Source organism: Oncorhynchus tshawytscha, unplaced genomic scaffold (assembly GCF_018296145.1).
Source record: "Oncorhynchus tshawytscha isolate Ot180627B unplaced genomic scaffold, Otsh_v2.0 Un_contig_2517_pilon_pilon, whole genome shotgun sequence".
Classification (NCBI taxonomy): Eukaryota; Metazoa; Chordata; class Actinopteri; order Salmoniformes; family Salmonidae; genus Oncorhynchus; species Oncorhynchus tshawytscha.
The window spans coordinates 1-144,179 of record NW_024609398.1 but is presented as its reverse complement, the minus strand read 5'-3'; the positions used below and the strand labels follow the sequence as shown (position 1 = coordinate 144,179).

The window sequence follows — 144,179 nt, the reverse complement described above, 5'->3', positions numbered from 1 at the left end:
CCAGGCTAGATCTACTGTCTCCATTATATTATGATAGACCAGCTAGATCTACTGTCTCTATTATATTATGATAGACCAGCTAGATCTCCTGTCTCTATTATATTATGACAGACCAGCTAGATCTACTGTCTCTATTATATTATGACAGACCAGCAAGATATACTGTCTCTATTATATTATGACAGACCAGCTACATCTACTGTCTCTATTATATTATGACAGACCAGCTAGATCTACTACCTCTATTATATTATGACAGACCAGCTAGATCTACTGTCTCTATTATATGATGACAGATCAGGTAGATCTACTGTCTCTATTATATTATCACAGACCAGCTAGATCTACTGTCTCATTTATATTATGACAGACCAGCTAGATCTACTGCCTCTATTATAACATGACAGACCAGTTAGATCTACTGTCTCTATTATATTATGACAGACCAGCTAAATATACTGTCTCTATTATATTATGACAGACCAGCTAGATCTACTATCTCTATTATATTATGACAGACCAGCTAGATCTACTGTCTCTATTATATGACGACAGATCAGCTAGATCTACTGTCTCCATTATATTATGATAGACCAGCTAGATCTACTGCCTCTATTATATCATGACAGACCAGCTCAAAATACTGTCCCTATTATATTATGGCAGGCCAGCTAGATCTACTGTCTCTATTATATTATGATAGACCAGCTAGATCTCCTGTCTCTATTATATTATGACAGACCAGCTAGATCTACTGTCTCTATTATATTATGACAGACCAGCTAGATCTACTGTCTCTATGTCTCTATTATATTATGACAGACCAGCTAGATACACTGTCTCTATTATATTATGACAGAACAGGTAGATATACTGTCTCTGTTATATTATGACAGACCAGGTAGAAAGACTGTCTATGTTATATTATGACAGACCAGGTATATATACTGTCTCTTATATTAGGACAGACCAGCTAGATCTACTGTCTCTATGTCTCTATTATATTATGACAGACCAGCTAGATACACTGTCTCTATTATAATATGACAGACCAGCTAGATTTACTGTCAATATTATACTATGACAGACCAGCTAGATCTACTGTCTCTTTGTCTCTATTATATTATGACAGACCAGCTAAATCTACTGTCTCTATTATAATATGACAGACCAGGTAGATCTACTGTCGCTATTATATTATGACAGACCAGCTAGATCTACTGTCTCTATTGTATTATGACAGACCAGCTACATCTACTGTCTCTATTATATTATGACAGACCAGCTAGATCTACTATCTCTATTATATTATGACAGACCAGCTAGATCTACTGTCTCTATTATATTATGACAGACCAGCTAGATCTACTGTCTCTATTATATTATAACAGACCAGCTAGATCTACTGTCTCTATTATATTATGACAGACCAGGTAGAAAGACTGTCTATGTTATATTATGACAGACCAGGTATATATACTGTCTCTGTTATATTATGACATACCAGCAAGATCTACTGTCTCTATTATATTATGACAGACCAGCTAGATCAACTGTCTCTATTATATTATGACAGACCAGCTAGATCGACTGTCTCTATTGTACTATGACAGACCAGGTAGATCTACTGTCTCTATTATACTATGACAGACCAGGTAGATCTACTGTCTCTATTCTATTATGACAGACCAGCTAGATCTACTATCTCTATTATATTATGACAGAACAGGTAGATATACTGTCTCTGATATATTATGACAGACCAGGTAGATATACTGTCTCTGTTATATTATGACAGACCAGCTAGATCTACTGTCTCTATTATATTATGACAGACCAGCTAGATCTACTGTCTCTATGTCTCTATTATATTATGACAGACCAGCTAGATCGACTGTCTCTATTGTACTATGACAGACCAGGTAGATCTACTCTCTCTATTATACTATGACAGACCAGCTAGATCTACTGTCTCTATGTCTCTATTATATTATGACAGACCAGCTAAATCTACTGTCTCTATTATAATATGACAGACCAGGTAGATCTACTGTCGCTATTATATTATGACAGACCAGCTAGATCTACTGTCTCTATTGTATTATGACAGACCAGCTACATCTACTGTCTCTATTATATTATGACAGACCAGCTAGATCTACTATCTCTATTATAATATGACAGTCCAGCTAGATCTACTGTCTCTATTATATTATGACAGACCAGGTAGATATACTGTCTCTATTATATTATGACAGACCAGCTAGATCTACTGTCTCTATTATATTATGACAGACCAGCTAGATCTACTGTCTCTATTACATTATGACAGACCAGCTAGATCTATGCTGTCTCTATTTTTATGACAGACCAGCTAGATCTACTGTCTCTATTATATTATGACAGACCAGCTAGATCAACTATCTCTATTATATTATGATAGACCAGCTAGATCTACTGTCTCTATTATATAATAACAGACCAGCTATATCTACTGTCTCTATTATATTATGACAGACCAGCTAGATCTACTGTCTCTATTATATTATGACAGACCAGCTAGATCTACTGTCTCTATTATATTATGGCAGACCAGCTAGATCTACTGTCTCTATTGTATGACAGACCAGCTAGATCTACTGTCTCTATTATATTATGACATACCAGCTAGATCTACTGTCTCTATTATATTATGACAGACCAGGTAGATATACTGTCTCTATTATATAATGACAGACCAGCTAGATCTACTGTCTCTATTATATTATGACAGACCAGCTAGATCTACTGTCTCTATTATATTATGACAGACCAGGTAGATCTACTGTCTCTATTACATTATGACAGACCAGCTAGATATGCTGTCTCTATTGTATGACATACCAGCTAGATCTACTGTCTCTATTATATTATGACAGACCAGCTAGATCAACTATCTCTATTATATTATGATAGACAAGCTAGATCTACTGTCTCTATTATATAATAACAGACCAGCAAGATATACTGTCTCTATTATATTATGACAGACCAGCTAGATCTACTATCTCTATTATATTATGACAGACCAGCTAGATCTACTGTCTCTATTATATGATGACAGACCAGGTAGATCTACTGTCTCTATTATATTATGACAGACCAGCTAGATCTACTGTCTCTATTATATTATGACAGACCAGCTAGAACTACTGCCTCTATTATAACATGACAGACCAGTTAGATCTACTGTCTCTATTATATTATGACAGACCAGCTAAATATACTGTCTCTATTATATTATGACAGACCAGCTAGATCTACTGTCTCTATTATATTATGACAGACCAGCTAGATCTACTGTCTCTATTATATGATGACAGATCAGCTAGATCTACTGTCTCCATTATATTATGATAGACCAGCTAGATCTACTGCCTCTATTATAATATGACAGACCAGCTAGATCTACTGGCTCTATTATATCATGACAGACCAGCTCAAAATACTGTCTCTATTATATTATGACAGACCAGCTAGATCTACTGTCTCTATTATATTATGACAGACCAGCTAGATCTACTGTCTCTATTATATTATGACAGACCAGCTAGATATACTGTCTCTATTATATTATGACAGACCAGCTAGATCTACTGTCTCTATTATATTATGACAGACCAGCTAGATCTACTGCCTCAATTATAACATGACAGACCAGCTAGATCTACTGTCTCTATTATATAATGACAGACCAGCTAGATATACTGTCTCTATTATATTATGACAGACCAGCTAGATCTACTGTCTCTATTATATTATGACAGACCAGCTAGATCTACTGTCTCTATTATATTATGACAGACCAGGTAGATATACTGTCTCTTTATATTATGACAGACCAGCTAGATCTACTGTCTCTATTATATTATGACAGGCCAGGTAGATCTACTGTCGCTATTACATTATGACAGACCAGCTAGATATGCTGTCTCTATTTTATGACATACCAGCTAGATCTACTGTCTCTATTATATTATGACAGACCAGCTAGATCAACTATCTCTATTATATTATGACAGACCAGCTAGATCTACTGTCTCTATTATATAATAACAGACCAGCTAGATCTACTGTCTCTATTATATTATGACATACCAGCTAGATCTACTGTCTCTATTATATTATGACAGACCAGGTAGATCTACTGTCAGACCAGCTCTACTGTTATATTATGACAGACCAGCTAGATCTACTGTCTCTATTATATGACATACCAGCTAGATCTACTGTCTCTATTATATTATGACAGACCAGCTAGATCTACTGTCTCTATTATATTATGACAGACCAGGTAGATATACTGTCTCTATTATATAATGACAGACCAGCTAGATCTACTGTCTCTATTATATTATGACAGACCAGCTAGATCTACTGTCTCTATTATATTATGACAGACCAGGTAGATCTACTGTCTCTATTATATTATGACAGACCAGCTAGATATGCTGTCTCTTATTGTATGACATACCAGCTAGATCTACTGTCTCTATTATATTATGACAGACCAGCTAGATCAACTATCTCTATTATATTATGATAGACCAGCTAGATCTACTGTCTCTATTATATAATAACAGACCAGCAAGATATACTGTCTCTATTATATTATGACAGACCAGCTAGATCTACTATCTCTATTATATTATGACAGACCAGCTAGATCTACTGTCTCTATTATATTATGACAGACAGGTAGATCTACTGTCTCTATTATATTATCACAGACCAGCTAGATCTACTGTCTCTATTATATTATGACAGACCAGCTAAAACTACTGTCTCTATTATATTATGACAGACCAGCTAGATCTACTGTCTCTATTATATTATGACAGACCAGCTAGATATACTGTCTCTATTATATTATGACAGACCAGCTAGATCTACTATCTCTATTATATTATGACAGACCAGCTAGATCTACTGTCTCTATTATATGATGACAGACCAGCTAGATCTACTGTCTCTATTATATTATGACAGACCAGCTAGATCTACTGCCTCTATTATAATATGACAGACCAGTTAGATCTACTGTCTCTATTATATCATGACAGACCAGCTCAAAATACTGTCCCTATTATATTATGACAGACCAGCTAGATCTACTGTCTCTATTATATTATGACAGACCAGCTAGATCTACTGTCTCTATTATAACATGACAGACCAGCTAGATCTACTGTCTCTATTATATTATGACAGACCAGCTAACAGACCACTGTCTCTATTATATTATGACAGACCAGCTAGATCTACTGTCTCTATTATATTATGACAGACCAGCTAGATCTACTGCTCTCTATTATAACATGACAGACCAGTAGATCTACTGTCTCTATTATATTATGACAGACCAGCTAAATATACTGTCTCTATTATATTATGACAGACCAGCTAGATCTACTGTCTCTATTATATTATGACAGACCAGCAAGATATACTGTCTCTATTATATTATGACAGACCAGCTAGATCTACTGTCTCTATTATATTATGACAGACCAGCTAGATCTACTGTCTCTATTATATGATGACAGACCAGGTAGATCTACTGTCTCTATTATATTATGACAGACCAGCTAGATCTACTGTCTCTATTATATTATGACAGACCAGCAAGATTTACTGTCTCTATTATATTATGACAGACCAGCTAGATCTACTGTCTCTATTATATTATGACAGACCAGCTAGATGTACTGTCTCTATTATATTATGACAGACCAGCTAGATCTACTGTCTCTATTATATTATGACAGACTAGCTAGATCTACTGTCTCTATTATATTTTGACAGACCAGCAAGATATACTGTCTCTATTATATTATGACAGACCATCTAGATCTACTGTCTCTATTATATTATGATAGACCAGCTAGATCTACTGTCTCTATTATATTATGACAGACCAGCTAGATCTCTGTCTCTATTATATTTTGACAGACCAGCAAGATATACTGTCTCTATTATATTATGACAGACCAGCTAGATGTACTGTCTCTATTATATTATGACAGACCAGCTAGATATACTGTCTCTATTATATTATGACAGACCAGCTAGATATACTGTCTCTATTATATTATGACAGACCAGCTAGATCTCCTGTCTCTATTATATTATGACAGACCAGCTAGATCTACTGTCTCTATTATATTATGACAGACCAGCTAGATCTACTGTCTCTATTATATAATGACAGACCAGCTAGATATACTGTCTCTATTATATTATGAGACCAGCTAGATCTACTGTCTCTATTATATTATGACAGATCAGCTAGATCTACTGCCTCATTATATTATGACAGACCAGCTAGATCTACTGTCTCTATTATATTATGACAGACCAGCTAGATCTACTGTCTCTATTATATTATGACAGACCAGCTAGATCTACTGTCTCTATTATATTATGACAGACCAGCTAGATATACTGTCTCTATTATATTATGACAGACCAGCTAGATCTACTATCTCTATTATAATATGACAGACCAGCTAGATCTACTGTCTCTATTATATTATGACAGACCAGGTAGATATACTGTCTCTATTATATTATGACAGACCAGCTAGATCTACTGTCTCTATTATATTATGACAGACCAGGTAGATCTACTGTCTCTATTATATTATGACAGACCAGCTAGATATGCTGTCTCTATTTATTATGACAGACCAGCTAGATCTACTGTCTCTATTATATTATGACAGACCAGCTAGATCAACTATCTCTATTATATTATGATAGACCAGCTAGATCTACTGTCTCTATTATATAATGACAGACCAGCTATATCTACTGTCTCTATTATATTATGACATACCAGCTAGATCTACTGTCTCTATTATATTATGACAGACCAGGTAGATCTACTGTCGCTATTACATTATGGCAGACCAGCTAGATCTACTGTCTCTATTGTATGACATACCAGCTAGATCTACTGTCTCTATTATATTATGACAGACCAGCTAGATCTACTGTCTCCATTATATTATGACAGACCAGGTAGATATACTGTCTCTATTATATAATGACAGACCAGCTAGATCTACTGTCTCTATTATATTATGACAGACCAGCTATATCTACTGTCTCTATTATATTATGACAGACCAGGTAGATCTACTGTCTCTATTATATTATGACAGACCAGCTAGATATGCTGTCTCTATTGTATGACATACCAGCTAGATCTACTGTCTCTATTATATTATGACAGACCAGCTAGATCAACTATCTCTATTATATTATGACAGACCAGCTAGATCTACTGTCTCTATTATATAATAACAGACCAGCAAGATATACTGTCTCTATTATATTATGACAGACCAGCTAGATCTACTATCTCTATTATATTATGACAGACCAGCTAGATCTACTGTCTCTATTATATGATGACAGATCAGGTAGATCTACTGTCTCTATTATATTATCACAGACCAGCTAGATCTACTGTCTCTATTATATTATGACAGACCAGCTAGAAACTACTGCCTCTATTATAACATGACAGACCAGTTAGATCTACTGTCTCTATTATATTATGACAGACCAGCTAAATATACTGTCTCTATTATATTATGACAGACCAGCTAGATCTACTATCTCTATTATATTATGACAGACCAGCTAGATCTACTGTCTCTATTATATGATGACAGACCAGCTAGATCTACTGTCTCCATTATATTATGATAGACCAGCTAGATCTACTGCTCTATTATAATATGACAGACCAGCTAGATCTACTGTCTCTATTATATCATGACAGACCAGCTAAAATACTGTCTCTATTATATTATGACAGACCAGCTAGATCTACTGTCTCTATTATATTATGACAGACCAGCTAGATCTACTGTCTCTATTATATTATGACAGACCAGTTAGATCTACTGTCTCTATTATATTATGACAGACCAGCTAAATATACTGTCTCTATTATATTATGACAGACCAGCTAGATCTACTGTCTCTATTATATTATGACAGACCAGCTAGATCTACTGTCTCTATTATATTATTTTGACAGACCAGCTAGATATACTGTCTCTATTATATTATGACAGACCAGCTAGATCTACTGTCTCTATTATATTATGACAGACCAGCTAGATCTACTGTCTCTATTATATACATGACAGACCAGCTAGATCTACTGTCTCTATTATAATATGACAGACCAGCTAGATCTACTGTCTCTATTATATCATGACAGACCAGCTCAAAATACTGTCCCTATTATATTATGGCAGACCAGCTAGATCTACTGTCTCTATTATATTATGATAGACCAGCTAGATCTACTGTCTCTATTATATTATGACAGACCAGCAAGATATACTGTCTCTATTATATTATGACAGACCAGCTAGATCTACTGTCTCTATTATATTATATGATAGACCAGCTAGATCTACTGCCTCTATTATAACATGACAGACCAGCTAGATCTACTGTCTCTATTATATAATGATAGACCAGCTAGATATACTGTCTCTATTATATTATCACAGACCAGCTAGATCTACTGTCTCTATTATATTATGACAGACCAGCTAGATCTACTGTCTCTATTATATTATGACAGACCAGGTAGATCTACTGTCTCTATTATATTATGACAGACCAGCTAGATCTACTGTCTCTATTATATTATGACAGACCAGCTAGATCTACTGTCTCTATTATATTATGACAGACCAGCTAGATCTACTGTCTCTATTATATTATGACATACCAGCTAGATCTACTGTCTCTATTATATTATGAAAGACCAGCTAGATCAACTATCTCTATTATATTATGATAGACCAGCTAGATCTACTGTCTCTATTATATAATAACAGACCAGCTATATCTACTGTCTCTATTATATTATGACATACCAGCTAGATCTACTGTCTCTATTATATTATGACAGACCAGGTAGATCTACTGTCGCTATTACATTATGGCAGACCAGCTAGATCTACTGTCTCTATTGTATGACAGACCAGCTAGATCTACTGTCTCTATTATATTATGACAGACCAGCTAGATCTACTGTCTCCATTATATTATGACAGACCAGGTAGATATACTGTCTCTATTATATAATGACAGACCAGCTAGATCTACTGTCTCTATTATATTATGACAGACCAGCTAGATCTACTGTCTCTATTATATTATGACAGACCAGGTAGATCTACTGTCTCTATTACATTATGACAGACCAGCTAGATATGCTGTCTCTATTGTATGACATACCAGCTAGATCTACTGTCTCTATTATATTATGACAGACCAGCTAGATCTACTATCTCTATTATATTATGACAGACCAGCTAGATCTACTGTCTCTATTATATAATGACAGACCAGCAAGATATACTGTCTCTATTATATTATGACAGACCAGCTAGATCTCTAGATCTACTATCTCTATTATATTATGACAGACCAGCTAGATCTACTGTCTCTATTATATGATGACAGACCAGCTAGATCTACTGTCTCTATTATATTATGACAGACCAGCTAGATCTACTGTCTCTATTATATTATGAGAGAGCAGCTAGATCTACTGTCTCTATTATAACATTACAGACCAGCTAGATCTACTGTCTCTATTATATAATGACAGACCAGCTAGATATACTGTCTCTATTATATTATGACAGACCAGCTAGATCTACTATCTCTATTATAATATGACAGACCAGCTAGATCTACTGTCTCTATTATAATATTACAGACCAGCTAGATCTACTGTCTCTATTATATTATGACAGACCAGCTAGATCTACTGACAGACCAGCTAGATCTCTATTATATTATGACAGACCAGCTAGATCTACTGTCTCTATTATATCATGACAGACCAGCTAAATCTACTGTCTCTATTATATTATGACAGACCAGCTAGATCTACTGTCTCTATTATATATGACAGACCAGCTAGATCTACTGCCTCTATTATATTATGACAGACCAGCTAGATCTACTGTCTCTATTATATTATGACAGACCAGCTAAGATATACTGTCTCTATTATATTATGACAGACCAGCTAGATCTACTGTCTCTATTATATTATGACAGACCAGCTAGATCTACTGTCTCTATTATAATATGACAGACCAGCTAGATATACTGTCTCTATTATATTATGACAGACCAGCTAGATCTACTGTCTCTATTATATTATGACAGACCAGCTAGATCTACTGTCTCTATTATATTATGACAGACCAGCAAGATATACTGTCTCTATTAGATTATGACAGACCAGCTAGATCTACTTTCTCTATTATATTATGACAGACCAGCTAGATCTACTGTCTCTATTATATGATGACTGATCAGGTAGATCTACTGTCTCTATTATATTATGACAGACCAGCTAGATCTACTGTCTCTATTACATTATGACAGACAAGCAATATTTACTGTCTCTATTATATTATGACAGACCAGCTAGATCTACTGTCTCTATTATATTATCACAGACCATCTAGATGTACTGTCTCTATTATATTATGATAGACCAGCTAGATCTACTGTCTCTATTATATTATGACAGACCAGCTAGATCTACTGTCTCTATCACATTTTGACAGACCAGCAAGATATACTGTCTCTATTATATTATGACAGACCATCTAGATGTACTGTCTCTATTATATTATGATAGACCAGCTAGATCTACTGTCTCTATTATATTATGACAGACCAGCTAGATCTACTGTCTCTATCACATTTTGACAGACCAGCAAGATATACTGTCTCTATTATATTATGACAGACCATCTAGATGTACTGTCTCTATTATATTATGATAGACCAGCTAGATATACTGTCTCTATTATATTATGACAGACCAGCAAGATATACTGTCTCTATTATATTATGACAGACCAGCTAGTTCTCTGTCTCAATTATATTATGACAGACCTGCTTGATCTACTGTCTCTATTATATTATGACAGACCAGCTAGATCTACTGTCTCTATTATATAATGACAGACCAGCAAGATATACTGTCTCTATTATATTATGACAGACCAGCTATATCTACTGTCTCAATTATATTATGACAGATCAGCTAGATCTACTGCCTCAATTATAATATGACAGACCAGCTAGATCTACTGTCTCAATTATATTATGACAGACCAGCTCGATCTCCTGTTTCTATTATATTATGACAGACCAGCTAAATCTACTGTCTCTATTATATTTTGACAGACCAGCTAGATCTACTGTCTCTATTATATTGTGACAGACCAGCTAGATCTACTGTCTCTATTACATTATGACCGACCAGCAAGATTTACTGTCTCTATTATATTATGACAGACCAGCAAGATATACTGTCTCAATTATATTATGACATACCAGCTAGATCTACAGTCTCTATTGTATTATGACAGACGAGCTAGATCTACCCTCTCTATTGTAATATGTTAGACCAGCTAGATCTACTGTCTCAATTATATTATGACAGACCCACTAGACTACTGTCTATTTTATATTATGACAGACCACCTAGATCTACTGTCTCTATTATATTATGACAGACCCACTAGATCTACTGCATCTATTATAATATGACAGACCAGATAGATCTACTGTCTCTATTATATTATGAAAGACCAGCTAGATATACTGTCTCTATTATATTATGACAGACCAGCTAGATCTACTGTCTCTATTATATTATGACAGACCAGCTAGACCTACTGTCTCTATTATATTATGACAGACCAGCTAGATCTACTGTCTCCATTATATTATGATAGACCAGCTAGATCTACTGCCTCTATTATAATATGACAGACCAGTTAGATCTACTGTCTCTATTATATCATGACAGACCAGCTCAAAATACTGTCTCTATTATATTATGGCAGGCCAGCTAGATCTACTGTCTCTATTATATTATACAGACCAGCTAGATCTACTGTCTCTGTTATATTATGGTAGACCAGCTAGATCTACTGTCTCTATTATATTATGACAGACCAGCAAGATATACTGTCTCTATTATATTATGACAGACCAGCTAGATCTACTGTCTCTATTATATTATGACAGACCAGCTAGATCTACTGTCTCTATTATATTATGATAGACCACATAGATCTACTGCCTCAATTATAACATGACAGACCAGCTAGATCTACTGTCTCTATTATATTATGACAAACCAGCTAGATCTCCTGTCTCTATTATATTTTGACAGACCAGCTAGATCTACTGTCTCTATTATATTATGACAGACCAGCTAGATCTACTGTCTCTATTATATAATGACAGACCAGCTAGATATTCTGTCTCTATTATATTATGACAGACCAGCTAGATCTACTGTCTCTATTACATTATGACAGACCAGCAAGATTTACTGTCTCTATTATATTATGATAGACCACGTAGATCTACTGCCTCAATTATAACATGACAGACCAGCTAGATCTACTGTCTCTATTATATTATGACAGACCAGCAAGATATACTGTCTCTATTATATTATGACAAATCCAGCTAGATCTCCTGTCTCTATTATATTATGACAGACCAGCTTGATCTACTGTCTCTATTATATTATGACAGACCAGCTAGATCTACAGTCTCTATTATATAATGACAGACCAGCAAGATATACTGTCTCTATTATATTATGACAGACCAGCTAGATCTACTGTCTCTATTATATTATGACAGACCAGCTAGATCTACTGTCTCAATTATAATATGACAGACCAGCTAGATCTACTGTCTCTATTATATTATGACAGACCAGCTAGATCTACTGTCTCTATTATATTATGACAGACCAGCTAGATCTACTGTCTCTATTATATTATGACAGACAGACAGCTAGATCTACTGTCTCTATTATATTATGACAGACCAGCTAGATCTACTGTCTCTATTATATTATGACAGACCAGCTCGATCTCCTGTCTTTATTATATTATGACAGACCAGCTAGATCTCCTGTCTCTATTATATTATGACAGACCAGCTAGATCTACTGTCTCTATTATATTATGACAGACCAGCTAGATCTACTGTCTCTATTATATTATGACAGACCAGCTAGATCTACTGTCTCAATTATATTATGACATACCAGCTAGATCTACAGTCTCTATTATATTATGACAGACCAGCTAGATCTGCTGTCTCTATTATATTATGATAGACCAGCTAGATCCACTGTCTCTATTGTATTATGACAGACCAGCTAGATCTACCCTCTCTATTGTAATATGATAGACCAGCTAGATCTACTGTCTCAATTATATTATGACAGACCCACTAGACTACTGTCTATTTTATATTATGACAGACCAGCTAGATCTACCCTCTCTATTGTAATATGACAGACCAGCTAGATCTACTGTCTCGATTATATTATGACAGACCAGCAAGATATACTGTCTCCATTATATTATGACATACCAGGTAGATCTACTGTCTCTATTATATTATGACAGACCAGCTAGATCTACTGCCTCTATTATAATATGACAGACCAGTTAGATCATCTGTCTCTATTATATTATGATAGACCAGCTAGATCCACTGTCTCTATTGTATTATGACAGACCAGCTAGATCTACCCTCTCTATTGTAATATGATAGACCAGCTAGATCTACTGTCTCAATTATATTATGACAGACCCACTAGACTACTGTCTATTTTATATTATGACAGACCAGCTAGATCTACCCTCTCTATTGTAATATGACAGACCAGCTAGATCTACTGTCTCGATTATATTATGACAGACCAGCAAGATATACTGTCTCCATTATATTATGACATACCAGGTAGATCTACTGTCTCTATTATATTATGACAGACCAGCTAGATCTACTGCCTCTATTATAATATGACAGACCAGTTAGATCATCTGTCTCTATTATATTATGACAAACCAGCTCAATATACTGTCTCTATTATATTATGACAGACCAGCTAGATCTACTGTCTCTATTATATTATGATAGACCAGCTAGATCTACTGCCTCAATTATAACATGACAGACCAGCTAGATCTACTGTCTCTATTATATTATGACAGACCAGCAAGATATACTGTCTCTATTATATTTTGACAGACCAGCTAGATCTACTGTCTCTATTATAGTATGACAGACCAGCTAGATGTATTGTCTCTATTATATTATGGTAGACCACCTATATCTACTGTCTCAATTGTATTATGACAGATCAGACAGATCTAGTGCCTCAATTATAATATGACAGACCAGCTAGATCTACTGTCTCTATTACATTGTGACAGACCAGCAAGATATACTGTCTCTATTATATTATGACAGACCAGCTAGATCTACTGTCTCTATTATATTATGACAGACCAGCTAGATCTACTGCCTCAATTATAATATGACAGACAGCTCTAGATGTACTGTCTCTATTATATTATGATAGACCAGCTAGATCTACTGTCTCAATTATATTATGACATACCAGCTAGATCTACAGTCTCTATTATATTATGACAGACCAGCTAGATCTGCTGTCTCTATTATAGTATGACAGACCAGCTAGATCTACTGTCTCTATTATATTATGACAGACCAGCTAGATCTACTGTCTCTATTATATTATGACAGACCAGCTAGATCTACTGTCTCTATTATATTATGACAGACCAGCCTGATCTACTGTCTCTATTATATTATGACAGACCAGCAAGATATACTGTTTCAATTATATTATGACATACCAGCTAGATATAGAGTCTCTATTATATTATGACAGACCAGCTAGATCTGCTGTCTCTATTATATTATGATAGACCAGCTAGATCCACTGTCTCTATTGTATTATGACAGACCAGCTAGATCTACCCTCTCTATTGTAACATGATAGACCAGCTAGATCTACTGTCTCAATTATATTATGACAGACCCACTAGACTACTGTCTATTTTATATTATGACAGACCAGCTAGATCTACCCTCTCTATTGTAATATGACAGACCAGCTAGATCTACTGTCTCGATTATATTATGACAGACCAGCAAGATATACTGTCTCCATTATATTATGACATACCAGGTAGATCTACTGTCTCTATTATATTATGACAGACCAGCTAGATCTACTGCCTCTATTATAATATGACAGACCAGTTAGATCATCTGTCTCTATTATATTATGACAGACCAGCTCAATATACTGTCTCTATTATATTATGACAGACCAGCTAGATCTACTGTCTCTATTATATTATGATAGACCAGCTAGATCTACTGCCTCAATTATAACATGACAGACCAGCTAGATCTACTGTCTCTATTATATTATGACAGACCAGCAAGATATACTGTCTCTATTATATTTTGACAGACCAGCTAGATCTACTGTCTCTATTATAGTATGACAGACCAGCTAGATGTATTGTCTCTATTATATTATGGTAGACCACCTATATCTACTGTCTCAATTGTATTATGACAGATCAGACAGATCTAGTGCCTCAATTATAATATGACAGACCAGCTAGATCTACTGTCTCTATTACATTGTGACAGACCAGCAAGATATACTGTCTCTATTATATTATGACAGACCAGCTAGATCTACTGTCTCTATTATATTATGACAGACCAGCTAGATCTACTGCCTCATTATAATATGACAGACCAGCTAGATGTACTGTCTCTATTATATTATGACAGACCAGCTAGATCTACTGTCTCAATTATATTATGACATACCAGCTAGATCTACAGTCTCTATTATATTATGACAGACCAGCTAGATCTACTGTCTCTATTATAGTATGACAGACCAGCTAGATCTACTGTCTCTATTATATTATGACAGACCAGCTAGATCTACTGTCTCTATTATATTATGACAGACCAGCTTGATCTACTGTCTCTATTATATTATGACAGACCAGCCTGATCTACTGTCTCTATTATATTATGACAGACCAGCAAGATATACTGTTTCAATTATATTATGACATACCAGCTAGATATAGAGTCTCTATTATATTATGACAGACCAGCTAGATCTGCTGTCTCTATTATATTATGATAGACCAGCTAGATCCACTGTCTCTATTGTATTATGACAGACCAGCTAGATCTACCCTCTCTATTGTAACATGATAGACCAGCTAGATCTACTGTCTCAATTATATTATGACAGACCCACTAGACTACTGTCTATTTTATATTATGACAGACCAGCTAGATCTACCCTCTCTATTGTAATATGACAGACCAGCTAGATCTACTGTCTCGATTATATTATGACAGACCAGCAAGATATACTGTCTCCATTATATTATGACATACCAGGTAGATCTACTGTCTCTATTATATTATGACAGACCAGCTAGATCTACTGCCTCTATTATAATATGACAGACCAGTTAGATCATCTGTCTCTATTATATTATGACAGACCAGCTCAATATACTGTCTCTATTATATTATGACAGACCAGCTAGATCTACTGTCTCTATTATATTATGATAGACCAGCTAGATCTACTGCCTCAATTATAACATGACAGACCAGCTAGATCTACTGTCTCTATTATATTATGACAGACCAGCAAGATATACTGTCTCTATTATATTTTGACAGACCAGCTAGATCTACTGTCTCTATTATAGTATGACAGACCAGCTAGATGTATTGTCTCTATTATATTATGGTAGACCACCTATATCTACTGTCTCAATTGTATTATGACAGATCAGACAGATCTAGTGCCTCAATTATATTATGACAGACCAGCTCAATATACTGTCTCTATTATATTATGACAGACCAGCTAGATCTACTGTCTCTATTATATTATGATAGACCAGCTAGATCTACTGCCTCAATTATAACATGACAGACCAGCTAGATCTACTGTCTCTATTATATTATGACAGACCAGCTAGATCTACTGCCTCAATTATAATATGACAGACCAGCTAGATCTACTGTCTCTATTATATTATGACAGACCAGCTAGATATTCTGTCTCTATTATATTATGACAGACCAGCTAGATCTACTGTCTCTATTATATTATGACAGACCAGCTAGATCTACTGTCTCTATTACATTATGACAGACCAGCAAGATTTACTGTCTCTATTATATTATGATAGACCACCTAGATCTACTGCCTCAATTATAACATGACAGACCAGCTAGATCTACTGTCTCTATTATATAATGACAGACCAGCAAGATATACTGTCTCTATTATATTATGACAAATCCAGCTAGATCTCCTGTCTCTATTATATTATGACAGACCAGCTTGATCTACAGTCTCTATTATATTATGACAGACCAGCTAGATCTACTGTCTCTGTTATATTATGGTAGACCAGCTATATCTACTGTCTCAATTGTATTATGACAGATCAGCTAGATCTACTGCCTCAATTATAATATGACAGACCAGCTAGATCTACTGTCTCTATTACATTATGACAGACCAGCAAGATTTACTGTCTCTATTATATTATGATAGACCACCTAGATCTACTGCCTCATTATAATATGACAGACCAGCTAGATCTACTGTCTCTATTATATTATGACAGACCAGCAAGATATACTGTCTCTATTATATTATGACAGACCAGCTAGATCTACTGTCTCTATTATATTATGACAGACCAGCTAGATCTACTGTCTCTATTATATTTTGACAGACCAGCTAGATCTACTGTCTCTATTATAGTATGACAAACCAGCTAGATGTACTGTCTCTATTATATTATGACAGACCACCTATATCTACTGTCTCAATTGTATTATGACAGATCAGACAGATCTAGTGCCTCAATTATAATATGACAGACCAGCTAGATCTACTGTCTCTATTACATTGTGACAGACCAGCAAGATATACTGTCTCTATTATATTATGACAGACCAGCTAGATCTCCTGTCTCAATTATATTATGACAGACCAGCTTGATCTACTGTCGCTATTATATTATGACAGACCAGCTAGATCTACTGTCTCTATTACATTATGACAGACCAGCAAGATATACTGTCTCTATTATATTATGACAGACCAGCTAGATCTACTGTCTCTATTATATTATGACAGACCAGCTAGATCTACTGTCTCAATTGTATTATGACAGACGAGCTCGATCTCCTGTCTTTATTATATTATGACAGACCAGCTAGATCTCCTGTCTCTATTATATTATGACAGACCAGCTAGATCTACTGTCTCTATTATATTATGACAGACCAGCTAGATCTACTGTCTCAATTATATTATGACATACCAGCTAGATCTAAAGTCTCTATTATATTATGACAGACCAGCTAGATCTGCTGTCTCTATTATATTATGATAGACCAGCTAGATCCACTGTCTCTATTGTATTATGACAGACTAGCTAGATCTACCCTCTCTATTGTAATATGATAGACCAGCTAGATCTACTGTCTCAATTATATTATGACAGACCCACTAGACTACTGTCTATTTTATATTATGACAGACCAGCTAGATCTACTGTCTCTATTGTAATATGACAGACCAGCTAGATCTACTGTCTCTATTATATTATGATAGACCAGCTAGATCCACTGTCTCTATTGTATTATGACAGACCAGCTAGATCTACTGTCTCTATTGTAATATGATAGACCAGCTAGATCTACTGTCTCAATTATATTATGACAGACCACTAGACTACTGTCTATTTTATATTATGACAGACCAGCTAGATCTACCCTCTCTATTGTAATATGACAGACCAGCTAGATCTACTGTCTCGATTATATTATGACAGACCAGCAAGATATACTGTCTCCATTATATTATGACATACCAGGGAGATCTACTGTCTCTATTATATTATGACAGACCAGCTAGATCTACTGCCTCTATTATAATATGACAGACCAGTTAGATCATCTGTCTCTATTATATTATGACAGACCAGCTCAATATACTGTCTCTATTATATTATGACAGACCAGCTAGATCTACTGTCTCTATTATATTATGATAGACCAGCTAGATCTACTGCCTCAATTATAACATGACAGACCAGCTAGATCTACTGTCTCTATTATATTATGACAGACCAGCAAGATATACTGTCTCTATTATATTTTGACAGACCAGCTAGATCTACTGTCTCTATTATAGTATGACAGACCAGCTAGATGTATTGTCTCTATTATATTATGGTAGACCACCTATATCTACTGTCTCAATTGTATTATGACAGATCAGACAGATCTAGTGCCTCAATTATATTATGACAGACCAGCTCAATATACTGTCTCTATTATATTATGACAGACCAGCTAGATCTACTGTCTCTATTATATTATGATAGACCAGCTAGATCTACTGCCTCAATTATAACATGACAGACCAGCTAGATCTACTGTCTCTATTATATTATGACAGACCAGCTAGATCTACTGCCTCAATTATAATATGACAGACCAGCTAGATCTACTGTCTCTATTATATTATGACAGACCAGCTAGATATTCTGTCTCTATTATATTATGACAGACCAGCTAGATCTACTGTCTCTATTATATTATGACAGACCAGCTAGATCTACTGTCTCTATTACATTATGACAGACCAGCAAGATTTACTGTCTCTATTATATTATGATAGACCACCTAGATCTACTGCCTCAATTATAACATGACAGACCAGCTAGATCTACTGTCTCTATTATATAATGACAGACCAGCAAGATATACTGTCTCTATTATATTATGACAAATCCAGCTAGATCTCCTGTCTCTATTATATTATGACAGACCAGCTAGATCTACAGTCTCTATTATATTATGACAGACCAGCTAGATCTACTGTCTCTGTTATATTATGGTAGACCAGCTATATCTACTGTCTCAATTGTATTATGACAGATCAGCTAGATCTACTGCCTCAATTATAATATGACAGACCAGCTAGATCTACTGTCTCTATTATATTATGACAGACCAGCAAGATTTACTGTCTCTATTATATTATGATAGACCACCTAGATCTACTGCCTCAATTATAATATGACAGACCAGCTAGATCTACTGTCTCTATTACATTATGACAGACCAGCAAGATATACTGTCTCTATTATATTATGACAGACCAGCTAGATCTACTGTCTCTATTATATTATGACAGACCAGCTCAATATACTGTCTCTATTATATTATGACAGACCAGCTAGATCTACTGTCTCTATTATATTATGATAGACCAGCTAGATCTACTGCCTCAATTATAACATGACAGACCAGCTAGATCTACTGTCTCTATTATATTATGACAGACCAGCAAGATATACTGTCTCTATTATATTTTGACAGACCAGCTAGATCTACTGTCTCTATTATAGTATGACAGACCAGCTAGATGTATTGTCTCTATTATATTATGGTAGACCACCTATATCTACTGTCTCAATTGTATTATGACAGATCAGACAGATCTAGTGCCTCAATTATATTATGACAGACCAGCTCAATATACTGTCTCTATTATATTATGACAGACCAGCTAGATCTACTGTCTCTATTATATTATGATAGACCAGCTAGATCTACTGCCTCAATTATAACATGACAGACCAGCTAGATCTACTGTCTCTATTATATTATGACAGACCAGCTAGATCTACTGCCTCAATTATAATATGACAGACCAGCTAGATCTACTGTCTCTATTATATTATGACAGACCAGCTAGATATTCTGTCTCTATTATATTATGACAGACCAGCTAGATCTACTGTCTCTATTATATTATGACAGACCAGCTAGATCTACTGTCTCTATTATATTATGACAGACCAGCAAGATTTACTGTCTCTATTATATTATGATAGACCAGCCTAGATCTACTGCCTCAATTATAACATGACAGACCAGCTAGATCTACTGTCTCTATTATATAATGACAGACCAGCAAGATATACTGTCTCTATTATATTATGACAAACCAGCTAGATCTCCTGTCTCTATTATATTATGACAGACCAGCTAGATCTACTGTCTCTATTATATTATGACAGACCAGCTAGATCTACTGTCTCTGTTATATTATGACAGACCAGCTAGATCTACTGTCTCAATTATATTATGACAGACCAGCTAGATCTACTGTCTCTATTATATTATGACAGACCAGCTAGATCTACTGTCTCTATTATATTATGACAGACCAGCTAGATCTACTGTCTCTATTATATTATGACAGACCAGCTAGATCTACTGTCTCTATTATATTATGACAGACCAGCTAGATCTACTGTCTCTATTATATTATGACAGACCAGCTAGATCTACTGTCTCTATTATATTATGACAGACCAGCTAGATATACTGTCTCTATTATATTATGACAGACCAGCTAGATCTACTGTCTCTATTATATTATGACAGACCAGCTAGATCTACTGTCTCTATTATAATTATGACAGACCAGCTAGATCTACTGTCTCTATTATATTATGACAGACCAGCTAGATCTACTGTCTCTATTATAATATGACAGACCAGCTAGATCTACTGTCTCTATTATATTATGACAGACCAGCTAGATATACTGTCTCTATTATATTATGACAGACCAGCTAGATCTACTGTCTCTATTATATTATGACAGACCAGCTAGATCTACTGTCTCTATTATATTATGACAGACCAGCAAGATCTACTGTCTCTATTATATTATGACAGACCAGCTAGATCTACTGTCTCTATTATATTATGACAGACCAGCTAGATCTACTGTCTCTATTATATTATGACAGACCAGCAAGATATACTGTCTCTATTATATTATGACAGACCAGCTAGATCTCTGTCTCTATTATATTATGACAGACCAGCTAGATCTACTGTCTCTATTATATTATGACAGACCAGCTAGATCTACTGTCTCTATTATATTATGACAGACCAGCTAGATCTACTGTCTCTATTATATTATGACAGACCAGCTAGATCTACTGTCTCTATTATATTATGACAGACCAGCTAGATCTACTGTCTCTATTATATTATGACAGACCAGCTAGATCTACTGTCTCTATTATATTATGACAGACCAGCTAGATCTACTGCTCTATTATATTATGACAGACCAGCTAGATCTACTGTCTCTATTATATTATGACAGACCAGCTAGATCTACTGTCTCTATTATATTATGACAGACCAGCTAGATCTACTGTCTCTATTATATTATGACAGACCAGCTAGATCTACTGTCTCTATTATATTATGACAGACCAGCTAGATCTACTGTCTCTATTATATTATGACAGACCAGCTAGATCTACTGTCTCTATTATAATTATGACAGACCAGCTAGATCTACTGTCTCTATTATATTATGACAGACCAGCTAGATATACTGTCTCTATTATATTTTGACAGACCAGCTAGATCTACTGTCTCTATTATATTATGACAGACCAGCTAGATCTACTGTCTCTATTATATTATGACAGACCAGCTAGATCTACTGTCTCAATTGTATTATGACAGACCAGCTAGATCTACTGTCTCAATTATATTATGACAGACCAGCTAGATATACTGTCTCTATTATATTATGACAGACCAGCTAGATCTACTGTCTCTATTATATTATGACAGACCAGCTAGATCTACTGTCTCTATTATAACATGACAGACCAGCTAGATCTACTGTCTCTATTATATTATGACAGACCAGCTAGATCTACTGTCTCTATTATATTATGACAGACCAGCTAGATCTACTGTCTCTATTATATTATGACAGACCAGCTAGATCTACTGTCTCTATTATATTATGACAGACCAGCTAGATCTACTGTCTCTATTATATTATGACAGACCAGCTAGATCTACTGTCTCTATTATATTATGGACAGACCAGCTAGATCTACTGTCTCTATTATATTATGACAGACCAGCTAGATCTACTGTCTCAATTATAACATGACAGACCAGCTAGATCTACTGTCTCTATTATATTATGACAGACCAGCTAGATCTACTGTCTCTATTATATTATGACAGATCCAGCTAGATCTACTGTCTCTATTATATTATGACAGACCAGCTAGATCTACTGTCTCTATTATATTATGACAGACCAGCTAGATCTACTGTCTCTATTATATTATGACAGACCAGCTAGATCTACTGTCTCTATTATATTATGACAGACCAGCTAGATCTACTGTCTCTATTATATTATGACAGACCAGCTAGATCTACTGTCTCTATTATATTATGACAGACCAGCTAGATCTACTGTCTCTATTATATTATGACAGACCAGCTAGATCTACTGTCTCTATTATAATATGACAGACCAGCTAGATCTACTGTCTCTATTATATTATGACAGACCAGCTAGATCTACTGTCTCTATTATATTATGACAGACCAGCTAGATCTACTGTCTCTATTATATTATGACAGACCAGCTAGATCTACTGTCTCTATTATATTATGACAGACCAGCTAGATCTACTGTCTCTATTATATTATGACAGACCAGCTAGATCTACTGTCTCTATTATATTATGACAGACCAGCTAGATCTACTGTCTCTATTATATTATGACAGACCAGCTAGATCTACTGTCTCTATTATATTATGACAGACCAGCTAGATCTACTGTCTCTATTATATTATGACAGACCAGCTAGATCTACTGTCTCTATTATATTATGACAGACCAGCTAGATCTACTGTCTCTATTATATTATGACAGACCAGCTAGATCTACTGTCTCTATTATATTATGACAGACCAGCTAGATCTACTGTCTCTATTATATTATGACAGACCAGCTAGATCTACTGTCTCTATTATATTATGACAGACCAGCTAGATCTACTGTCTCTATTATATTATTATGACAGACCAGCTAGATCTACTGTCTCTATTATATTATGACAGACCAGCTAGATCTACTGTCTCTATTATATTATGACAGACCAGCTAGATCTACTGTCTCTATTATATTATGACAGACCAGCTAGATCTACTGTCTCTATTATATTATGACAGACCAGCTAGATCTACTGTCTCTATTATATTATGACAGACCAGCTAGATCTACTGTCTCTATTATATTATGACAGACCAGCTAGATCTACTGTCTCTATTATATTATGACAGACCAGCTAGATCTACTGTCTCTATTATATTATGACAGACCAGCTAGATCTACTGTCTCTATTATATTATGACAGACCAGCTAGATCTACTGTCTCTATTATATTATGACAGACCAGCTAGATCTACTGTCTCTATTATATTATGACAGACCAGCTAGATCTACTGTCTCTATTATATTATGACAGACCAGCTAGATCTACTGTCTCTATTATATTATGACAGACCAGCTAGACTACTGTCTCTATTATATTATGACAGACCAGCTAGATCTACTGTCTCTATTATATTATGACAGACCAGCTAGATCCACTGTCTCTATTGTATTATGACAGACTAGCTAGATCTACCCTCTCTATTGTAATATGATAGACCAGCTAGATCTACTGTCTCAATTATATTATGACAGACCCACTAGACTACTGTCTATTTTATATTATGACAGACCAGCTAGATCTACCCTCTCTCTATTGTAATATGACAGACCAGCTAGATCTACTGTCTCGATTATATTATGACAGACCAGCAAGATATACTGTCTCCATTATATTATGACATACCAGGTAGATCTACTGTCTCTATTATATTATGACAGACCAGCTAGATCTACTGCCTCTATTATAATATGACAGACCAGTTAGATCATCTGTCTCTATTATATTATGACAGACCAGCTCAATATACTGTCTCTATTATATTATGACAGACCAGCTAGATCTACTGTCTCTATTATATTGACAGACCAGCTAGATCTACTGCCTCAATTATAACATGACAGACCAGCTAGATCTACTGTCTCTATTATATTATGACAGACCAGCAAGATATACTGTCTCTATTATATTTTGACAGACCAGCTAGATCTACTGTCTCTATTATATTATGACAGACCAGCTAGATGTACTGTCTCTATTATATTATGACAGACCACCTATATCTACTGTCTCAATTGTATTATGACAGATCAGACAGATCTAGTGCCTCAATTATAATATGACAGACCAGCTAGATCTACTGTCTCTATTACATTGTGACAGACCAGCAAGATATACTGTCTCTATTATATTATGACAGACCAGCTAGATCTCTGTCTCAATTATATTATGACAGACCAGCTTGATCTACTGTCTCTATTATATTATGACAGACCAGCTAGATCTACTGTCTCTATTATATTATGACAGACCAGCTAGATCTACTGTCTCAATTATAATATGACAGACCAGCTAGATCTACTGTCTCTATTATATTATGACAGACCAGCTAGATATACTGTCTCTATTTTTTTATGACAGACCAGCTAGATCTACTGTCTCTATTATATTATGACAGACCAGCAAGATATACTGTCTCTATTATATTATAACAGACCAGCTAGATCTACTGCCTCAATTATAATATGACAGACCAGCAAGATATACTGTCTCTATTACATTATGACAGACCAGCAAGATATACTGTCTCTATTATATTATGACAGACCAGCTAGATCTACTTTCTATATTATATTATGACAGACCAGCTAGATCTACTGTCTCTATTATATTATGACAGACCAGCAAGATATACTGTCTCTATTATAATATGACAGACCAGCCAAATCTACTGTCTCTATTATATTATGACAGACCAGCAAGATATACTGTCTCTATTATATTATGACAGACCAGCTAGATCTACTGTCTCTATTATATTATGACAGACCAGCTAGATCTACTGTCTCTATTATATTATGACAGACCAGCTAGATCTACTGTCTCTATTATATTATGACAGACCAGCTAGATCTACTGTCTCTATTATATTATGACAGACCAGCTAGATCTACTGTCTCTATTATATTATGACAGACCAGCTAGATCTACTGTCTCTATTATATTATGACAGACCAGCTAGATCTACTGTCTCTATTATATTATGACAGACCAGCTAGATCTACTGTCTCTATTATATTATGACAGACCAGCTAGATCTACTGTCTCTATTATATTATGACAGACCAGCTAGATCTACTGTCTCTATTATATTATGACAGACCAGCTAGATCTACTGTCTCTATTATATTATGACAGACCAGCTAGATCTACTGTCTCTATTATATTATGACAGACCAGCTAGATCTACTGTCTCTATTATATTATGACAGACCAGCTAGATCTACCCTCTCTATTGTATTATGACAGACCAGCTAGATCTACTGTCTCAATTATATTATGACAGACCAGCTAGACTACTGTCTATTTTATATTATGACAGACCAGCTAGATCTACCCTCTCTATTATAATATGACAGACCAGCTAGATCTACTGTCTCTATTATATTATGACAGACCAGCAAGATATACTGTCTCTATTATATTATGACAGACCAGCTAGATCTACTGTCTCTATTATATTATGACAGACCAGCTAGATCTACTGTCTCTATTATATTATGACAGACCAGCTAGATCATCTGTCTCTATTATATTATGACAGACCAGCTCAGATATACTGCCTCTATTATAATATGACAGACCAGCTAGATCTACTGTCTCTATTATATTATGACAGACCAGCAAGATATACTGTCTCTATTATATTATGACAGACCAGCTAGATCTACTGTCTCTATTATATTATGACAAACCAGCTAGATGTACTGTCTCTATTATATTATGACAGACCAGCTAGATCTACTGTCTCAATTATATTATGACAGACCAGCAGATCTAGTGCCTCAATTATAATATGACAGACCAGCTAGATCTACTGTCTCTATTACATTATGACAGACCAGCAAGATATACTGTCTCTATTATATTATGACAGACCAGCTAGATCTACTGTCTCTATTATATTATGACAGACCAGCTAGATCTACTGTCTCTATTATATTATGACAGACCAGCTAGATCTACTGTCTCTATTATATTATGACAGACCAGCTAGATCTACTGTCTCATTATATTATGACAGACCAGCTAGATCTACTGTCTCTATTATATTATGACAGACCAGCTAGATCTACTGTCTCTATTATTATGACAGACCAGCTAGATCTACTGTCTCTATTATATTATGACAGACCAGCAAGATCTACTGTCTCTATTATATTATGACAGACCAGCTAGATCTACTGTCTCAATTATAATATGACAGACCAGCTAGATCTACTGTCTCTATTATATTATGACAGACCAGCTAGATATACTGTCTCTATTATATTATGACAGACCAGCTAGATCTACTGTCTCTATTATATTATGACAGACCAGCTAGATCTACTGTCTCAATTATATTATGACAGACCAGCTAGATCTACTGTCTCTATTATAATTATGACAGACCAGCTAGATCTACCCTCTCTATTGTATTATGACAGACCAGCTAGATCTACTGTCTCTATTATATTATGACAGACCAGCAAGATATACTGTCTCCATTATATTATGACAGACCAGCTAGATCTACTGTCTCTATTATATTATGACAGACCAGCTAGATCTACTGTCTCTATTATATTATGACAGACCAGCTAGATCTACTGTCTCTATTATATTATGACAGACCAGCTAGATATACTGTCTCTATTATATTATGACAGACCAGCTAGATCTACTGTCTCTATTATATTATGACAGACCAGCTAGATCTACTGTCTCTATTATAACATGACAGACCAGCTAGATCTACTGTCTCTATTATATTATGACAGACCAGCAAGATATACTGTCTCTATTATATTATGACAGACCAGCTAGATGTACTGTCTCTATTATATTATGGTAGACCACCTATATCTACTGTCTCAATTGTATTATGACAGATCAGACAGATCTAGTGCCTCAATTATAATATGATAGACCAGCTAGATCTACTGTCTCTATTATATTGTGACAGACCAGCAAGATATACTGTCTCTATTATATTATGACAGACCAGCTAGATCTCCTGTCTCAATTGTATTATGACAGACCAGCTTTGATCTACTGTCTCTATTATATTATGACAGACCAGCTAGATCTACTGTCTCTATTATAAAATGACAGACCAGCAAGATATACTGTCTCTATTATATTATGACAGACCAGCTAGTTCTCCTGTCTCAATTATATTATGACAGACCAGCTTGATCTACTGTCTCTATTATATTATGACAGACCAGCTAGATCTACTGTCTCTATTATATAATGACAGACCAGCAAGATATACTGTCTCTATTATATTATGGTAGACCAGCTATATCTACTGTCTCAATTGTATTATGACAGATCAGCTAGATCTACTGCCTCAATTATAATATGACAGACCAGCTAGATCTACTGTCTCAATTGTATTATGACAGACCAGCTAGATCTACTGTCTCTATTATATTATGACAGACCAGCTAAATCTACTGTCTCTATTATATTTTGACAGACCAGCTAGATCTACTGTCTCTATTATATTATGACAGACCAGCTAGATCTACTGTCTCTATTATATTATGACAGACCAGCTAGATCTACTGTCTCTATTACATTATGACCGACCAGCAAGATTTACTGTCTCTATTATATTATGACAGACCAGCAAGATATACTGTCTCAATTATATTATGACATACCAGCTAGAGATCTACTGTCTCTATTATATTATGACAGACCAGCTAGATCTACTGTCTCTATTATATTATGATAGACCAGCTAGATCTACTGTCTCTATTATATTATGACAGACCAGCTAGATCTACTGTCTCTATTATATTATGACAGACCAGCTAGATATACTGTCTCTATTATATTATGACAGACCAGCTAGATCTACTGTCTCTATTATATTATGACAGACCAGCTAGATCTACTGTCTCTATTATATTATGACAGACCAGCAGATAGTCTCTATTATCTATTATGACAGACCAGCTAGATCTACTGTCTCTATTATATTATGACAGACCAGCTAGATCTACTGTCTCTATTATATTATGACAGACCAGCTAGATCTACTGTCTCTATTATATTATGACAGACCAGCTAGATCTACTGTCTCTATTGTATTATGACAGACCAGCTAGATCTACTGTCTCTATTATAATATGACAGACCAGCTAGATCTACTGTCTCTATTATATTATGACAGACCAGCAAGATATACTGTCTCTATTATATTATGACAGACCAGCTAGATCTACTGTCTCTATTATATTATGACAGACCAGCTAGATCTACTGTCTCTATTATATTATGACAGACCAGCTAGATCTACTGTCTCTATTATATTATGACAGACCAGCTCAGATATACTGTCTCTATTATATTATGACAGACCAGCTAGATCTACTGTCTCTATTATATTATGACAGACCAGCTAGATCTACTGTCTCATTATAACATGACAGACCAGCTAGATCTACTGTCTCTATTATATTATGACAGACCAGCAAGATATACTGTCTCTATTATATTTTGACAGACCAGCTAGATGTACTGTCTCTATTATATTATGACAGACCAGCCTATATCTACTGTCTCAATTGTATTATGACAGACCAGCTAGATCTACTGCCTCAATTATAATATGATAGACCAGCTAGATCTACTGTCTCTATTACATTGTGACAGACCAGCAAGATATACTGTCTCTATTATATTATGACAGACCAGCTAGATCTCCTGTCTCAATTGTATTATGACAGACCAGCTAGATCTACTGTCTCTATTATATTATGACAGACCAGCTAGATCTACTGTCTCTATTATAAAATGACAGACCAGCAAGATATACTGTCTCTATAATATTATGACAGACCAGCTAGTTCTCCTGTCTCAATTATATTATGACAGACCAGCTTGATCTACTGTCTCTATTATATTATGACAGACCAGCTAGATCTACTGTCTCTATTATATAATGACAGACCAGCAAGATATACTGTCTCTATTATATTATGACAGACCAGCTAGATCTACTGTCTCAATTATATTATGACAGACCAGCTAGATCTACTGCCTCAATTATAATATGACAGACCAGCTAGATCTACTGTCTCAATTATATTATGACAGACCAGCTCGATCTCCTGTCTCTATTATATTATGACAGACCAGCTAAATCTACTGTCTCTATTATATTTTGACAGACCAGCTAGATCTACTGTCTCTATTATATTATGACAGACAAGCTAGATCTACTGTCTCTATTATATTGTGACAGACCAGCTAGATCTACTGTCTCTATTACATTATGACCGACCAGCAAGATTTACTGTCTCTATTATATTATGACAGACCAGCAAGATATACTGTCTCAATTATATTATGACATACCAGCTAGATCTACAGTCTCTATTATATTATGACAGACCAGCTAGATCTACTGTCTCTATTATATTATGACAGACCAGCTAGATCTACTGTCTCTATTGTATTATGACAGACCAGCTAGATCTACTGTCTCTATTATATTATGACAGACCAGCTAGATCTACTGTCTCTATTATAATATGACAGACCAGCTAGATCTACTGTCTGTATTATAGTTTGACAGACCAGCAAGATATACTGTCTCTATTGTATTATGACAGACCACCTAGATCTACTGTCTCTATTATATTATGACAGACCAGCTAGATCTACTGTCTCTATTATATTATGACAGACCAGCAAGATATACTGTCTCTATTATATTATGACAGACCAGCTAGATCTACTGTCTCTATTATATTATGACAGACCAGCCTAGATCTACTGTCTCTATTATATTATGACAGACCAGCTAGATCTACTGTCTCTATTATATTGGGACAGACCAGCTAGATCTACTGTCTCTATTATATTATGACAGACCAGCAAGATTTACTGTCTCTATTATATTATGACAGACCAGCTAGATCTACTGTCTCAATTATAATATGACAGACCAGCAAGATATACTGTCTCTATTATATTATGACAGACCAGCTAGATCTACTGTCTCTATTATATTATGACAAACCAGCTAGATCTACTGTCTCTATTATATTATGACAGACCAGCTAGATCTACTGTCTCTATTATATTATGACAGACCAGCTAGATCTACTGTCTCTATTATATAATGACAGACCAGCAAGATATACTGTCTCTATTATATTATGACAGACCAGCTAGATCTACTGTCTCAATTATATTATGACAGACCAGCTAGATCTACTGTCTCAATTGTATTATGACAGACCAGCTCGATCTACTGTCTCTATTATATTATGACAGACCAGCTAAATCTACTGTCTCTATTATATTTTGACAGACCAGCTAGATCTACTGTCTCTATTATATTATGACAGACCAGCTAGATCTACTGTCTCTATTATATTGTGACAGACCAGCTAGATCTACTGTCTCTATTACAATATGACAGACCAGCAAGATTTACTGTCTCTATTATATTATGACAGACCAGCAAGATATACTGTCTCAATTATATTATGACAGACCAGCTAGATCTACTGTCTCTATTGTATTATGACAGACCAGCTAGATCTACCCTCTCTATTGTAATATGTTAGACCAGCTAGATCTACTGTCTCAATTATATTATGACAGACCCACTAGACTACTGTCTATTTTATATTATGACAGACCACCTAGATCTACTGTCTCTATTATATTATGACAGACCCACTAGATCTACTGCATCTATTATAATATGACAGACCAGATAGATCTACTGTCTCTATTATATTATGAAAGACCAGCTAGATATACTGTCTCTATTATTTATGACAGACCAGCTAGATGTACTGTCTCTATTATATTATGACAGACCAGCTAGATCTACTGTCTCTATTATATTATGACAGACCAGCTAGATCTACTGTCTCTGTTATATTATGACAGACCAGCTAGATCTACTGTCTCTATTATATTATGACAGACCAGCAAGATATACTGTCTCTATTATATTATGACAGACCAGCTAGATCTACTGTCTCTGTTATATTATGACAGACCAGCTAGATCTACTGTCTCTTTTATATTATGATAGACCACCTAGATCTACTGTCTCTATTATATTATGACAGACCAGCTAGATCTACTGTCTCTATTATATTATGACAGACCAGCTAGATCTACTGTCTCAATTATATTATGACAGACCAGCTAGATCTACTGCTCAATTATAATATGACAGACCAGCTAGATCTACTGTCTCTATTATATTATGACAGACCAGCTAGATATACTGTCTCTATTATATTATGACAGACCAGCTAGATCTACTGTCTCTATTATATTATGACAGACCAGCTAGATCTACTGTCTCTATTATATTATGACAGACCAGCTAGATCTCCTGTCTCTATTATATTTTGACAGACCAGCTTGATCTACTGTCTCTATTATATTATGACAGACCAGCTAGATCTACTGTCTCTATTATATAATGACAGACCAGCAAGATATACTGTCTCTATTATATTATGACAGACCAGCTAGATCTACTGTCTCTATTATATTATGGTAGACCAGCTATATCTACTGTCTCAATTGTATTATGACAGATCAGCTAGATCTACTGCCTCAATTATAATATGACAGACCAGCTAGATCTACTGTCTCAATTTATATTATGACAGACCAGCTCGATCTCCTGTCTCTATTATATTATGACAGACCAGGTAGATCTACTGTCTCTATTATATTATGACAGACCAGGTAGATATACTGTCTCTGTTATATTATGACAGACCAGCTAGATCTACTGTCTCTATTATATTATGACAGACCAGCTAGATCTACTGTCTCTATGTCTCTATTATATTATGACAGACCAGCTAGATACACTGTCTCTATTATAATATGACAGACCAGCTAGATTTACTGTCAATATTATACTATGACAGACCAGCTAGATCTACTGTCTCTATGTCTCTATTATATTATGACAGACCAGCAAGATATACTGTCTCAATTATATTATGACATACCAGCTAGATCTACAGTCTCTATTGTATTATGACAGACCAGCTAGATCTACCCTCTCTATTGTAAAATGTTAGACCAGCTAGATCTACTGTCTCAATTATATTATGACAGACCCACTAGACTACTGTCTATTTTATATTATGACAGACCACCTAGATCTACTGTCTCTATTATATTATGACAGACCCACTAGATCTACTGCATCTATTATAATATGACAGACCAGATAGATCTACTGTCTCTATTATATTATGACAGACCAGCTAGATCTACTGTCTCTATTATATTATGACAGACCAGCTAGATCTACTGTCTCTATTATATTATGACAGACCAGCTAGATCTACTGTCTCTATTATATTATGACAGACCAGCTAGATCTACTGTCTCTCAGACCAGCTAGATCTACTGTCTCTATTATATTATGACAGACCAGCTAGATCTACTGTCTCTATTATATTATGACAGACCAGCTAGATATTCTGTCTCTATTATATTATGACAGACCAGCTAGATCTACTGTCTCTATTATATTATGACAGACCAGCTAGATCTACTGTCTCTATTATATTATGACAGACCAGCAAGATTTACTGTCTCTATTATATTATGATAGACCACATAGATCTACTGCCTCAATTATAACATGACAGACCAGCTAGATCTACTGTCTCTATTATATTATGACAGACCAGCAAGATATACTGTCTCTATTATATTATGACAGACCAGCTAGATCTACAGTCTCTATTATATAATGACAGACCAGCAAGATATACTGTCTCTATTATATTATGACAGACCAGCTAGATCTACTGTCTCTATTAAATTATGGTAGACCAGCTATATCTACTGTCTCAATTGTATTATGACAGATCAGCTAGATCTACTGCCTCAATTATAATATGACAGACCAGCTAGATCTACTGTCTCTATTACATTATGACAGACCAGCAAGATATACTGTCTCTATTATATTATGACAGACCAGCTAGATCTACTGTCTCTATGTCTCTATTATATTATGACAGACCAGCTAGATCTACTGTCTCTATTATAATATGACAAACCAGCTAGATCTACTGTCTCTATTATATTTTGACAGACCAGGTAGATCTACTGTCTCTATTATATTATGACAGACCAGCTAGATCTACTTTCTCTATGTTTCTATTATATTATGACAGACCAGCTAGATCTACTGTCTCTATTATATTATGACAAATCAGCTAGATCTACTGTCTCTATTATATTTTGACAGACCAGGTAGTTCTACTGTCTCTATTATATTACGACAGACCAGCTAGATCTACTGTCCCTGTTATATTATGACAGACCAGGTAGAAATACTGTCTCTATTATATTATGACAGACCAGCTAGATCTACTGTCTCTATTATATTATCACAGACCAGCTAGATCTACTGTCTCTATTATATTTTGACAGACCAGCTAGATCTACTGTCTCAATTATATTATGACATACCAGCTAGATCTACAGTCTCTATTGTATTATGACAGACCAGCTAGATCTACCCTCTCTATTGTAAAATGTTAGACCAGCTAGATCTACTGTCTCATTATATTATGACAGACCCACTAGACTACTGTCTATTTTATATTATGACAGACCACCTAGATCTACTGTCTCTATTATATTATGACAGACCCACTAGATCTACTGCATCTATTATAATATGACAGACCAGATAGATCTACTGTCTCTATTATATTATGACAGACCAGCTAGATCTACTGTCTCTATTATATTATGGACAGACCAGCTAGATCTACTGTCTCAATTGTATTATGACAGACCAGCTAGATCTACTGCCTCAATTATAATATGACAGACCAGCTAGATCTACTGTCTCTATTATATTATGACAGACCAGCTAGATATTCTGTCTCTATTATATTATGACAGACCAGCTAGATCTACTGTCTCTATTATATTATGACAGACCAGCTAGATCTACTGTCTCTATTATATTATGACAGACCAGCAAGATTTACTGTCTCTATTATATTATGATAGACCAGCATAGATCTACTGCCTCAATTATAACATGACAGACCAGCTAGATCTACTGTCTCTATTATATTATGACAGACCAGCAAGATATACTGTCTCTATTATATTATGACAGACCAGCTAGATCTACAGTCTCTATTATATAATGACAGACCAGCAAGATATACTGTCTCTATTATATTATGACAGACCAGCTAGATCTACTGTCTCTATTATATTATGGTAGACCAGCTATATCTACTGTCTCAATTGTATTATGACAGATCAGCTAGATCTACTGCCTCAATTATAATATGACAGACCAGCTAGATCTACTGTCTCTATTACATTATGACAGACCAGCAAGATATACTGTCTCTATCACATTTTGACAGACCAGCAAGATATACTGTCTCTATTATATTATGACAGACCATCTAGATGTACTGTCTCTATTATATTATGATAGACCAGCTAGATCTACTGTCTCTATTATATTATGACAGACCAGCTAGATCTACTGTCTCTATCACATTTTGACAGACCATCAAGATATACTGTATCTATTATATTATGACAGACCATCTAGATGTACTGTCTCTATTATATTATGATAGACCAGCTAGATATACTGTCTCTATTATATTATGACAGACCAGCAAGATATACTGTCTCTATTATATTATGACAGACCAGCTAGATCTACTGTCTCTATTATATTATGAGAGACCACCTAGATCTACTGTCTCTAATATATTATGACAGACCAGCTAGATCTACTGTCTCTATTATATTGGGACAGACCAGCTAGATCTACTGTCTCTATTACATTATGACCGACCAGCAAGATTTACTGTCTCTATTATAGTATGACAGACCAGATAGATCTAGTGCCTCAATTATAATATGACAGACCAGCAAGATATACTGATTATATATGACAGACCAGCTAGATCTCTCTATTATATTATGACAGACCAGCTAGATCTACTGTCTCTATTATATTATGACAGACCAGCTAGATCTACTGTCTCTATTATATTTTGACAGACCAGCTAGATCTACTGTCTCTATTATATTATGACAGACCAGCTAGATCTACTGTCTCTATTATATAATGACAGACCAGCAAGATATACTGTCTCTATTATATTATGACAGACCAGCTAGTTCTCCTGTCTCAATTATATTATGACAGACCAGCTAGATCTACTGTCTCAATTGTATTATGACAGACCAGCTCGATCTCCTGTCTCTATTATATTATGACAGACCAGCTAAATCTACTGTCTCTATTATATTTTGACAGACCAGCTAGATCTACTGTCCTATTATATTATGACAGACCAGCTAGATCTACTGTCTCTATTATATTGTGACAGACCAGCTAGATCTACTGTCTCTATTACAATATGACCGACCAGCAAGATTTACTGTCTCTATTATATTATGACAGACCAGCAAGATATACTGTCTCAATTATATTATGACATACCAGCTAGATCTACAGTCTCTATTGTATTATGACAGACCAGCTAGATCTACCCTCTCTATTGTAATATGTTAGACCAGCTAGATCTACTGTCTCAATTATATTATGACAGACCCACTAGACTACTGTCTATTTTATATTATGACAGACCACCTAGATCTACTGTCTCTATTATATTATGACAGACCCACTAGATCTACTGCATCTATTATAATATGACAGACCAGATAGATCTACTGTCTCTATTATATTATGACAGACCAGGTAGATATACTGTCTCTATTATATTATGACAGACCAGCTATATCTACTGTCTCTGTTATATTATGACAGACCAGGTAGATATGCTGTCTCTATTATATTATGACAGACCAGCTAGATCTACTGTCTCTATTCTATTATGACAGACCAGCTAGATCTACTGTCTCTATTATATTATGACAGACCAGCTAGATCTACTGTCTCTATGTCTCTATTATATTATGACAGACCAGCGAGTTCTACTGTCTCTATTATAATATGACAAACCAGCTAGATCTACTGTCTCTATTATATTATCACAGACCTGCTAGATCTACTGTCTCTATTATATTTTGACAGACCAGCTAGATCCACTGTCTCTATTATATTATGACAGACCAGGTAGATATACTGTCTCTATTATATTATGACAGACCAGCTACATCTACTGTCTCTATTATATTATGACAGACCAGCTAGATCTACTGTCTCTATTATATTTTGATAGACCAGGTAGATCTACTGTCTCTATTCTATTATGACAGACCAGACCAGATCTACTGTCTCTATTATATTATGACAGACCAGCTAGATCTACTGTCTCTATGTCTCTATTATATTATGACAGACCAGCTAGATCTACTGTCTTTATTATAATATGACAAACCAGCTAGATCTACTGTCTCTATTATATTATCACAGACCTGCTAGATCTACTGTCTCTATTATATTTTGACAGACCAGCTAGATCCACTGTCTCTATTATATTATGACAGACCAGGTAGATATAATGTCTCTATTATATTATGACAGACCAGCTAGATCTACTGTTTCTATTATATTATGACAGACCAGCTAGATCTACTGTCTCTATTATATTTTGATAGACCAGGTAGATCTACTGTCTCTATTATATTATGACAGACCAGCTAGATCTACTGTCTCTATTATATTATGACAGACCAGCTAGATCTACTGTCTCTATTATATTATGACAGACCAGCTAGATCTACTGTCTCTATTATATTTTGACAGACCAGCTAGATCTACTGTCTCTGTTATATTATGACAGACCAGGTAGATATACTGTCTCTATTATATTATGACAGACCAGCTAGATCTACTGTCTCTGTTATATTATGACAGACCAGGTAGATATACTGTCTCTATTATATTATGACAGACCAGCTAGATCTACTGTCTCTATTATATTATCACAGACCAGCTAGATCTACTGTCTCTATTATATTTTGACAGACCAGCTAGATCTACTGTCTCTGTTATATTATGACAGACCAGGTAGATATACTGTCTCTATTATATTATGACAGACCAGCTAGATCTACTGTCTCTATTATATTATCACAGACCAGCTAGATCTACTGTCTCTATTATATTATGACAGACCAGCTAGATCTACTGTCTCTATTATAATATGACAGACCAGCTAGATCTACTGTCTCTATTATATTATGACAGACCAGCTAGATCTACTGTCTCTATGTCTCTATTATATTATGACAGACCAGCTAGATCAACTGTCTCTATTATATTATGACAGACCAGCTAGATCTACTGTCTCTGTTATATTATGACAGACCAGCTAGATCTAAAGTCTCTATTATATTATGACAGACCAGCTAGATCTACTGTCTCTGTTATATAATGACAGACCAGGTAGATATACTGTCTCTATTATATTATGACAGACCAGCTAGATCTACTGTCTCTGTTATATTATGACAGACCAGGTAGATCTACTGTCTCTATTATATTATGACAGACCAGCTAGATCTACTGTCTCTATTATATTATGACAGACCAGCTAGATCTACTGTCTCTATTATATTATGACAGACCAGCTAGATCTACTGTCTCTATGTCTCTATTATATTATGACAGACCAGCTAGATCTACTGTCTTTATTATAATATGACAAACCAGCTAGATCTACTGTCTCTATTATATTATCACAGACCTGCTAGATCTACTGTCTCTATTATATTTTGACAGACCAGCTAGATCCACTGTCTCTATTATATTATGACAGACCAGGTAGATATAATGTCTCTATTATATTATGACAGACCAGCTAGATCTACTGTCTCTATTATATTATGACAGACCAGCTAGATCTACTGTCTCTATTATATTTTGATAGACCAGGTAGATCTACTGTCTCTATTATATTATGACAGACCAGCTAGATCTACTGTCTCTATTATATTATGACAGACCAGCTAGATCTACTGTCTCTATTATATTATGACAGACCAGCTAGATCAACTGTCTCTATTATATTATGACAGACCAGCTAGATCTACTGTCTCTGTTATATTATGACAGACCAGCTAGATATACAGTCTCTATTATATTATGACAGACCAGCTAGATCTACTGTCTCTGTTATATTATGACAGACCAGGTAGATATACTGTCTCTATTATATTATGACAGGCCAGCTAGATCTACTGTCTCTATTATATTATCACAGATCAGCTAGATCTACTGTCTCTATTATATTTTGACAGACCAGCTAGATCTACTGTCTCTTTATATTATGGCAGACCAGGTAGATATACTGTCTCTATTATATTATGACAGACCAGCTAGATCTACTGTCTCTATTATATTATCACAGACCAGCTAGATCTACTGTCTCTATTATATTATGACAGACCAGCTAGATCTACTGTCTCTATTATAATATGACAGACCAGCTAGATCTACTGTCTCTATTATATTATGACAGACCAGCTAGATCTACTGTCTCTATTATCTCTATTATATTATGACAGACCAGCTAGATCAACTGTCTCTATTATATTATGACAGACCAGCTAGATCTACTGTCTCTGTTATATTATGACAGACCAGCTAGATCTACTGTCTCTATTATATTATGACAGACCAGCTAGATCTACTGTCTCTGTTATATAATGACAGACCAGGTAGATATACTGTCTCTATTATATTATGACAGGCCAGCTAGATCTACTGTCTCTGTTATATTATGGCAGACCAGGTAGATCTACTGTCTCTATTATATTATGACAGACCAGCTAGATCTACTGTCTCTATTATATTATCACAGACCAGCTAGATCTACTGTCTCTATTATATTATGACAGACCAGCTAGATCTACTGTCTCTATTATAATATGACAAACCAGCTAGTTCTACTGTCTCTATTATATTTTGACAGACCAGGTAGATCTACTGTCTCTATTATAATATGACAAACCAGCTAGTTCTACTGTCTCTATTATATTTTGACAGACCAGGTAGATCTACTGTCTCTATTATATTATGACAGACTAGCTAGATCTACTGTCTCTGTTATAATATGACAGACCAGGTAGATATACTGTCTCTATTATATTATGACAGACCAGCTAGATCTACTGTCTCTATTATATTATGACAGACCAGCTAGATCTACTGTCTCTATTATATTATGACAGACCAGCTAGATCTACTGTCTCTGTTATATTATGACAGACCAGGTAGATATACTGTCTCTATTATATTATGACAGGCCAGCTAGATCTACTGTCTCTATTATATTATCACAGACCAGCTAGATCTACTGTCTCTATTATATTTTGACAGACCAGCTAGATCTACTGTCTCTGTTATATTATGACAGACCAGGTAGATATACTGTCTCTATTATATTATGACAGACCAGCTAGATCTACTGTCTCTATTATATATGACAGACCAGCTAGATCTACTGTCTCTATTATATTATGACAGACCAGCTAGATCTACTGTCTCTATTATATTATGACAGACCAGCTAGATCTACTGTCTCTATTATATTATGACAGACCAGCTAGATCTACTGTCTCTATTATAATATGACAGACCAGCTAGATCTACTGTCTCTATTATATTATGACAGACCAGCTAGATCTACTGTCTCTATGTCTCTATTATATTATGACAGACCAGCTAGATCTACTGTCTCTATTATAATATGACAAACCAGCTAGTTATACTGTCTCTATTATATTTTGACAGACCAGGTAGATCTACTGTCTCTATTATATTATGACAGACTAGCTAGATCTACTGTCTCTGTTATAATATGACAGACCAGGTAGATATACTGTCTCTATTATATTATGACAGACCAGCTAGATCTACTGTCTCTATTATATTATCACAGACCAGCTAGATCTACTGTCTCTATTATATTTTGACAGACCAGCTAGATCTACTGTCTCTATTATATTTTGACAGACCAGCTGATCTACTGTCTCTATTATATTTTGACAGACCAGCTAGATCTACTGTCTCTGTTATATTATGACAGACCAGGTAGATATACTGTCTCTGTTATATTATGACAGACCAGGTAGATATGCTGTCTCTATTATATTATGACAGACCAGCTAGATCTACTGTCTCTATTCTATTATGACAGACCAGCTAGATCTACTGTCTCTATTATATTATGACAGACCAGCTAGATCTACTGTCTCTATGTCTCTATTATATTATGACAGACCAGCGAGTTCTACTGTCTCTATTATAATATGACAAACCAGCTAGATCTACTGTCTCTATTATATTATCACAGACCTGCTAGATCTACTGTCTCTATTATATTTTGACAGACCAGCTAGATCCACTGTCTCTATTATATTATGACAGACCAGGTAGATATACTGTCTCTATTATATTATGACAGACCAGCTAGATCTACTGTCTCTATTATATTATGACAGACCAGCTAGATCTACTGTCTCTATTATATTTTGATAGACCAGGTAGATCTACTGTCTCTATTCTATTATGACAGACCAGCTAGATCTACTGTCTCTATTATATTATGACAGACCAGCTAGATCTACTGTCTCTATGTCTCTATTATATTATGACAGACCAGCTAGATCTACTGTCTTTATTATAATATGACAAACCAGCTAGATCTACTGTCTCTATTATATTATCACAGACCTGCTAGATCTACTGTCTCTATTATATTTTGACAGACCAGCTAGATCCACTGTCTCTATTATATTATGACAGACCAGGTAGATATAATGTCTCTATTATATTATGACAGACCAGCTAGATCTACTGTTTCTATTATATTATGACAGACCAGCTAGATCTACTGTCTCTATTATATTTTGATAGACCAGGTAGATCTACTGTCTCTATGTCTCTATTATATTATGACAGACCAGCTAGATCTACTGTCTTTATTATAATATGACAAACCAGCTAGATCTACTGTCTCTATTATATTATCACAGACCTGCTAGATCTACTGTCTCTATTATATTTTGACAGACCAGCTAGATCCACTGTCTCTATTATATTATGACAGACCAGGTAGATATAATGTCTCTATTATATTATGACAGACCAGCTAGATCTACTGTTTCTATTATATTATGACAGACCAGCTAGATCTACTGTCTCTATTATATTTTGATAGACCAGGTAGATCTACTGTCTCTATTATATTATGACAGACCAGCTAGATCTACTGTCTCTATTATATTATGACAGACCAGCTAGATCTACTGTCTCTATTATATTATGACAGACCAGCTAGATCAACTGTCTCTATTATATTATGACAGACCAGCTAGATCTACTGTCTCTGTTATATTATGACAGACCAGCTAGATATACAGTCTCTATTATATTATGACAGACCAGCTAGATCTACTGTCTCTGTTATATTATGACAGACCAGGTAGATATACTGTCTCTATTATATTATGACAGGCCAGCTAGATCTACTGTCTCTATTATATTATCACAGACCAGCTAGATCTACTGTCTCTATTATATTTTGACAGACCAGCTATATCTACTGTCTCTGTTATATTATGGCAGACCAGGTAGATATACTGTCTCTATTATATTATGACAGACCAGCTAGATCTACTGTCTCTATTATATTATCACAGACCAGCTAGATCTACTGTCTCTATTATATTATGACAGACCAGCTAGATCTACTGTCTCTATTATATTATGACAGACCAGCTAGATCTACTGTCTCTATTATATTATGACAGACCAGCTGTCATCAACTGTCTCTATTATCAACTGTCTCTATTATATTATGACAGACCAGCTAGATCTACTGTCTCTATTATATTATGACAGACCAGCTAGATCTACTGTCTCTATTATATTATGACAGACCAGCTAGATCTACTGTCTCTATTATATAATGACAGACCAGGTAGATATACTGTCTCTATTATATTATGACAGACCAGCTAGATCTACTGTCTCTATTATATTATGACAGACCAGCTAGATCTACTGTCTCTATTATATTTTGACAGACCAGCTAGATCTACTGTCTCTGTTATATTATGAAGACCAGGTAGATATACTGTCTCTATTATATTATGACAGACCAGCTAGATCTACTGTCTCTATTATATTATGACAGACCAGCTAGATCTACTGTCTCTATTATATTATGACAGACCAGCTAGATCTACTGTCTCTGTTATATTATGACAGACCAGGTAGATATACTGTCTCTATTATATTATGACAGGCCAGCTAGATCTACTGTCTCTATTATATTATCACAGATCAGCTAGATCTACTGTCTCTATTATATTTTGACAGACCAGCTAGATCTACTGTCTCTGTTATATTATGACAGACCAGGTAGATATACTGTCTCTATTATATTATGACAGACCAGCTAGATCTACTGTCTCTATTATATTATCACAGACCAGCTAGATCTACTGTCTCTATTATATTATGACAGACCAGCTAGATCTACTGTCTCTATTATATTATGACAGACCAGCTAGATCTACTGTCTATATATATGACAAACCAGCTAGTTCTACTGTCTCTATTATATTTTGACAGACCAGGTAGATCTACTGTCTCTATTATAATATGACAAACCAGCTAGTTCTACTGTCTCTATTATATTATGACAGACCAGCTAGATCTACTGTCTCTATTATAATATGACAAACCAGCTAGTTCTACTGTCTCTATTATATTTTGACAGACCAGGTAGATCTACTGTCTCTATTATAATATGACAAACCAGCTAGTTCTACTGTCTCTATTATATTTTGACAGACCAGCTAGATCTACTGTCTCTGTTATATTATGGCAGACCAGGTAGATATACTGTCTCTATTATATTATGACAGACCAGCTAGATCTACTGTCTCTATTATATTATCACAGACCAGCTAGATCTACTGTCTCTATTATATTATGACAGACCAGCTAGATCTACTGTCTCTATTATATTATGACAGTCCAGGTACATCTACTGTCGCTATTACATTATGACAGACCAGCTAGATCTACTGTCTCTATTGTATGACATACCAGCTAGATCTACTGTCTCTATTATATTATGACAGACCAGCTAGATCAACTATCTCTATTATATTATGATAGACCAGCTAGATCTACTGTCTCTATTACATAATAACAGACCAGCTATATCTACTGTCTCTATTATATTATGACATACCAGCTAGATCTACTGTCTCTATTATATTATGACAGTCCAGGTACATCTACTGTCGCTATTACATTATGACAGACCAGCTAGATCTACTGTCTCTATTGTATGACATACCAGCTAGATCTACTGTCTCTATTATATTATGACAGACCAGCTAGATCAACTGTCTCTATTATATTATGACAGACCAGCTAGAATTATTGTCTCTATTGTATGACATACCAGCAAGATCTACTGTCTCTATTATATTATGACATACCAGCTAGATCTACTGTCTCCATTATATTATGACAGACCAGGTAGATATACTGTCTCTATTATATAATGACAGACCAGCTAGATCTACTGTCTCTATTATATTATGACAGACCAGCTATATCTACTGTCTCTATTATATTATGACAGACCAGGTAGATCTACTGTCGCTATTATATTATGACAGACCAGCTATATCTACTGTCTCTATTATATTATGACAGACCAGCTAGATCAACTATCTCTATTATATTATGATAGACAAGCTAGATCTACTGTCTCTATTATATAATAACAGACCAGCTAGATCTACTGTCTCTATTATATTATGACATACCAGCTAGATCTACTGTCTCTATTATATTATGACAGACCAGTTAGATCTACTGCCGCTATTACATTATGACAGACCAGCTAGATCTACTGTCTCTATTGTATGACATACCAGCTAGATCTACTGTCTCTATTATATTATGAAAGACCAGCTAGATCAACTGTCTCTATTATATTATGATAGACCAGCTAGATCTACTGTCTCTATTATATTATGACAGACCAGGTAGATCTACTGTCTCTATTATATAATGACAGACCAGCTAGATCTACTGTCTCTATTATATTATGACATACCAGCTATATCTACTGTCTCTATTATATTATGACAGACCAGCTAGATATGCTGCCTCTATTTTATGACAGACCAGCTAGATCTACTGTCTCTATTATAATATGACAGACCAGCTACATCTACTGTCTCTATTATATTATGACAGACCAGGTAGATCTACTGTCTCTATTATATAATGACAGACCAGCTAGATCTACTGTCTCTATTATATTATGACAGACCAGCTAGATGTACTGTCTCTATTATATTATGACAGACCAGCTAGATCTACTGTCTCTATGTCTCTATTATATTATGACAGACCAGCTAGATACACTGTCTCTATTATAATATGACAGACCAGCTAGATTTACTGTCAATATTATACTATGACAGACCAGCTAGATCTACTGTCTCTATGTCTCTATTATATTATGACAGACCAGCTAAATCTACTGTCTCTATTATAATATGACAGACCAGCTAGATCAACTGTCTCTATTATATTATGATAGACCAGCTAGATCTACTGTCTCTATTATATTATGACAGACCAGCTAGATCTACTATCTCTATTATAATATGACAGTCCAGCTAGATCTACTGTCTCTATTATATTATGACAGACCAGGTAGATATACTGTCTCTATTATATTATGACAGACCAGCTATATCTACTGTCTCTGTTATATTATGACAGACCAGGTAGATATGCTGTCTCTATTATATTATGACAGACCAGCTAGATCTACTGTCTCTATTCTATTATGACAGACCAGCTAGATCTACTGTCTCTATTATATTATGACAGACCAGCTAGATCTACTGTCTCTATGTCTCTATTATATTATGACAGACCAGCTAGATCTACTGTCTCTATTATAATATGACAAACCAGCTAGATCTACTGTCTCTATTATATTATCACAGACCTGCTAGATCTACTGTCTCTATTATATTTTGACAGACCAGCTAGATCCACTGTCTCTATTATATTATGACAGACCAGGTAGATATACTGTCTCTATTATATTATGACAGACCAGCTAGATCTACTGTCTCTATTATATTATGACAGACCAGCTAGATCTACTGTCTCTATTATATTTTGACAGACCAGGTAGATCTACTGTCTCTATTCTATTATGACAGACCAGCTAGATCTACTGTCTCTATTATATTATGACAGACCAGCTAGATCTACTGTCTCTATGTCTCTATTATATTATGACAGACCAGAGATCTACTGTCTTTATTATAATATGACAAACCAGCTAGATCTACTGTCTCTATTATATTATCACAGACCTGCTAGATCTACTGTCTCTATTATATTTTGACAGACCAGCTAGATCCACTGTCTCTATTATATTATGACAGACCAGGTAGATATAATGTCTCTATTATATTATGACAGACCAGCTAGATCTACTGTTTCTATTATATTATGACAGACCAGCTAGATCTACTGTCTCTATTATATTTTGACAGACCAGGTAGATCTACTGTCTCTATTATATTATGACAGACCAGCTAGATCTACTGTCTCTATTATATTATGACAGACCAGCTAGATCTACTGTCTCTATTATATTATGACAGACCAGCTAGATCTACTGTCTCTATTATATTATGACAGACCAGCTAGATCTACTGTCTCTATTTATATTATGACAGACCAGCTAGATATACTGTCTCTATTATATTATGACAGACCAGCTAGATCTACTGTCTCTGTTATATTATGACAGACCAGGTAGATATACTGTCTCTATTATATTATGACAGGCCAGCTAGATCTACTGTCTCTATTATATTATCACAGATCAGCTAGATCTACTGTCTCTATTATATTTTGACAGACCAGCTAGATCTACTGTCTCTGTTATATTATGGCAGACCAGGTAGATATACTGTCTCTATTATATTATGACAGACCAGCTAGATCTACTGTCTCTATTATATTATCACAGACCAGCTAGATCTACTGTCTCTATTATATTATGACAGACCAGCTAGATCTACTGTCTCTATTATAATATGACAGACCAGCTAGATCTACTGTCTCTATTATATTATGACAGACCAGCTAGATCTACTGTCTCTATTATATTATGACAGACCAGCTAGATCTACTGTCTCTATTATATTATGACAGACCAGCTAGCTAGATCTACTGTCTCTGTTATATTATGACAGACCAGCTAGATCTAAAGTCTCTATTATATTATGACAGACCAGCTAGATCTACTGTCTCTGTTATATAATGACAGACCAGGTAGATATACTGTCTCTATTATATTATGACAGACCAGCTAGATCTACTGTCTCTATTATATTATGACAGACCAGGTAGATCTACTGTCTCTATTATATTATGACAGACCAGCTAGATCTACTGTCTCTATTATATTATGACAGACCAGCTAGATCTACTGTCTCTATTATATTATGACAGACCAGCTAGATCTACTGTCTCTATTATAATATGACAAACCAGCTAGTTCTACTGTCTCTATTATATTTTGACAGACCAGGTAGATCTACTGTCTCTATTATAATATGACAAACCAGCTAGTTCTACTGTCTCTATTATATTTTGACAGACCAGGTAGATCTACTGTCTCTATTATATTATGACAGACTAGCTAGATCTACTGTCTCTGTTATAATATGACAGACCAGGTAGATATACTGTCTCTATTATATTATGACAGACCAGCTAGATCTACTGTCTCTATTATATTATGACAGACCAGCTAGATCTACTGTCTCTATTATATTATGACAGACCAGCTAGATCTACTGTCTCTGTTATATTATGACAGACCAGGTAGATATACTGTCTCTATTATATTATGACAGGCCAGCTAGATCTACTGTCTCTATTATATTATCACAGATCAGCTAGATCTACTGTCTCTATTATATTTTGACAGACCAGCTAGATCTACTGTCTCTGTTATATTATGGCAGACCAGGTAGATATACTGTCTCTATTATATTATGACAGACCAGCTAGATCTACTGTCTCTATTATAATATGACAGACCAGCTAGATCTACTGTCTCTATTATATTATGACAGACCAGCTAGATCTACTGTCTCTATTATATTATCACAGACCAGCTAGATCTACTGTCTCTATTATATTATGACAGACCAGCTAGATCTACTGTCTCTATTATAATATGACAGACCAGCTAGATCTACTGTCTCTATTATATTATGACACAGACCAGCTAGATCTACTGTCTCTATGTCTCTATTATATTATGACAGACCAGCTAGATCTACTGTCTCTATTATAATATGACAAACCAGCTAGTTATACTGTCTCTATTATATTTTGACAGACCAGGTAGATCTACTGTCTCTATTATATTATGACAGACTAGCTAGATCTACTGTCTCTGTTATAATATGACAGACCAGGTAGATATACTGTCTCTATTATATTATGACAGACCAGCTAGATCTACTGTCTCTATTATATTATCACAGACCAGCTAGATCTACTGTCTCTATTTTATTTTGACAGACCAGCTAGATCTACTGTCTCTAATATATTTTGACAGACCAGCTGGATCTACTGTCTCTATTATATTTTGACAGACCAGCTAGATCTACTGTCTCTGTTATATTATGACAGACCAGGTAGATATACTGTCTCTGTTATATTATGACAGACCAGGTAGATATGCTGTCTCTATTATATTATGACAGACCAGCTAGATCTACTGTCTCTATTCTATTATGACAGACCAGCTAGATCTACTGTCTCTATTATATTATGACAGACCAGCTAGATCTACTGTCTCTATTATAATATGACAGACCAGCTAGATCTACTGTCTCTATTATATTATGACAGACCAGCTAGATCTACTGTCTCTATTATATTATGACAGACCAGCTAGATCTACTGTCTCTATTATATTATGACAGACCAGCTAGATCTACTGTCTCTATTATATTATGACAGACCAGCTAGATCTACTGTCTCTATTATATTATGACAGACCAGCTAGATCTACTGTCTCTATTATATTTTGATAGACCAGGTAGATCTACTGTCTCTATTCTATTATGACAGACCAGCTAGATCTACTGTCTCTATTATATTATGACAGACCAGCTAGATCTACTGTCTCTATGTCTCTATTATATTATGACAGACCAGCTAGATCTACTGTCTCTATTATAATATGACAAACCAGCTAGATCTACTGTCTCTATTATATTATCACAGACCTGCTAGATCTACTGTCTCTATTATATTATGACAGACCAGCTAGATCTACTGTCTCTATTATATTATGACAGACCAGGTAGATATAATGTCTCTATTATATTATGACAGACCAGCTAGATCTACTGTTTCTATTATATTATGACAGACCAGCTAGATCTACTGTCTCTATTATATTTTGATAGACCAGGTAGATCTACTGTCTCTATGTCTCTATTATATTATGACAGACCAGCTAGATCTACTGTCTTTATTATAATATGACAAACCAGCTAGATCTACTGTCTCTATTATATTATCACAGACCAGCTAGATCTACTGTCTCTATTATATTTGACAGACCAGGTAGATCTACTGTCTCTATTATATTATGACAGGCCAGCTAGATCTACTGTCTCTATTATATTATCACAGATCAGCTAGATCTACTGTCTCTATTATATTTTGACAGACCAGCTAGATCTACTGTCTCTGTTATATTATTAGAGACCAGGTAGATATAAAGTCTCTATTATATTATGACAGACCAGCTAGATCTACTGTCTCTATTATATTATGACAGACCAGCTAGATCTACTGTCTCTATTATATTATGACAGACCAGCTAGATCTACTGTCTCTATTATATTATGACAGACCAGCTAGATCTACTGTCTCTGTTATATTATGACAGACCAGCTAGATCTACTGTCTCTATTATAATATGACAGACCAGCTAGATCTACTGTCTCTATTATATTATGACAGACCAGCTAGATCTACTATCTCTATGTCTCTATTATATTATGACAGACCAGCTAGATCTACTGTCTCTATTATATTATGACAGGCCAGCTAGATCTACTGTCTCTATTATATTATCACAGACCAGCTAGATCTACTGTCTCTATTATATTTTGACAGACCAGCTAGATCTACTGTCTCTGTTATATTATGGAAGACCAGGTAGATATACTGTCTCTATTATATTATGACAGACCAGCTAGATCTACTGTCTCTGTTATATTATGACAGACCAGCTAGATCTACAGTCTCTATTATATTATGACAGACCAGCTAGATCTACTGTCTCTGTTATATTATGACAGACCAGGTAGATATACTGTCTCTATTATATTATGACAGGCCAGCTAGATCTACTGTCTCTATTATATTATCACAGATCAGCTAGATCTACTGTCTCTATTATATTTTGACAGACCAGCTAGATCTACTGTCTCTGTTATATTATGACAGACCAGGTAGATATACTGTCTCTATTATATTATGACAGACCAGCTAGATCTACTGTCTCTATTATATTATCACAGACCAGCTAGATCTACTGTCTCTATTATATTATGACAGACCAGCTAGATCTACTGTCTCTATTATAATATGACAAACCAGCTAGTTCTACTGTCTCTATTATATTTTGACAGACCAGGTAGATCTACTGTCTCTATTATAATATGACAAACCAGCTAGTTCTACTGTCTCTATTATATTATGACAGACCAGCTAGATCTACTGTCTCTATTATAATATGACAAACCAGCTAGTTCTACTGTCTCTATTATATTTTGACAGACCAGGTAGATCTACTGTCTCTATTATAATATGACAAACCAGCTAGTTCTACTGTCTCTATTATATTTTGACAGACCAGCTAGATCTACTGTCTCTGTTATATTATGACAGACCAGGTAGATATACTGTCTCTATTATATTATGACAGACCAGCTAGATCTACTGTCTCTATTATATTATCACAGACCAGCTAGATCTACTGTCTCTATTATATTTTGACAGACCAGCTAGATCTACTGTCTCTATTATATTTTGACAGACCAGCTGATCTACTGTCTCTATTATATTTTGACAGACCAGCTAGATCTACTGTCTCTGTTATATTATGACAGACCAGGTAGATATACTGTCTCTGTTATATTATGACAGACCAGGTAGATATGCTGTCTCTATTATATTATGACAGACCAGACTAGATCTACTGTCTCTATTCTATTATGACAGACCAGCTAGATCTACTGTCTCTATTATATTATGACAGACCAGCTAGATCTACTGTCTCTATGTCTCTATTATATTATGACAGACCAGCTAGATCTACTGTCTCTATTATAATATGACAAACCAGCTAGATCTACTGTCTCTATTATATTATCACAGACCTGCTAGATCTACTGTCTCTATTATATTTTGACAGACCAGCTAGATCTACTGTCTCTATTATATTTTGACAGACCAGCTAGATCTACTGTCTCTATTCTATTATGACAGAACAGCTAGATCTACTGTCTCTATTATATTATGACAGACCAGCTAGATCTACTGTCTCTATGTCTCTATTCTATTATGACAGACCAGCTAGATCTACTGTCTTTATTATAATATGACAAACCAGCTAGATCTACTGTCTCTATTATATTATCACAGACCTGCTAGATCTACTGTCTCTATTATATTTTGACAGACCAGCTAGATCCACTGTCTCTATTATATTATGACAGACCAGGTAGATATAATGTCTCTATTATATTATGACAGACCAGCTAGATCTACTGTCTCTATTATATTATGACAGACCAGCTAGATCTACTGTCTCTATTATATTATGACAGACCAGCTAGATCAACTGTCTCTATTATATTATGACAGACCAGCTAGATCTACTGTCTCTGTTATATTATGACAGACCAGCTAGATATACAGTCTCTATTATATTATGACAGACCAGCTAGATCTACTGTCTCTGTTATATTATGACAGACCAGGTAGATATACTGTCTCTATTATATTATGACAGGCCAGCTAGATCTACTGTCTCTATTATATTATCACAGACCAGGTAGATATACTGTCTCTATTATATTATGACAGACCAGCTAGATCTACTGTCTCTATTATACTATCACAGACCAGCTAGATCTACTGTCTCTATTATATTATGACAGACCAGCTAGATCTACTGTCTCTATTATATTATGACAGACCAGCTAGATCTACTGTCTCTATTATATTATGACAGACCAGCTAGATCAACTGTCTCTATTATATTATGACAGACCAGCTAGATCTACTGTCTCTGTTATATTATGACAGACCAGCTAGATCTAAAGTCTCTATTATATTATGACAGACCAGCTAGATCTACTGTCTCTGTTATATAATGACAGACCAGGTAGATATACTGTCTCTATTATATTATGACAGGCCAGCTAGATCTACTGTCTCGATTATATTATCACAGACCAGCTAGATCTACTGTCTCTATTATATTTTGACAGACCAGCTAGATCTACTGTCTCTGTTATATTATGGAAGACCAGGTAGATATACTGTCTCTATTATATTATGACAGACCGGCTAGATCTACTGTCTCTGTTATATTATGACAGACCAGCTAGATCTACTGTCTCTATTATAATATGACACACCAGCTAGATCTACTGTCTCTATTATATTATGACAGACCAGCTAGATCTACTATCTCTATGTCTCTATTATATTATGACAGACCAGCTAGATCTACTGTCTCTATTATAATATGACAAACCAGCTAGTTCTACTGTCTCTATTATATTTTGACAGACCAGGTAGATCTACTGTCTCTATTATATTATGACAGACTAGCTAGATCTACTGTCTCTGTTATAATATGACAGACCAGGTAGATATACTGTCTCTATTATATTATGACAGACCAGCTAGATCTACTGTCTCTATTATATTATCACAGACCAGCTAGATCTACTGTCTCTATTATATTTTGACAGACCAGCTAGATCTACTGTCTCTATTATATTTTGACAGACCAGCTAGATCTACTGTCTCTATTATATTTTGACAGACCAGCTAGATCTACTGTCTCTGTTATATTATGACAGACCAGGTAGATATACTGTCTCTATTATATTATGACAGACCAGGTAAATATACTGTCTCTATTATATTATGACAGACCAGCTTGATCTACTGTCTCTATTATATTATGACAGACCAGCTAGATCTACAGTCTCTGTTATATTATGACAGACCAGCTAGATCTACTGTCTCTATTAAAATATGACAGACCAGCTAGATCTACTGTCTCTATTATATTATGACAGACCAGCTAGATCTACTGTCTCTATGTCTCTATTGTATTATGACAGACCAGCTAGATCTACTGTCTCTATTATAATATGACAAACCAGCTAGATCTACTGTCTCTATTATATTATCACAGACCTGCTAGATCTACTGTCTCTATTATATTATGACAGACCAGGTAGATATACTGTCTCTATTATATTATGACAGACCAGCTAGATCTACTGTCTCTATTATATTATGACAGACCAGCTAGATCTACTGTCTCTATTATATTATGACAGACCAGCTAGATCTACTGTCTCTATTATATTATGACAGACCAGCTAGATCTACTGTCTCTATTATATTATGACAGACCAGCTAGATCTACTGTCTCTGTTATATTATGAGACCAGCTAGATCTACTGTCTCTATTATAATATGACAGACCAGCTAGATCTACTGTCTCTATTATATTATGACAGACCAGCTAGATCTACTGTCTCTATGTCTCTATTATATTATGACAGACCAGCTAGATCTACTGTCTCTATTATAATATGACAAACCAGCTAGTTATACTGTCTCTATTATATTTTGACAGACCAGGTAGATCTACTGTCTCTATTATATTATGACAGACTAGCTAGATCTACTGTCTCTGTTATAATATGACAGACCAGGTAGATATACTGTCTCTATTATATTATGACAGACCAGCTAGATCTACAGTCTCTATTATATTATGACAGACCAGCTAGATCTACTGTCTCTGTTAAATTATGACAGACCAGGTAGATATACTGTCTCTATTATATTATGACAGGCCAGCTAGATCTACTGTCTCTATTATATTATCACAGATCAGCTAGATCTACTGTCTCTATTATATTTTGACAGACCAGCTAGATCTACTGTCTCTGTTATATTATGGCAGACCAGGTAGATATAAAGTCTCTATTATATTATGACAGACCAGCTAGATCTACTGTCTCTATTATATTATCACAGACCAGCTAGATCTACTGTCTCTATTATATTATGACAGACCAGCTAGATCTACTGTCTCTATTATATTATGACAGACCAGCTAGATCTACTGTCTCTGTTATATTATGACAGACCAGCTAGATCTACTGTCTCTATTATAATATGACAGACCAGCTAGATCTACTGTCTCTATTATATTATGACAGACCAGCTAGATCTACTATCTCTATGTCTCTATTATATTATGACAGACCAGCTAGATCTACTGTCTCTATTATAATATGACAAACCAGCTAGTTCTACTGTCTCTATTATATTTTGACAGACCAGGTAGATCTACTGTCTCTATTATATTATGACAGACTAGCTAGATCTACTGTCTCTGTTATAATATGACAGACCAGGTAGATATACTGTCTCTATTATATTATGACAGACCAGCTAGATCTACTGTCTCTATTATATTATCACAGACCAGCTAGATCTACTGTCTCTATTATATTTTGACAGACCAGCTAGATCTACTGTCTCTATTATATTTTGACAGACCAGCTAGATCTACTGTCTCTATTACATTTTGACAGACCAGCTAGATCTACTGTCTCTGTTATATTATGACAGACCAGGTAGATATACTGTCTCTATTATATTATGACAGACCAGGTAGATATGCTGTCTCTATTATATTATGACAGACCACCTAGATCTACTGTCTCTATTCTATTATGACAGACCAGCTAGATCTACTGTCTCTATTATATTATGACAGACCAGCTAGATCTACTGTCTCTATGTCTCTATTATATTATGACAGACCAGCGAGTTCTACTGTCTCTATTATAACATGACAAACCAGCTAGATCTACTGTCTCTATTATATTATCACAGACCTGCTAGATCTACTGTCTCTATTATATTTTGACAGACCAGCTAGATCCACTGTCTCTATTATATCATGACAGACCAGGTAGATATACTGTCTCTATTATATTATGACAGACCAGCTAGATCTACTGTCTCTATATTATGACAGACCAGCTAGATCTACTGTCTCTATTATATTTTGATAGACCAGGTAGATCTACTGTCTCTATTATATTATGACAGACCAGCTAGATCTACTGTCTCTATTATATTATGACAGACCAGCTAGATCTACTGTCTCTATTATATTATGACAGACCAGCTAGATCAACTGTCTCTATTATATTATGACAGACCAGCTAGATCTACTGTCTCTGTTATATTATGACAGACCAGGTAGATATACTGTCTCTATTATATTATGACAGGCCAGCTAGATCTACTGTCTCTATTATATTATCACAGACCAGCTAGATCTACTGTCTCTATTATATTTTGACAGACCAGCTAGATCTACTGTCTCTGTTATATTATGGCAGACCAGGTAGATATACTGTCTCTATTATATTATGACAGACCAGCTAGATCTACTGTCTCTATTATATTATGACAGACCAGCTAGATCTACTATCTCTATGTCTCTATTATATTATGACAGACCAGCTAGATCTACTGTCTCTATTATAATATGACAAACCAGCTAGTTCTACTGTCTCTATTATATTTTGACAGACCAGGTAGATCTACTGTCTCTATTATATTATGACAGACTAGCTAGATCTACTGTCTCTGTTATAATATGACAGACCAGGTAGATATACTGTCTCTATTATATTATGACAGACCAGCTAGATCTACTGTCTCTATTATATTATCACAGACCAGCTAGATCTACTGTCTCTAGTATATTTTGACAGACCAGCTAGATCTACTGTCTCTATTATATTTTGACAGACCAGCTAGATCTACTGTCTCTATTATATTTTGACAGACCAGCTAGATCTACTGTCTCTGTTATATTATGACAGACCAGGTAGATATACTGTCTCTATTATATTATGACAGACCAGGTAGATATGCTGTCTCTATTATATTATGACAGACCAGCTAGATCTACTGTCTCTATTCTATTATGACAGACCAGCTAGATCTACTGTCTCTATTATATTATGACAGACCAGCTAGATCTACTGTCTCTATGTCTCTATTATATTATGACAGACCAGCGAGTTCTACTGTCTCTATTATAACATGACAAACCAGCTAGATCTACTGTCTCTATTATATTATCACAGACCTGCTAGATCTACTGTCTCTATTATATTTTGACAGACCAGCTAGATCCACTGTCTCTATTATATCATGACAGACCAGGTAGATATACTGTCTCTATTATATTATGACAGACCAGCTAGATCTACTGTCTCTATATTATGACAGACCAGCTAGATCTACTGTCTCTGTTATATTATGGCAGACCAGGTAGATATACTGTCTCTATTATATTATGACAGACCAGCTAGATCTACTGTCTCTATTATATTATGACAGACCAGCTAGATCTACTATCTCTATGTCTCTATTATATTATGACAGACCAGCTAGATCTACTGTCTCTATTATAATATGACAAACCAGCTAGTTCTACTGTCTCTATTATATTTTGACAGACCAGGTAGATCTACTGTCTCTATTATATTATGACAGACTAGCTAGATCTACTGTCTCTGTTATAATATGACAGACCAGGTAGATATACTGTCTCTATTATATTATGACAGACCAGCTAGATCTACTGTCTCTATTATATTATCACAGACCAGCTAGATCTACTGTCTCTAGTATATTTTGACAGACCAGCTAGATCTACTGTCTCTATTATATTTTGACAGACCAGCTAGATCTACTGTCTCTATTATATTTTGACAGACCAGCTAGATCTACTGTCTCTGTTATATTATGACAGACCAGGTAGATATACTGTCTCTATTATATTATGACAGACCAGGTAGATATGCTGTCTCTATTATATTATGACAGACCAGCTAGATCTACTGTCTCTATTCTATTATGACAGACCAGCTAGATCTACTGTCTCTATTATATTATGACAGACCAGCTAGATCTACTGTCTCTATGTCTCTATTATATTATGACAGACCAGCGAGTTCTACTGTCTCTATTATAACATGACAAACCAGCTAGATCTACTGTCTCTATTATATTATCACAGACCTGCTAGATCTACTGTCTCTATTATATTTTGACAGACCAGCTAGATCCACTGTCTCTATTATATCATGACAGACCAGGTAGATATACTGTCTCTATTATATTATGACAGACCAGCTAGATCTACTGTCTCTATATTATGACAGACCAGCTAGATCTACTGTCTCTATTATATTTTGATAGACCAGGTAGATCTACTGTCTCTATTATATTATGATAGACCAGGTAGATCTACTGTCTCTATTATATTATGACAGACCAGCTAGATCTACTGTCTCTATTATAATATGACAAACCAGCTAGTTATACTGTTCTATTATATTTTGACAGACCAGGTAGATCTACTGTCTCTATTATATTATGACAGACTAGCTAGATCTACTGTCTCTGTTATAATATGACAGACCAGGTAGATATACTGTCTCTATTATATTATGACAGACCAGCTAGATCTACAGTCTCTATTATATTATGACAGACCAGCTAGATCTACTGTCTCTGTTAAATTATGACAGACCAGGTAGATATACTGTCTCTATTATATTATGACAGGCCAGCTAGATCTACTGTCTCTATTATATTATCACAGATCAGCTAGATCTACTGTCTCTATTATATTTTGACAGACCAGCTAGATCTACTGTCTCTGTTATATTATGGCAGACCAGGAAGATATAAAGTCTCTATTATATTATGACAGACCAGCTAGATCTACTGTCTCTATTATATTATCACAGACCAGCTAGATCTACTGTCTCTATTATATTATGACAGACCAGCTAGATCTACTGTCTCTATTATATTATGACAGACCAGCTAGATCTACTGTCTCTGTTATATTATGACAGACCAGCTAGATCTACTGTCTCTATTATAATATGACAGACCAGCTAGATCTACTGTCTCTATTATATTATGACAGACCAGCTAGATCTACTATCTCTATGTCTCTATTATATTATGACAGACCAGCTAGATCTACTGTCTCTATTATAATATGACAAACCAGCTAGTTCTACTGTCTCTATTATATTTTGACAGACCAGGTAGATCTACTGTCTCTATTATATTATGACAGACTAGCTAGATCTACTGTCTCTGTTATAATATGACAGACCAGGTAGATATACTGTCTCTATTATATTATGACAGACCAGCTAGATCTACTGTCTCTATTATATTATCACAGACCAGCTAGATCTACTGTCTCTATTATATTTTGACAGACCAGCTAGATCTACTGTCTCTATTATATTTTGACAGACCAGCTAGATCTACTGTCTCTATTATATTTTGACAGACCAGCTAGATCTACTGTCTCTGTTATATTATGACAGACCAGGTAGATATACTGTCTCTATTATATTATGACAGACCAGGTAGATATGCTGTCTCTATTATATTATGACAGACCACCTAGATCTACTGTCTCTATTCTATTATGACAGACCAGCTAGATCTACTGTCTCTATTATATTATGACAGACCAGCTAGATCTACTGTCTCTGTCTCTATTATATTATGACAGACCAGCGAGTTCTACTGTCTCTATTATAACATGACAAACCAGCTAGATCTACTGTCTCTATTATATTATCACAGACCTGCTAGATCTACTGTCTCTATTATATTTTGACAGACCAGCTAGATCCACTGTCTCTATTATATCATGACAGACCAGGTAGATATACTGTCTCTATTATATTATGACAGACCAGCTAGATCTACTGTCTCTATATTATGACAGACCAGCTAGATCTACTGTCTCTATTATATTTTGATAGACCAGGTAGATCTACTGTCTATCTACTATATATTTTGACAGACCAGCTAGATCTACTGTCTCTATTATATTTTGACAGACCAGCTAGATCTACTGTCTCTGTTATATTATGACAGACCAGGTAGATATACTGTCTCTATTATATTATGACAGACCAGGTAGATATGCTGTCTCTATTATATTATGACAGACCAGCTAGATCTACTGTCTCTATTCTATTATGACAGACCAGCTAGATCTACTGTCTCTATTATATTATGACAGACCAGCTAGATCTACTGTCTCTATGTCTCTATTATATTATGACAGACCAGCGAGATCTACTGTCTCTATTATAACATGACAAACCAGCTAGATCTACTGTCTCTATTATATTATCACAGACCTGCTAGATCTACTGTCTCTATTATATTTTGACAGACCAGCTAGATCCACTGTCTCTATTATATCATGACAGACCAGGTAGATATACTGTCTCTATTATATTATGACAGACCAGCTAGATCTACTGTCTCTATATTATGACAGACCAGCTAGATCTACTGTCTCTATTATATTTTGATAGACCAGGTAGATCTACTGTCTCTATTATATTATGACAGACCAGGTAGATCTACTGTCTCTATTATATTATGACAGACCAGCTAGATCTACTGTCTCTATTATAATATGACAAACCAGCTAGTTATACTGTCTCTATTATATTTTGACAGACCAGGTAGATCTACTGTCTCTATTATATTATGACAGACTAGCTAGATCTACTGTCTCTGTTATAATATGACAGACCAGGTAGATATACTGTCTCTATTATATTATGACAGACCAGCTAGATCTACAGTCTCTATTATATTATGACAGACCAGCTAGATCTACTGTCTCTGTTAAATTATGACAGACCAGGTAGATATACTGTCTCTATTATATTATGACAGGCCAGCTAGATCTACTGTCTCTATTATATTATCACAGATCAGCTAGATCTACTGTCTCTATTATATTTTGACAGACCAGCTAGATCTACTGTCTCTGTTATATTATGGCAGACCAGGAAGATATAAAGTCTCTATTATATTATGACAGACCAGCTAGATCTACTGTCTCTATTATATTATCACAGACCAGCTAGATCTACTGTCTCTATTATATTATGACAGACCAGCTAGATCTACTGTCTCTATTATATTATGACAGACCAGCTAGATCTACTGTCTCTGTTATATTATGACAGACCAGCTAGATCTACTGTCTCTATTATAATATGACAGACCAGCTAGATCTACTGTCTCTATTATATTATGACAGACCAGCTAGATCTACTATCTCTATGTCTCTATTATATTATGACAGACCAGCTAGATCTACTGTCTCTATTATAATATGACAAACCAGCTAGTTCTACTGTCTCTATTATATTTTGACAGACCAGGTAGATCTACTGTCTCTATTATATTATGACAGACTAGCTAGATCTACTGTCTCTGTTATAATATGACAGACCAGGTAGATATACTGTCTCTATTATATTATGACAGACCAGCTAGATCTACTGTCTCTATTATATTATCACAGACCAGCTAGATCTACTGTCTCTATTATATTTTGACAGACCAGCTAGATCTACTGTCTCTATTATATTTTGACAGACCAGCTAGATCTACTGTCTCTATTATATTTTGACAGACCAGCTAGATCTACTGTCTCTGTTATATTATGACAGACCAGGTAGATATACTGTCTCTATTATATTATGACAGACCAGGTAGATATGCTGTCTCTATTATATTATGACAGACCACCTAGATCTACTGTCTCTATTCTATTATGACAGACCAGCTAGATCTACTGTCTCTATTATATTATGACAGACCAGCTAGATCTACTGTCTCTGTCTCTATTATATTATGACAGACCAGCGAGTTCTACTGTCTCTATTATAACATGACAAACCAGCTAGATCTACTGTCTCTATTATATTATCACAGACCTGCTAGATCTACTGTCTCTATTATATTTTGACAGACCAGCTAGATCCACTGTCTCTATTATATCATGACAGACCAGGTAGATATACTGTCTCTATTATATTATGACAGACCAGCTAGATCTACTGTCTCTATATTATGACAGACCAGCTAGATCTACTGTCTCTATTATATTTTGATAGACCAGGTAGATCTACTGTCTCTATTATATTATGACAGACCAGCTAGATCTACTGTCTCTATTATATTATGACAGACCAGCTAGATCTACTGTCTCTATTATATTATGACAGACCAGCTAGATCAACTGTCTCTATTATATTATGACAGACCAGCTAGATCTACTGTCTCTGTTATATTATGACAGACCAGGTAGATATACTGTCTCTATTATATTATGACAGGCCAGCTAGATCTACTGTCTCTATTATATTATCACAGACCAGCTAGATCTACTGTCTCTATTATATTTTGACAGACCAGCTAGATCTACTGTCTCTGTTATATTATGGCAGACCAGGTAGATATACTGTCTCTATTATATTATGACAGACCAGCTAGATCTACTGTCTCTATTATATTATCACAGACCAGCTAGATCTACTGTCTCTATTATATTATGACAGACCAGCTAGATCTACTGTCTCTATTATATTATGACAGACCAGCTAGATCTACTGTCTCTGTTATATTATGACAGACCAGCTAGATCTACTGTCTCTATGTCTCTATTATATTATGACAGACCAGCTAGATCTACTGTCTCTATTATAATATGACAAACCAGCTAGTTCTACTGTCTCTATTATATTTTGACAGACCAGGTAGATCTACTGTCTCTATTATATTATGACAGACTAGCTAGATCTACTGTCTCTGTTATAATATGACAGACCAGGTAGATATACTGTCTCTATTATATTATGACAGACCAGCTAGATCTACTGTCTCTATTATATTATCACAGACCAGCTAGATCTACTGTCTCTATTATATTTTGACAGACCACCTAGATCTACTGTCTCTATTATATTTTGACAGAAAAGCTAGATCTACTGTCTCTATTAGATTTTGACAGACCAGCTAGATCTACTGTCTCTGTTATATTATGACAGACCAGGTAGATATACTGTCTCTATTATATTATGACAGACCAGGTAGATATACTGTCTCTATTATATTATGACAGACCAGCTAGATCTACTGTCTCTATTATATTATGACAGACCAGCTAGATCTACTGTCTCTGTTATATTATGACAGACCAGCTAGATCTACTGTCTCTATTATAATATGACAGACCAGCTAGATCTACTGTCTCTATTATATTATGACAGACCAGCTAGATCTACTTGCTCTATGTCTCTATTATATTATGACAGACCAGCTAGATCTACTGTCTCTATTATATTATGACAGACCAGCTAGACCTAATGTCTCTTATATTATGACAGACCAGCTAGATCTACTGTCTCTATTATATTTTGACAGACCAGCTAGATCTACTGTCTCTATTATATTTTGACAAACCAGCTAGATCTACTGTCTCTATTATATTATGACAGACCAGGTAGATATACTGTCTCTATTATATTATGACAGACCAGCTAGATCTACTGTCTCTATGTCTCTATTATATTATGACAGACCAGCTAGATCTACTGTCTCTATTATATTATGACAGACCAGCTAGATCTACTGTCTCTATTATATTATCACAGACCAGCTAGATCTACTGTCTCTATTATATTTTGACAGACCAGCTAGATCTACTGTCTCTATTATATTTTGACAGACCAGCTAGATCTACTGTCTCTATTATATTATGACAGACCAGGTAGATATACTGTCTCTATTATATTATGACAGACCAGGTAGATATACTGTCTCTATTATATTATGACAGACCAGCTAGATCTACTGTCTCTGTTATATTATGACAGACCAGCTAGATCTACTGTCTCTATTATAATATGACAGACCAGCTAGATCTACTGTCTCTATTATATTATGACAGACCAGCTAGATCTACTGTCTCTATGTCTCTATTATATTATGACAGACCAGCTAGATCTACTGTCTCTATTATAATATGACAAACCAGCTAGTTCTACTGTCTCTATTATATTTTGACAGACCAGCTAGATCTACTGTCTCTATTATATTATGACAGACTAGCTAGATCTACTGTCTCTGTTATAATATGACAGACCAGGTAGATATACTGTCTCTATTATATTATGACAGACCAGCTAGATCTACTGTCTCTATTATATTATCACAGACCAGCTAGATCTACTGTCTCTATTATATTTTGACAGACCACCTAGATCTACTGTCTCTATTATATTTTGACAGAAAAGCTAGATCTACTGTCTCTATTAGATTTTGACAGACCAGCTAGATCTACTGTCTCTGTTATATTATGACAGACCAGGTAGATATACTGTCTCTATTATATTATGACAGACCAGGTAGATATACTGTCTCTATTATATTATGACAGACCAGCTAGATCTACTGTCTCTATTATATTATGACAGACCAGCTAGATCTACTGTCTCTGTTATATTATGACAGACCAGCTAGATCTACTGTCTCTATTATAATATGACAGACCCGCTAGATCTACTGTCTCTATTATATTATGACAGACCAGCTAGATCTACTTGCTCTATGTCTCTATTATATTATGACAGACCAGCTAGATCTACTGTCTCTATTATATTATGACAGACCAGCTAGACCTACTGTCTCTATTATATTATGACAGACCAGCTAGATCTACTGTCTCTATTATATTTTGACAGACCAGCTAGATCTACTGTCTCTATTATATTTTGACAGACCAGCTAGATCTACTGTCTCTATTATATTATGACAGACCAGGTAGATATACTGTCTCTATTATATTATGACAGACCAGCTAGATCTACTGTCTCTATGTCTCTATTATATTATGACAGACCAGCTAGATCTACTGTCTCTATTATATTATGACAGACCAGCTAGATCTACTGTCTCTATTATATTATGACAGACCAGCTAGATCTACTGTCTCTATTATATTATCACAGACCAGCTAGATCTACTGTCTCTATTATATTTTGACAGACCAGCTAGATCTACTGTCTCTATTATATTTTGACAGACCAGCTAGATCTACTGTCTCTATTATATTATGACAGACCAGGTAGATATACTGTCTCTATTATATTATGACAGACCAGCTAGATATACTGTCTCTATTACATTATGACAGACCAGCTAGATCTACTGTCTCTATTATATTATGACAGACCAGCTAGATCTACTGTCTCTATTATATTATGACAGACCAGCTAGATCAACTGTCTCTATTATATTATGACAGACCAGCTAGATCTACTGTCTCTGTTATATTATGCCAGACCTGCTAGATATACAGTCTCTATTATATTATGACAGACCAGCTAGATCTACTGTCTCTGTTATATTATGACAGACCAGGTAGATATACTGTCTCTATTATATTATCACAGACCAGCTAGATCTACTGTCTCTATTATATTTTGACAGACCACCTAGATCTACTGTCTCTATTATATTTTGACAGAAAAGCTAGATCTACTGTCTCTATTAGATTTTGACAGACCAGCTAGATCTACTGTCTCTGTTATATTATGACAGACCAGGTAGATATACTGTCTCTATTATATTATGACAGACCAGCTAGATATACTGTCTCTATTATATAATGACAGACCAGCTAGATCTACTGTCTCTATTATATTATGACAGACCAGCTAGATCTACTGTCTCTGTTATATTATGACAGACCAGCTAGATCTACTGTCTCTATTATAATATGACAGACCAGCTAGATCTACTGTCTCTATTATATTATGACAGACCAGCTAGATCTACTTGCTCTATGTCTCTATTATATTATGACAGACCAGCTAGATCTACTGTCTCTATTATATTATGACAGACCAGCTAGACCTACTGTCTCTATTATATTATGACAGACCAGCTAGATCTACTGTCTCTATTATATTTTGACAGACCAGCTAGATCTACTGTCTCTATTATATTTTGACAAACCAGCTAGATCTACTGTCTCTATTATATTATGACAGACCAGGTAGATATACTGTCTCTATTATATTATGACAGACCAGCTAGATCTACTGTCTCTATGTCTCTATTATATTATGACAGACCAGCTAGATCTACTGTCTCTATTATATTATGACAGACCAGCTAGATCTACTGTCTCTATTATATTATCACAGACCAGCTAGATCTACTGTCTCTATTATATTTTGACAGACCAGCTAGATCTACTGTCTCTATTATATTTTGACAGACCAGCTAGATCTACTGTCTCTATTATATTATGACAGACCAGGTAGATATACTGTCTCTATTATATTATGACAGACCAGCTAGATCTACTGTCTCTATTATATTATGACAGACCAGCTAGATCTACTGTCTCTATTATATTATGACAGACCAGCTAGATCTACTGTCTCTATTATATTATGACAGACCAGCTAGATCAACTGTCTCTATTATATTATGACAGACCAGCTAGATCTACTGTCTCTGTTATATTATGCCAGACCAGCTAGATATACAGTCTCTATTATATTATGACAGACCAGCTAGATCTACTGTCTCTGTTATATTATGACAGACCAGGTAGATATACTGTCTCTATTATATTATGACAGGCCAGCTAGATCTACTGTCTCTATTATATTATCACAGACCAGCTAGATCTACTGTCTCTATTATATTTTGACAGACCAGCTAGATCTACTGTCTCTGTTATATTATGGCAGACCAGTTAGATATACTGTCTCTATTATATTATGACAGACCAGCTAGATCTACTGTCTCTATTATACTATCACAGACCAGCTAGATCTACTGTCTCTATTATATTATGACAGACCAGCTAGATCTACTGTGTCTATTATATTATGACAGACCAGCTAGATCTACTGTCTCTATTATATTATGACAGACCAGCTAGATCAACTGTCTCTATTATATTATGACAGACCAGCTAGATCTACTGTCTCTGTTATATTATGACAGACCAGCTAGATCTACAGTCTCTATTATATTATGACAGACCAGCTAGATCTACTGTCTCTGTTATATAATGACAGACCAGGTAGATATACTGTCTCTATTATATTATGACAGGCCAGCTAGATCTACTGTCTCTATTATATTATCACAGACCAGCTAGATCTACTGTCTCTATTATATTTTGACAGACCAGCTAGATCTACTGTCTCTGTTATATTATGGCAGACCAGGTAGATATACTGTCTCTATTATATTATGACAGAAAAGCTAGATCTACTATCTCTATGTCTCTATTATATTATGACAGACCAGCTAGATCTACTGTCTCTATTATAATATGACAAACCAGCTAGTTCTACTGTCTCTATTATATTTTGACAGACCAGGTAGATCTACTGTCTCTATTATATTATGACAGACTAGCTAGATCTATTGTCTCTGTTATAATATGACAGACCAGGTAGATATACTGTCTCTATTATATTATGACAGACCAGCTAGATCTACTGTCTCTATTATATTATCACAGACCAGCTAGATCTACTGTCTCTATTATATTTTGACAGACCAGCTAGATCTACTGTCTCTATTATATTTTGACAGACCAGCTAGATCTACTGTCTCTGTTATATTATGACAGACCAGGTAGATATACTGTCTCTATTATATTATGACAGACCAGGTAGATATACTGTCTCTATTATATTATGACAGACCAGCTAGATCTACTGTCTCTATTATATTATGACAGACCAGCTAGATCTACAGTCTCTGTTATATTATGACAGACCAGCTAGATCTACTGTCTCTATGTCTCTATTATATTATGACAGACCAGCTAGATCTACTGTCTCTATTATAATATGACAAACCAGCTAGATCTACTGTCTCTATTATATTATCACAGACCTGCTAGATCTACTGTCTCTATTATATTTTGACAGACCAGCTAGATCCACTGTCTCTATTATATTATGACAGACCAGGTAGATATACTGTCTCTATTATATTATGACAGACCAGCTAGATCTACTGTCTCTAATATATTATGACAGACCAGCTAGATCTACTGTCTCTATTATATTTTGACAGACCAGGTAGATCTACTGTCTCTATTATATTATGACAGACCAGCTAGATCTACTGTCTCTATTATATTATGACAGACCAGCTAGATCTACTGTCTCTATTATATTATGACAGACCAGCTAGATCAACTGTCTCTATTATATTATGACAGCCCAGCTAGATCTACTGTCTCTGTTATATTATGACAGACCAGCTAGATCTACAGTCTGTATTATATTATGACAGACCAGCTAGATCTACTGTCTCTGTTATATTATGACAGACCAGGTAGATATACTGTCTCTATTATATTATGACAGGCCAGCTAGATCTACTGTCTCTATTATATTATCACAGATCAGCTAGATCTACTGTCTCTATTATATTTTGACAGACCAGCTAGATCTACTGTCTCTGTTATATTATGGCAGACCAGGTAGATATACTGTCTCTATTATATTATGACAGACCAGCTAGATCTACTGTCTCTATTATATTATCACAGACCAGCTAGATCTACTGTCTCTGTTATATTATGACAGACCAGCTAGATCTACTGTCTCTATTATAATATGACAGACCAGCTAGATCTACTGTCTCCATTATATTATGACAGACCAGCTAGATCTACTGTCTCTATGTCTCTATTATATTATGACAGACCAGCTAGATCTACTGTCTCTATTATAATATGACAAACCAGCTAGTTATACTGTCTCTATTATATTTTGACAGACCAGGTAGATCTACTGTCTCTATTATATTATGACAGACTAGCTAGATCTACTGTCTCTGTTATAATATGACAGACCAGGTAGATATACTGTCTCTATTATATTATGACAGACCAGCTAGATCTACTGTCTCTATTATATTATCACAGACCAGCTAGATCTACTGTCTCTATTATATTTTGACAGACCAGCTAGATCTACTGTCTCTATTATATTTTGACAGACCAGCTGGATCTACTGTCTCTATTATATTTTGACAGACCAGCTAGATCTACTGTCTCTGTTATATTATGACAGACCAGGTAGATATACTGTCTCTGTTATATTATGACAGACCAGGTAGATATGCTGTCTCTATTATATTATGACAGACCAGCTAGATCTACTGTCTCTATTCTATTATGACAGACCAGCTAGATCTACTGTCTCTATTACATTATGACAGACCAGCTAGATCTACTGTCTCTATGTCTCTATTATATTATGACAGACCAGCGAGTTCTACTGTCTCTATTATAATATGACAAACCAGCTAGATCTACTGTCTCTATTATATTATCACAGACCTGCTAGATCTACTGTCTCTGTTATATAATGACAGACCAGGTAGAAATACTGTCTCTATTATATTATGACAGGCCAGCTAGATCTACTGTCTCTATTATATTTTGACAGACCAGCTAGATCTACTGTCTCTATTATATTTTGACAGACCAGCTAGATCTACTGTCTCTATTATATTATGACAGACCAGCTAGATCTACTTGCTCTATGTCTCTATTATATTATGACAGACCAGCTAGATCTACTGTCTCTATTATATTATGACAGACCAGCTAGACCTACTGTCTCTATTATATTATGACAGACCAGCTAGATCTACTGTCTCTATTATATTTTGACAGACCAGCTAGATCTACTGTCTCTATTATATTTTGACAAACCAGCTAGATCTACTGTCTCTATTATATTATGACAGACCAGGTAGATATACTGTCTCTATTATATTATGACAGACCAGCTAGATCTACTGTCTCTATGTCTCTATTATATTATGACAGACCAGCTAGATCTACTGTCTCTATTATATTATGACAGACCAGCTAGATCTACTGTCTCTATTATATTATCACAGACCAGCTCGATCTACTGTCTCTATTATATTTTGACAGACCAGCTAGATCTACTGTCTCTATTATATTTTGACAGACCAGCTAGATCTACTGTCTCTATTATATTATGACAGACCAGGTAGATATACTGTCTCTATTATATTATGATAGACCAGGTAGATATACTGTCTCTATTATATTATGACAGACCAGCTAGATCTACTGTCTCTATTCTATTATGACAGACCAGCTAGATCTACTGTCTCTATTATATTTTGACAGACCAGGTAGATCTACTGTCTCTATTATATTATGACAGACCAAGTAGATCTACTGTCTCTATTATATTATGACAGACCAGCTAGATCTACTGTCTCTATTATAATATGACAAACCAGCTAGATCTACTGTCTCTATTATATTTTGACAGACCAGGTAGATCTACTGTCTCTATTATATTATGACAGACCAGCTAGATCTACTGTCTCTATGTCTCTATTATATTATGACAGACCAGGTAGATCTACTGTCTCTATTATATTATGACAGACCAGCTAGATCTACTGTCTCTATTATATTATCACAGACCTGCTAGATCTACTGTCTCTATTATATTTTGACAGACCAGCTAGATCCACTGTCTCTATTATATTATGACAGACCAGGTAGATATACTGTCTCTATTATATTATGACAGACCAGCTAGATCTACTGTCTCTATTATATTATGACAGACCAGCTAGATCTATGTCTCTATTATATTTTGACAGACCAGGTAGATCTACTGTCTCTATTATATTATGACAGACCAGCTAGATCAACTGTCTCTATTATATTATGACAGCCCAGCTAGATCTACTGTCTCTGTTATATTATGACAGACCAGCTAGATCTACAGTCTCTATTATATTATGACAGACCAGCTAGATCTACTGTCTCTGTTATATTATGACAGACCAGGTAGATATACTGTCTCTATTATATTATGACAGGCCAGCTAGATCTACTGTCTCTATTATATTATCACAGATCAGCTAGATCTACTGTCTCTATTATATTTTGACAGACCAGCTAGATCTACTGTCTCTGTTATATTATGGCAGACCAGGTAGATATACTGTCTCTATTATATTATGACAGACCAGCTAGATCTACTGTCTCTATTATATTATCACAGACCAGCTAGATCTACTGTCTCTGTTATATTATGACAGACCAGCTAGATCTACTGTCTCTATTATAATATGACAGACCAGCAAGATCTACTGTCTCCATTATATTATGACAGACCAGCTAGATCTACTGTCTCTATGTCTCTATTATATTATGACAGACCAGCTAGATCTACTGTCTCTATTATAATATGACAAACCAGCTAGTTATACTGTCTCTATTATATTTTGACAGACCAGGTAGATCTACTGTCTCTATTATATTATGACAGACTAGCTAGATCTACTGTCTCTGTTATAATATGACAGACCAGGTAGATATACTGTCTCTATTATATTATGACAGACCAGCTAGATCTACTGTCTCTATTATATTATCACAGACCAGCTAGATCTACTGTCTCTATTATATTTTGACAGACCAGCTAGATCTACTGTCTCTGTTATATTATGGCAGACCAGGTAGATATACTGTCTCTATTATATTATGACAGACCAGCTAGATCTACTGTCTCTATTATATTATCACAGACCAGCTAGATCTACTGTCTCTGTTATATTATGACAGACCAGCTAGATCTACTGTCTCTATTATAATATGACAGACCAGCAAGATCTACTGTCTCCATTATATTATGACAGACCAGCTAGATCTACTGTCTCTATGTCTCTATTATATTATGACAGACCAGCTAGATCTACTGTCTCTATTATAATATGACAAACCAGCTAGTTATACTGTCTCTATTATATTATGACAGACCAGGTAGATATACTGTCTCTATTATATTATGACAGGCCAGCTAGATCTACTGTCTCTATTATATTATCACAGATCAGCTAGATCTACTGTCTCTATTATATTTTGACAGACCAGCTAGATCTACTGTCTCTGTTATATTATGGCAGACCAGGTAGATATACTGTCTCTATTATATTATGACAGACCAGCTAGATCTACTGTCTCTATTATATTATCACAGACCAGCTAGATCTACTGTCTCTGTTATATTATGACAGACCAGCTAGATCTACTGTCTCTATTATATTATGACAGACCAGCTAGATCTACTGTCTCTATTATATTATGACAGACCAGCTAGATCTACTGTCTCTATTATAATATGACAAACCAGCTAGTTATACTGTCTCTATTATATTTTGACAGACCAGGTAGATCTACTGTCTCTATTATATTATGACAGACTAGCTAGATCTACTGTCTCTGTTATAATATGACAGACCAGGTAGATATACTGTCTCTATTATATTATGACAGACCAGCTAGATCTACTGTCTTTATTATATTATCACAGACCAGCTAGATCTACTGTCTCTATTATATTTTGACAGACCAGCTAGATCTACTGTCTCTATTATATTTTGACAGACCAGCTGGATCTACTGTCTCTATTATATTTTGACAGACCAGCTAGATCTACTGTCTCTGTTATATTATGACAGACCAGGTAGATATACTGTCTCTGTTATATTATGACAGACCAGGTAGATATGCTGTCTCTATTATATTATGACAGACCAGCTAGATCTACTGTCTCTATTCTATTATGACAGACCAGCTAGATCTACTGTCTCTATTACATTATGACAGACCAGCTAGATCTACTGTCTCTATGTCTCTATTATATTATGACAGACCAGCGAGTTCTACTGTCTCTATTATAATATGACAAACCAGCTAGATCTACTGTCTCTATTATATTATCACAGACCTGCTAGATCTACTGTCTCTGTTATATAATGACAGACCAGGTAGATATACTGTCTCTATTATATTATGACAGGCCAGCTAGATCTACTGTCTCTATTATATTTTGACAGACCAGCTAGATCTACTGTCTCTATTATATTTTGACAGACCAGCTAGATCTACTGTCTCTATTATATTATGACAGACCAGCTAGATCTACTTGCTCTATGTCTCTATTATATTATGACAGACCAGCTAGATCTACTGTCTCTATTATATTATGACAGACCAGCTAGACCTACTGTCTCTATTATATTATGACAGACCAGCTAGATCTACTGTCTCTATTATATTTTGACAGACCAGCTAGATCTACTGTCTCTATTATATTATGACAGACCAGGTAGATATACTGTCTCTATTATATTATGACAGACCAGCTAGATCTACTGTCTCTATGTCTCTATTATATTATGACAGACCAGCTAGATCTACTGTCTCTATTATATTATGACAGACCAGTTAGATCTACTGTCTCTATTATATTATCACAGACCAGCTAGATCTACTGTCTCTATTATATTTTGACAGACCAGCTAGATCTACTGTCTCTATTATATTTTGACAGACCAGCTAGATCTACTGTCTCTATTATATTATGACAGACCAGGTAGATATACTGTCTCTATTATATTATGATAGACCAGGTAGATATACTGTCTCTATTATATTATGACAGACCAGCTAGATCTACTGTCTCTATTCTATTATGACAGACCAGCTAGATCTACTGTCTCTATTATATTTTGACAGACCAGGTAGATCTACTGTCTCTATTATATTATGACAGACCAGCTAGATCTACTGTCTCTATTATAATATGACAAACCAGCTAGATCTACTGTCTCTATTATATTTTGACAGACCAGGTAGATCTACTGTCTCTATTATATTATCACAGACCAGCTAGATCTACTGTCTCTATTATATTATGACAGACCAGCTAGATCTACTGTCTCTATATATTTTGACAGACCAGCTAGATCTACTGTCTCTATTCTATTATGACAGAACAGCTAGATCTACTGTCTCTATTATATTATCACAGACCAGCTAGATCTACTGTCTCTATTATATTTTGACAGACCAGCTAGATCTACTGTCTCTATTATATTTTGACAGACCAAGTAGATCTACTGTCTCTATTATATTATGACAGACCAGCTAGATCTACTGTCTCTATTATAATATGACAAACCAGCTAGATCTACTGTCTCTATTATATTTTGACAGACCAGGTAGATCTACTGTCTCTATTATATTATGACAGACCAGCTAGATCTACTGTCTCTATGTCTCTATTATATTATGACAGACCAGCTAGATCTACTGTCTCTATTATATTATGACAGACCAGCTAGATCTACTGTCTCTATTATATTATGACAGACCAGCTAGATCTACTGTCTCTATTATATTTTGATAGACCAGGTAGATCTACTGTCTCTATTCTATTATGACAGACCAGCTAGATCTACTGTCTCTATTATATTATGACAGACCAGCTAGATCTACTGTCTCTATTATATTATGACAGACCAGCTAGATCTACTGTCTCTATTATATTATCACAGACCAGCTAGATCTACTATCTCTATGTCTCTATTATATTATGACAGACCAGCTAGATCTACTGTCTCTATTATAATATGACAAACCAGCTAGATCTACTGTCTCTATTATATTATCACAGACCTGCTAGATCTACTGTCTCTATTATATTTTGACAGACCAGGTAGATCTACTGTCTCTATTATATTATGACAGACCAGCTAGATCTACTGTCTCTATTATATTTTGACAGACCAGCTAGATCTACTGTCTCTATTATATTTTGACAGACCAGCTAGATCTACTGTCTCTATTCTATTATGACAGAACAGCTAGATCTACTGTCTCTATTATATTATCACAGACCAGCTAGATCTACTGTCTCTATTATATTTTGACAGACCAGCTAGATCTACTGTCTCTATTATATTTTGACAGACCAGCTAGATCTACTGTCTCTGTTATATTATGACAGACCAGCTAGATCTACTGTCTCTGTTATATAATGACAGACCAGGTAGATATACTGTCTCTATTATATTATGACAGGCCAGCTAGATCTACTGTCTCTATTATATTTTGACAGACCAGCTAGATCTACTGTCTCTATTATATTTTGACAGACCAGCTAGATCTACTGTCTCTATTATATTATGACAGACCAGCTAGATCTACTTGCTCTATGTCTCTATTATATTATGACAGACCAGCTAGATCTACTGTCTCTATTATATTATGACAGACCAGCTAGACCTACTGTCTCTATTATATTATGACAGACCAGCTAGATCTACTGTCTCTATTATATTTTGACAGACCAGCTAGATCTACTGTCTCTATTATATTATGACAGACCAGGTAGATATACTGTCTCTATTATATTATGACAGACCAGCTAGATCTACTGTCTCTATGTCTCTATTATATTTTGACAGACCAGCTAGATCTACTGTCTCTATTATATTTTGACAGACCAGCTAGATCTACTGTCTCTATTATATTATGACAGACCAGCTAGATCTACTTGCTCTATGTCTCTATTATATTATGACAGACCAGCTAGATCTACTGTCTCTATTATATTATGACAGACCAGCTAGACCTACTGTCTCTATTATATTATGACAGACCAGCTAGATCTACTGTCTCTATTATATTATGACAGACCAGCTAGATCTACTGTCTCTATTATATTATGACAGACCAGGTAGATATACTGTCTCTATTATATTATGACAGACCAGCTAGATCTACTGTCTCTATGTCTCTATTATATTATGACAGACCAGCTAGATCTACTGTCTCTATTATATTATGACAGACCAGCTAGATCTACTGTCTCTATTATATTATCACAGACCAGCTAGATCTACTGTCTCTATTATATTTTGACAGACCAGCTAGATCTACTGTCTCTATTATATTATGACAGACCAGGTAGATATACTGTCTCTATTATATTATGATAGACCAGGTAGATATACTGTCTCTATTATATTATGACAGACCAGCTAGATCTACTGTCTCTATTCTATTATGACAGACCAGCTAGATCTACTGTCTCTATTATATTTTGACAGACCAGGTAGATCTACTGTCTCTATTATATTATGACAGACCAGCTAGATCTACTGTCTCTATTATAATATGACAAACCAGCTAGATCTACTGTCTCTATTATATTTTGACAGACCAGGTAGATCTACTGTCTCTATTATATTATCACAGACCAGCTAGATCTACTGTCTCTATTATATTATGACAGACCAGCTAGATCTACTGTCTCTATTATATTTTGACAGACCAGCTAGATCTACTGTCTCTATTCTATTATGACAGAACAGCTAGATCTACTGTCTCTATTATATTATCACAGACCAGCTAGATCTACTGTCTCTATTATATTTTGACAGACCAGCTAGATCTACTGTCTCTATTATATTTTGACAGACCAAGTAGATCTACTGTCTCTATTATATTATGACAGACCAGCTAGATCTACTGTCTCTATTATAATATGACAAACCAGCTAGATCTACTGTCTCTATTATATTTTGACAGACCAGGTAGATCTACTGTCTCTATTATATTATGACAGACCAGCTAGATCTACTGTCTCTATGTCTCTATTATATTATGACAGACCAGCTAGATCTACTGTCTCTATTATATTATGACAGACCAGCTAGATCTACTGTCTCTATTATATTATGACAGACCAGCTAGATCTACTGTCTCTATTATATTTTGATAGACCAGGTAGATCTACTGTCTCTATTCTATTATGACAGACCAGCTAGATCTACTGTCTCTATTATATTATGACAGACCAGCTAGATCTACTGTCTCTATTATATTATGACAGACCAGCTAGATCTACTGTCTCTATTATATTATGACAGACCAGCTAGATCTACTGTCTCTATTATATTATGACAGACCAGCTAGATCTACTGTCTCTATTATATTATGACAGACCAGCTAGATCTACTGTCTCTATTATATTATGACAGACCAGCTAGATCTACTGTCTCTATTATATTATGACAGACCAGCTAGATCTACTGTCTCTATTATATTATGACAGACCAGCTAGATCTACTGTCTCTATGTCTCTATTATATTATGACAGACCAGCTAGATCTACTGTCTCTATTATATTATGACAGACCAGCTAGATCTACTGTCTCTATTATATTATCACAGACCAGCTAGATCTACTGTCTCTATTATATTTTGACAGACCAGCTAGATCTACTGTCTCTATTATATTATGACAGACCAGCTAGATATACTGTCTCTATTATATTATGATAGACCAGGTAGATATACTGTCTCTATTATATTATGACAGACCAGCTAGATCTACTGTCTCTATTCTATTATGACAGACCAGCTAGATCTACTGTCTCTATTATATTTTGACAGACCAGGTAGATCTACTGTCTCTATTATATTATGACAGACCAGCTAGATCTACTGTCTCTATTATAATATGACAAACCAGCTAGATCTACTGTCTCTATTATATTTTGACAGACCAGGTAGATCTACTGTCTCTATTATATTATCACAGACCAGCTAGATCTACTGTCTCTATTATATTATGACAGACCAGCTAGATCTACTGTCTCTATTATATTTTGACAGACCAGCTAGATCTACTGTCTCTATTCTATTATGACAGAACAGCTAGATCTACTGTCTCTATTATATTATCACAGACCAGCTAGATCTACTGTCTCTATTATATTTTGACAGACCAGCTAGATCTACTGTCTCTATTATATTTTGACAGACCAAGTAGATCTACTGTCTCTATTATATTATGACAGACCAGCTAGATCTACTGTCTCTATTATAATATGACAAACCAGCTAGATCTACTGTCTCTATTATATTTTGACAGACCAGGTAGATCTACTGTCTCTATTATATTATGACAGACCAGCTAGATCTACTGTCTCTATGTCTCTATTATATTATGACAGACCAGCTAGATCTACTGTCTCTATTATATTATGACAGACCAGCTAGATCTACTGTCTCTATTATATTATGACAGACCAGCTAGATCTACTGTCTCTATTATATTTTGATAGACCAGGTAGATCTACTGTCTCTATTCTATTATGACAGACCAGCTAGATCTACTGTCTCTATTATATTATGACAGACCAGCTAGATCTACTGTCTCTATTATATTATGACAGACCAGCTAGATCTACTGTCTCTATTATATTATCACAGACCAGCTAGATCTACTATCTCTATGTCTCTATTATATTATGACAGACCAGCTAGATCTACTGTCTCTATTATAATATGACAAACCAGCTAGATCTACTGTCTCTATTATATTATCAGACCAGCTAGATCTACTGTCTCTATTATATTTTGACAGACCAGCTAGATCTACTGTCTCTATTATATTATGACAGACCAGCTAGATCTACTGTCTCTATTATATTTTGACAGACCAGCTAGATCTACTGTCTCTATTATATTTTGACAGACCAGCTAGATCTACTGTCTCTATTATATTATGACAGAACAGCTAGATCTACTGTCTCTATTATATTATCACAGACCAGCTAGATCTACTGTCTCTATTATATTTTGACAGACCAGCTAGATCTACTGTCTCTATTATATTTTGACAGACCAGCTAGATCTACTGTCTCTGTTATATTATGACAGACCAGCTAGATCTACTGTCTCTCTTATAATATGACAGACCAGCTAGATCTACTGTCTCTATTATATTATCACAGACCAGCTAGATCTACTGTCTCTATTATATTATGACAGACCAGCTAGATCTACTGTCTCTATTATATTATGACAGACCAGCTAGATCTACTGTCTCTATTATATTATGACAGACCAGCTAGATCTACTGTCTCTATTATATTTTGACAGACCAGGTAGATCTACTGTCTCTATTATATTATGACAGACCAGCTAGATCTACTGTCTCTATTATATTTTGACAGACCAGCTAGATCTACTGTCTCTATTATATTTTGACAGACCAGCTAGATCTACTGTCTCTATTCTATTATGACAGAACAGCTAGATCTACTGTCTCTATTATATTATGACAGACCAGCTAGATCTACTGTCTCTATTATATTTTGACAGACCAGCTAGATCTACTGTCTCTATTATATTTTGACAGACCAGCTAGATCTACTGTCTCTATTATATTTTGACAGACCAGCTAGATCTACTGTCTCTATTATATTATGACAGACCAGGTAGATCTACTGTCTCTATTATATTATGACAGACCAGCTAGATCTACTGTCTCTATTATATTATGACAGACCAGCTAGATCTACTGTCTCTATTATATTTTGACAGACCAGCTAGATCTACTGTCTCTATTCTATTATGACAGAACAGCTAGATCTACTGTCTCTATTATATTTTGACAGACCAGCTAGATCTACTGTCTCTATTCTATTATGACAGACCAGCTAGATCTACTGTCTCTATTATATTATGACAGACCAGCTAGATCTACTGTCTCTATGTCTCTATTATATTATGACAGACCAGCTAGATCTACTGTCTCTATTATATTATGACAAACCAGCTAGATCTACTGTCTCTATTATATTATCACATACCTGCTAGATCTACTGTCTCTGTTATATTATGACAGACCAGCTAGATCTACTGTCTCTCTTATAATATGACAGACCAGCTAGATCTACTGTCTCTATTATATTATCACAGACCAGCTAGATCTACTATCTCTATGTCTCTATTATATTATGACAGACCAGCTAGATCTACTGTCTCTATTATAAGATGACAAACCAGCTAGATCTACTGTCTCTATTATATTATCACAGACCTGCTAGATCTACTGTCTCTATTATATTTTGACAGACCAGGTAGATCTACTGTCTCTATTATATTATGACAGACCAGCTAGATCTACTGTCTCTATTATATTTTGACAGACCAGCTAGATCTACTGTCTCTATTATATTTTGACAGACCAGAGTTCATGATTCCCATGGCCTTGGAGGAGATGCCGGTATCGGGGTGGACCTGCTTCAGGACTTTGTACACGTAAATGGCGTAGCTCTCCTTCCTCGACTTTCGGCGTTTCTTGCCGCCTTTCCCTGCGGTCTTGGTGACGGCTTTCTTGGAGCCCTTCTTGGGCGCGGACTTTGCTGGCTCGGGCATGATGCTGATGTCTCGTTGCTTCTCACAAACGAATGAGGGGTGGAGAGCCCTTTCCCTCTTATGAAGACGAAGCTAAGCTAATTCGCCGGCCGTGGACACACCCCTGCTTTCTCATAGGCGCCCCTGCCATTTGCCCAGTGGAGCTGAGCGCGCATAAGAGCCTTCCACTCAGAGGCTTGCTTCCCTAACAAAGACCTGTCCCCCTTATTCCATAGCCTATGCTCTGTCACTGGTGGGGAATGGTGTGTTTCAAAAAAAGATCCATGCAATGGCCAGACTTGGTGGGGATTTCCCAGCCGTGGTGCCTTTATTTCGGGTGTCTCGTAATACGACTGTACGCAAAGCCTGCACTGAATTTAGCCTCCTTTCATGAACACTCCCCCTGTCCACTCAAGAGTGGCTCATGGTTTAATACGACTGTACGCAAAGCCTGCGCTGAACATAGCGTCCTGTCATTTAACACTCCCTCCCTGTCCACTCAAGAGTGGCTCATGGTTTAATACGACAATGGATTTGGCCCTTTTGAAGCGGATGTGGGTGGCTCTTAAAAGAGCCTTTGGGTTCAAGTCGGGATGTTGACGTTCCGAGAAGAGTGCGTTTAACCGCCGAAACCGTACAGGGTGCGTCCCTGGCGTTTCAGAGCGTAGACCACGTCCATGGCCGTAACGGTCTTCCTCTTGGCGTGCTCGGTGTAGGTGACGGCGTCACGGATCACGTTCTCAAGGAACACCTTCAGGACACCGCGGGTCTCCTCGTAGATCAGGCCGGAGATACGCTTCACGCCGCCACGGCGAGCCAGACGGCGAATGGCGGGCTTGGTGATTCCCTGGATGTTATCGCGGAGAACCTTACGGTGACGCTTGGCGCCTCCTTTTCCGAGTCCCTTGCCGCCTTTACCTCTTCCAGACATCGTGTGTTCGCTAGCTGAGTTCAAGTGAATTAATGACATCATTTTTTGTGCTTGGTGCTCTTATTATCTGCGTTTGGTGGACCTGATTGAAGCCAGTGGCACAGAAAGCGCGCGCTTTTGCCTGGCCTCTGCTGCAAAGGGGAGGGCGTTCGTTGTAGGGAACTATGGAGGAAACTACTAATCTGTGTCCCACTCTTCACATTGATTTGGTGTTGTTCTTCTTGTTGTTGTTTTTGTTGCACCTGATTCAACTCTTTCAATCAGCTGTGCCTCTCCAGGGCTACAACAAAAATGGCTACTCTACCCCTGCCTGGAGTTGGGAAACACTGAACTAGTAGGATTCAACCCACTGCAGTTGCCAGTCACACCTAATAGAGATAGGCGTTGTTACAACCTCAAATAGTGTCACAAGTACAAAGGAGAAACGAAGTGGAACATACGGGAAACAAATACACAAGGAACGCCACAAATCCTAAGGGGTCCGTAATGTCACCTCAGCAGTCATGTAGCTCTTGAAGGCCATGTAATAACATCATTCTTCTTTTTCTTCCCTAGACAGGATCCAGGTGGCCATGGGAAGGGTGGTGATACCTCTGCAAGCTGAAACGCTGTAAAACATTCCTCAGACACCCACCCAACACACACACAATAAAGGGATCGTTTTCCTATGCGTACAGTGGTGATCGGGATGTGCAAATATTGTATGGTACTTTTTTCAAAAACCAATAACATAGCCTTATATTACGGAAATAGTGGTATGAGGTGGATCCTTTATAGGCCAGATAGCCTCAGATGTTGCATCGAATGATGTCAACAGGTCATTTCAAAGGGGACAAATGAGGCCCAAGGGCACACATACATACTGGCGATTGATCAATCGGTGCAGTTGATTCACATCTCAGATGTGACTAGGTTTCATCTTACAACCTATTGTTCCCATAATTGTCTCTTACCTGTACTTAGTGGCTGCCGGCCCTCGGTTTAGTACATCGAGCAACAGAGGTTGCCTTTTAGGAGAACGACTGACAAGCGTTCAACTAGCTGGGATGCAGCTAGTGTCATCAAAGCACGTTGTCTTAGCAAGTTAGAAGAAATAGGTTAAGGTTACGAAAAGGCTTAGGCTTACCCCAAATGTCACCTCCGTTCGTAGCTCAACTCCGTGTAGGCACAACAAGTCATCACACAGAGAGCACACTTGAAGCACAACTGCACTGCCTGGAAGGGCGCAACGGACTGAATTGGAATCCCTCAAACATCACACTAACTACATTCCGCTTTATGATGTCACAGTCAGCCCCTCGGAACACTGGTCCTCAACAATCGCAAACACCTTGGATACCCAAGCCAAACATTCTCTAATCACTCACATTCACAAATCAACCAGGGAGAAGAAGGCTGCCAGGAATTGAATGCTGAAAAGCTAACCTCCTTCACAGAGCAACATCATAGGACTGGGAGTTTGTGTTCAACAGCAGGTTAGACTCTGCCACTTGTTCCCTTCAACTGCTTGCGTTCCCCTATTATCAAGCAGCCTATAGGCTACAGTGCAGATACTTCACATGCAGAGTACAACAACAAATAACAGAGGGCCTTGTTACCACACCGTATAGGCTAGGAGTTGAACTTGGACCACAATGACATTGGTAGTAATTAGCCTGCAGCATAAATGACAGCTCCCTAACGGGGACACAAAGTGGAAATGGGTTGCGACACATAGAGGAAAAGTCCTAATCAAATAGCCACATTTTTTTTTGCACCTTTATTTAACCAGGTAGGCAAGTTGAGAACAACTTCAGTTCGACACATACAACGACACAGACTTACACATGGAGTAAAACAAACATACAGTCAATAATACAGTATAAACAAGTCTATATACGATGTGAGCAAATGAGGTGAGATAAGGGAGGTAAAGGCAAGAAAAGGCCATGGTGGCAAAGTAAATACAATATAGCAAGTAAAACACTGGAATGGTACATTTGCAATGGAAGAAATGTGCAAAGTAGAAATAAAAATACTGGGGTGCAAAGGAGCAAAATGAAGTAATTAATTATATACAGTAGGGAAAGAGGTAGTTGTTTGGCCTAAATTATAGGTGGGCTATGTACAGGTGCAGTAATCTGTGAGCTGCTCTGACAGTTGGTGCTTAAAGCTAGTGAGGGAGATAAGTGTTTCCAGTTTCAGAGATTTTTGTACTTCCTTCCAGTCATTGGCAGCAGAGAACTGGAAGGAGAGGCGCCCAAAGAAAAATTTGGTTTTGAGGGTGACTACAGAGACATACATACACCTGTTTAGCAGAAATGCTTGTGTTACTAGCTCCAACAGCACAGTCAAGTCTAACAAGTAAGATCGAACCATGTTCCAACATTCCACACAATACCCCCAATTGGAATTGGAATACATCAATATATGGACGAGCAATGTCAGACCGTCCGTAGACTAACATACCTTACAATACAATACTTTATATATCCACATGACATGAGCTATGCAAACGACCTCCACGTTAGGAATGTGCCCAGTGTTATCTAACAAAAACACACACCTCCGTGGAACCCACATGGCAAAACAGGAAGGAAGACATGCAGAAGACCGGAATCATCTCCAATCAAGTGAACAATGTCAAAGGAATAGGTCAAGTCATATAGATAGGGAGGCATTTCACCGCCACCCGCTGGACCACAAGTCATTTTGCCAACACTATCTCATCATTCAAGCCACATAGGAAGGGATCTTAACACCACCTGCTGGATCAGAAGTGCCACTCACAATAGCCACACAGAGCATTTCTCCCTCAACCTGATGCAATTGTCACAACAAGTACGTGGTCAAAATCAAACATTAACTACAACAGATCATCAAATAGGCAAACACATGCTCATGTAGAGTACCTCAAATTATACAGTTACTTTGTAACCAAACCTAATCTCTCATTCATCTACAAATACATGCTCTTCTAAAGCCACAATGCAATGTTCACATGGTAGATTTCATTTCTTACAATATATGTCACTATTACTTCATTTGACTGCTCTTAAATCATATTCACTTAACGCTTTTGTTCACCTGATGATTTTCTGCTGCTTTGCTTCTTGCAGATTTGGACATCATGTTTCTCAAGTATCAAAAGAGGGTAAGTTACATTGACCTACTTTATGAAAAACTTAATGCTACTTTTCTCTCTAGCCTAGTGCACTCTTTATCTGTAAGCTCCCCTACCTACTGGTGTAGGTAGCTCCAAAAAAAAAAAGCTCCAGATGCCATTACCCCATGTAGCCTATACAACTTTATCTCGACGACCACATTTTACACCAATGCACCCCGAGAATCGGTTGGTGTTCGGGAATCAAGTGGATGATTCTGGGACCAATTACAGGAAGGGGTCTGTTGGGTGAGGGGTGTACTGAACTGCTGTGCCTATAGCATGTCAAGAATCCCTCCAACGGGAAATAGGCTTTGGCAAATGGCCAGGGGCGCTGTCCTTTTCAGCACCACGGAGCTCCGCTATTACCTGTCTCATGAGTGAAAATGCAACAGCAGACAATTCCTGCTCTTTGGTCCGGCAATGACACACTTTAGCCGTGTCATTGCTGCATTTAACTGGCAGCCTGTATTTAGGGCCTTTACTTTGTCTTATCATTTCGATTCCTCAGCAAATCTTCTTTTAAAAATGAACTAAATCCCACATCAGAAGTCGACTTCAAATCACGCCACAAAGACACACGACTCTACTCAACGGGAGTCAGTGGTATCAAATATTCTCCACTGTGAAGGTGTCATGTGCTGAGCCATTTAGTTCTTTATGAAGCCTATTTACGAAGCCAATGCAGCAATCAACACGTACCTGCCTGCATTGGTGATTGCTATTTTGTAATTGGTCAACTACTAATAGGGCAATCATCCCGGCTGCTTGTGCCCTGTTACGTAGTAACAGCTCTTTTGCAAGCCCTTGATGATTACATCTATTGATTCCTGCTGTCCTGATACCTTTTCTCTTAAGGGATGTCGGATCTAGTCTAAAGGACTAACAATGGGTATGGCATTGGAATATTCAATCGCACACTCAATTCATCCCACTAAATACATTCCTTTCATTTCTCCATTTATTCCACCATATCGAAACAACTTACCTATGCACTCACACAAACAAGCACAAAAGGGCGACTTAATAATATCACGTCTAATTTGGTGGCCTACAACATTTCCTGTACCTTCAACCAAAACGTTGGTACCACTTTTTTTCGACCACCTTTCACTTGCGCTGGACAGAGATATAGCATTTGACTTTCAATAGCTTAGTCAATCGCATGAATTATGGGGTGCACACAGCTAACGTTGTAATGATCGGATCAGCCTGGATTTTTTTGCCATCGAGGAATGTCACATGGCCCAGAAATGATTGAATGGCCATTTTCACAAAGGAAAAGACATACTCGAGCATGTTACATTCCAAGAGCAATTGGATTCGAAAAAACACAACGTGCCCCACTTGGGGACCCGAGGACCGAGTTTGGGAAACGCTGGCCTGAAGATCAAATACCAATAGGGAGCCACTATGACGTGCTCACACGCTGACAGTACCCGCGTTTAACCACTAGATGGCCTCCGTGCTCCACGGTAAACTTTTCCCCTCTCATCAGCGGCACTGCAACATGGGACTTTCTAAGTCAGTTGTTCTTAGCTACATTAGTGACCATTTTTGCCACTTTTTGCCCTATATCATTACTATCACTCATTACTGCTACTGTATTTTTCCCCTCTTCTACTCTAGGCATACATCTAATCACATATAGAGAGCGTTATTGAAACGACTCAAGTCAGTTAAGAACCAACTCTTATTTACAATCACGGCCGGTGGTGATACAGCCTGGAATCGAACCACGGTCTGTAGGGACTCCAGAGCAGGGAACACGGTGGGAAAGGGGCGTATACAAATGGAACAATTGTGCCTTTTTGACTGAAATATGGAGGTGGCTCTTAAAAGAGCCTTTGGGGGATTTTGGAGATCAGGTCATCGTTTATGCGCGCTCTCCGCGAATACGACGGGCCAGCTGGATGTCCTTGGGCATGATGGTCACCCTCTTGGCGTGGATTGCGCACAGGTTGGTGTCCTCGAACAGGCCGACCAGGTAAGCCTCGCTTGCCTCCTGCAGGGCCATCACTGCGGAACTCTGGAAGCGCAGGTCGGTCTTAAAGTCCTGGGCAATTTCTCGCACCAGGCGCTGGAAAGGCAGTTTGCGGATCAGCAGCTCAGTGGACTTCTGGTAACGACGGATCTCTCTAAGAGCCACGGTGCCGGGCCTGTAACGGTGAGGCTTCTTCACGCCGCCGGTGGCCGGGGCGCTCTTGCGCGCAGCCTTGGTGGCGAGCTGCTTCCTGGGTGCTTTGCCACCGGTGGATTTGCGAGCGGTTTGCTTGGTTCTGGCCATGGCGCTAGCTAGCTTCCTTCTTTCACAGTCGGAGTATAGCCTCCAAATGCCTATGTGAAGTTTATAAAGCCGGCAGCGGCGTCTGCTGATTGGTCACCATCTCCGCACCGCCCTGATTGGCCCGTTGCGGAGGCCTCCTCCGCCGCCCATTGGACGGGAGGCTCGGCCTCTCCGTGACGCCCCAAAATGCAACCCCCTCCCTCGCCGAGGCGCGCTTGGGTCTTTTGTTAGGGCCGCGAGCAACGTTACACTTTACGCGCAATAATGCTCTCTCATTCTAGCCTAGTACTTGTTATTCTTCATTTAGGCCTCATGTGGGCACTTGATACTGTGCCGTGTATATGTGTGTGTGTATCTAACAAACACGCCAAATAGTTGGCCAGGCATAGAAAGGACACTTTGCGCTTTTGCTGAGCTAGGTGGTTGGCTCTTAAAAGAGCCTTTGGGGGTTGAGTAGTCAAGTTGCAGCCGCACCAGCGATTTTACTTGGCTTTGACGGCCTTCTCAGTCTTCTTGGGGAGCAGCACTGCCTGGATGTTGGGCAGAACACCACCCTGAGCGATGGTCACGCCGCCAAGCAGTTTGTTCAGCTCCTCGTCGTTACGGACTGCCAGCTGCAGGTGACGGGGGTGATACGAGTCTTCTTGTTGTCACGGGCAGCGTTTCCGGCCAACTCCAGGATCTCAGCAGTCAGGTACTCGAGCACTGCGGCCAGGTAGACTGGTGCGCCAGCGCCCACACGCTCGGCGTAGTTGCCTTTGCGCAGCAGCCTGTGCACACGGCCCACGGGGAACTGGAGCCCGGCACGGGATGAACGTGTCTTTGCCTTCGCCCTGGCCTTGCCTCCGGTTTTGCCTCTTCCGCTCATTTTGGTAGCTTCAGTATGTCACAGAAAGTCTGAATGAGGCGCTGGCCACCTCGAGAGCCGTACTTATACCTCGCCACAAGAGGCATCGATTGGCCACCGGACCGGTGTGCCCTTATCCAATTGGAGTGAGGGAGGGACAGACAGACAAGTCAGCCCTAAGCCCGCCCCCACCCAACCACCCGCCCGCCCGCAGGCAGGCAGGCAGGCAGGCAGGCAGGCAGTGACAAGGGCTAGGCTACTCCGTTTCCCTCCGACTTTTGTTACTTTTCTCGTTGGCGGGAGCGCCAAAGTGACAACTCAAATCACTGAAACATGTATCAATCAATTCGAGAGTGGCTCATAATACAAATGGCTGCTGTCCAACCCACTATAGATAGTGTGTATTCCTCTTATTATCAGGATGAATGTGACATGCGAATTCTAACACATATCACAACAATGTTGATTGCTGAGGGTGCTGCACTCTTGAGTGACAAATGTAAAGCCATTTAGCCACTCGAACATGTGGTGCGTAAAAGTCATTCATTTCATTTCTTTTGCACCACAGGTAGGTAGGACGTACATGGAATGACATGCGCTTTTATGGAAAGAGGTGGGTGGCTCTTAAAAGAGCCTTTTGTGGTAACAACATGTGTCGAGTAGAAAGAACACTGTTTGGAATAGGTTTACTTCTTCTTGGGGGCTGCCTTCTTGGCCTTGGCTGCCTTGGGTTTGGCGGCTTTGGGCTTCGCTGCCTTGGTAGCCTTCTTGGGGCTCTTGGCCGCTTTCTTGGCCGCTGCGGCGGGCTTCTTCACCTTCTTTGGGCTCTTGGCGGCCTTTTTGGGTGTAGCGGGCTTCTTGGCCTTCTTGGGGGACTTCTTTGCGGCCACGGCCTTCTTGGCTGCTACCTTCTTGGGCTTCTTGGCGGCGGCGGGCTTCTTGGCGGCCACCTTCTTAGCTTTGGGGGCTGCGGCTTTCTTGGCGGGCTTCTTTGCCTCGACGGCCTTCTTGTTGAGCTTGAAGGAGCCGGAGGCACCGGTGCCCTTGGTCTGGACCAGGGTGCCCTTGGTGACGAGGCTCTTGACGGCGATCTTGACACGGGAGTTGTTCTTCTCCACGTCGTAGCCGCCTGCCGCCAGAGACTTCTTGAGCGCGGCCAGGGACACGCCGCTCCTCTCCTTGGAGGCGGACACCGCCTTGACGATGAGCTCGCCTACGCTGGGTCCCGCTTTCTTGGGCTTGGCTGCTGCCTTCTTCTTGGGTGCCTTGGCCGGCGCGGCGGCGGCGGGTGCTGGTGCGACTTCTGCCATGTCTGTCGTTCGGTCCGGTAAACACACACACTTACAACACTACGGTAGTCTGTGAGGAGGAGTACTTTGCTGTAGACGCTGCTCTGCGCTATTGAAGCTCCACACCGTGCAGGGGCTGGCCTTAAACGCGACATGAGAACCATGTAGACTCAAGCCACCCAGCTCGGCTTCTCCGGGCTGGCCAAATGCTCTTTCACTTGTGTTTTCTGGTCGCCAATATCGGGCCAAAAGTCACCGACGGAGCCGTGTTTTTGGCCCAAAAGCGAACGGCCCAGCGAGCAGACTTGTGTCCGTTCAGAATAAAGTCATGTGGGCTGCAGAAGCCCCGTGCATTTTGCTGCGACTCGCTCAAAACCTCACCGTTCGACTGTCGGGTGGAGCGGTGCGCACTGCTTTTCCTGTGCTATTTGTCTCCTAAATGGCCTAAAAGTGCATCCGATTGCGAGCACCATTGATTGTGGAGTGAGCCGAGATGTCTGGCAAGGGAATCAAATGGTTTGGCGTCCCCTGATGTGCTCCTTGGTGTTTTAAAGGAGAGCTCTTTTGGGGACCTTAAAACACATGCACTTGTGAGGCCTGGCTGAGACTAGTTTCACGTTGTATTCGTCATGTGTCCAGGAGGCACAGGAAATAATACACTGTGTGTGATGTTTTATTCGTCCTTTAGTTGGATTTGGAGCCTGCTCTTTGTGCACAGTGTGTGTTTTTTTCTTCTGCTAGGTAGTCTCTGTCTCTCTCTGTGTGTCTCTTTCAAAAGCAGATGAGGTGAGGTCACCTTGTCTGTGAACAGGCAGAGATAGGCTTGTGCCCTTCTCCCTCGCTTGACTCCGCAGCGTGACTCGTGCCGGTCTTTGTGTCTGTGGGTCTTGGTGTCTGGCTGGGCTGTGTTGTGCGGCCGGCGCTATGGAGGCTGGCGCCCCATGTGCTTGTTCGCCCTGATATAGGCCTAGAGAGAGCGATTTGGAGGCTCTCCTCCTCCTCCTCCTCCTCCTCTTGTACAGGTGGAACGGCTAGTTTCAATCGGTCACGTCACTTGCTCTGAGACTGTTGTTCATGTGTGCAGAGGGTCCCTGCTTCGGCCTAAAGTGATACAGGCTCCAGTCATCGGAGCACGAGTGGAATCCCACTCACTGTGTCTATCTGGCATGCACACATTCCTTCCTACCCTGCTCATGTCAGCATCATTTATTCCCCCCCCCAATTGGACACAACATGTCCTCCACACACACACACACACACACACACACATGGATTTGCTTTTTTCACTGACAGGGTGGGTGGCTCTTAAAAGAGCCTTTGGGTTACTACAGCACTCCAAATGCGCTGTTTATTTGGAGCTGGTGTACTTGGTCACGGCCTTGGTGCCCTCGGACACTGCGTGCTTGGCCAGCTCTCCGGGGAGCAGCAGGCGCACTGCGGTCTGGATCTCCCTGGAGGTGATGGTGGAACGCTTGTTGTAGTGGGCCAGGCGAGACGACTCTCCGGCGATACGCTCGAAGATGTCGTTCACGAACGAGTTCATGATTCCCATGGCCTTGGAGGAGATGCCGGTATCGGGGTGGACCTGCTTCAGGACTTTGTACACGTAAATGGCGTAGCTCTCCTTCCTCGACTTTCGGCGTTTCTTGCCGCCTTTCCCTGCGGTCTTGGTGACGGCTTTCTTGGAGCCCTTCTTGGGCGCGGACTTTGCTGGCTCGGGCATGATGCTGATGTCTCGTTGCTTCTCACAAACGAATGAGGGGGTGGAGAGCCCTTTCCCTCTTATGAAGACGAAGCTAAGCTAATTCGCCGGCCGTGGACACACCCCTGCTTTCTCATAGGCGCCCCTGCCATTTGCCCAGTGGAGCTGAGCGCGCATAAGAGCCTTCCACTCAGAGGCTTGCTTCCCTAACAAAGACCTGTCCCCCTTATTCCATAGCCTATGCTCTGTCACTGGTGGGGAATGGTGTGTTTCAAAAAAAGATCCATGCAATGGCCAGACTTGGTGGGGATTTCCCAGCCGTGGTGCCTTTATTTCGGGTGTCTCGTAATACGACTGTACGCAAAGCCTGCACTGAATTTAGCCTCCTTTCATGAACACTCCCTCCCTGTCCACTCAAGAGTGGCTCATGGTTTAATACGACTGTACGCAAAGCCTGCGCTGAACATAGCGTCCTGTCATTTAACACTCCCTCCCTGTCCACTCAAGAGTGGCTCATGGTTTAATACGACAATGGATTTGGCCCTTTTGAAGCGGATGTGGGTGGCTCTTAAAAGAGCCTTTGGGTTCAAGTCGGGATGTTGACGTTCCGAGAAGAGTGCGTTTAACCGCCGAAACCGTACAGGGTGCGTCCCTGGCGTTTCAGAGCGTAGACCACGTCCATGGCCGTAACGGTCTTCCTCTTGGCGTGCTCGGTGTAGGTGACGGCGTCACGGATCACGTTCTCAAGGAACACCTTCAGGACACCGCGGGTCTCCTCGTAGATCAGGCCGGAGATACGCTTCACGCCGCCACGGCGAGCCAGACGGCGAATGGCGGGCTTGGTGATTCCCTGGATGTTATCGCGGAGAACCTTACGGTGACGCTTGGCGCCTCCTTTTCCGAGTCCCTTGCCGCCTTTACCTCTTCCAGACATCGTGTGTTCGCTAGCTGAGTTCAAGTGAATTAATGACATCATTTTTTGTGCTTGGTGCTCTTATTATCTGCGTTTGGTGGACCTGATTGAAGCCAGTGGCACAGAAAGCGCGCGCTTTTGCCTGGCCTCTGCTGCAAAGGGGAGGGCGTTCGTTGTAGGGAACTATGGAGGAAGAAGAAATGAAAGCTACTTACATGCGCGGGAAACACACTCAAATACTGAGCTATGTTGAACACAAGGCCCAACTGTGACAACTGGGGGATCCACTACTAATCTGTGTCCCACTCTTCACATTGATTTGGTGTTGTTCTTCTTGTTGTTGTTTTTGTTGCACCTGATTCAACTCTCAATCAGCTGTGCCTCTCCAGGGCTACAACAAAAATGGCTACTCTACCCCTGCCTGGAGTTGGGAAACACTGAACTAGTAGGATTCAACCCACTGCAGTTGCCAGTCACACCTAATAGAGATAGGCGTTGTTACAACCTCAAATAGTGTCACAAGTACAAAGGAGAAACGAAGTGGAACATACGGGAAACAAATACACAAGGAACGCCACAAATCCTAAGGGGTCCGTAATGTCACCTCAGCAGTCATGTAGCTCTTGAAGGCCATGTAATAACATCATTCTTCTTTTTCTTCCCTAGACAGGATCCAGGTGGCCATGGGAAGGGTGGTGATACCTCTGCAAGCTGAAACGCTGTAAAACATTCCTCAGACACCCACCCAACACACACACAATAAAGGGATCGTTTTCCTATGCGTACAGTGGTGATCGGGATGTGCAAATATTGTATGGTACTTTTTTCAAAAACCAATAACATAGCCTTATATTACGGAAATAGTGTATGAGGTGGATCCTTTATAGGCCAGATAGCCTCAGATGTTGCATCGAATGATGTCAACAGGTCATTTCAAAGGGGACAAATGAGGCCCAAGGGCACACATACATACTGGCGATTGATCAATCGGTGCAGTTGATTCACATCTCAGATGTGACTAGGTTTCATCTTACAACCTATTGTTCCCATAATTGTCTCTTACCTGTACTTAGTGGCTGCCGGCCCTCGGTTTAGTACATCGAGCAACAGAGGTTGCCTTTTAGGAGAACGACTGACAAGCGTTCAACTAGCTGGGATGCAGCTAGTGTCATCAAAGCACGTTGTCTTAGCAAGTTAGAAGAAATAGGTTAAGGTTACGAAAAGGCTTAGGCTTACCCCAAATGTCACCTCCGTTCGTAGCTCAACTCCGTGTAGGCACAACAAGTCATCACACAGAGAGCACACTTGAAGCACAACTGCACTGCCTGGAAGGGCGCAACGGACTGAATTGGAATCCCTCAAACATCACACTAACTACATTCCGCTTTATGATGTCACAGTCAGCCCCTCGGAACACTGGTCCTCAACAATCGCAAACACCTTGGATACCCAAGCCAAACATTCTCTAATCACTCACATTCACAAATCAACCAGGGAGAAGAAGGCTGCCAGGAATTGAATGCTGAAAAGCTAACCTCCTTCACAGAGCAACATCATAGGACTGGGAGTTTGTGTTCAACAGCAGGTTAGACTCTGCCACTTGTTCCCTTCAACTGCTTGCGTTCCCCTATTATCAAGCAGCCTATAGGCTACAGTGCAGATACTTCACATGCAGAGTACAACAACAAATAACAGAGGGCCTTGTTACCACACCGTATAGGCTAGGAGTTGAACTTGGACCACAATGACATTGGTAGTAATTAGCCTGCAGCATAAATGACAGCTCCCTAACGGGGACACAAAGTGGAAATGGGTTGCGACACATAGAGGAAAAGTCCTAATCAAATAGCCACATTTTTTTTTGCACCTTTATTTATCCAGGTAGGCAGGTAAGTTGAGAACAACTTCAGTTCGACACATACAACGGCACAGACTTACACATGGAGTAAAACAAACATACAGTCAATAATACAGTATAAACAAGTCTATATACGATGTGAGCAAATGAGGTGAGATAAGGGAGGTAAAGGCAAGAAAAGGCCATGGTGGCAAAGTAAATACAATATAGCAAGTAAAACACTGGAATGGTACATTTGCAATGGAAGAAATGTGCAAAGTAGAAATAAAAATACTGGGGTGCAAAGGAGCAAAATGAAGTAATTAATTATATACAGTAGGGAAAGAGGTAGTTGTTTGGCCTAAATTATAGGTGGGCTATGTACAGGTGCAGTAATCTGTGAGCTGCTCTGACAGTTGGTGCTTAAAGCTAGTGAGGGAGATAAGTGTTTCCAGTTTCAGAGATTTTTGTACTTCCTTCCAGTCATTGGCAGCAGAGAACTGGAAGGAGAGGCGCCCAAAGAAAAAAATTTGGTTTTGAGGGTGACTACAGAGACATACATACACCTGTTTAGCAGAAATGCTTGTGTTACTAGCTCCAACAGCACAGTCAAGTCTAACAAGTAAGATCGAACCATGTTCCAACATTCCACACAATACCCCCAATTGGAATTGGAATACATCAATATATGGACGAGCAATGTCAGACCGTCCGTAGACTAACATACCTTACAATACAATACTTTATATATCCACATGACATGAGCTATGCAAACGACCTCCACGTTAGGAATGTGCCCAGTGTTATCTAACAAAAACACACACCTCCGTGGAACCCACATGGCAAAACAGGAAGGAAGACATGCAGAAGACCGGAATCATCTCCAATCAAGTGAACAATGTCAAAGGAATAGGTCAAGTCATATAGATAGGGAGGCATTTCACCGCCACCCGCTGGACCACAAGTCATTTTGCCAACACTATCTCATCATTCAAGCCACATAGGAAGGGATCTTAACACCACCTGCTGGATCAGAAGTGCCACTCACAATAGCCACACAGAGCATTTCTCCCTCAACCTGATGCAATTGTCACAACAAGTACGTGGTCAAAATCAAACATTAACTACAACAGATCATCAAATAGGCAAACACATGCTCATGTAGAGTACCTCAAATTATACAGTTACTTTGTAACCAAACCTAATCTCTCATTCATCTACAAATACATGCTCTTCTAAAGCCACAATGCAATGTTCACATGGTAGATTTCATTTCTTACAATATATGTCACTATTACTTCATTTGACTGCTCTTAAATCATATTCACTTAACGCTTTTGTTCACCTGATGATTTTCTGCTGCTTTGCTTCTTGCAGATTTGGACATCATGTTTCTCAAGTATCAAAAGAGGGTAAGTTACATTGACCTACTTTATGAAAAACTTAATGCTACTTTTCTCTCTAGCCTAGTGCACTCTTTATCTGTAAGCTCCCCTACCTACTGGTGTAGGTAGCTCCAAAAAAAAAGCTCCAGATGCCATTACCCCATGTAGCCTATACAACTTTATCTCGACGACCACATTTTACACCAATGCACCCCGAGAATCGGTTGGTGTTCGGGAATCAAGTGGATGATTCTGGGACCAATTACAGGAAGGGGTCTGTTGGGTGAGGGGTGTACTGAACTGCTGTGCCTATAGCATGTCAAGAATCCCTCCAACGGGAAATAGGCTTTGGCAAATGGCCAGGGGCGCTGTCCTTTTCAGCACCACGGAGCTCCGCTATTACCTGTCTCATGAGTGAAAATGCAACAGCAGACAATTCCTGCTCTTTGGTCCGGCAATGACACACTTTAGCCGTGTCATTGCTGCATTTAACTGGCAGCCTGTATTTAGGGCCTTTACTTTGTCTTATCATTTCGATTCCTCAGCAAATCTTCTTTTAAAAATGAACTAAATCCCACATCAGAAGTCGACTTCAAATCACGCCACAAAGACACACGACTCTACTCAACGGGAGTCAGTGGTATCAAATATTCTCCACTGTGAAGGTGTCATGTGCTGAGCCATTTAGTTCTTTATGAAGCCTATTTACGAAGCCAATGCAGCAATCAACACGTACCTGCCTGCATTGGTGATTGCTATTTTGTAATTGGTCAACTACTAATAGGGCAATCATCCCGGCTGCTTGTGCCCTGTTACGTAGTAACAGCTCTTTTGCAAAGCCCTTGATGATTACATCTATTGATTCCTGCTGTCCTGATACCTTTTCTCTTAAGGGATGTCGGATCTAGTCTAAAGGACTAACAATGGGTATGGCATTGGAATATTCAATCGCACACTCAATTCATCCCACTAAATACATTCCTTTCATTTCTCCATTTATTCCACCATATCGAAACAACTTACCTATGCACTCACACAAACAAGCACAAAAGGGCGACTTAATAATATCACGTCTAATTTGGTGGCCTACAACATTTCCTGTACCTTCAACCAAAACGTTGGTACCACTTTTTTCGACCACCTTTCACTTGCGCTGGACAGAGATATAGCATTTGACTTTCAATAGCTTAGTCAATCGCATGAATTATGGGGTGCACACAGCTAACGTTGTAATGATCGGATCAGCCTGGATTTTTTTGCCATCGAGGAATGTCACATGGCCCAGAAATGATTGAATGGCCATTTTCACAAAGGAAAAGACATACTCGAGCATGTTACATTCCAAGAGCAATTGGATTCGAAAAAACACAACGTGCCCCACTTGGGGACCCGAGGACCGAGTTTGGGAAACGCTGGCCTGAAGATCAAATACCAATAGGGAGCCACTATGACGTGCTCACACGCTGACAGTACCCGCGTTTAACCACTAGATGGCCTCCGTGCTCCACGGTAAACTTTTCCCCTCTCATCAGCGGCACTGCAACATGGGACTTTCTAAGTCAGTTGTTCTTAGCTACATTAGTGACCATTTTTGCCACTTTTTGCCCTATATCATTACTATCACTCATTACTGCTACTGTATTTTTCCCCTCTTCTACTCTAGGCATACATCTAATCACATATAGAGAGCGTTATTGAAACGACTCAAGTCAGTTAAGAACCAACTCTTATTTACAATCACGGCCGGTGGTGATACAGCCTGGAATCGAACCACGGTCTGTAGGGACTCCAGAGCAGGGAACACGGTGGGAAAGGGGCGTATACAAATGGAACAATTGTGCCTTTTTGACTGAAATATGGAGGTGGCTCTTAAAAGAGCCTTTGGGGGATTTTGGAGATCAGGTCATCGTTTATGCGCGCTCTCCGCGAATACGACGGGCCAGCTGGATGTCCTTGGGCATGATGGTCACCCTCTTGGCGTGGATTGCGCACAGGTTGGTGTCCTCGAACAGGCCGACCAGGTAAGCCTCGCTTGCCTCCTGCAGGGCCATCACTGCGGAACTCTGGAAGCGCAGGTCGGTCTTAAAGTCCTGGGCAATTTCTCGCACCAGGCGCTGGAAAGGCAGTTTGCGGATCAGCAGCTCAGTGGACTTCTGGTAACGACGGATCTCTCTAAGAGCCACGGTGCCGGGCCTGTAACGGTGAGGCTTCTTCACGCCGCCGGTGGCCGGGGCGCTCTTGCGCGCAGCCTTGGTGGCGAGCTGCTTCCTGGGTGCTTTGCCACCGGTGGATTTGCGAGCGGTTTGCTTGGTTCTGGCCATGGCGCTAGCTAGCTTCCTTCTTTCACAGTCGGAGTATAGCCTCCAAATGCCTATGTGAAGTTTATAAAGCCGGCAGCGGCGTCTGCTGATTGGTCACCATCTCCGCACCGCCCTGATTGGCCCGTTGCGGAGGCCTCCTCCGCCGCCCATTGGACGGGAGGCTCGGCCTCTCCGTGACGCCCCAAAATGCAACCCCCTCCCTCGCCGAGGCGCGCTTGGGTCTTTTGTTAGGGCCGCGAGCAACGTTACACTTTACGCGCAATAATGCTCTCTCATTCTAGCCTAGTACTTGTTATTCTTCATTTAGGCCTCATGTGGGCACTTGATACTGTGCCGTGTATATGTGTGTGTGTATCTAACAAACACGCCAAATAGTTGGCCAGGCATAGAAAGGACACTTTGCGCTTTTGCTGAGCTAGGTGGTTGGCTCTTAAAAGAGCCTTTGGGGGTTGAGTAGTCAAGTTGCAGCCGCACCAGCGATTTTACTTGGCTTTGACGGCCTTCTCAGTCTTCTTGGGGAGCAGCACTGCCTGGATGTTGGGCAGAACACCACCCTGAGCGATGGTCACGCCGCCAAGCAGTTTGTTCAGCTCCTCGTCGTTACGGACTGCCAGCTGCAGGTGACGGGGGATGATACGAGTCTTCTTGTTGTCACGGGCAGCGTTTCCGGCCAACTCCAGGATCTCAGCAGTCAGGTACTCGAGCACTGCGGCCAGGTAGACTGGTGCGCCAGCGCCCACACGCTCGGCGTAGTTGCCTTTGCGCAGCAGCCTGTGCACACGGCCCACGGGGAACTGGAGCCCGGCACGGGATGAACGTGTCTTTGCCTTCGCCCTGGCCTTGCCTCCGGTTTTGCCTCTTCCGCTCATTTTGGTAGCTTCAGTATGTCACAGAAAGTCTGAATGAGGCGCTGGCCACCTCGAGAGCCGTACTTATACCTCGCCACAAGAGGCATCGATTGGCCACCGGACCGGTGTGCCCTTATCCAATTGGAGTGAGGGAGGGACAGACAGACAAGTCAGCCCTAAGCCCGCCCCCACCCAACCACCCGCCCGCCCGCAGGCAGGCAGGCAGGCAGCAGAGTGACAAGGGCTAGGCTACTCCGTTTCCCTCCGACTTTTGTTACTTTTTCTCGTTGGCGGGAGCGCCAAAGTGACAACTCAAATCACTGAAACATGTATCAATCAATTCGAGAGTGGCTCATAATACAAATGGCTGCTGTCCAACCCACTATAGATAGTGTGTATTCCTCTTATTATCAGGATGAATGTGACATGCGAATTCTAACACATATCACAACAATGTGATTGCTGAGGGTGCTGCACTCTTGAGTGACAAATGTAAAGCCATTTAGCCACTCGAACATGTGGTGCGTAAAAGTCATTCATTTCATTTCTTTTGCACCACAGGTAGGTAGGACGTACATGGAATGACATGCGCTTTTATGGAAAGAGGTGGGTGGCTCTTAAAAGAGCCTTTTGTGGTAACAACATGTGTCGAGTAGAAAGAACACTGTTTGGAATAGGTTTACTTCTTCTTGGGGGCTGCCTTCTTGGCCTTGGCTGCCTTGGGTTTGGCGGCTTTGGGCTTCGCTGCCTTGGTAGCCTTCTTGGGGCTCTTGGCCGCTTTCTTGGCCGCTGCGGCGGGCTTCTTCACCTTCTTTGGGCTCTTGGCGGCCTTTTTGGGTGTAGCGGGCTTCTTGGCCTTCTTGGGGGACTTCTTTGCGGCCACGGCCTTCTTGGCTGCTACCTTCTTGGGCTTCTTGGCGGCGGCGGGCTTCTTGGCGGCCACCTTCTTAGCTTTGGGGGCTGCGGCTTTCTTGGCGGGCTTCTTTGCCTCGACGGCCTTCTTGTTGAGCTTGAAGGAGCCGGAGGCACCGGTGCCCTTGGTCTGGACCAGGGTGCCCTTGGTGACGAGGCTCTTGACGGCGATCTTGACACGGGAGTTGTTCTTCTCCACGTCGTAGCCGCCTGCCGCCAGAGACTTCTTGAGCGCGGCCAGGGACACGCCGCTCCTCTCCTTGGAGGCGGACACCGCCTTGACGATGAGCTCGCCTACGCTGGGTCCCGCTTTCTTGGGCTTGGCTGCTGCCTTCTTCTTGGGTGCCTTGGCCGGCGCGGCGGCGGCGGGTGCTGGTGCGACTTCTGCCATGTCTGTCGTTCGGTCCGGTAAACACACACACTTACAACACTACGGTAGTCTGTGAGGAGGAGTACTTTGCTGTAGACGCTGCTCTGCGCTATTGAAGCTCCACACCGTGCAGGGGCTGGCCTTAAACGCGACATGAGAACCATGTAGACTCAAGCCACCCAGCTCGGCTTCTCCGGGCTGGCCAAATGCTCTTTCACTTGTGTTTTCTGGTCGCCAATATCGGGCCAAAAGTCACCGACGGAGCCGTGTTTTTGGCCCAAAAGCGAACGGCCCAGCGAGCAGACTTGTGTCCGTTCAGAATAAAGTCATGTGGGCTGCAGAAGCCCCGTGCATTTTGCTGCGACTCGCTCAAAACCTCACCGTTCGACTGTCGGGTGGAGCGGTGCGCACTGCTTTTCCTGTGCTATTTGTCTCCTAAATGGCCTAAAAGTGCATCCGATTGCGAGCACCATTGATTGTGGAGTGAGCCGAGATGTCTGGCAAGGGAATCAAATGGTTTGGCGTCCCCTGATGTGCTCCTTGGTGTTTTAAAGGAGAGCTCTTTTGGGGACCTTAAAACACATGCACTTGTGAGGCCTGGCTGAGACTAGTTTCACGTTGTATTCGTCATGTGTCCAGGAGGCACAGGAAATAATACACTGTGTGTGATGTTTTATTCGTCCTTTAGTTGGATTTGGAGCCTGCTCTTTGTGCACAGTGTGTGTTTTTTTCTTCTGCTAGGTAGTCTCTGTCTCTCTCTGTGTGTCTCTTTCAAAAGCAGATGAGGTGAGGTCACCTTGTCTGTGAACAGGCAGAGATAGGCTTGTGCCCTTCTCCCTCGCAGTCCTTCCTCGACTCCGCAGCGTGACTCGTGCCGGTCTTTGTGTCTGTGGGTCTTGGTGTCTGGCTGGGCTGTGTTGTGCGGCCGGCGCTATGGAGGCTGGCGCCCCATGTGCTTGTTCGCCCTGATATAGGCCTAGAGAGAGCGATTTGGAGGCTCTCCTCCTCCTCCTCCTCTTGTACAGGTGGAACGGCTAGTTTCAATCGGTCACGTCACTTGCTCTGAGACTGTTGTTCATGTGTGCAGAGGGTCCCTGCTTCGGCCTAAAGTGATACAGGCTCCAGTCATCGGAGCACGAGTGGAATCCCACTCACTGTGTCTATCTGGCATGCACACATTCCTTCCTACCCTGCTCATGTCAGCATCATTTATTCCCCCCCCCTCCCCTCCCCCAATTGGACACAACATGTCCTCCACACACACACACACACACACACACACATGGATTTGCTTTTTCACTGACAGGGTGGGTGGCTCTTAAAAGAGCCTTTGGGTTACTACAGCACTCCAAATGCGCTGTTTATTTGGAGCTGGTGTACTTGGTCACGGCCTTGGTGCCCTCGGACACTGCGTGCTTGGCCAGCTCTCCGGGGAGCAGCAGGCGCACTGCGGTCTGGATCTCCCTGGAGGTGATGGTGGAACGCTTGTTGTAGTGGGCCAGGCGAGACGACTCTCCGGCGATACGCTCGAAGATGTCGTTCACGAACGAGTTCATGATTCCCATGGCCTTGGAGGAGATGCCGGTATCGGGGTGGACCTGCTTCAGGACTTTGTACACGTAAATGGCGTAGCTCTCCTTCCTCGACTTTCGGCGTTTCTTGCCGCCTTTCCCTGCGGTCTTGGTGACGGCTTTCTTGGAGCCCTTCTTGGGCGCGGACTTTGCTGGCTCGGGCATGATGCTGATGTCTCGTTGCTTCTCACAAACGAATGAGGGGGTGGAGAGCCCTTTCCCTCTTATGAAGACGAAGCTAAGCTAATTCGCCGGCCGTGGACACACCCCTGCTTTCTCATAGGCGCCCCTGCCATTTGCCCAGTGGAGCTGAGCGCGCATAAGAGCCTTCCACTCAGAGGCTTGCTTCCCTAACAAAGACCTGTCCCCCTTATTCCATAGCCTATGCTCTGTCACTGGTGGGGAATGGTGTGTTTCAAAAAAAGATCCATGCAATGGCCAGACTTGGTGGGGATTTCCCAGCCGTGGTGCCTTTATTTCGGGTGTCTCGTAATACGACTGTACGCAAAGCCTGCACTGAATTTAGCCTCCTTTCATGAACACTCCCTCCCTGTCCACTCAAGAGTGGCTCATGGTTTAATACGACTGTACGCAAAGCCTGCGCTGAACATAGCGTCCTGTCATTTAACACTCCCTCCCTGTCCACTCAAGAGTGGCTCATGGTTTAATACGACAATGGATTTGGCCCTTTTGAAGCGGATGTGGGTGGCTCTTAAAAGAGCCTTTGGGTTCAAGTCGGGATGTTGACGTTCCGAGAAGAGTGCGTTTAACCGCCGAAACCGTACAGGGTGCGTCCCTGGCGTTTCAGAGCGTAGACCACGTCCATGGCCGTAACGGTCTTCCTCTTGGCGTGCTCGGTGTAGGTGACGGCGTCACGGATCACGTTCTCAAGGAACACCTTCAGGACACCGCGGGTCTCCTCGTAGATCAGGCCGGAGATACGCTTCACGCCGCCACGGCGAGCCAGACGGCGAATGGCGGGCTTGGTGATTCCCTGGATGTTATCGCGGAGAACCTTACGGTGACGCTTGGCGCCTCCTTTTCCGAGTCCCTTGCCGCCTTTACCTCTTCCAGACATCGTGTGTTCGCTAGCTGAGTTCAAGTGAATTAATGACATCATTTTTTGTGCTTGGTGCTCTTATTATCTGCGTTTGGTGGACCTGATTGAAGCCAGTGGCACAGAAAGCGCGCGCTTTTGCCTGGCCTCTGCTGCAAAGGGGAGGGCGTTCGTTGTAGGGAACTATGGAGGAAGAAGAAATGAAAGCTACTTACATGCGCGGGAAACACACTCAAATACTGAGCTATGTTGAACACAAGGCCCAACTGTGACAACTGGGGGATCCACTACTAATCTGTGTCCCACTCTTCACATTGATTTGGTGTTGTTCTTCTTGTTGTTGTTTTTGTTGCACCTGATTCAACTCTTTCAATCAGCTGTGCCTCTCCAGGGCTACAACAAAAATGGCTACTCTACCCCTGCCTGGAGTTGGGAAACACTGAACTAGTAGGATTCAACCCACTGCAGTTGCCAGTCACACCTAATAGAGATAGGCGTTGTTACAACCTCAAATAGTGTCACAAGTACAAAGGAGAAACGAAGTGGAACATACGGAAACAAATACACAAGGAACGCCACAAATCCTAAGGGGTCCGTAATGTCACCTCAGCAGTCATGTAGCTCTTGAAGGCCATGTAATAACATCATTCTTCTTTTTCTTCCCTAGACAGGATCCAGGTGGCCATGGGAAGGGTGGTGATACCTCTGCAAGCTGAAACGCTGTAAAACATTCCTCAGACACCCACCCAACACACACACAATAAAGGGATCGTTTTCCTATGCGTACAGTGGTGATCGGGATGTGCAAATATTGTATGGTACTTTTTTCAAAAACCAATAACATAGCCTTATATTACGGAAATAGTGGTATGAGGTGGATCCTTTATAGGCCAGATAGCCTCAGATGTTGCATCGAATGATGTCAACAGGTCATTTCAAAGGGGACAAATGAGGCCCAAGGGCACACATACATACTGGCGATTGATCAATCGGTGCAGTTGATTCACATCTCAGATGTGACTAGGTTTCATCTTACAACCTATTGTTCCCATATTGTCTCTTACCTGTACTTAGTGGCTGCCGGCCCTCGGTTTAGTACATCGAGCAACAGAGGTTGCCTTTTAGGAGAACGACTGACAAGCGTTCAACTAGCTGGGATGCAGCTAGTGTCATCAAAGCACGTTGTCTTAGCAAGTTAGAAGAAATAGGTTAAGGTTACGAAAAGGCTTAGGCTTACCCCAAATGTCACCTCCGTTCGTAGCTCAACTCCGTGTAGGCACAACAAGTCATCACACAGAGAGCACACTTGAAGCACAACTGCACTGCCTGGAAGGGCGCAACGGACTGAATTGGAATCCCTCAAACATCACACTAACTACATTCCGCTTTATGATGTCACAGTCAGCCCCTCGGAACACTGGTCCTCAACAATCGCAAACACCTTGGATACCCAAGCCAAACATTCTCTAATCACTCACATTCACAAATCAACCAGGGAGAAGAAGGCTGCCAGGAATTGAATGCTGAAAAGCTAACCTCCTTCACAGAGCACATCATAGGACTGGGAGTTTGTGTTCAACAGCAGGTTAGACTCTGCCACTTGTTCCCTTCAACTGCTTGCGTTCCCCTATTATCAAGCAGCCTATAGGCTACAGTGCAGATACTTCACATGCAGAGTACAACAACAAATAACAGAGGGCCTTGTTACCACACCGTATAGGCTAGGAGTTGAACTTGGACCACAATGACATTGGTAGTAATTAGCCTGCAGCATAAATGACAGCTCCCTAACGGGGACACAAAGTGGAAATGGGTTGCGACACATAGAGGAAAAGTCCTAATCAAATAGCCACATTTTTTTTTTTTTTTTTTGCACCTTTATTTAACCAGGTAGGCAGGTAAGTTGAGAACAACTTCAGTTCGACACATACAACGACACAGACTTACACATGGAGTAAAACAAACATACAGTCAATAATACAGTATAAACAAGTCTATATACGATGTGAGCAAATGAGGTGAGATAAGGGAGGTAAAGGCAAGAAAAGGCCATGGTGGCAAAGTAAATACAATATAGCAAGTAAAACACTGGAATGGTACATTTGCAATGGAAGAAATGTGCAAAGTAGAAATAAAAATACTGGGGTGCAAAGGAGCAAAATGAAGTAATTAATTATATACAGTAGGGAAAGAGGTAGTTGTTTGGCCTAAATTATAGGTGGGCTATGTACAGGTGCAGTAATCTGTGAGCTGCTCTGACAGTTGGTGCTTAAAGCTAGTGAGGGAGATAAGTGTTTCCAGTTTCAGAGATTTTTGTACTTCCTTCCAGTCATTGGCAGCAGAGAACTGGAAGGAGAGGCGCCCAAAGAAAAATTTGGTTTTGAGGGTGACTACAGAGACATACATACACCTGTTTAGCAGAAATGCTTGTGTTACTAGCTCCAACAGCACAGTCAAGTCTAACAAGTAAGATCGAACCATGTTCCAACATTCCACACAATACCCCCAATTGGAATTGGAATACATCAATATATGGACGAGCAATGTCAGACAGACCGTCCGTAGACTAACATACCTTACAATACAATACTTTATATATCCACATGACATGAGCTATGCAAACGACCTCCACGTTAGGAATGTGCCCAGTGTTATCTAACAAAAACACACACCTCCGTGGAACCCACATGGCAAAACAGGAAGGAAGACATGCAGAAGACCGGAATCATCTCCAATCAAGTGAACAATGTCAAAGGAATAGGTCAAGTCATATAGATAGGGAGGCATTTCACCGCCACCCGCTGGACCACAAGTCATTTTGCCAACACTATCTCATCATTCAAGCCACATAGGAAGGGATCTTAACACCACCTGCTGGATCAGAAGTGCCACTCACAATAGCCACACAGAGCATTTCTCCCTCAACCTGATGCAATTGTCACAACAAGTACGTGGTCAAAATCAAACATTAACTACAACAGATCATCAAATAGGCAAACACATGCTCATGTAGAGTACCTCAAATTATACAGTTACTTTGTAACCAAACCTAATCTCTCATTCATCTACAAATACATGCTCTTCTAAAGCCACAATGCAATGTTCACATGGTAGATTTCATTTCTTACAATATATGTCACTATTACTTCATTTGACTGCTCTTAAATCATATTCACTTAACGCTTTTGTTCACCTGATGATTTTCTGCTGCTTTGCTTCTTGCAGATTTGGACATCATGTTTCTCAAGTATCAAAAGAGGGTAAGTTACATTGACCTACTTTATGAAAAACTTAATGCTACTTTTCTCTCTAGCCTAGTGCACTCTTTATCTGTAAGCTCCCCTACCTACTGGTGTAGGTAGCTCCAAAAAAAAAAAAAAAGTCCAGATGCCATTACCCCATGTAGCCTATACAACTTTATCTCGACGACCACATTTTACACCAATGCACCCCGAGAATCGGTTGGTGTTCGGGAATCAAGTGGATGATTCTGGGACCAATTACAGGAAGGGGTCTGTTGGGTGAGGGGTGTACTGAACTGCTGTGCCTATAGCATGTCAAGAATCCCTCCAACGGGAAATAGGCTTTGGCAAATGGCCAGGGGCGCTGTCCTTTTCAGCACCACGGAGCTCCGCTATTACCTGTCTCATGAGTGAAAATGCAACAGCAGACAATTCCTGCTCTTTGGTCCGGCAATGACACACTTTAGCCGTGTCATTGCTGCATTTAACTGGCAGCCTGTATTTAGGGCCTTTACTTTGTCTTATCATTTCGATTCCTCAGCAAATCTTCTTTTAAAAATGAACTAAATCCCACATCAGAAGTCGACTTCAAATCACGCCACAAAGACACACGACTCTACTCAACGGGAGTCAGTGGTATCAAATATTCTCCACTGTGAAGGTGTCATGTGCTGAGCCATTTAGTTCTTTATGAAGCCTATTTACGAAGCCAATGCAGCAATCAACACGTACCTGCCTGCATTGGTGATTGCTATTTTGTAATTGGTCAACTACTAATAGGGCAATCATCCCGGCTGCTTGTGCCCTGTTACGTTAGTAGTACAGCTCTTTTGCAAGCCCTTGATGATTACATCTATTGATTCCTGCTGTCCTGATACCTTTTCTCTTAAGGGATGTCGGATCTAGTCTAAAGGACTAACAATGGGTATGGCATTGGAATATTCAATCGCACACTCAATTCATCCCACTAAATACATTCCTTTCATTTCTCCATTTATTCCACCATATCGAAACAACTTACCTATGCACTCACACAAACAAGCACAAAAGGGCGACTTAATAATATCACGTCTAATTTGGTGGCCTACAACATTTCCTGTACCTTCAACCAAAACGTTGGTACCACTTTTTTTCGACCACCTTTCACTTGCGCTGGACAGAGATATAGCATTTGACTTTCAATAGCTTAGTCAATCGCATGAATTATGGGGTGCACACAGCTAACGTTGTAATGATCGGATCAGCCTGGATTTTTTTGCCATCGAGGAATGTCACATGGCCCAGAAATGATTGAATGGCCATTTTCACAAAGGAAAAGACATACTCGAGCATGTTACATTCCAAGAGCAATTGGATTCGAAAAAACACAACGTGCCCCACTTGGGGACCCGAGGACCGAGTTTGGGAAACGCTGGCCTGAAGATCAAATACCAATAGGGAGCCACTATGACGTGCTCACACGCTGACAGTACCCGCGTTTAACCACTAGATGGCCTCCGTGCTCCACGGTAAACTTTTCCCCTCTCATCAGCGGCACTGCAACATGGGACTTTCTAAGTCAGTTGTTCTTAGCTACATTAGTGACCATTTTTGCCACTTTTTGCCCTATATCATTACTATCACTCATTACTGCTACTGTATTTTTCCCCTCTTCTACTCTAGGCATACATCTAATCACATATAGAGAGCGTTATTGAAACGACTCAAGTCAGTTAAGAACCAACTCTTATTTACAATCACGGCCGGTGGTGATACAGCCTGGAATCGAACCACGGTCTGTAGGGACTCCAGAGCAGGGAACACGGTGGGAAAGGGCGTATACAAATGGAACAATTGTGCCTTTTTGACTGAAATATGGAGGTGGCTCTTAAAAGAGCCTTTGGGGGATTTTGGAGATCAGGTCATCGTTTATGCGCGCTCTCCGCGAATACGACGGGCCAGCTGGATGTCCTTGGGCATGATGGTCACCCTCTTGGCGTGGATTGCGCACAGGTTGGTGTCCTCGAACAGGCCGACCAGGTAAGCCTCGCTTGCCTCCTGCAGGGCCATCACTGCGGAACTCTGGAAGCGCAGGTCGGTCTTAAAGTCCTGGGCAATTTCTCGCACCAGGCGCTGGAAAGGCAGTTTGCGGATCAGCAGCTCAGTGGACTTCTGGTAACGACGGATCTCTCTAAGAGCCACGGTGCCGGGCCTGTAACGGTGAGGCTTCTTCACGCCGCCGGTGGCCGGGGCGCTCTTGCGCGCAGCCTTGGTGGCGAGCTGCTTCCTGGGTGCTTTGCCACCGGTGGATTTGCGAGCGGTTTGCTTGGTTCTGGCCATGGCGCTAGCTAGCTTCCTTCTTTCACAGTCGGAGTATAGCCTCCAAATGCCTATGTGAAGTTTATAAAGCCGGCAGCGGCGTCTGCTGATTGGTCACCATCTCCGCACCGCCCTGATTGGCCCGTTGCGGAGGCCTCCTCCGCCGCCCATTGGACGGGAGGCTCGGCCTCTCCGTGACGCCCCAAAATGCAACCCCCTCCCTCGCCGAGGCGCGCTTGGGTCTTTTGTTAGGGCCGCGAGCAACGTTACACTTTACGCGCAATAATGCTCTCTCATTCTAGCCTAGTACTTGTTATTCTTCATTTAGGCCTCATGTGGGCACTTGATACTGTGCCGTGTATATGTGTGTGTGTATCTAACAAACACGCCAAATAGTTGGCCAGGCATAGAAAGGACACTTTGCGCTTTTGCTGAGCTAGGTGGTTGGCTCTTAAAAGAGCCTTTGGGGGTTGAGTAGTCAAGTTGCAGCCGCACCAGCGATTTTATTTTACTTGGCTTTGACGGCCTTCTCAGTCTTCTTGGGGAGCAGCACTGCCTGGATGTTGGGCAGAACACCACCCTGAGCGATGGTCACGCCGCCAAGCAGTTTGTTCAGCTCCTCGTCGTTACGGACTGCCAGCTGCAGGTGACGGGGGATGATACGAGTCTTCTTGTTGTCACGGGCAGCGTTTCCGGCCAACTCCAGGATCTCAGCAGTCAGGTACTCGAGCACTGCGGCCAGGTAGACTGGTGCGCCAGCGCCCACACGCTCGGCGTAGTTGCCTTTGCGCAGCAGCCTGTGCACACGGCCCACGGGGAACTGGAGCCCGGCACGGGATGAACGTGTCTTTGCCTTCGCCCTGGCCTTGCCTCCGGTTTTGCCTCTTCCGCTCATTTTGGTAGCTTCAGTATGTCACAGAAAGTCTGAATGAGGCGCTGGCCACCTCGAGAGCCGTACTTATACCTCGCCACAAGAGGCATCGATTGGCCACCGGACCGGTGTGCCCTTATCCAATTGGAGTGAGGGAGGGACAGACAGACAAGTCAGCCCTAAGCCCGCCCCCACCCAACCACCCGCCCGCCCGCAGGCAGGCAGGCAGGCAGCAGAGTGACAAGGGCTAGGCTACTCCGTTTCCCTCCGAATTTTGTTACTTTTTCTCGTTGGCGGGAGCGCCAAAGTGACAACTCAAATCACTGAAACATGTATCAATCAATTCGAGAGTGGCTCATAATACAAATGGCTGCTGTCCAACCCACTATAGATAGTGTGTATTCCTCTTATTATCAGGATGAATGTGACATGCGAATTCTAACACATATCACAACAATGTTGATTGCTGAGGGTGCTGCACTCTTGAGTGACAAATGTAAAGCCATTTAGCCACTCGAACATGTGGTGCGTAAAAGTCATTCATTTCATTTCTTTTGCACCACAGGTAGGTAGGACGTACATGGAATGACATGCGCTTTTATGGAAAGAGGTGGGTGGCTCTTAAAAGAGCCTTTTGTGGTGGTAACAACATGTGTCGAGTAGAAAGAACACTGTTTGGAATAGGTTTACTTCTTCTTGGGGGCTGCCTTCTTGGCCTTGGCTGCCTTGGGTTTGGCGGCTTTGGGCTTCGCTGCCTTGGTAGCCTTCTTGGGGCTCTTGGCCGCTTTCTTGGCCGCTGCGGCGGGCTTCTTCACCTTCTTTGGGCTCTTGGCGGCCTTTTTGGGTGTAGCGGGCTTCTTGGCCTTCTTGGGGGACTTCTTTGCGGCCACGGCCTTCTTGGCTGCTACCTTCTTGGGCTTCTTGGCGGCGGCGGGCTTCTTGGCGGCCACCTTCTTAGCTTTGGGGGCTGCGGCTTTCTTGGCGGGCTTCTTTGCCTCGACGGCCTTCTTGTTGAGCTTGAAGGAGCCGGAGGCACCGGTGCCCTTGGTCTGGACCAGGGTGCCCTTGGTGACGAGGCTCTTGACGGCGATCTTGACACGGGAGTTGTTCTTCTCCACGTCGTAGCCGCCTGCCGCCAGAGATTCTTGAGCGCGGCCAGGGACACGCCGCTCCTCTCCTTGGAGGCGGACACCGCCTTGACGATGAGCTCGCCTACGCTGGGTCCCGCTTTCTTGGGCTTGGCTGCTGCCTTCTTCTTGGGTGCCTTGGCCGGCGCGGCGGCGGCGGGTGCTGGTGCGACTTCTGCCATGTCTGTCGTTCGGTCCGGTAAACACACACACTTACAACACTACGGTAGTCTGTGAGGAGGAGTACTTTGCTGTAGACGCTGCTCTGCGCTATTGAAGCTCCACACCGTGCAGGGGGCTGGCCTTAAACGCGACATGAGAACCATGTAGACTCAAGCCACCCAGCTCGGCTTCTCCGGGCTGGCCAAATGCTCTTTCACTTGTGTTTTCTGGTCGCCAATATCGGGCCAAAAGTCACCGACGGAGCCGTGTTTTTGGCCCAAAAGCGAACGGCCCAGCGAGCAGACTTGTGTCCGTTCAGAATAAAGTCATGTGGGCTGCAGAAGCCCCGTGCATTTGCTGCGACTCGCTCAAAACCTCACCGTTCGACTGTCGGGTGGAGCGGTGCGCACTGCTTTTCCTGTGCTATTTGTCTCCTAAATGGCCTAAAAGTGCATCCGATTGCGAGCACCATTGATTGTGGAGTGAGCCGAGATGTCTGGCAAGGGAATCAAATGGTTTGGCGTCCCCTGATGTGCTCCTTGGTGTTTTAAAGGAGAGCTCTTTTGGGGACCTTAAAACACATGCACTTGTGAGGCCTGGCTGAGACTAGTTTCACGTTGTATTCGTCATGTGTCCAGGAGGCACAGGAAATAATACACTGTGTGTGATGTTTTATTCGTCCTTTAGTTGGATTTGGAGCCTGCTCTTTGTGCACAGTGTGTGTTTTTTTCTTCTGCTAGGTAGTCTCTGTCTCTCTCTGTGTGTCTCTTTCAAAAGCAGATGAGGTGAGGTCACCTTGTCTGTGAACAGGCAGAGATAGGCTTGTGCCCTTCTCCCTCGCAGTCCTTCCTCGCTTGACTCCGCAGCGTGACTCGTGCCGGTCTTTGTGTCTGTGGGTCTTGGTGTCTGGCTGGGCTGTGTTGTGCGGCCGGCGCTATGGAGGCTGGCGCCCCATGTGCTTGTTCGCCCTGATATAGGCCTAGAGAGAGCGATTTGGAGGCTCTCCTCCTCCTCCTCCTCTTGTACAGGTGGAACGGCTAGTTTCAATCGGTCACGTCACTTGCTCTGAGACTGTTGTTCATGTGTGCAGAGGGTCCCTGCTTCGGCCTAAAGTGATACAGGCTCCAGTCATCGGAGCACGAGTGGAATCCCACTCACTGTGTCTATCTGGCATGCACACATTCCTTCCTACCCTGCTCATGTCAGCATCATTTATTCCCCCCCCCCCAATTGGACACAACATGTCCTCCACACACACACACACACACACACACATGGATTTGCTTTTTTCACTGACAGGGTGGGTGGCTCTTAAAAGAGCCTTTGGGTTACTACAGCACTCCAAATGCGCTGTTTATTTGGACTGGTGTACTTGGTCACGGCCTTGGTGCCCTCGGACACTGCGTGCTTGGCCAGCTCTCCGGGGAGCAGCAGGCGCACTGCGGTCTGGATCTCCCTGGAGGTGATGGTGGAACGCTTGTTGTAGTGGGCCAGGCGAGACGACTCTCCGGCGATACGCTCGAAGATGTCGTTCACGAACGAGTTCATGATTCCCATGGCCTTGGAGGAGATGCCGGTATCGGGGTGGACCTGCTTCAGGACTTTGTACACGTAAATGGCGTAGCTCTCCTTCCTCGACTTTCGGCGTTTCTTGCCGCCTTTCCCTGCGGTCTTGGTGACGGCTTTCTTGGAGCCCTTCTTGGGCGCGGACTTTGCTGGCTCGGGCATGATGCTGATGTCTCGTTGCTTCTCACAAACGAATGAGGGGTGGAGAGCCCTTTCCCTCTTATGAAGACGAAGCTAAGCTAATTCGCCGGCCGTGGACACACCCCTGCTTTCTCATAGGCGCCCCTGCCATTTGCCAGTGGAGCTGAGCGCGCATAAGAGCCTTCCACTCAGAGGCTTGCTTCCCTAACAAAGACCTGTCCCCCTTATTCCATAGCCTATGCTCTGTCACTGGTGGGGAATGGTGTGTTTCAAAAAAAGATCCATGCAATGGCCAGACTTGGTGGGGATTTCCCAGCCGTGGTGCCTTTATTTCGGGTGTCTCGTAATACGACTGTACGCAAAGCCTGCACTGAATTTAGCCTCCTTTCATGAACACTCCCTCCCTGTCCACTCAAGAGTGGCTCATGGTTTAATACGACTGTACGCAAAGCCTGCGCTGAACATAGCGTCCTGTCATTTAACACTCCCTCCCTGTCCACTCAAGAGTGGCTCATGGTTTAATACGACAATGGATTTGGCCCTTTTGAAGCGGATGTGGGTGGCTCTTAAAAGAGCCTTTGGGTTCAAGTCGGGATGTTGACGTTCCGAGAAGAGTGCGTTTAACCGCCGAAACCGTACAGGGTGCGTCCCTGGCGTTTCAGAGCGTAGACCACGTCCATGGCCGTAACGGTCTTCCTCTTGGCGTGCTCGGTGTAGGTGACGGCGTCACGGATCACGTTCTCAAGGAACACCTTCAGGACACCGCGGGTCTCCTCGTAGATCAGGCCGGAGATACGCTTCACGCCGCCACGGCGAGCCAGACGGCGAATGGCGGGCTTGGTGATTCCCTGGATGTTATCGCGGAGAACCTTACGGTGACGCTTGGCGCCTCCTTTTCCGAGTCCCTTGCCGCCTTTACCTCTTCCAGACATCGTGTGTTCGCTAGCTGAGTTCAAGTGAATTAATGACATCATTTTTTGTGCTTGGTGCTCTTATTATCTGCGTTTGGTGGACCTGATTGAAGCCAGTGGCACAGAAAGCGCGCGCTTTTGCCTGGCCTCTGCTGCAAAGGGGAGGGCGTTCGTTGTAGGGAACTATGGAGGAAGAAGAAATGAAAGCTACTTACATGCGCGGGAAACACACTCAAATACGAGCTATATGTTGAACACAAGGCCCAACTGTGACAACTGGGGGATCCACTACTAATCTGTGTCCCACTCTTCACATTGATTTGGTGTTGTTCTTCTTGTTGTTGTTTTTGTTGCACCTGATTCAACTCTTTCAATCAGCTGTGCCTCTCCAGGGCTACAACAAAAATGGCTACTCTACCCCTGCCTGGAGTTGGGAAACACTGAACTAGTAGGATTCAACCCACTGCAGTTGCCAGTCACACCTAATAGAGATAGGCGTTGTTACAACCTCAAATAGTGTCACAAGTACAAAGGAGAAACGAAGTGGAACATACGGGAAACAAATACACAAGGAACGCCACAAATCCTAAGGGGTCCGTAATGTCACCTCAGCAGTCATGTAGCTCTTGAAGGCCATGTAATAACATCATTCTTCTTTTTCTTCCCTAGACAGGATCCAGGTGGCCATGGGAAGGGTGGTGATACCTCTGCAAGCTGAAACTGTAAAACATTCTGTAAAACAGACACCCACCCAACACACACACAATAAAGGGATCGTTTTCCTATGCGTACAGTGGTGATCGGGATGTGCAAATATTGTATGGTACTTTTTTCAAAAACCAATAACATAGCCTTATATTACGGAAATAGTGGTATGAGGTGGATCCTTTATAGGCCAGATAGCCTCAGATGTTGCATCGAATGATGTCAACAGGTCATTTCAAAGGGGACAAATGAGGCCCAAGGGCACACATACATACTGGCGATTGATCAATCGGTGCAGTTGATTCACATCTCAGATGTGACTAGGTTTCATCTTACAACCTATTGTTCCCATAATTGTCTCTTACCTGTACTTAGTGGCTGCCGGCCCTCGGTTTAGTACATCGAGCAACAGAGGTTGCCTTTTAGGAGAACGACTGACAAGCGTTCAACTAGCTGGGATGCAGCTAGTGTCATCAAAGCACGTTGTCTTAGCAAGTTAGAAGAAATAGGTTAAGGTTACGAAAAGGCTTAGGCTTACCCCAAATGTCACCTCCGTTCGTAGCTCAACTCCGTGTAGGCACAACAAGTCATCACACAGAGAGCACACTTGAAGCACAACTGCACTGCCTGGAAGGGCGCAACGGACTGAATTGGAATCCCTCAAACATCACACTAACTACATTCCGCTTTATGATGTCACAGTCAGCCCCTCGGAACACTGGTCCTCAACAATCGCAAACACCTTGGATACCCAAGCCAAACATTCTCTAATCACTCACATTCACAAATCAACCAGGGAGAAGAAGGCTGCCAGGAATTGAATGCTGAAAAGCTAACCTCCTTCACAGAGCAACATCATAGGACTGGGAGTTTGTGTTCAACAGCAGGTTAGACTCTGCCACTTGTTCCCTTCAACTGCTTGCGTTCCCCTATTATCAAGCAGCCTATAGGCTACAGTGCAGATACTTCACATGCAGAGTACAACAACAAATAACAGAGGGCCTTGTTACCACACCGTATAGGCTAGGAGTTGAACTTGGACCACAATGACATTGGTAGTAATTAGCCTGCAGCATAAATGACAGCTCCCTAACGGGGACACAAAGTGGAAATGGGTTGCGACACATAGAGGAAAAGTCCTAATCAAATAGCCACATTTTTTTTTTGCACCTTTATTTAACCAGGTAGGCAAGTTGAGAACAACTTCAGTTCGACACATACAACGACACAGACTTACACATGGAGTAAAACAAACATACAGTCAATAATACAGTATAAACAAGTCTATATACGATGTGAGCAAATGAGGTGAGATAAGGGAGGTAAAGGCAAGAAAAGGCCATGGTGGCAAAGTAAATACAATATAGCAAGTAAAACACTGGAATGGTACATTTGCAATGGAAGAAATGTGCAAAGTAGAAATAAAAATACTGGGGTGCAAAGGAGCAAAATGAAGTAATTAATTATATACAGTAGGGAAAGAGGTAGTTGTTTGGCCTAAATTATAGGTGGGCTATGTACAGGTGCAGTAAATCTGTGAGCTGCTCTGACAGTTGGTGCTTAAAGCTAGTGAGGGAGATAAGTGTTTCCAGTTTCAGAGATTTTTGTACTTCCTTCCAGTCATTGGCAGCAGAGAACTGGAAGGAGAGGCGCCCAAAGAAAAATTTGGTTTTGAGGGTGACTACAGAGACATACATACACCTGTTTAGCAGAAATGCTTGTGTTACTAGCTCCAACAGCACAGTCAAGTCTAACAAGTAAGATCGAACCATGTTCCAACATTCCACACAATACCCCCAATTGGAATTGGAATACATCAATATATGGACGAGCAATGTCAGACCGTCCGTAGACTAACATACCTTACAATACAATACTTTATATATCCACATGACATGAGCTATGCAAACGACCTCCACGTTAGGAATGTGCCCAGTGTTATCTAACAAAAACACACACCTCCGTGGAACCCACATGGCAAAACAGGAAGGAAGACATGCAGAAGACCGGAATCATCTCCAATCAAGTGAACAATGTCAAAGGAATAGGTCAAGTCATATAGATAGGGAGGCATTTCACCGCCACCCGCTGGACCACAAGTCATTTTGCCAACACTATCTCATCATTCAAGCCACATAGGAAGGGATCTTAACACCACCTGCTGGATCAGAAGTGCCACTCACAATAGCCACACAGAGCATTTCTCCCTCAACCTGATGCAATTGTCACAACAAGTACGTGGTCAAAATCAAACATTAACTACAACAGATCATCAAATAGGCAAACACATGCTCATGTAGAGTACCTCAAATTATACAGTTACTTTGTAACCAAACCTAATCTCTCATTCATCTACAAATACATGCTCTTCTAAAGCCACAATGCAATGTTCACATGGTAGATTTCATTTCTTACAATATATGTCACTATTACTTCATTTGACTGCTCTTAAATCATATTCACTTAACGCTTTTGTTCACCTGATGATTTTCTGCTGCTTTGCTTCTTGCAGATTTGGACATCATGTTTCTCAAGTATCAAAAGAGGGTAAGTTACATTGACCTACTTTATGAAAAACTTAATGCTACTTTTCTCTCTAGCCTAGTGCACTCTTTATCTGTAAGCTCCCCTACCTACTGGTGTAGGTAGCTCCAAAAAAAAAAGCTCCAGATGCCATTACCCCATGTAGCCTATACAACTTTATCTCGACGACCACATTTTACACCAATGCACCCCGAGAATCGGTTGGTGTTCGGGAATCAAGTGGATGATTCTGGGACCAATTACAGGAAGGGGTCTGTTGGGTGAGGGGTGTACTGAACTGCTGTGCCTATAGCATGTCAAGAATCCCTCCAACGGGAAATAGGCTTTGGCAAATGGCCAGGGGCGCTGTCCTTTTCAGCACCACGGAGCTCCGCTATTACCTGTCTCATGAGTGAAAATGCAACAGCAGACAATTCCTGCTCTTTGGTCCGGCAATGACACACTTTAGCCGTGTCATTGCTGCATTTAACTGGCAGCCTGTATTTAGGGCCTTTACTTTGTCTTATCATTTCGATTCCTCAGCAAATCTTCTTTTAAAAATGAACTAAATCCCACATCAGAAGTCGACTTCAAATCACGCCACAAAGACACACGACTCTACTCAACGGGAGTCAGTGGTATCAAATATTCTCCACTGTGAAGGTGTCATGTGCTGAGCCATTTAGTTCTTTATGAAGCCTATTTACGAAGCCAATGCAGCAATCAACACGTACCTGCCTGCATTGGTGATTGCTATTTTGTAATTGGTCAACTACTAATAGGGCAATCATCCCGGCTGCTTGTGCCCTGTTACGTAGTAACAGCTCTTTTGCAAGCCCTTGATGATTACATCTATTGATTCCTGCTGTCCTGATACCTTTTCTCTTAAGGGATGTCGGATCTAGTCTAAAGGACTAACAATGGGTATGGCATTGGAATATTCAATCGCACACTCAATTCATCCCACTAAATACATTCCTTTCATTTCTCCATTTATTCCACCATATCGAAACAACTTACCTATGCACTCACACAAACAAGCACAAAAGGGCGACTTAATAATATCACGTCTAATTTGGTGGCCTACAACATTTCCTGTACCTTCAACCAAAACGTTGGTACCACTTTTTTCGACCACCTTTCACTTGCGCTGGACAGAGATATAGCATTTGACTTTCAATAGCTTAGTCAATCGCATGAATTATGGGGTGCACACAGCTAACGTTGTAATGATCGGATCAGCCTGGATTTTTTTTGCCATCGAGGAATGTCACATGGCCCAGAAATGATTGAATGGCCATTTTCACAAAGGAAAAGACATACTCGAGCATGTTACATTCCAAGAGCAATTGGATTCGAAAAAACACAACGTGCCCCACTTGGGGACCCGAGGACCGAGTTTGGGAAACGCTGGCCTGAAGATCAAATACCAATAGGGAGCCACTATGACGTGCTCACACGCTGACAGTACCCGCGTTTAACCACTAGATGGCCTCCGTGCTCCACGGTAAACTTTTCCCCTCTCATCAGCGGCACTGCAACATGGGACTTTCTAAGTCAGTTGTTCTTAGCTACATTAGTGACCATTTTTGCCACTTTTTGCCCTATATCATTACTATCACTCATTACTGCTACTGTATTTTTCCCCTCTTCTACTCTAGGCATACATCTAATCACATATAGAGAGCGTTATTGAAACGACTCAAGTCAGTTAAGAACCAACTCTTATTTACAATCACGGCCGGTGGTGATACAGCCTGGAATCGAACCACGGTCTGTAGGGACTCCAGAGCAGGGAACACGGTGGGAAAGGGGCGTATACAAATGGAACAATTGTGCCTTTTTGACTGAAATATGGAGGTGGCTCTTAAAAGAGCCTTTGGGGGATTTTGGAGATCAGGTCATCGTTTATGCGCGCTCTCCGCGAATACGACGGGCCAGCTGGATGTCCTTGGGCATGATGGTCACCCTCTTGGCGTGGATTGCGCACAGGTTGGTGTCCTCGAACAGGCCGACCAGGTAAGCCTCGCTTGCCTCCTGCAGGGCCATCACTGCGGAACTCTGGAAGCGCAGGTCGGTCTTAAAGTCCTGGGCAATTTCTCGCACCAGGCGCTGGAAAGGCAGTTTGCGGATCAGCAGCTCAGTGGACTTCTGGTAACGACGGATCTCTCTAAGAGCCACGGTGCCGGGCCTGTAACGGTGAGGCTTCTTCACGCCGCCGGTGGCCGGGCGCTCTTGCGCGCAGCCTTGGTGGCGAGCTGCTTCCTGGGTGCTTTGCCACCGGTGGATTTGCGAGCGGTTTGCTTGGTTCTGGCCATGGCGCTAGCTAGCTTCCTTCTTTCACAGTCGGAGTATAGCCTCCAAATGCCTATGTGAAGTTTATAAAGCCGGCAGCGGCGTCTGCTGATTGGTCACCATCTCCGCACCGCCCTGATTGGCCCGTTGCGGAGGCCTCCTCCGCCGCCCATTGGACGGGAGGCTCGGCCTCTCCGTGACGCCCCAAAATGCAACCCCTCCCTCGCCGAGGCGCGCTTGGGTCTTTTGTTAGGGCCGCGAGCAACGTTACACTTTACGCGCAATAATGCTCTCTCATTCTAGCCTAGTACTTGTTATTCTTCATTTAGGCCTCATGTGGGCACTTGATACTGTGCCGTGTATATGTGTGTGTGTATCTAACAAACACGCCAAATAGTTGGCCAGGCATAGAAAGGACACTTTGCGCTTTTGCTGAGCTAGGTGGTTGGCTCTTAAAAGAGCCTTTGGGGGTTGAGTAGTCAAGTTGCAGCCGCACCAGCGATTTTACTTGGCTTTGACGGCCTTCTCAGTCTTCTTGGGGAGCAGCACTGCCTGGATGTTGGGCAGAACACCACCCTGAGCGATGGTCACGCCGCCAAGCAGTTTGTTCAGCTCCTCGTCGTTACGGACTGCCAGCTGCAGGTGACGGGGGATGATACGAGTCTTCTTGTTGTCACGGGCAGCGTTTCCGGCCAACTCAGGATCTCAGCAGTCAGGTACTCGAGCACTGCGGCCAGGTAGACTGGTGCGCCAGCGCCCACACGCTCGGCGTAGTTGCCTTTGCGCAGCAGCCTGTGCACACGGCCCACGGGGAACTGGAGCCCGGCACGGGATGAACGTGTCTTTGCCTTCGCCCTGGCCTTGCCTCCGGTTTTGCCTCTTCCGCTCATTTTGGTAGCTTCAGTATGTCACAGAAAGTCTGAATGAGGCGCTGGCCACCTCGAGAGCCGTACTTATACCTCGCCACAAGAGGCATCGATTGGCCACCGGACCGGTGTGCCCTTATCCAATTGGAGTGAGGGAGGGACAGACAGACAAGTCAGCCCTAAGCCCGCCCCCACCCAACCACCCGCCCGCCCGCAGGCAGGCAGGCAGGCAGGCAGGCAGTGACAAGGGCTAGGCTACTCCGTTTCCCTCCGAATTTTGTTACTTTTTCTCGTTGGCGGGAGCGCCAAAGTGACAACTCAAATCACTGAAACATGTATCAATCAATTCGAGAGTGGCTCATAATACAAATGGCTGCTGTCCAACCCACTATAGATAGTGTGTATTCCTCTTATTATCAGGATGAATGTGACATGCGAATTCTAACACATATCACAACAATGTTGATTGCTGAGGGTGCTGCACTCTTGAGTGACAAATGTAAAGCCATTTAGCCACTCGAACATGTGGTGCGTAAAAGTCATTCATTTCATTTCTTTTGCACCACAGGTAGGTAGGACGTACATGGAATGACATGCGCTTTTATGGAAAGAGGTGGGTGGCTCTTAAAAGAGCCTTTTGTGGTAACAACATGTGTCGAGTAGAAAGAACACTGTTTGGAATAGGTTTACTTCTTCTTGGGGGCTGCCTTCTTGGCCTTGGCTGCCTTGGGTTTGGCGGCTTTGGGCTTCGCTGCCTTGGTAGCCTTCTTGGGGCTCTTGGCCGCTTTCTTGGCCGCTGCGGCGGGCTTCTTCACCTTCTTTGGGCTCTGCGGCCTTTTTGGGTGTAGCGGGCTTCTTGGCCTTCTTGGGGGACTTCTTTGCGGCCACGGCCTTCTTGGCTGCTACCTTCTTGGGCTTCTTGGCGGCGGCGGGCTTCTTGGCGGCCACCTTCTTAGCTTTGGGGGCTGCGGCTTTCTTGGCGGGCTTCTTTGCCTCGACGGCCTTCTTGTTGAGCTTGAAGGAGCCGGAGGCACCGGTGCCCTTGGTCTGGACCAGGGTGCCCTTGGTGACGAGGCTCTTGACGGCGATCTTGACACGGGAGTTGTTCTTCTCCACGTCGTAGCCGCCTGCCGCCAGAGACTTCTTGAGCGCGGCCAGGGACACGCCGCTCCTCTCCTTGGAGGCGGACACCGCCTTGACGATGAGCTCGCCTACGCTGGGTCCCGCTTTCTTGGGCTTGGCTGCTGCCTTCTTCTTGGGTGCCTTGGCCGGCGCGGCGGCGGCGGGTGCTGGTGCGACTTCTGCCATGTCTGTCGTTCGGTCCGGTAAACACACACACTTACAACACTACGGTAGTCTGTGAGGAGGAGTACTTTGCTGTAGACGCTGCTCTGCGCTATTGAAGCTCCACACCGTGCAGGGGCTGGCCTTAAACGCGACATGAGAACCATGTAGACTCAAGCCACCCAGCTCGGCTTCTCCGGGCTGGCCAAATGCTCTTTCACTTGTGTTTTCTGGTCGCCAATATCGGGCCAAAAGTCACCGACGGAGCCGTGTTTTTGGCCCAAAAGCGAACGGCCCAGCGAGCAGACTTGTGTCCGTTCAGAATAAAGTCATGTGGGCTGCAGAAGCCCCGTGCATTTTGCTGCGACTCGCTCAAAACCTCACCGTTCGACTGTCGGGTGGAGCGGTGCGCACTGCTTTTCCTGTGCTATTTGTCTCCTAAATGGCCTAAAAGTGCATCCGATTGCGAGCACCATTGATTGTGGAGTGAGCCGAGATGTCTGGCAAGGGAATCAAATGGTTTGGCGTCCCCTGATGTGCTCTGGTGTTTTAAAGGAGAGCTCTTTTGGGGACCTTAAAACACATGCACTTGTGAGGCCTGGCTGAGACTAGTTTCACGTTGTATTCGTCATGTGTCCAGGAGGCACAGGAAATAATACACTGTGTGTGATGTTTTATTCGTCCTTTAGTTGGATTTGGAGCCTGCTCTTTGTGCACAGTGTGTGTTTTTTTCTTCTGCTAGGTAGTCTCTGTCTCTCTCTGTGTGTCTCTTTCAAAAGCAGATGAGGTGAGGTCACCTTGTCTGTGAACAGGCAGAGATAGGCTTGTGCCCTTCTCCCTCGCTTGACTCCGCAGCGTGACTCGTGCCGGTCTTTGTGTCTGTGGGTCTTGGTGTCTGGCTGGGCTGTGTTGTGCGGCCGGCGCTATGGAGGCTGGCGCCCCATGTGCTTGTTCGCCCTGATATAGGCCTAGAGAGAGCGATTTGGAGGCTCTCCTCCTCCTCCTCCTCCTCCTCTTGTACAGGTGGAACGGCTAGTTTCAATCGGTCACGTCACTTGCTCTGAGACTGTTGTTCATGTGTGCAGAGGGTCCCTGCTTCGGCCTAAAGTGATACAGGCTCCAGTCATCGGAGCACGAGTGGAATCCCACTCACTGTGTCTATCTGGCATGCACACATTCCTTCCTACCCTGCTCATGTCAGCATCATTTATTCCCCCCCCCCAATTGGACACAACATGTCCTCCACACACACACACACACACACACACATGGATTTGCTTTTTTCACTGACAGGGTGGGTGGCTCTTAAAAGAGCCTTTGGGTTACTACAGCACTCCAAATGCGCTGTTTATTTGGAGCTGGTGTACTTGGTCACGGCCTTGGTGCCCTCGGACACTGCGTGCTTGGCCAGCTCTCCGGGGAGCAGCAGGCGCACTGCGGTCTGGATCTCCCTGGAGGTGATGGTGGAACGCTTGTTGTAGTGGGCCAGGCGAGACGACTCTCCGGCGATACGCTCGAAGATGTCGTTCACGAACGAGTTCATGATTCCCATGGCCTTGGAGGAGATGCCGGTATCGGGGTGGACCTGCTTCAGGACTTTGTACACGTAAATGGCGTAGCTCTCCTTCCTCGACTTTCGGCGTTTCTTGCCGCCTTTCCCTGCGGTCTTGGTGACGGCTTTCTTGGAGCCCTTCTTGGGCGCGGACTTTGCTGGCTCGGGCATGATGCTGATGTCTCGTTGCTTCTCACAAACGAATGAGGGGGTGGAGAGCCCTTTCCCTCTTATGAAGACGAAGCTAAGCTAATTCGCCGGCCGTGGACACACCCCTGCTTTCTCATAGGCGCCCCTGCCATTTGCCCAGTGGAGCTGAGCGCGCATAAGAGCCTTCCACTCAGAGGCTTGCTTCCCTAACAAAGACCTGTCCCCCTTATTCCATAGCCTATGCTCTGTCACTGGTGGGGAATGGTGTGTTTCAAAAAAAGATCCATGCAATGGCCAGACTTGGTGGGGATTTCCCAGCCGTGGTGCCTTTATTTCGGGTGTCTCGTAATACGACTGTACGCAAAGCCTGCACTGAATTTAGCCTCCTTTCATGAACACTCCCTCCCTGTCCACTCAAGAGTGGCTCATGGTTTAATACGACTGTACGCAAAGCCTGCGCTGAACATAGCGTCCTGTCATTTAACACTCCCTCCCTGTCCACTCAAGAGTGGCTCATGGTTTAATACGACAATGGATTTGGCCCTTTTGAAGCGGATGTGGGTGGCTCTTAAAAGAGCCTTTGGGTTCAAGTCGGGATGTTGACGTTCCGAGAAGAGTGCGTTTAACCGCCGAAACCGTACAGGGTGCGTCCCTGGCGTTTCAGAGCGTAGACCACGTCCATGGCCGTAACGGTCTTCCTCTTGGCGTGCTCGGTGTAGGTGACGGCGTCACGGATCACGTTCTCAAGGAACACCTTCAGGACACCGCGGGTCTCCTCGTAGATCAGGCCGGAGATACGCTTCACGCCGCCACGGCGAGCCAGACGGCGAATGGCGGGCTTGGTGATTCCCTGGATGTTATCGCGGAGAACCTTACGGTGACGCTTGGCGCCTCCTTTTCCGAGTCCCTTGCCGCCTTTACCTCTTCCAGACATCGTGTGTTCGCTAGCTGAGTTCAAGTGAATTAATGACATCATTTTTTGTGCTTGGTGCTCTTATTATCTGCGTTTGGTGGACCTGATTGAAGCCAGTGGCACAGAAAGCGCGCGCTTTTGCCTGGCCTCTGCTGCAAAGGGGAGGGCGTTCGTTGTAGGGAACTATGGAGGAAGAAGAAATGAAAGCTACTTACATGCGCGGGAAACACACTCAAATACTGAGCTATGTTGAACACAAGGCCCAACTGTGACAACTGGGGGATCCACTACTAATCTGTGTCCCACTCTTCACATTGATTTGGTGTTGTTCTTCTTGTTGTTGTTTTTGTTGCACCTGATTCAACTCTTTCAATCAGCTGTGCCTCTCCAGGGCTACAACAAAAATGGCTACTCTACCCCTGCCTGGAGTTGGGAAACACTGAACTAGTAGGATTCAACCCACTGCAGTTGCCAGTCACACCTAATAGAGATAGGCGTTGTTACAACCTCAAATAGTGTCACAAGTACAAAGGAGAAACGAAGTGGAACATACGGGAAACAAATACACAAGGAACGCCACAAATCCTAAGGGGTCCGTAATGTCACCTCAGCAGTCATGTAGCTCTTGAAGGCCATGTAATAACATCATTCTTCTTTTTCTTCCCTAGACAGGATCCAGGTGGCCATGGGAAGGGTGGTGATACCTCTGCAAGCTGAAACGCTGTAAAACATTCCTCAGACACCCACCCAACACACACACAATAAAGGGATCGTTTTCCTATGCGTACAGTGGTGATCGGGATGTGCAAATATTGTATGGTACTTTTTTCAAAAACCAATAACATAGCCTTATATTACGGAAATAGTGGTATGAGGTGGATCCTTTATAGGCCAGATAGCCTCAGATGTTGCATCGAATGATGTCAACAGGTCATTTCAAAGGGGACAAATGAGGCCCAAGGGCACACATACATACTGGCGATTGATCAATCGGTGCAGTTGATTCACATCTCAGATGTGACTAGGTTTCATCTTACAACCTATTGTTCCCATAATTGTCTCTTACCTGTACTTAGTGGCTGCCGGCCCTCGGTTTAGTACATCGAGCAACAGAGGTTGCCTTTTAGGAGAACGACTGACAAGCGTTCAACTAGCTGGGATGCAGCTAGTGTCATCAAAGCACGTTGTCTTAGCAAGTTAGAAGAAATAGGTTAAGGTTACGAAAAGGCTTAGGCTTACCCCAAATGTCACCTCCGTTCGTAGCTCAACTCCGTGTAGGCACAACAAGTCATCACACAGAGAGCACACTTGAAGCACAACTGCACTGCCTGGAAGGGCGCAACGGACTGAATTGGAATCCCTCAAACATCACACTAACTACATTCCGCTTTATGATGTCACAGTCCCTCGGAAACACTGGTCCTCAACAATCGCAAACACCTTGGATACCCAAGCCAAACATTCTCTAATCACTCACATTCACAAATCAACCAGGGAGAAGAAGGCTGCCAGGAATTGAATGCTGAAAAGCTAACCTCCTTCACAGAGCAACATCATAGGACTGGGAGTTTGTGTTCAACAGCAGGTTAGACTCTGCCACTTGTTCCCTTCAACTGCTTGCGTTCCCCTATTATCAAGCAGCCTATAGGCTACAGTGCAGATACTTCACATGCAGAGTACAACAACAAATAACAGAGGGCCTTGTTACCACACCGTATAGGCTAGGAGTTGAACTTGGACCACAATGACATTGGTAGTAATTAGCCTGCAGCATAAATGACAGCTCCCTAACGGGGACACAAAGTGGAAATGGGTTGCGACACATAGAGGAAAAGTCCTAATCAAATAGCCACATTTTTTTTTTTGCACCTTTATTTAACCAGGTAGGCAGGTAAGTTGAGAACAACTTCAGTTCGACACATACAACGACACAGACTTACACATGGAGTAAAACAAACATACAGTCAATAATACAGTATAAACAAGTCTATATACGATGTGAGCAAATGAGGTGAGATAAGGGAGGTAAAGGCAAGAAAAGGCCATGGTGGCAAAGTAAATACAATATAGCAAGTAAAACACTGGAATGGTACATTTGCAATGGAAGAAATGTGCAAAGTAGAAATAAAAATACTGGGGTGCAAAGGAGCAAAATGAAGTAATTAATTATATACAGTAGGGAAAGAGGTAGTTGTTTGGCCTAAATTATAGGTGGGCTATGTACAGGTGCAGTAATCTGTGAGCTGCTCTGACAGTTGGTGCTTAAAGCTAGTGAGGGAGATAAGTGTTTCCAGTTTCAGAGATTTTTGTACTTCCTTCCAGTCATTGGCAGCAGAGAACTGGAAGGAGAGGCGCCCAAAGAAAAATTTGGTTTTGAGGGTGACTACAGAGACATACATACACCTGTTTAAGAAATGCTTGTGTTACTAGCTCCAACAGCACAGTCAAGTCTAACAAGTAAGATCGAACCATGTTCCAACATTCCACACAATACCCCCAATTGGAATTGGAATACATCAATATATGGACGAGCAATGTCAGACCGTCCGTAGACTAACATACCTTACAATACAATACTTTATATATCCACATGACATGAGCTATGCAAACGACCTCCACGTTAGGAATGTGCCCAGTGTTATCTAACAAAAACACACACCTCCGTGGAACCCACATGGCAAAACAGGAAGGAAGACATGCAGAAGACCGGAATCATCTCCAATCAAGTGAACAATGTCAAAGGAATAGGTCAAGTCATATAGATAGGGAGGCATTTCACCGCCACCCGCTGGACCACAAGTCATTTTGCCAACACTATCTCATCATTCAAGCCACATAGGAAGGGATCTTAACACCACCTGCTGGATCAGAAGTGCCACTCACAATAGCCACACAGAGCATTTCTCCCAACCTGATGCAATTGTCACAACAAGTACGTGGTCAAAATCAAACATTAACTACAACAGATCATCAAATAGGCAAACACATGCTCATGTAGAGTACCTCAAATTATACAGTTACTTTGTAACCAAACCTAATCTCTCATTCATCTACAAATACATGCTCTTCTAAAGCCACAATGCAATGTTCACATGGTAGATTTCATTTCTTACAATATATGTCACTATTACTTCATTTGACTGCTCTTAAATCATATTCACTTAACGCTTTTGTTCACCTGATGATTTTCTGCTGCTTTGCTTCTTGCAGATTTGGACATCATGTTTCTCAAGTATCAAAAGAGGGTAAGTTACATTGACCTACTTTATGAAAAACTTAATGCTACTTTTCTCTCTAGCCTAGTGCACTCTTTATCTGTAAGCTCCCCTACCTACTGGTGTAGGTAGCTCCAAAAAAAAAAGCTCCAGATGCCATTACCCCATGTAGCCTATACAACTTTATCTCGACGACCACATTTTACACCAATGCACCCCGAGAATCGGTTGGTGTTCGGGAATCAAGTGGATGATTCTGGGACCAATTACAGGAAGGGGTCTGTTGGGTGAGGGGTGTACTGAACTGCTGTGCCTATAGCATGTCAAGAATCCCTCCAACGGGAAATAGGCTTTGGCAAATGGCCAGGGGCGCTGTCCTTTTCAGCACCACGGAGCTCCGCTATTACCTGTCTCATGAGTGAAAATGCAACAGCAGACAATTCCTGCTCTTTGGTCCGGCAATGACACACTTTAGCCGTGTCATTGCTGCATTTAACTGGCAGCCTGTATTTAGGGCCTTTACTTTGTCTTATCATTTCGATTCCTCAGCAAATCTTCTTTTAAAAATGAACTAAATCCCACATCAGAAGTCGACTTCAAATCACGCCACAAAGACACACGACTCTACTCAACGGGAGTCAGTGGTATCAAATATTCTCCACTGTGAAGGTGTCATGTGCTGAGCCATTTAGTTCTTTATGAAGCCTATTTACGAAGCCAATGCAGCAATCAACACGTACCTGCCTGCATTGGTGATTGCTATTTTGTAATTGGTCAACTACTAATAGGGCAATCATCCCGGCTGCTTGTGCCCTGTTACGTAGTAACAGCTCTTTTGCACAAGCCCTTGATGATTACATCTATTGATTCCTGCTGTCCTGATACCTTTTCTCTTAAGGGATGTCGGATCTAGTCTAAAGGACTAACAATGGGTATGGCATTGGAATATTCAATCGCACACTCAATTCATCCCACTAAATACATTCCTTTCATTTCTCCATTTATTCCACCATATCGAAACAACTTACCTATGCACTCACACAAACAAGCACAAAAGGGCGACTTAATAATATCACGTCTAATTTGGTGGCCTACAACATTTCCTGTACCTTCAACCAAAACGTTGGTACCACTTTTTTCGACCACCTTTCACTTGCGCTGGACAGAGATATAGCATTTGACTTTCAATAGCTTAGTCAATCGCATGAATTATGGGGTGCACACAGCTAACGTTGTAATGATCGGATCAGCCTGGATTTTGCCATCGAGGAATGTCACATGGCCCAGAAATGATTGAATGGCCATTTTCACAAAGGAAAAGACATACTCGAGCATGTTACATTCCAAGAGCAATTGGATTCGAAAAAACACAACGTGCCCCACTTGGGGACCCGAGGACCGAGTTTGGGAAACGCTGGCCTGAAGATCAAATACCAATAGGGAGCCACTATGACGTGCTCACACGCTGACAGTACCCGCGTTTAACCACTAGATGGCCTCCGTGCTCCACGGTAAACTTTTCCCCTCTCATCAGCGGCACTGCAACATGGGACTTTCTAAGTCAGTTGTTCTTAGCTACATTAGTGACCATTTTTGCCACTTTTTGCCCTATATCATTACTATCACTCATTACTGCTACTGTATTTTTCCCCTCTTCTACTCTAGGCATACATCTAATCACATATAGAGAGCGTTATTGAAACGACTCAAGTCAGTTAAGAACCAACTCTTATTTACAATCACGGCCGGTGGTGATACAGCCTGGAATCGAACCACGGTCTGTAGGGACTCCAGAGCAGGGAACACGGTGGGAAAGGGGCGTATACAAATGGAACAATTGTGCCTTTTTGACTGAAATATGGAGGTGGCTCTTAAAAGAGCCTTTGGGGGATTTTGGAGATCAGGTCATCGTTTATGCGCGCTCTCCGCGAATACGACGGGCCAGCTGGATGTCCTTGGGCATGATGGTCACCCTCTTGGCGTGGATTGCGCACAGGTTGGTGTCCTCGAACAGGCCGACCAGGTAAGCCTCGCTTGCCTCCTGCAGGGCCATCACTGCGGAACTCTGGAAGCGCAGGTCGGTCTTAAAGTCCTGGGCAATTTCTCGCACCAGGCGCTGGAAAGGCAGTTTGCGGATCAGCAGCTCAGTGGACTTCTGGTAACGACGGATCTCTCTAAGAGCCACGGTGCCGGGCCTGTAACGGTGAGGCTTCTTCACGCCGCCGGTGGCCGGGGCGCTCTTGCGCGCAGCCTTGGTGGCGAGCTGCTTCCTGGGTGCTTTGCCACCGGTGGATTTGCGAGCGGTTTGCTTGGTTCTGGCCATGGCGCTAGCTAGCTTCCTTCTTTCACAGTCGGAGTATAGCCTCCAAATGCCTATGTGAAGTTTATAAAGCCGGCAGCGGCGTCTGCTGATTGGTCACCATCTCCGCACCGCCCTGATTGGCCCGTTGCGGAGGCCTCCTCCGCCGCCCATTGGACGGGAGGCTCGGCCTCTCCGTGACGCCCCAAAATGCAACCCCCTCCCTCGCCGAGGCGCGCTTGGGTCTTTTGTTAGGGCCGCGAGCAACGTTACACTTTACGCAATAATGCTCTCTCATTCTAGCCTAGTACTTGTTATTCTTCATTTAGGCCTCATGTGGGCACTTGATACTGTGCCGTGTATATGTGTGTGTGTATCTAACAAACACGCCAAATAGTTGGCCAGGCATAGAAAGGACACTTTGCGCTTTTGCTGAGCTAGGTGGTTGGCTCTTAAAAGAGCCTTTGGGGGTTGAGTAGTCAAGTTGCAGCCGCACCAGCGATTTTACTTGGCTTTGACGGCCTTCTCAGTCTTCTTGGGGAGCAGCACTGCCTGGATGTTGGGCAGAACACCACCCTGAGCGATGGTCACGCCGCCAAGCAGTTTGTTCAGCTCCTCGTCGTTACGGACTGCCAGCTGCAGGTGACGGGGGATGATACGAGTCTTCTTGTTGTCACGGGCAGCGTTTCCGGCCAACTCCAGGATCTCAGCAGTCAGGTACTCGAGCACTGCGGCCAGGTAGACTGGTGCGCCAGCGCCCACACGCTCGGCGTAGTTGCCTTTGCGCAGCAGCCTGTGCACACGGCCCACGGGGAACTGGAGCCCGGCACGGGATGAACGTGTCTTTGCCTTCGCCCTGGCCTTGCCTCCGGTTTTGCCTCTTCCGCTCATTTTGGTAGCTTCAGTATGTCACAGAAAGTCTGAATGAGGCGCTGGCCACCTCGAGAGCCGTACTTATACCTCGCCACAAGAGGCATCGATTGGCCACCGGACCGGTGTGCCCTTATCCAATTGGAGTGAGGGAGGGACAGACAGACAAGTCAGCCCTAAGCCCGCCCCCACCCAACCACCCGCCCGCCCGCAGGCAGGCAGGCAGGCAGGCAGCAGAGTGACAAGGGCTAGGCTACTCCGTTTCCCTCCGAATTTTGTTACTTTTTCTCGTTGGCGGGAGCGCCAAAGTGACAACTCAAATCACTGAAACATGTATCAATCAATTCGAGAGTGGCTCATAATACAAATGGCTGCTGTCCAACCCACTATAGATAGTGTGTATTCCTCTTATTATCAGGATGAATGTGACATGCGAATTCTAACACATATCACAACAATGTTGATTGCTGAGGGTGCTGCACTCTTGAGTGACAAATGTAAAGCCATTTAGCCACTCGAACATGTGGTGCGTAAAAGTCATTCATTTCATTTCTTTTGCACCACAGGTAGGTAGGACGTACATGGAATGACATGCGCTTTTATGGAAAGAGGTGGGTGGCTCTTAAAAGAGCCTTTTGTGGTAACAACATGTGTCGAGTAGAAAGAACACTGTTTGGAATAGGTTTACTTCTTCTTGGGGGCTGCCTTCTTGGCCTTGGCTGCCTTGGGTTTGGCGGCTTTGGGCTTCGCTGCCTTGGTAGCCTTCTTGGGGCTCTTGGCCGCTTTCTTGGCCGCTGCGGCGGGCTTCTTCACCTTCTTTGGGCTCTTGGCGGCCTTTTTGGGTGTAGCGGGCTTCTTGGCCTTCTTGGGGGACTTCTTTGCGGCCACGGCCTTCTTGGCTGCTACCTTCTTGGGCTTCTTGGCGGCGGCGGGCTTCTTGGCGGCCACCTTCTTAGCTTTGGGGGCTGCGGCTTTCTTGGCGGGCTTCTTTGCCTCGACGGCCTTCTTGTTGAGCTTGAAGGAGCCGGAGGCACCGGTGCCCTTGGTCTGGACCAGGGTGCCCTTGGTGACGAGGCTCTTGACGGCGATCTTGACACGGGAGTTGTTCTTCTCCACGTCGTAGCCGCCTGCCGCCAGAGACTTCTTGAGCGCGGCCAGGGACACGCCGCTCCTCTCCTTGGAGGCGGACACCGCCTTGACGATGAGCTCGCCTACGCTGGGTCCCGCTTTCTTGGGCTTGGCTGCTGCCTTCTTCTTGGGTGCCTTGGCCGGGGCGGCGGCGGGTGCTGGTGCGACTTCTGCCATGTCTGTCGTTCGGTCCGGTAAACACACACACTTACAACACTACGGTAGTCTGTGAGGAGGAGTACTTTGCTGTAGACGCTGCTCTGCGCTATTGAAGCTCCACACCGTGCAGGGGCTGGCCTTAAACGCGACATGAGAACCATGTAGACTCAAGCCACCCAGCTCGGCTTCTCCGGGCTGGCCAAATGCTCTTTCACTTGTGTTTTCTGGTCGCCAATATCGGGCCAAAAGTCACCGACGGAGCCGTGTTTTTGGCCCAAAAGCGAACGGCCCAGCGAGCAGACTTGTGTCCGTTCAGAATAAAGTCATGTGGGCTGCAGAAGCCCCGTGCATTTTGCTGCGACTCGCTCAAAACCTCACCGTTCGACTGTCGGGTGGAGCGGTGCGCACTGCTTTTCCTGTGCTATTTGTCTCCTAAATGGCCTAAAAGTGCATCCGATTGCGAGCACCATTGATTGTGGAGTGAGCCGAGATGTCTGGCAAGGGAATCAAATGGTTTGGCGTCCCCTGATGTGCTCCTTGGTGTTTTAAAGGAGAGCTCTTTTGGGGACCTTAAAACACATGCACTTGTGAGGCCTGGCTGAGACTAGTTTCACGTTGTATTCGTCATGTGTCCAGGAGGCACAGGAAATAATACACTGTGTGTGATGTTTTATTCGTCCTTTAGTTGGATTTGGAGCCTGCTCTTTGTGCACAGTGTGTGTTTTTTTCTTCTGCTAGGTAGTCTCTGTCTCTCTCTGTGTGTCTCTTTCAAAAGCAGATGAGGTGAGGTCACCTTGTCTGTGAACAGGCAGAGATAGGCTTGTGCCCTTCTCCCTCGCAGTCCTTCCTCGCTTGACTCCGCAGCGTGACTCGTGCCGGTCTTTGTGTCTGTGGGTCTTGGTGTCTGGCTGGGCTGTGTTGTGCGGCCGGCGCTATGGAGGCTGGCGCCCCATGTGCTTGTTCGCCCTGATATAGGCCTAGAGAGAGCGATTTGGAGGCTCTCCTCCTCCTCCTCCTCTTGTACAGGTGGAACGGCTAGTTTCAATCGGTCACGTCACTTGCTCTGAGACTGTTGTTCATGTGTGCAGAGGGTCCCTGCTTCGGCCTAAAGTGATACAGGCTCCAGTCATCGGAGCACGAGTGGAATCCCACTCACTGTGTCTATCTGGCATGCACACATTCCTTCCTACCCTGCTCATGTCAGCATCATTTATTCCCCCCCCCTCCCCTCCCCCAATTGGACACAACATGTCCTCCACACACACACACACACACATGGATTTGCTTTTTTCACTGACAGGGTGGGTGGCTCTTAAAAGAGCCTTTGGGTTACTACAGCACTCCAAATGCGCTGTTTATTTGGAGCTGGTGTACTTGGTCACGGCCTTGGTGCCCTCGGACACTGCGTGCTTGGCCAGCTCTCCGGGGAGCAGCAGGCGCACTGCGGTCTGGATCTCCCTGGAGGTGATGGTGGAACGCTTGTTGTAGTGGGCCAGGCGAGACGACTCTCCGGCGATACGCTCGAAGATGTCGTTCACGAACGAGTTCATGATTCCCATGGCCTTGGAGGAGATGCCGGTATCGGGGTGGACCTGCTTCAGGACTTTGTACACGTAAATGGCGTAGCTCTCCTTCCTCGACTTTCGGCGTTTCTTGCCGCCTTTCCCTGCGGTCTTGGTGACGGCTTTCTTGGAGCCCTTCTTGGGCGCGGACTTTGCTGGCTCGGGCATGATGCTGATGTCTCGTTGCTTCTCACAAACGAATGAGGGGTGGAGAGCCCTTTCCCTCTTATGAAGACGAAGCTAAGCTAATTCGCCGGCCGTGGACACACCCCTGCTTTCTCATAGGCGCCCCTGCCATTTGCCCAGTGGAGCTGAGCGCGCATAAGAGCCTTCCACTCAGAGGCTTGCTTCCCTAACAAAGACCTGTCCCCCTTATTCCATAGCCTATGCTCTGTCACTGGTGGGGAATGGTGTGTTTCAAAAAAAGATCCATGCAATGGCCAGACTTGGTGGGGATTTCCCAGCCGTGGTGCCTTTATTTCGGGTGTCTCGTAATACGACTGTACGCAAAAAGCCTGCACTGAATTTAGCCTCCTTTCATGAACACTCCCTCCCTGTCCACTCAAGAGTGGCTCATGGTTTAATACGACTGTACGCAAAGCCTGCGCTGAACATAGCGTCCTGTCATTTAACACTCCCTCCCTGTCCACTCAAGAGTGGCTCATGGTTTAATACGACAATGGATTTGGCCCTTTTGAAGCGGATGTGGGTGGCTCTTAAAAGAGCCTTTGGGTTCAAGTCGGGATGTTGACGTTCCGAGAAGAGTGCGTTTAACCGCCGAAACCGTACAGGGTGCGTCCCTGGCGTTTCAGAGCGTAGACCACGTCCATGGCCGTAACGGTCTTCCTCTTGGCGTGCTCGGTGTAGGTGACGGCGTCACGGATCACGTTCTCAAGGAACACCTTCAGGACACCGCGGGTCTCCTCGTAGATCAGGCCGGAGATACGCTTCACGCCGCCACGGCGAGCCAGACGGCGAATGGCGGGCTTGGTGATTCCCTGGATGTTATCGCGGAGAACCTTACGGTGACGCTTGGCGCCTCCTTTTCCGAGTCCCTTGCCGCCTTTACCTCTTCCAGACATCGTGTGTTCGCTAGCTGAGTTCAAGTGAATTAATGACATCATTTTTTGTGCTTGGTGCTCTTATTATCTGCGTTTGGTGGACCTGATTGAAGCCAGTGGCACAGAAAGCGCGCGCTTTTGCCTGGCCTCTGCTGCAAAGGGGAGGGCGTTCGTTGTAGGGAACTATGGAGGAAGAAGAAATGAAAGCTACTTACATGCGCGGGAAACACACTCAAATACTGAGCTATGTTGAACACAAGGCCCAACTGTGACAACTGGGGGATCCACTACTAATCTGTGTCCCACTCTTCACATTGATTTGGTGTTGTTCTTCTTGTTGTTGTTTTTGTTGCACCTGATTCAACTCTTTCAATCAGCTGTGCCTCTCCAGGGCTACAACAAAAATGGCTACTCTACCCCTGCCTGGAGTTGGGAAACACTGAACTAGTAGGATTCAACAACCCAGCAGTTGCCAGTCACACCTAATAGAGATAGGCGTTGTTACAACCTCAAATAGTGTCACAAGTACAAAGGAGAAACGAAGTGGAACATACGGGAAACAAATACACAAGGAACGCCACAAATCCTAAGGGGTCCGTAATGTCACCTCAGCAGTCATGTAGCTCTTGAAGGCCATGTAATAACATCATTCTTCTTTTTCTTCCCTAGACAGGATCCAGGTGGCCATGGGAAGGGTGGTGATACCTCTGCAAGCTGAAACGCTGTAAAACATTCCTCAGACACCCACCCAACACACACACAATAAAGGGATCGTTTTCCTATGCGTACAGTGGTGATCGGGATGTGCAAATATTGTATGGTACTTTTTCAAAAACCAATAACATAGCCTTATATTACGGAAATAGTGGTATGAGGTGGATCCTTTATAGGCCAGATAGCCTCAGATGTTGCATCGAATGATGTCAACAGGTCATTTCAAAGGGGACAAATGAGGCCCAAGGGCACACATACATACTGGCGATTGATCAATCGGTGCAGTTGATTCACATCTCAGATGTGACTAGGTTTCATCTTACAACCTATTGTTCCCATAATTGTCTCTTACCTGTACTTAGTGGCTGCCGGCCCTCGGTTTAGTACATCGAGCAACAGAGGTTGCCTTTTAGGAGAACGACTGACAAGCGTTCAACTAGCTGGGATGCAGCTAGTGTCATCAAAGCACGTTGTCTTAGCAAGTTAGAAGAAATAGGTTAAGGTTACGAAAAGGCTTAGGCTTACCCCAAATGTCACCTCCGTTCGTAGCTCAACTCCGTGTAGGCACAACAAGTCATCACACAGAGAGCACACTTGAAGCACAACTGCACTGCCTGGAAGGGCGCAACGGACTGAATTGGAATCCCTCAAACATCACACTAACTACATTCCGCTTTATGATGTCACAGTCAGCCCCTCGGAACACTGGTCCTCAACAATCGCAAACACCTTGGATACCCAAGCCAAACATTCTCTAATCACTCACATTCACAAATCAACCAGGGAGAAGAAGGCTGCCAGGAATTGAATGCTGAAAAGCTAACCTCCTTCACAGAGCAACATCATAGGACTGGGAGTTTGTGTTCAACAGCAGGTTAGACTCTGCCACTTGTTCCCTTCAACTGCTTGCGTTCCCCTATTATCAAGCAGCCTATAGGCTACAGTGCAGATACTTCACATGCAGAGTACAACAACAAATAACAGAGGGCCTTGTTACCACACCGTATAGGCTAGGAGTTGAACTTGGACCACAATGACATTGGTAGTAATTAGCCTGCAGCATAAATGACAGCTCCCTAACGGGGACACAAAGTGGAAATGGGTTGCGACACATAGAGGAAAAGTCCTAATCAAATAGCCACATTTTTTTTTGCACCTTTATTTAACCAGGTAGGCAAGTTGAGAACAACTTCAGTTCGACACATACAACGACACAGACTTACACATGGAGTAAAACAAACATACAGTCAATAATACAGTATAAACAAGTCTATATACGATGTGAGCAAATGAGGTGAGATAAGGGAGGTAAAGGCAAGAAAAGGCCATGGTGGCAAAGTAAATACAATATAGCAAGTAAAACACTGGAATGGTACATTTGCAATGGAAGAAATGTGCAAAGTAGAAATAAAAATACTGGGGTGCAAAGGAGCAAAATGAAGTAATTAATTATATACAGTAGGGAAAGAGGTAGTTGTTTGGCCTAAATTATAGGTGGGCTATGTACAGGTGCAGTAATCTGTGAGCTGCTCTGACAGTTGGTGCTTAAAGCTAGTGAGGGAGATAAGTGTTTCCAGTTTCAGAGATTTTTGTACTTCCTTCCAGTCATTGGCAGCAGAGAACTGGAAGGAGAGGCGCCCAAAGAAAAATTTGGTTTTGAGGGTGACTACAGAGACATACATACACCTGTTTAGCAGAAATGCTTGTGTTACTAGCTCCAACAGCACAGTCAAGTCTAACAAGTAAGATCGAACCATGTTCCAACATTCCACACAATACCCCCAATTGGAATTGGAATACATCAATATATGGACGAGCAATGTCAGACCGTCCGTAGACTAACATACCTTACAATACAATACTTTATATATCCACATGACATGAGCTATGCAAACGACCTCCACGTTAGGAATGTGCCCAGTGTTATCTAACAAAAACACACACCTCCGTGGAACCCACATGGCAAAACAGGAAGGAAGACATGCAGAAGACCGGAATCATCTCCAATCAAGTGAACAATGTCAAAGGAATAGGTCAAGTCATATAGATAGGGAGGCATTTCACCGCCACCCGCTGGACCACAAGTCATTTTGCCAACACTATCTCATCATTCAAGCCACATAGGAAGGGATCTTAACACCACCTGCTGGATCAGAAGTGCCACTCACAATAGCCACACAGAGCATTTCTCCCTCAACCTGATGCAATTGTCACAACAAGTACGTGGTCAAAATCAAATTAACTACAACAGATCATCAAATAGGCAAACACATGCTCATGTAGAGTACCTCAAATTATACAGTTACTTTGTAACCAAACCTAATCTCTCATTCATCTACAAATACATGCTCTTCTAAAGCCACAATGCAATGTTCACATGGTAGATTTCATTTCTTACAATATATGTCACTATTACTTCATTTGACTGCTCTTAAATCATATTCACTTAACGCTTTTGTTCACCTGATGATTTTCTGCTGCTTTGCTTCTTGCAGATTTGGACATCATGTTTCTCAAGTATCAAAAGAGGGTAAGTTACATTGACCTACTTTATGAAAAACTTAATGCTACTTTTCTCTCTAGCCTAGTGCACTCTTTATCTGTAAGCTCCCCTACCTACTGGTGTAGGTAGCTCCAAAAAAAAAAAAAAGCTCCAGATGCCATTACCCCATGTAGCCTATACAACTTTATCTCGACGACCACATTTTACACCAATGCACCCCGAGAATCGGTTGGTGTTCGGGAATCAAGTGGATGATTCTGGGACCAATTACAGGAAGGGGTCTGTTGGGTGAGGGGTGTACTGAACTGCTGTGCCTATAGCATGTCAAGAATCCCTCCAACGGGAAATAGGCTTTGGCAAATGGCCAGGGGCGCTGTCCTTTTCAGCACCACGGAGCTCCGCTATTACCTGTCTCATGAGTGAAAATGCAACAGCAGACAATTCCTGCTCTTTGGTCCGGCAATGACACACTTTAGCCGTGTCATTGCTGCATTTAACTGGCAGCCTGTATTTAGGGCCTTTACTTTGTCTTATCATTTCGATTCCTCAGCAAATCTTCTTTTAAAAATGAACTAAATCCCACATCAGAAGTCGACTTCAAATCACGCCACAAAGACACACGACTCTACTCAACGGGAGTCAGTGGTATCAAATATTCTCCACTGGCAAACACATGTCATGTGCTGAGCCATTTAGTTCTTTATGAAGCCTATTTACGAAGCCAATGCAGCAATCAACACGTACCTGCCTGCATTGGTGATTGCTATTTTGTAATTGGTCAACTACTAATAGGGCAATCATCCCGGCTGCTTGTGCCCTGTTACGTAGTAACAGCTCTTTTGCAAGCCCTTGATGATTACATCTATTGATTCCTGCTGTCCTGATACCTTTTCTCTTAAGGGATGTCGGATCTAGTCTAAAGGACTAACAATGGGTATGGCATTGGAATATTCAATCGCACACTCAATTCATCCCACTAAATACATTCCTTTCATTTCTCCATTTATTCCACCATATCGAAACAACTTACCTATGCACTCACACAAACAAGCACAAAAGGGCGACTTAATAATATCACGTCTAATTTGGTGGCCTACAACATTTCCTGTACCTTCAACCAAAACGTTGGTACCACTTTTTTCGACCACCTTTCACTTGCGCTGGACAGAGATATAGCATTTGACTTTCAATAGCTTAGTCAATCGCATGAATTATGGGGTGCACACAGCTAACGTTGTAATGATCGGATCAGCCTGGATTTTTTTGCCATCGAGGAATGTCACATGGCCCAGAAATGATTGAATGGCCATTTTCACAAAGGAAAAGACATACTCGAGCATGTTACATTCCAAGAGCAATTGGATTCGAAAAAACACAACGTGCCCCACTTGGGGACCCGAGGACCGAGTTTGGGAAACGCTGGCCTGAAGATCAAATACCAATAGGGAGCCACTATGACGTGCTCACACGCTGACAGTACCCGCGTTTAACCACTAGATGGCCTCCGTGCTCCACGGTAAACTTTTCCCCTCTCATCAGCGGCACTGCAACATGGGACTTTCTAAGTCAGTTGTTCTTAGCTACATTAGTGACCATTTTTGCCACTTTTTGCCCTATATCATTACTATCACTCATTACTGCTACTGTATTTTTCCCCTCTTCTACTCTAGGCATACATCTAATCACATATAGAGAGCGTTATTGAAACGACTCAAGTCAGTTAAGAACCAACTTATTTACAATCACGGCCGGTGGTGATACAGCCTGGAATCGAACCACGGTCTGTAGGGACTCCAGAGCAGGGAACACGGTGGGAAAGGGGCGTATACAAATGGAACAATTGTGCCTTTTTGACTGAAATATGGAGGTGGCTCTTAAAAGAGCCTTTGGGGGATTTTGGAGATCAGGTCATCGTTTATGCGCGCTCTCCGCGAATACGACGGGCCAGCTGGATGTCCTTGGGCATGATGGTCACCCTCTTGGCGTGGATTGCGCACAGGTTGGTGTCCTCGAACAGGCCGACCAGGTAAGCCTCGCTTGCCTCCTGCAGGGCCATCACTGCGGAACTCTGGAAGCGCAGGTCGGTCTTAAAGTCCTGGGCAATTTCTCGCACCAGGCGCTGGAAAGGCAGTTTGCGGATCAGCAGCTCAGTGGACTTCTGGTAACGACGGATCTCTCTAAGAGCCACGGTGCCGGGCCTGTAACGGTGAGGCTTCTTCACGCCGCCGGTGGCCGGGGCGCTCTTGCGCGCAGCCTTGGTGGCGAGCTGCTTCCTGGGTGCTTTGCCACCGGTGGATTTGCGAGCGGTTTGCTTGGTTCTGGCCATGGCGCTAGCTAGCTTCCTTCTTTCACAGTCGGAGTATAGCCTCCAAATGCCTATGTGAAGTTTATAAAGCCGGCAGCGGCGTCTGCTGATTGGTCACCATCTCCGCACCGCCCTGATTGGCCCGTTGCGGAGGCCTCCTCCGCCGCCCATTGGACGGGAGGCTCGGCCTCTCCGTGACGCCCCAAAATGCAACCCCCTCCCTCGCCGAGGCGCGCTTGGGTCTTTTGTTAGGGCCGCGAGCAACGTTACACTTTACGCGCAATAATGCTCTCTCATTCTAGCCTAGTACTTGTTATTCTTCATTTAGGCCTCATGTGGGCACTTGATACTGTGCCGTGTATATGTGTGTGTGTATCTAACAAACACGCCAAATAGTTGGCCAGGCATAGAAAGGACACTTTGCGCTTTTGCTGAGCTAGGTGGTTGGCTCTTAAAAGAGCCTTTGGGGGTTGAGTAGTCAAGTTGCAGCCGCACCAGCGATTTTACTTGGCTTTGACGGCCTTCTCAGTCTTCTTGGGGAGCAGCACTGCCTGGATGTTGGGCAGAACACCACCCTGAGCGATGGTCACGCCGCCAAGCAGTTTGTTCAGCTCCTCGTCGTTACGGACTGCCAGCTGCAGGTGACGGGGGATGATACGAGTCTTCTTGTTGTCACGGGCAGCGTTTCCGGCCAACTCCAGGATCTCAGCAGTCAGGTACTCGAGCACTGCGGCCAGGTAGACTGGTGCGCCAGCGCCCACACGCTCGGCGTAGTTGCCTTTGCGCAGCAGCCTGTGCACACGGCCCACGGGGAACTGGAGCCCGGCACGGGATGAACGTGTCTTTGCCTTCGCCCTGGCCTTGCCTCCGGTTTTGCCTCTTCCGCTCATTTTGGTAGCTTCAGTATGTCACAGAAAGTCTGAATGAGGCGCTGGCCACCTCGAGAGCCGTACTTATACCTCGCCACAAGAGGCATCGATTGGCCACCGGACCGGTGTGCCCTTATCCAATTGGAGTGAGGGAGGGACAGACAGACAAGTCAGCCCTAAGCCCGCCCCCACCCAACCACCCGCCCGCCCGCCCGCAGGCAGGCAGGCAGGCAGGCAGGCAGGCAGCAGAGTGACAAGGGCTAGGCTACTCTGTTTCCCTCCGACTTTTGTTACTTTTTCTCGTTGGCGGGAGCGCCAAAGTGACAACTCAAATCACTGAAACATGTATCAATCAATTCGAGAGTGGCTCATAATACAAATGGCTGCTGTCCAACCCACTATAGATAGTGTGTATTCCTCTTATTATCAGGATGAATGTGACATGCGAATTCTAACACATATCACAACAATGTTGATTGCTGAGGGTGCTGCACTCTTGAGTGACAAATGTAAAGCCATTTAGCCACTCGAACATGTGGTGCGTAAAAGTCATTCATTTCATTTCTTTTGCACCACAGGTAGGTAGGACGTACATGGAATGACATGCGCTTTTATGGAAAGAGGTGGGTGGCTCTTAAAAGAGCCTTTTGTGGTAACAACATGTGTCGAGTAGAAAGAACACTGTTTGGAATAGGTTTACTTCTTCTTGGGGGCTGCCTTCTTGGCCTTGGCTGCCTTGGGTTTGGCGGCTTTGGGCTTCGCTGCCTTGGTAGCCTTCTTGGGGCTCTTGGCCGCTTTCTTGGCCGCTGCGGCGGGCTTCTTCACCTTCTTTGGGCTCTTGGCGGCCTTTTTGGGTGTAGCGGGCTTCTTGGCCTTCTTGGGGGACTTCTTTGCGGCCACGGCCTTCTTGGCTGCTACCTTCTTGGGCTTCTTGGCGGCGGCGGGCTTCTTGGCGGCCACCTTCTTAGCTTTGGGGGCTGCGGCTTTCTTGGCGGGCTTCTTTGCCTCGACGGCCTTCTTGTTGAGCTTGAAGGAGCCGGAGGCACCGGTGCCCTTGGTCTGGACCAGGGTGCCCTTGGTGACGAGGCTCTTGACGGCGATCTTGACACGGGAGTTGTTCTTCTCCACGTCGTAGCCGCCTGCCGCCAGAGACTTCTTGAGCGCGGCCAGGGACACGCCGCTCCTCTCCTTGGAGGCGGACACCGCCTTGACGATGAGCTCGCCTACGCTGGGTCCCGCTTTCTTGGGCTTGGCTGCTGCCTTCTTCTTGGGTGCCTTGGCCGGCGCGGCGGCGGCGGGTGCTGGTGCGACTTCTGCCATGTCTGTCGTTCGGTCCGGTAAACACACACACTTACAACACTACGGTAGTCTGTGAGGAGGAGTACTTTGCTGTAGACGCTGCTCTGCGCTATTGAAGCTCCACACCGTGCAGGGGGCTGGCCTTAAACGCGACATGAGAACCATGTAGACTCAAGCCACCCAGCTCGGCTTCTCCGGGCTGGCCAAATGCTCTTTCACTTGTGTTTTCTGGTCGCCAATATCGGGCCAAAAGTCACCGACGGAGCCGTGTTTTTGGCCCAAAAGCGAACGGCCCAGCGAGCAGACTTGTGTCCGTTCAGAATAAAGTCATGTGGGCTGCAGAAGCCCCGTGCATTTTGCTGCGACTCGCTCAAAACCTCACCGTTCGACTGTCGGGTGGAGCGGTGCGCACTGCTTTTCCTGTGCTATTTGTCTCCTAAATGGCCTAAAAGTGCATCCGATTGCGAGCACCATTGATTGTGGAGTGAGCCGAGATGTCTGGCAAGGGAATCAAATGGTTTGGCGTCCCCTGATGTGCTCCTTGGTGTTTTAAAGGAGAGCTCTTTTGGGGACCTTAAAACACATGCACTTGTGAGGCCTGGCTGAGACTAGTTTCACGTTGTATTCGTCATGTGTCCAGGAGGCACAGGAAATAATACACTGTGTGTGATGTTTTATTCGTCCTTTAGTTGGATTTGGAGCCTGCTCTTTGTGCACAGTGTGTGTTTTTTTCTTCTGCTAGGTAGTCTCTGTCTCTCTCTGTGTGTCTCTTTCAAAAGCAGATGAGGTGAGGTCACCTTGTCTGTGAACAGGCAGAGATAGGCTTGTGCCCTTCTCCCTCGCTTGACTCCGCAGCGTGACTCGTGCCGGTCTTTGTGTCTGTGGGTCTTGGTGTCTGGCTGGGCTGTGTTGTGCGGCCGGCGCTATGGAGGCTGGCGCCCCATGTGCTTGTTCGCCCTGATATAGGCCTAGAGAGAGCGATTTGGAGGCTCTCCTCCTCCTCCTCCTCCTCTTGTACAGGTGGAACGGCTAGTTTCAATCGGTCACGTCACTTGCTCTGAGACTGTTGTTCATGTGTGCAGAGGGTCCCTGCTTCGGCCTAAAGTGATACAGGCTCCAGTCATCGGAGCACGAGTGGAATCCCACTCACTGTGTCTATCTGGCATGCACACATTCCTTCCTACCCTGCTCATGTCAGCATCATTTATTCCCCCAATTGGACACAACATGTCCTCCACACACACACACACACACACATGGATTTGCTTTTTTCACTGACAGGGTGGGTGGCTCTTAAAAGAGCCTTTGGGTTACTACAGCACTCCAAATGCGCTGTTTATTTGGAGCTGGTGTACTTGGTCACGGCCTTGGTGCCCTCGGACACTGCGTGCTTGGCCAGCTCTCCGGGGAGCAGCAGGCGCACTGCGGTCTGGATCTCCCTGGAGGTGATGGTGGAACGCTTGTTGTAGTGGGCCAGGCGAGACGACTCTCCGGCGATACGCTCGAAGATGTCGTTCACGAACGAGTTCATGATTCCCATGGCCTTGGAGGAGATGCCGGTATCGGGGTGGACCTGCTTCAGGACTTTGTACACGTAAATGGCGTAGCTCTCCTTCCTCGACTTTCGGCGTTTCTTGCCGCCTTTCCCTGCGGTCTTGGTGACGGCTTTCTTGGAGCCCTTCTTGGGCGCGGACTTTGCTGGCTCGGGCATGATGCTGATGTCTCGTTGCTTCTCACAAACGAATGAGGGGGTGGAGAGCCCTTTCCCTCTTATGAAGACGAAGCTAAGCTAATTCGCCGGCCGTGGACACACCCCTGCTTTCTCATAGGCGCCCCTGCCATTTGCCCAGTGGAGCTGAGCGCGCATAAGAGCCTTCCACTCAGAGGCTTGCTTCCCTAACAAAGACCTGTCCCCCTTATTCCATAGCCTATGCTCTGTCACTGGTGGGGAATGGTGTGTTTCAAAAAAAGATCCATGCAATGGCCAGACTTGGTGGGGATTTCCCAGCCGTGGTGCCTTTATTTCGGGTGTCTCGTAATACGACTGTACGCAAAGCCTGCACTGAATTTAGCCTCCTTTCATGAACACTCCCTCCCTGTCCACTCAAGAGTGGCTCATGGTTTAATACGACTGTACGCAAAGCCTGCGCTGAACATAGCGTCCTGTCATTTAACACTCCCTCCCTGTCCACTCAAGAGTGGCTCATGGTTTAATACGACAATGGATTTGGCCCTTTTGAAGCGGATGTGGGTGGCTCTTAAAAGAGCCTTTGGGTTCAAGTCGGGATGTTGACGTTCCGAGAAGAGTGCGTTTAACCGCCGAAACCGTACAGGGTGCGTCCCTGGCGTTTCAGAGCGTAGACCACGTCCATGGCCGTAACGGTCTTCCTCTTGGCGTGCTCGGTGTAGGTGACGGCGTCACGGATCACGTTCTCAAGGAACACCTTCAGGACACCGCGGGTCTCCTCGTAGATCAGGCCGGAGATACGCTTCACGCCGCCACGGCGAGCCAGACGGCGAATGGCGGGCTTGGTGATTCCCTGGATGTTATCGCGGAGAACCTTACGGTGACGCTTGGCGCCTCCTTTTCCGAGTCCCTTGCCGCCTTTACCTCTTCCAGACATCGTGTGTTCGCTAGCTGAGTTCAAGTGAATTAATGACATCATTTTTTGTGCTTGGTGCTCTTATTATCTGCGTTTGGTGGACCTGATTGAAGCCAGTGGCACAGAAAGCGCGCGCTTTTGCCTGGCCTCTGCTGCAAGGGGAGGGCGTTCGTTGTAGGGAACTATGGAGGAAGAAGAAATGAAAGCTACTTACATGCGCGGGAAACACACTCAAATACTGAGCTATGTTGAACACAAGGCCCAACTGTGACAACTGGGGGATCCACTACTAATCTGTGTCCCACTCTTCACATTGATTTGGTGTTGTTCTTCTTGTTGTTGTTTTTGTTGCACCTGATTCAACTCTTTCAATCAGCTGTGCCTCTCCAGGGCTACAACAAAAATGGCTACTCTACCCCTGCCTGGAGTTGGGAAACACTGAACTAGTAGGATTCAACCCACTGCAGTTGCCAGTCACACCTAATAGAGATAGGCGTTGTTACAACCTCAAATAGTGTCACAAGTACAAAGGAGAAACGAAGTGGAACATACGGGAAACAAATACACAAGGAACGCCACAAATCCTAAGGGGTCCGTAATGTCACCTCAGCAGTCATGTAGCTCTTGAAGGCCATGTAATAACATCATTCTTCTTTTTCTTCCCTAGACAGGATCCAGGTGGCCATGGGAAGGGTGGTGATACCTCTGCAAGCTGAAACGCTGTAAAACATTCCTCAGACACCCACCCAACACACACACAATAAAGGGATCGTTTTCCTATGCGTACAGTGGTGATCGGGATGTGCAAATATTGTATGGTACTTTTTTCAAAAACCAATAACATAGCCTTATATTACGGAAATAGTGGTATGAGGTGGATCCTTTATAGGCCAGATAGCCTCAGATGTTGCATCGAATGATGTCAACAGGTCATTTCAAAGGGGACAAATGAGGCCCAAGGGCACACATACATACTGGCGATTGATCAATCGGTGCAGTTGATTCACATCTCAGATGTGACTAGGTTTCATCTTACAACCTATTGTTCCCATAATTGTCTCTTACCTGTACTTAGTGGCTGCCGGCCCTCGGTTTAGTACATCGAGCAACAGAGGTTGCCTTTTAGGAGAACGACTGACGCGTTCAACTAGCTGGGATGCAGCTAGTGTCATCAAAGCACGTTGTCTTAGCAAGTTAGAAGAAATAGGTTAAGGTTACGAAAAGGCTTAGGCTTACCCCAAATGTCACCTCCGTTCGTAGCTCAACTCCGTGTAGGCACAACAAGTCATCACACAGAGAGCACACTTGAAGCACAACTGCACTGCCTGGAAGGGCGCAACGGACTGAATTGGAATCCCTCAAACATCACACTAACTACATTCCGCTTTATGATGTCACAGTCAGCCCCTCGGAACACTGGTCCTCAACAATCGCAAACACCTTGGATACCCAAGCCAAACATTCTCTAATCACTCACATTCACAAATCAACCAGGGAGAAGAAGGCTGCCAGGAATTGAATGCTGAAAAGCTAACCTCCTTCACAGAGCAACATCATAGGACTGGGAGTTTGTGTTCAACAGCAGGTTAGACTCTGCCACTTGTTCCCTTCAACTGCTTGCGTTCCCCTATTATCAAGCAGCCTATAGGCTACAGTGCAGATACTTCACATGCAGAGTACAACAACAAATAACAGAGGGCCTTGTTACCACACCGTATAGGCTAGGAGTTGAACTTGGACCACAATGACATTGGTAGTAATTAGCCTGCAGCATAAATGACAGCTCCCTAACGGGGACACAAAGTGGAAATGGGTTGCGACACATAGAGGAAAAGTCCTAATCAAATAGCCACATTTTTTTTGCACCTTTATTTAACCAGGTAGGCAGGTAAGTTGAGAACAACTTCAGTTCGACACATACAACGACACAGACTTACACATGG

At 41.5% G+C, this 144,179-nt stretch overlaps 17 protein-coding genes and 5 pseudogenes across 17 annotated transcripts; all 22 read right to left on the bottom strand.

Annotated features, from left to right (window-relative positions):
- Window positions 1–80,082: 80,082 nt before the first annotated feature.
- Window positions 80,083–90,819, bottom strand: LOC121844734. The gene is made up of 5 exons (XM_042315154.1): window positions 90,471–90,819; window positions 89,713–89,723; window positions 88,708–88,714; window positions 85,661–86,010; window positions 80,083–80,576 (listed from the first exon to the last, which is right to left on the bottom strand). The coding sequence occupies exons 1-5, from the start codon at window positions 90,803–90,805 to the stop codon at window positions 80,251–80,253; spliced, it is 1,029 nt and encodes a 342-aa protein (XP_042171088.1). The 5' UTR covers window positions 90,806–90,819; the 3' UTR covers window positions 80,083–80,250.
- Window positions 86,416–87,017, bottom strand: LOC121844727 (annotated as a pseudogene).
- LOC121844715 (histone H1) lies at window positions 87,132–88,255 on the bottom strand. The gene has a single exon (XM_042315137.1). The coding sequence runs from the start codon at window positions 88,146–88,148 to the stop codon at window positions 87,525–87,527; it is 624 nt and encodes a 207-aa protein (XP_042171071.1). The 5' UTR covers window positions 88,149–88,255; the 3' UTR covers window positions 87,132–87,524.
- Window positions 90,820–95,825: 5,006 nt separating the features above from the next.
- On the bottom strand, window positions 95,826–96,337 carry LOC121844720 (histone H3). Its single transcript, XM_042315141.1, has one exon. It carries the CDS (start codon window positions 96,283–96,285, stop codon window positions 95,875–95,877), a length of 411 nt encoding a protein of 136 aa, XP_042171075.1. The 5' UTR covers window positions 96,286–96,337; the 3' UTR covers window positions 95,826–95,874.
- Window positions 96,338–96,709: 372 nt separating this feature from the next.
- On the bottom strand, window positions 96,710–97,314 carry LOC121844723 (histone H2A). Its single transcript, XM_042315143.1, has one exon. It carries the CDS (start codon window positions 97,152–97,154, stop codon window positions 96,768–96,770), a length of 387 nt encoding a protein of 128 aa, XP_042171077.1. The 5' UTR covers window positions 97,155–97,314; the 3' UTR covers window positions 96,710–96,767.
- A 287-nt stretch (window positions 97,315–97,601) lies between these two features.
- On the bottom strand, window positions 97,602–98,543 carry LOC121844716 (histone H1). Its single transcript, XM_042315138.1, has one exon. The coding sequence runs from the start codon at window positions 98,434–98,436 to the stop codon at window positions 97,813–97,815; it is 624 nt and encodes a 207-aa protein (XP_042171072.1). The 5' UTR covers window positions 98,437–98,543; the 3' UTR covers window positions 97,602–97,812.
- Window positions 98,544–99,707: 1,164 nt separating this feature from the next.
- On the bottom strand, window positions 99,708–100,204 carry LOC121844730 (histone H2B). Its single transcript, XM_042315149.1, has one exon. The coding sequence runs from the start codon at window positions 100,149–100,151 to the stop codon at window positions 99,777–99,779; it is 375 nt and encodes a 124-aa protein (XP_042171083.1). The 5' UTR covers window positions 100,152–100,204; the 3' UTR covers window positions 99,708–99,776.
- A 260-nt stretch (window positions 100,205–100,464) lies between these two features.
- Window positions 100,465–111,438, bottom strand: LOC121844733. Its single transcript, XM_042315153.1, has 5 exons — window positions 111,090–111,438; window positions 110,334–110,344; window positions 109,323–109,329; window positions 106,274–106,623; window positions 100,465–101,078 (listed from the first exon to the last, which is right to left on the bottom strand). The coding sequence occupies exons 1-5, from the start codon at window positions 111,422–111,424 to the stop codon at window positions 100,753–100,755; spliced, it is 1,029 nt and encodes a 342-aa protein (XP_042171087.1). The 5' UTR covers window positions 111,425–111,438; the 3' UTR covers window positions 100,465–100,752.
- LOC121844725 (histone H2A) lies at window positions 107,092–107,644 on the bottom strand. Its single transcript, XM_042315145.1, has one exon. It carries the CDS (start codon window positions 107,476–107,478, stop codon window positions 107,092–107,094), a length of 387 nt encoding a protein of 128 aa, XP_042171079.1. The 5' UTR covers window positions 107,479–107,644.
- On the bottom strand, window positions 108,100–108,881 carry LOC121844717 (annotated as a pseudogene).
- A 5,010-nt stretch (window positions 111,439–116,448) lies between the features above and the next one.
- LOC121844721 lies at window positions 116,449–117,094 on the bottom strand (annotated as a pseudogene).
- A 236-nt stretch (window positions 117,095–117,330) lies between these two features.
- On the bottom strand, window positions 117,331–117,930 carry LOC121844726 (annotated as a pseudogene).
- Window positions 117,931–118,008: 78 nt separating this feature from the next.
- Window positions 118,009–119,167, bottom strand: LOC121844718 (annotated as a pseudogene).
- Window positions 119,168–120,270: 1,103 nt separating this feature from the next.
- Window positions 120,271–120,810, bottom strand: LOC121844728 (histone H2B). The gene has a single exon (XM_042315147.1). It carries the CDS (start codon window positions 120,755–120,757, stop codon window positions 120,383–120,385), a length of 375 nt encoding a protein of 124 aa, XP_042171081.1. The 5' UTR covers window positions 120,758–120,810; the 3' UTR covers window positions 120,271–120,382.
- Window positions 120,811–121,060: 250 nt separating this feature from the next.
- On the bottom strand, window positions 121,061–127,261 carry LOC121844735 (histone H3-like). The gene is made up of 2 exons (XM_042315155.1): window positions 126,857–127,261; window positions 121,061–121,684 (listed from the first exon to the last, which is right to left on the bottom strand). The coding sequence occupies exons 1-2, from the start codon at window positions 127,185–127,187 to the stop codon at window positions 121,359–121,361; spliced, it is 657 nt and encodes a 218-aa protein (XP_042171089.1). The 5' UTR covers window positions 127,188–127,261; the 3' UTR covers window positions 121,061–121,358.
- A 348-nt stretch (window positions 127,262–127,609) lies between these two features.
- On the bottom strand, window positions 127,610–128,225 carry LOC121844724 (histone H2A). Its single transcript, XM_042315144.1, has one exon. The coding sequence runs from the start codon at window positions 128,052–128,054 to the stop codon at window positions 127,668–127,670; it is 387 nt and encodes a 128-aa protein (XP_042171078.1). The 5' UTR covers window positions 128,055–128,225; the 3' UTR covers window positions 127,610–127,667.
- A 427-nt stretch (window positions 128,226–128,652) lies between these two features.
- On the bottom strand, window positions 128,653–129,432 carry LOC121844719 (histone H1-like). Its single transcript, XM_042315140.1, has one exon. It carries the CDS (start codon window positions 129,336–129,338, stop codon window positions 128,718–128,720), a length of 621 nt encoding a protein of 206 aa, XP_042171074.1. The 5' UTR covers window positions 129,339–129,432; the 3' UTR covers window positions 128,653–128,717.
- Window positions 129,433–130,566: 1,134 nt separating this feature from the next.
- On the bottom strand, window positions 130,567–131,098 carry LOC121844731 (histone H2B). The gene has a single exon (XM_042315150.1). The coding sequence runs from the start codon at window positions 131,048–131,050 to the stop codon at window positions 130,676–130,678; it is 375 nt and encodes a 124-aa protein (XP_042171084.1). The 5' UTR covers window positions 131,051–131,098; the 3' UTR covers window positions 130,567–130,675.
- A 339-nt stretch (window positions 131,099–131,437) lies between these two features.
- Window positions 131,438–142,313, bottom strand: LOC121844732. The gene is made up of 5 exons (XM_042315152.1): window positions 141,965–142,313; window positions 141,207–141,217; window positions 140,215–140,221; window positions 137,156–137,505; window positions 131,438–131,978 (listed from the first exon to the last, which is right to left on the bottom strand). The coding sequence occupies exons 1-5, from the start codon at window positions 142,297–142,299 to the stop codon at window positions 131,653–131,655; spliced, it is 1,029 nt and encodes a 342-aa protein (XP_042171086.1). The 5' UTR covers window positions 142,300–142,313; the 3' UTR covers window positions 131,438–131,652.
- On the bottom strand, window positions 137,911–138,507 carry LOC121844722 (histone H2A). Its single transcript, XM_042315142.1, has one exon. It carries the CDS (start codon window positions 138,353–138,355, stop codon window positions 137,969–137,971), a length of 387 nt encoding a protein of 128 aa, XP_042171076.1. The 5' UTR covers window positions 138,356–138,507; the 3' UTR covers window positions 137,911–137,968.
- On the bottom strand, window positions 138,971–139,750 carry LOC121844714 (histone H1). Its single transcript, XM_042315136.1, has one exon. It carries the CDS (start codon window positions 139,652–139,654, stop codon window positions 139,031–139,033), a length of 624 nt encoding a protein of 207 aa, XP_042171070.1. The 5' UTR covers window positions 139,655–139,750; the 3' UTR covers window positions 138,971–139,030.
- LOC121844729 (histone H2B) lies at window positions 140,867–141,397 on the bottom strand. Its single transcript, XM_042315148.1, has one exon. The coding sequence runs from the start codon at window positions 141,342–141,344 to the stop codon at window positions 140,970–140,972; it is 375 nt and encodes a 124-aa protein (XP_042171082.1). The 5' UTR covers window positions 141,345–141,397; the 3' UTR covers window positions 140,867–140,969.
- Window positions 142,314–144,179: the final 1,866 nt, after the last annotated feature.

Coding starts and splice junctions, on each gene's coding strand:
- LOC121844715 (XM_042315137.1), bottom strand. CDS start 88,148: ATGGCAGAAGTCGCACCAGCACCCGCCGCCGCCGCGCCGGCCAAGGCA.
- LOC121844734 (XM_042315154.1), bottom strand. CDS start 90,805: ATGATGTCATTAATTCACTTGAACTCAGCTAGCGAACACACGATGTCT. Junction 80,577..85,660: donor GTTCGAGGACACCAACCTGT/GCGCAATCCACG, acceptor ACTTGAACTCAG/CTAGCGAACACACGATGTCT.
- LOC121844720 (XM_042315141.1), bottom strand. CDS start 96,285: ATGGCCAGAACCAAGCAAACCGCTCGCAAATCCACCGGTGGCAAAGCA.
- LOC121844723 (XM_042315143.1), bottom strand. CDS start 97,154: ATGAGCGGAAGAGGCAAAACCGGAGGCAAGGCCAGGGCGAAGGCAAAG.
- LOC121844716 (XM_042315138.1), bottom strand. CDS start 98,436: ATGGCAGAAGTCGCACCAGCACCCGCCGCCGCCGCGCCGGCCAAGGCA.
- LOC121844730 (XM_042315149.1), bottom strand. CDS start 100,151: ATGCCCGAGCCAGCAAAGTCCGCGCCCAAGAAGGGCTCCAAGAAAGCC.
- LOC121844725 (XM_042315145.1), bottom strand. CDS start 107,478: ATGAGCGGAAGAGGCAAAACCGGAGGCAAGGCCAGGGCGAAGGCAAAG.
- LOC121844733 (XM_042315153.1), bottom strand. CDS start 111,424: ATGATGTCATTAATTCACTTGAACTCAGCTAGCGAACACACGATGTCT. Junction 101,079..106,273: donor GTTCGAGGACACCAACCTGT/GCGCAATCCACG, acceptor ACTTGAACTCAG/CTAGCGAACACACGATGTCT.
- LOC121844728 (XM_042315147.1), bottom strand. CDS start 120,757: ATGCCCGAGCCAGCAAAGTCCGCGCCCAAGAAGGGCTCCAAGAAAGCC.
- LOC121844735 (XM_042315155.1), bottom strand. CDS start 127,187: ATGGCCAGAACCAAGCAAACCGCTCGCAAATCCACCGGTGGCAAAGCA. Junction 121,685..126,856: donor GTTCGAGGACACCAACCTGT/GCGCAATCCACG, acceptor ACTTGAACTCAG/CTAGCGAACACACGATGTCT.
- LOC121844724 (XM_042315144.1), bottom strand. CDS start 128,054: ATGAGCGGAAGAGGCAAAACCGGAGGCAAGGCCAGGGCGAAGGCAAAG.
- LOC121844719 (XM_042315140.1), bottom strand. CDS start 129,338: ATGGCAGAAGTCGCACCAGCACCCGCCGCCGCCCCGGCCAAGGCACCC.
- LOC121844731 (XM_042315150.1), bottom strand. CDS start 131,050: ATGCCCGAGCCAGCAAAGTCCGCGCCCAAGAAGGGCTCCAAGAAAGCC.
- LOC121844722 (XM_042315142.1), bottom strand. CDS start 138,355: ATGAGCGGAAGAGGCAAAACCGGAGGCAAGGCCAGGGCGAAGGCAAAG.
- LOC121844714 (XM_042315136.1), bottom strand. CDS start 139,654: ATGGCAGAAGTCGCACCAGCACCCGCCGCCGCCGCGCCGGCCAAGGCA.
- LOC121844729 (XM_042315148.1), bottom strand. CDS start 141,344: ATGCCCGAGCCAGCAAAGTCCGCGCCCAAGAAGGGCTCCAAGAAAGCC.
- LOC121844732 (XM_042315152.1), bottom strand. CDS start 142,299: ATGATGTCATTAATTCACTTGAACTCAGCTAGCGAACACACGATGTCT. Junction 131,979..137,155: donor GTTCGAGGACACCAACCTGT/GCGCAATCCACG, acceptor ACTTGAACTCAG/CTAGCGAACACACGATGTCT.